Here is a 144179-nt window from a genome sequence, read left to right on the forward strand (position 1 = left end):
GCAAGCTCCAGGACAGCCAGGGCTACATAGAGAGACCTTGTCTCAAAAAACCAAACTCAGAGGTGCTCTTATTAACTGCTCAGCCATCTCTCCAGCCTGTCTTATGAATTTTAAACAACATATGATCTTCCACCTTCAAAAAGTTTTGGTTGTTAAAACATTAGAGTCTGAGAACATTTTTTGAAAGATTTCTCAGAAAAAGAACCACATTAATGTATCTTTATTTCAGGAAAAAGATAACTTTAAGAGTATAATTGAAAATTGTTATGCTTTATTAGGGGTGGGGGCAAATGTGATAATTTTAGAAGTGGTAAAATGGATTCAAACTGATTTTTCTCTTTGAAAGAAGTAATAAGAGAGATTGGGTTTTTCGAAAAGTACATTAGAAAGTTGCCCTGGAGTTACATTTTACAATGCAGAAATAACTTTATTCTTTTTAGTAAATGTATCAAAGTGTGTCTAAATATTCCTTACATTCATTCATGCAAATAAACACATGTACTAAAAATATTGCAAAACCCCAACATTCAAATTGCCACTGTACATATTTTCTGTAATTTTACTGTGTCCAACACCATCATCCCAAGTCTGTTATGTGATTTTTGAGTTAGGGTTTTCTGTAGCCTATGCTGCTTCTGAACTTACTATGCACCAGAAGCTGGCCTCAAACTCTTGATTCTTTTACCTTCCCCTCCTAAGAACTGGGATTACAAATACCCCCCTCCCCCACGCCCCACACATTGCACTCAGCTAGAAGCCCAGGATTGCATAGCCTCTTAGGCACTTCATATTAAGAAACCTACTTGGTGTGTGGATGTATGGTTAAATTGTAGAGCAAATGTATTCCTAGGGAACTCAGCAATAAAAGTGAAGGCTCTGAATTTGCTGAGCATTCTTCAGATGAATAGACTTATCCTTGTTCTGCAATGCCAATAAGAAAAGTTCACTTAACCAGATACTGCTACACACACACTTATCAACAACCCAGTTCCCCTCTATCCAGCCCACTGAGGTTCAGCCATCTTTTGCTAGTGTCCCTCCTTTTGCCTCACAGAGACACATAGAATGACATACTGGAAAAAACTCAGAAATTAAAATTTAACATCAGATATTGTAATGATAAACATGGCTATTTCCTCAACCTAAAAGACACTTTCTATTTTCAAGTGAGAGCAAGGTAATTTTTTTCAATAGCCATCAAAGTTCTACTCAGTACTAACACTCAAATATGGGCTAAGAAAAATAAAGAACTAATAGATTAAGACACTGCTGGTGTCTCAGTTTCACAAACATAGTTTTCCAAGTTTCTAGCAAATATATCAATTTAAGTGGAAGTTTGTAGATGATTTTAAAGCTGAGAATATGCAGCCTACTCTTAGCATCTTCATATCTTAATTTCAACTCCAAAGGAGCTCATTTTATCTCAGCACAAGCCCCTTAAAATTGAGGCGTGTGAAGGATATCCAGCCACAACCTAATTATAGTAGCATGAACAATGCCACTCTGATGTCCTCACAGAACTAAAATAAATCAGCCCACAATGGGTATGGGTATATAATATACACACACTGCATCACTGCATACCAAGATATTTAAAAATATGTACACATATATACAAAAAGTTTACAGATTTCATATAGCATCACAAAAATATACACATGCCATTAAAAATAAGAATTTCAAATAAATAAGTTCTAAAAAGAGCCTTCAACCGAAACACTCTTTAAATTCTCCAAATAAACATGAGAACAGAAAACACTCCTAAATCTCTAGGAGACTCAAGGCATTCATAGTCATATCAAGCCTTCCTCTACTCACACACTTAACAGATGATTCTTGCAGTGGCCTTAAAATGCATCTCCAGTCCAGAACATTCTCTGGTTACTGAGGTGATTATAACACTTTTCAACTAGGTTGAAACCCCTCTCAGACACAGAGACTGAAGTGGGAATGCTACAAAAGGATCTGTGTCTGAGTCAGAAGTCTGATCTGGATTTATTCCTTGACATTAGTGAAATTCAGTATCATTACCTATTTATGAGAATCTCATTACATGACAGAGGACAACAAACAAAACCAAACTCCAAATCCAGACCTCAAGTCAGGAAAACCTCAAATAAGAACTGCACTTTAATTCCCAAACTGTGAAACATTTTAACTTTGTTAAAAAGTATAAAGGGCACAATAAATTCTGTGCTTTGAAAGTTTTTGAGAGCACCACTTCCTAGGAGGGAAACACTTTCATACAAAATATATCCTGCCTAAAATCAAAGAAAAGAATCTGATTTTATAATTAATAAAAAATGTTAGTATAGCTGATTTACTGGCATGAATATTCATTGTACTGGGATTTAAACACAGAGCCTCGCAGATATTAGGCAAACACTCTATGGCTGATCCTTATCCTGACTGGTTTGAATATCCAAAAACAGAACAAAATCTTAATTTTTATGTAAAGATTATACATCTCTAAAATTTTCCCTTCTGTTTATTACAGAAAGAAGCCTGAGCAACTGGGTTGAGATGAGATTGTGTTTGTACGTCTATCACCAAATAACCAGCAGCTTCTGACATCTCAGCTTTCTTTCTATCAGACAGGAAAGGTGACTGCTTTAGTATCAGAAATACATGGATACGGAAAGGAAATCCTGTTGTGCTTCACTTTGATTTGTGCATAACATGTCTTTTAACAGTCAGATTCTTCCTAGTTTGTTTATAGTGATTCTTAAGACACCAGAAACCTTACCAGAATCTATGGAGAAATTTGTGCAATTTGAGTACAAAAATGTTGCTCCCTCTGCTTTGCTCTTTTTAGTTTCACTATTTAAGTTTTTAAAAATTCTAAGATTAAATGGGGCTTAGAATAGGCAAATCTATTTTTTGTGAAACGGTCCCATACTCTAGCGCAGGCTGGTCTAGAGCTTACTCTATATAGTAAGGATGCCCTTGAACTCCCGATGCTGTTGCTGTACTTCTAAGAACCAGGAATAGAAACCAGGGCTGTATGCATGCTAGACAAGTTTCTAATACTAAGCCAGTCTTAATCCTCAAGGCAAGGATTTTCTAAGTCTCCTCTGCTTGCATTTCACATGCCATTAACAAAAAATGTGATATGTGTGACACATTTGTTTTTATTTTTAAAGGCAAAGATTTTTTAAAAAAATGTTTCAAATTTCCTACAACAGCTTTGCTCTCAAAAGATTCCAGATCTCTTAACAATTATTTTTGAGATGCACTTTTGCTATATAATCTAGGTTAGTTCTGACCTTGCAAACTTCTTGCCTTAGCCTCCTATGCACTGAGATTAAAGGCATGTATCACCATACCCAGCTCAAAATTGATTTCTTTCTTTAAAATTTTTCCCCCCTAGTAATGGAGACCAAACAGGATTTCTGAATACTAACTAAATGCTCTACTGTGAAGCTACAGCCTCGGTTTTGGTCCACTAGTTAGGAACTGCATTACTATTAGTTTAAGAACCCATGTTGTAATCTAGTTTTATACTATGATCTCTAACATACACCTTTTTCTGACCATGGAAGGTCTAATTTCTCCAGGACAGTCACGTTAAGCAAGCTTCAAAACAGCTCAGTAGGACCCAGAAGTTTTTGGTTTGTTTGAACCATCTTAGCACATGATGTAGAAAGGATGTTATAGTGTTAGAACCACATAATTCAACCTTTCTGGAAGCAATGGGGAGGAAATCAACATTTTTGGAACCAAGGCTCCCAACTGTAGAATTACAGACAGAAATAGGATCTTAGGTGAGTTGCTCTATTTTATATGGAAGAGTGCTAAAAAAGCAGGACTGTGAAACTATTTGCTAAAGGACATCATACTAGTTACTAGAAAAGCCAGGATTAGAACTCAAGACTTCTTGCTTCTGAAACCAGTGGTCCTTATGCTTAGCAAAAAAGAATAAAACGCAGGTCAGGGAACAGGGAAGTGTGCGTTGTTGGTCAGTACTTAAGGGAATAGGGCCAGAGGCCAGACAGCTAATGACCATTTACTGCTACATTTCAAGAGGATAGTTAAAAAAAGGAAAATCATGATTTGCAGACAAATGGAAGCAGGCCTTTTAAAAAAGAAAACTCTGTCTGGAAGGGCTCTTTCCAGATTAACCTTTTTCTAAGCTTTTAAAAATACTGTCTGAAAGAACACACAATTTTAAAAGCAAATGAAACGTCCTAAGTCCCTGACCCAACCATAATCTGGACTTCACAAAGTCAGTGCACTGGAGCACATACGGCTACAACTTACACCCATGAGATGCGCTAGCGAGAGTAACAGGTTAAAATACCACATCAAAAATTTCCTTAGGGACACAGGAAAGAGATCTGAAAACAACCACCCCATTTCTCCAGGAACTGTCAGGGGTAGACCATGAACATAGGCAGAAGGCTTACAATTCACAGATTTCTAAATTTAAATGCCATGCAACCCCAAGAGGCTGGGAAGGAAAAACCTTCACAGCTAGTACCTTTGAGATTATTAAGGAGATGGAGGGGAAGAACATACAAAAATCTTTATATACATACTGAGTCCTATTTAAAATAATGAAACATCTTGTGCATGAATAGAAAATAACAAAACACAGGGAGTTTTAATATCTTACTTCCAAATTGTCAAAGCAAAATTAACTCACAATTTACTTTCTTAACACCCAGTTATCCTCAACTCAAACTGACAGTCTCTCTAACATCGATGCCTTGGAAATTTGAATATGAAGAAAAGATTAGAAATTGTGCAATGAGTATACCAAGGAACTGATGAAAACATTGTTTAAAACCAATCAACGAAGAGTCTGCGTAGAAATCCTACTGGAGACATCACAGGATTATGAAACCAATGACTTGACAAACAAACGGCAAAAGAAAACCTAATTAGTTGATATTTGTCTAAAATATTTTAAAAGTATTTTCCTTTGCATTTTAGCATTCAAAGACCATAAAGAAAGTAAAATATGCAAACAAATATAATAGTACTCACATTCTAAGTAATATCTGTCATCTTAAAGTTCCAATTTAAGATTTAATTTCCAGATGCAAACCAATTCTAAACAGGTTCTAAAAATTTGACATTTAATGAAATTAAGAAATCTAAAGACATCAGTTGCACATCAGAGAGTAACTTATTTTCCTATTAGTGTGTAGTGAAAGAAACTCCGCAGAAGGGCTCTGCTCTCGGTTCTCAGCAGTCCATGTGGCCATTGTTCACCACTATGAACAATTAGGTATTTCCCGAATCCAGACATTTAAAGGTCCATGTGTAACTTACAGATTGCCCTTATTATGTAAAAATAAACACAATGTTCTTCTAAAGGTGGCAATAGTAACTATTTGAGTGTGGGGGTAGATGTTGGAGGTAAGTATCTGATGTCAAAACCAAAAATTAAAAATTTCAAGATTGAGACTTTAAAAGACTTGAAAGATTATATTTTAAAAGTTACCCTAAAAGTTTGAACTTTTTTTTCAGTTTGCTTTTAAAATGGTGGTTCCTAAATCCAAAAATAAAAACCAAGTAACACACTATGTCTCTGTCATTACATTAAAAAACTGCACCATTTAAAATCTGTGGAAAATGAAAAACTGTTAAACAGGAGGGTTTAATAGTCATCCATAGAATTCTCAAAGAAGATGTTTCGAACATCCAGAATGGAGGCCAATTCCAAAATGTGCTTCTGAAGGTGAGGATTCTCCACAGTTTCATCCCTTGGCAGTTGTGGATAGGATTCTGGGTAATTTCGAGTTTCCTGGTAAATAAGGAAAGTCATGTGTCATAGTCTGCTGGGAGGAAATTACTTGCTTAACAATATTAAGGAGCAGTTAAATGTTTATTTTCTTCTCTTACCAGTTATTATTACTAGTATATCTGTTTTTTGATAGTTTGGTAACATCTGACTTTTACACAGGATCTTGTTATACCTCAAACATGTGGTCATGTTCCTTTGTCAGCCTCCCGAGAACACAACCACATTTGGCTACTGTACTGAACTACTTAATATCAAGTGACACATGACCTCTCAATATAGCTTCAAATGGGCTAGCTTACTATATTAGCATTCTGAATTATTTCACAAATATTTGCTAGCCTCTATCTATGGCTGTTAGGCTCTATATTCTATACTATCAAAACTCATACAAATCCTCAGCAAGATCCACACATAGAACTAAACAAAAAACCCCCAAAACTCATTGTATGAATGAAAAAAGCTGAGGTAGAAACCAAAATGAGTATACAAAATCTAAAGAAGAAAAGAGAAAAAAACTTTTGTAATATTAGAAAAGATTTCTTAGGTACCTGAAGAAAACAAACCAACGGCAAAAGAAAACCTAATTAGTTGAATTTCCTTGGCATTTAAAAATGTTTAGTCTTCAAAAACTTTATTGTTAAATGGAAAGATATTGGCCACCAATCCTGATGAGTGAAGGCAGGTTGGGTCCCACCCGCCTGGATGGGATCAGATTGTAGGTCTGATGGCACCCAGGCAGCCTGCATACAAGTATCTTCAGACCTTGCCAAGGTATAAAGTGTTAATGACCTGCTTTGAAAAATGGTCTGGCAGTTTCTAGAAATGAAACACACAACAACTTTCTACTAATAAAACTCAAAAAAGTGGGAAGGGGCAAGTGTCCTGATGGACAGTACAGTAGAAGACACAGTCTACAAAGTAAACTCACACTGGATGTCAATCAACAAAGGAAAGCAAACCAGTGCCAGGAGACACTGGGTCGTGTCAGCGGAGAGGATAAGGAAGTAGAAATAGATGTCAGAGGCAGCGATGCTTGAGTTTCCTAATGATTGTCTTTGAAAAAACTGAAAATAAAAAGATCTTGTGTTGCCACACAAGTCCAAAAATTAAAGTTGCTGACTAAGCTGGAACCTATCGGTAAGGTAGCATAAAAAGCACATTTTTTAAAGTCTTCTCTGTATGTGAGGAACATAACAAAAATTCAAAGTCAAAACTCAAAATATGTCTGCAAAGACTCACAGGAGGTCTTTTACTTTGTATTGAAGCAGAGTTTCATAGGCAGCTAATATTACAGCTGCCAGGTGATCAGCAACAACAGACTACTCTCACAAACAAGATGAACTAAGTAGAGTTGGAGGGACAGCTTAGTGGATCAGAACACTTGTTGCTCTTGCAAGGGGATCTGGGTTTGGTTCCCAATACCCACATGGAGGCTCAAAACCACCCAAACTTGAATTCCAGGAGATCTGATGATATCTTTTTGCTTCTGTGGGTACCGGGCATGTGGTACACATATACATATGCAAGCAAGACACTTTTACACACACACATACACAATAATGACAAGCTAATGATATATGAAACAAAAAATGTGCTAATCTTAGTAACAGCTTACACAAGAGTCTATCAATGTGATTCAGGCTCATGATTTGGCACTATCACATACGTAGTGTAGTGATCTGTGATGTAGTGGTTCACAGACCCTCCAGAAGGGTTAGAGAGGAAACATTTTGGAATGATGCTGTCCTATGGTTTAGTAGAGGTTTGCATTCACAATAATATAATGTATACCAATGGTACACTTCAGTTTTGTGCAATTCACTGTTAAGCATTAATAGTGAGGCACACCTATAATCCTGGCACTCAGGAGGCTGAGACAGGTGCAGAGAAAGTTCAAGGCCAGCCTGGACTACAAGGTGAGACTGTGTCAATTATACAAAGCCAAACTAGAAACAAGTTGAAAGTATGTGGCAGAATACTTTGAAACTACAGGTTGTAAAAAGATTAAAAAAACAAAACAAAACAAAAAACCTAATACTCTATACTGAAGTAAAAGAAAAAAATGCAATGGATAATATTAAACCCAAAAACCTTGAGTACCAACTTGGCCAGGACTCAATACAGTGCATTCTCCCAAATCTTATCAGAGAAACTTATTGCAGTAGACGGTATAACATGAAGACCTGCAAGTTGACAGTGTGGAGAGAATGGGACTGTGATGCACTCAATCCTGAACAGATGTCTTCATTACTTCATCCCCCCTTTCTTCACACTGTATGAAGGTGGGCCCTGCATTTTCAGTTGTTAGTCCTGGCAGAGAGTTAAATGCTGGCAGGATTTTGGTACTGCCATTTCTATGACACATGACCCAGTTTTTCATATGTAAATGCTTGTCTTTCCTTCCCTGCCCAAAAGATGAAGGTCACCAACCCTCATTGACAAAGTAAAGGCTACCCTAAGAGATAGATCTGGCAATGTCTTGCTGTTGAGTGGTTAAGACTGAAATGTGTGTTTTGTGTAATAAAGAGCTGACATCTGGACCTGGGGCAGGAAGTATGGTGGGGAAGGAGAAGCGGGAGAGGAGAGGGAGAGGAGAAAAAAATTAGAGAAAATGGAGGGCAGGGGGAGGGAGATGAAGAGGGCAGACAGGGAAGAGAATGGAAAGGAGCAGGACGGTAAAGAGCTGGCTAGCTTTGTGGCAGGGACAAAGTGTGTATAGAGGGGAGTCAGGTTAAGTTAGAAGCTGAGTCTGCCCCAGCTAAAGGAGGACAGCTTTAAGCTATGTAATAAGCCTCATGCTTAATTAGAGAGCTGGTCCAAGAAAGCCCTGTAATACCCAGGGCTCAGGGATCTATGCAAAAGAAGAGGTGAAAAGACTTTCTAGATACATAGGGGTGATATACACATGGACTCACAGAGACTGATAGATACAGAAGGACCAGCACAGGTACAAACCAGACAAAATCCTAACCCTAACCAAGAAGCTATTTGTAATTGTTATCTTCTGGGAAAAGGAAAATGAGTTTTCTACAATGGTGTATCTCTAGGTTTATCAATCATATTCCAGGACAGGTCCCATGCCCAAGAGTAGCTGGTCAACATAAAGCACATCTCATGTGTTTTGTGTGCATTTTATTTTATTTATTATTCTTTGTCTTATTGGTCTTGTTATTCGTTTAGTTTTTTAAAACAAGGTCTCACCATGTAGCCTTGGCTGGCCTGGAGCTCACTATGTAGACTAACTAGGTTGGCTTCATAAAGATTCTCCTGATGGCCTCCTGAGTGCTAAGATTAATGGCGTGCACCAACTATTACTGTATTTGTACAATAAATAAACATCTGGAAGCAATCCAGAAATCCATTATTGGCAGAATGGTAATTGAGTCAATACCAAAGAATGAAAACTAATCAACATGGCTCATTGTAGCAACATGCCATTCAAACATGTACATATATATATATACATATACATAGGTATATATGTGTTTTATTTTTTAGTGGTGCTGACTGAACTGAGGACATTGTGCCTACTAGGTGGGCATTCTACCACTGAGCTACATCTCTAGCCCTCAGAACACCAGTGACTGAAATAAAGCAATATAAATCCAGTCACATACTAGACAGAAATGAAAAGACAAGGCTTTAAGGAAAGGCGAATGATTACAGCACTCAGGGGATCAGTTGCATTTAAGGAAAGATTTAGCAGGACCTATTCCCAAGTAAAGACAGTGCATTATATATGAGGCTAGCCTCAAACTGAATAGGTAGCCAAGGGTGATCCTGAACTACAACCTCTACCTCTGAAGTGCTTGGAATTCAGCAGCTCATGAAAATGTTCCTAATGGAAACATGTGTCACATGTTAACCTTTCTCTATTTCTTTCAATCTTTTGAGATATGCTTTTACTGTGAATTCCAGACTGATCTTGAACTACTGAATTCTGGCATTCTGGGATTCCAAGTACGTACGCCCATACCTGCAATACTATTTATCATAATGCTGCACATGCTTACTTCTAAATACTATTCTGGATCTATTTAAACTTTATTTAATGTAAGTAAAATATAATAAACAACACTCAATAACAAAACGGTGAATTTGGTCTTTAATGGTTCTCTGCCTACCCGAAAGGCCTTATGCATCCTCATGGTGGCTGAACAGAAGACAAACCTTGTGAGAAGCAATCGAAGAAATTCATCTCCAAAAAACTGGAGGAAGGCCTGATCTGCAGAGAGGAAGGGACAGTGAAAGGAGGTAACATGAAAATGACACTTCAATAGGGAACTAATAAGGAAAGGCTTCATGATTTTCCTATCTGGGACAAGTACCTTTAAATAAACCTATACAATATAGGTATAGCAGGAAACCATTTAAGCCACTACAGTAAGCTTTGTTAAGTGTTCAGGTAGATTAGCAGGGTACCTATTGAACGTGAATGGGTCAGTAGCTGGGCAATATCACGGTTGATTTTTCGAAGATATTCTTGACACTTTTCCCACAGGCCTCTACGCATGCTTGACAATCCAGACACAAATAGGAAGGCCATTAGAGGATTGTTCAAAAAGAGCGTGAAGAGGCTACCTCGCTGAGACTGATCTGTAATAACAAACATGTTACATACAGACAAGAGTTTTACAAAGGGTTAGCAATATTTTAATATACTGATAATGTGTAAAATTAAAGCTGTATCAGTAAATCACAATTCAACAAGGTAAATTCTTCATAAAGCACATCCTAGGCATACTGCCTTCTAAATAAAATAAAAATACTGAGCCTCCTTCATTATGAATGTTAAACACATTTTTATTATCTGAACAACTATCTACTTCCATCTGAATGTGGCAAGTGCTGTCCATGAAACACCCATGATATATCTGATGAGCATCTGCTCTGCCAACTTTCATGATTTGTTGTTCTTTCCCTGTAACACATGTCTTTTTGAGATGGGGTCTTATGGAGCCTAGGCTGGCCTTGAACTCATGAAGTAGCTAAGGACAACCCTGAACTTCTGATCCTACTGTCTTTTTACCTCCCAAGTGTGGGATGATAGGTATGTGCTACCGTATTTGGCTCTCTGGATGGCTCTTTAATGTTAACATTTCCTTTCTTTGGCCTTACATACTGCTGATCTCACCAACTCCTACAATATTAGTTGCTACTTATGCTCACAGAAGATGCCTAATTTTCAAAGATTACAACTGAATTCTCTAGTTCTGGTTCTGTGCTGTCTGTCCTGTGATCCACTGTACACAAAGACTGACTACTCCACACTAAGACTATTTATGAATGCATCCCAGACTTCAATGTCTTAGTACACAAAGGTATACTGTTAATAATACTCACTACTCTGTAACTCATCCTACATTTCTACTCAGTAGCATTGGGCTAGATTCAACCTCATTCTCAAAAAGATCTTGAGTTTAACATATGCTTCCCCTACAGTTCTTTAGTGCAGGTTCTCATCAAGACTCCGGATTTCTACCAATTTCTGAGTCACAGACTCCTGTCTTCTTGCTCTCTGTCTCCCACCAAGTCCTGCAGCATTTGAGGGCTCAACATTTAGTTCACTGTTGAGCTACCAACTCCGCCATCTGCTGATTCTCTCAGTGTCCCTCTACTTCATTCTCTGTGCACGCTCTTTCGTCCTCCTCTGTTGAGCATCCTTCACTCAAATCTCTCCAGCCACATCACCAGTCCTGAAAGGGTTTTTACCATTCAATCACAGTCCCTTCAGCCATGGGCACTACTTTAACTTCTCTAAGTGTTTTACGGGCTCTCATAGCTCAGGGCTATGACACATTTCTTGGCTGGAACATTCCTGTTCAGTTATTCCTCATCCCCATCTACCACCCTCCCCTTGCTTTACTCCTCTGTGTTAGTAACAGTTCCTTTTTTGTTCTCCCATACTTCCTCCTGTTAGGTCATCTCTACCTTCCACTAGGTATTGGTTCTATAAGAAAGAACTGTGTTATCAGATGCAATGCTGTTCCCCAGTGCCTAGCACAATGTCTGACAAATAAATCTTAAAAAACTATTTTGAATGAATAAAGTATGTCTGGACTAATGATAGAGCTACAGACATAAAAAAAATGTAGGAACTTTATCAAATACATCTACTATTTTGTGGCTAGAGTACCCAAGCCCTTTTGTAAATGTCAACAGCAACAATGTTATTGAATAAATCCTGAATGTTTTCAATACAAGAATATTCAATCTGTCTGGTGGCTGAATTTTAAAAGTATCTGTAGTCTAAATTTTATAGTATAAAGATAGGATGCTAAACAAAAAAAAAACACCATTAAGGACATGAATTATTATTATTATTAAGCATATACTGAGTGCTTTCTAGATACCTAGCACTATGCTACAGGGTTAAGTACTTATTATTATTTCCATTTGATAGATGAAGTAATTGAGGCACAGAATGATTTAATAACATTCCAAAGTCACTTAGTTAACAAGAGGCTAGGTTGGGACTCAAATTCAGTTGGCATCCTTAAGTCTGTGTTTTCCTCCTTGGCGCAATAAGTTCTCTAAGTTTTGGTATTAACACTTGACCAGGTAGACATTAGAACAGGATGATGACAGCACTCTCTAGTAGTGGGAAGAGGTTATGTTCCTCCAGAAACAATAAGAAACAGGATGCAAAATCCTCAAAGCAGGAGAATTTTACCGTTGTTTGAAGGTAAGTTCTATCCCTTAGGATTTGGCTTTGGTTATGTGAACTTAGAACTGCTACAAGATTTTCCCTGTTAAATAGCAGAACTTACCTTAAAACAACGGTGTAAGTCTCCAGCTTCTCTCAGGCATTCAAGTGCTGACCATCACTTCCTGTGTCAAACTATGTCAGCAGACAGAGCTTCAGGCTGGGAAGTAGCAGTGAAATGCCATCTCCCACAGAGAGACATCAGCACTATTCACAGTCAGGGAGACAGTGAAACAGTTCAAGTACTGCTAAGACAGTGTGAAGTTTCACTTAGCATTTGACCTAGGAAATGACTGGGAGTTAGAATTAGATCTTATGTGTAACCTGTTGAGGACAAAATGCTAAGGGCAAAAGGCTTCTCTTTGTAGCCACTGGCAAAATGGCCCAAACAAACTTGTCCTTCTGGTGGACTCTAAAGAAATTTTTATTTTAAAAGTATAAGATAAAAATTCACAGAAAACAAAACAAAACAAGAAAAGAAAGAGAAAAGCCTTTGAAGTTGTGCCAATTCATGTATCCTAACTTTGACCTGGCTTGAGAAGTTTCCTAGACCAGCAGTTTTATGGTCTTCAAGGATGCCTAAAGGTACACACACAATCAAAGATGTAGAAAATCATGCTAAATGGATGGGAATGACAAGAAAATCAGAACGAATTTGTAAATCTAAAAAAACCAGGAGGTCTCCAACACCAAGGATCAAACTACCTCTTTTTCAGATATGAATTATCTCAAGGCCTAACCATATATAGCACAATCAGGGAAGCCTTGTCCGCAAGGATTCCAGTATATTTCAGATTTACATTTGCTACAAGTACCACACATCCATGTCTAATCATGATGGGAGGTCATAACAAACACAGTCTTTATTCATTGAGACCTATTGGTGTAACAGGCACCAAGAACTTACCTTGCAAAGCTTTTGGATATGCCGTGGGAGAAAGAAGGCAGACGAGTGGCTGTCCAAACAAATTTGTAAAATTCTGCAATATATAAGAATTTAACACTTTTATTAAAGATTTGACAAACTGTAGTTACCTAGTAATTTTCCAATGTACATCACTAGTGTATAGATTGGGTTTTTAAAGTTATAAGCAGACGTGGGAACAGCAGCAGTTGCAGACATATGGTTCATGTCTCAATACCAACTTGCTAAAAAGGACTGCCACCAAAGCAGTGAAGTTTGCTACGTAGGCTATTGATCTTTACAATAATAGTGGATAGTAATGGCAGCTTTGCAGGTACAGGTCATCTGGGTCTCTAGAAAGTGTTCCCTCCAGATACACCAGGGTCAATTTTCAAGATCAAGAAGATTTAGCTTTCTGCCTCAAAGGTACTTCCCTTCCTGAGACTCATGGCAACACCTCACACAGGATAATACCGAAGTGCTCACGACAGCAAGAACTAAGTGGACATTTAGACTCCGAGTGGACAAGTAGACTGCATAATTTAGGATATCATTTCTCTTAAGGCAGACCTATTATAAGTATAATTTTAATAACAAATTATTTGGTAAAGCAACCATATATGTATGTATGTATGTATGTATATATACACACATATATATCTATATATTTTTTTTCTCCTAAGATGAAACTGAATAAGCCAGAGTTAAAAATTCTAAAGGGTAAAAACAAGACAAATGGAAAGACCCACTATGTTCCTACTGACAAACCCACCCTAAAGTGCCATGACAATGATGCATTACAATTTTAACTAATCTCAATGAAGAGCTACTGGTATTTCCCCCACAATAGTAAACTGTGCCTGGCGGTGGTAGCGTATGCCTTTAATTTCAGCACTCGGGAGGTGAAGGCAGGCAGATCTCTGTTAGTTCAAGGTCATCCCGGTCTACAGTGTAAGATCCAGGACAGCCAGCTACACAGAGAAACCCTGTCATGAAAAACCAATCCCCCTCGATCCCCCCAAAAAAGAAAAAGAAAAACAGAAAAAAAATGCTGACATTTACATGGTAAAATCAGTCAGGAAAGTGAAAAAGAAGACTCAGTAGATATTAAAGTATACTTTAAAACTTCAGCAATTGAAATGTGTGGCACTTGTGTAAGACTGAGCAGAAAACAAATGGAACAGAATAAATAGTTCAGAAAAGGATCTGAAAACACGTATGTCTTCTATATGTATAACATAGTGATTTTTCCACTCTAGAAAAAACATACTGTTTCCATACCTTATGCTATATATTTGGATGAGTATTAGTCAATAAAAATCTAAATGAAAAAGGCAAGCAATAAAGGTGGTGTCCTAAAACATAGCAAGGTATTTTTGTGGCCTGACATCTCTTCTTAATTATTGCTATTGCTAAGATTAATAAAGCCAGTTATATAAAAATCAAAAACCTATTACAGTAGTCTATGCCATGAAAGGTGGAAATATTGTCAATCTGGCACTTGGGAGGTGGAGAGAAGAGGGTCAGGAGTTGGGGCTAGCCTGGGCTCCATAAGACTACATCTCCAAACAAAGAAACAAACTAATGAAAGAAAGAAACAACCTGCCTCTCAAGCTTGCTTATCGTGTATGAGGTCCTGGCCTCCATTCCTAGCTCTAAAGAAAGCAACCACAGCATTATTCCACATTTTGGAAATACCTATGGGTCCTAGTCTGTGTTGCTCTTGATCTGGATAGTTCTAAAGTAGACAGCATTGTCATTCATTTTCCTCAAGGTCTCCTCTTTCTGCCTGTACTCAACCTGTCACACACACACACACACACACACACACACACACACACACACACACACACACACTCACACTCTCTCTCTCTCTCTCTCTCTCTCTCTCTCTCTCTCTCTCTGATACTGATGTTCCCTCTGAAGCCTGGCAGAGGATAACCTAGTTATCAGTTCTCAATAAAAACCCTGACTTTAGTTCTCTAGTAAGTCAGTCTTTAAAATGTTGGGATTGGGTTTCATAAATTCCAGGTTGGTCTGCTTCTGATCCTCTAGTCTCTATGTCCCAAGTACTGAGGATACAAACCAGAGCTTCATGAATGGTAGGCAAACACTCTACCAGCTAATCTGCACTCCGAGCCCTGCAATAAGCATGCCTAAAACAAAGTACTCAATCCACACAGTTGGAATTTGTTGCATTCTGTGTGACTACTGGGCCAATACCTTGGAAGTTTAGAACTGGTTTTCTCTAGACTCCCCTACATTTCTTTTCTTTCTTCTTTTCCCCCCCTTTTTGTTCTGGTAATCTTTTTTTTTTTTTTTTTTTACTTTTTCTTCCATTTTTATTAAATTTTATTGGCTATTTCTTATTTACATTTCAAATGTTATTCCCTTTTCCGGTTTCCCATCCATCAGCCCCCTAACCCCTCCCCTCCCCTTCTGTATGGGTGTTCCCCTCCCCATCCTTCCCCCATTACCGCCCTCCCCCAACAATCTAGTTCACTGGGGGTTCAGTCTTAGCAGGACCAAGGACTTCCCCTTCCACTGGTGCTCTTACTAGGCTATTCATTGCTACCTATGAGGTTGGAGCCCAAGGTCAGTCCATGTATAGTCTTTGGGTAGTGGCTTAGTCCCTGGAAGCTCTGGTTGGTTGGCATTGTTGTTCATATGGGGTCTCAAGCCCCTTCAAGCTCTTTCAGTCCTTTCTCTGACTCCTTCAACAGGGGTCCCGTTCTCAGTTCAGTGGTTTGCTGCTGGCATTCGCCTATGTATTTGCCATGTTCTGCCTGTGTCTCTCAGGAGAGATCTGTATCTGGTTCCTGTCAGCCTGCACTTCTTTGCTTCATCCATCTTATCTAGTTTTGTATATCCTCTACATTTCTTATCCATTGCTGATTTTGTTATCATCTTATTGTACTAAGTCTTCACATAATTATATGCTAAGTACTGAGTCCTCTTTTAGATTATATGCATTTGAGGTATATTTTAAGGTCCTCTGATAGACAATACTGGGTTGTATATATTTTCCATTCACTTAGATACAGGGTCTGGTGATGTTGTTTATGCTGGGTTTGAATTCACTGGATCAAGTGAACCTCCCACCTCAACCTCCTAAATCTTTGAAACTATAGGCACAGGTGACCTTGTCTGACATATCAGATTATATTTAAATTTTAGGACTTGGTTGGTAAAATATTTGCCAAATAAGCTTAAGGACCTGAGTTGAATATCTAACCAATGTAGAAAAAGCAAAATGCAGTAACGTGACTATAATACCATCATTGGGAAGACAGTTGAACTTGGGGCTCATGGGCCAACTAACCTAGAGTGAGTGATAGCCAAATCCTAGGTCCCAGTGAAAGACCCTATCTCTGAAATAACAAGGAATACCTAGCAAAATGGCTCAGCAGGTAAAGGTGCTTTCAGCCATCTCTGACAACTTGTTTGATCCCCAGAAACCAAATGGTAGAAGGAAAGAACTGACTTCAAGTTGTCCTGAATTCCACGATGTATAACCCACTCCCCAATACGTGTGTGCGTGTATGTGTGTATGTAAACAAAAACATTTTAGGAGCTAGAGAAATAGCTCAGCAGTTAAGAGTATCCCCCACTGATCCAGAGGACCCAAGAAGTTTGGCTGCAGCCCTGACACGTCAGGCGGCTGACAAGTGCCTGGAACTATGGCTTTAGGGGATACATACCTTTCTTCTGGTCTCTGGACCACCACACACATTCCCTCCCCATCCTCCACACAACACTCCCTTTTAAAAACCTCGAAGTTAAAAAACTGAATCAAAATGCAAGGCCTGGTGATTCATGCTTATTACTTGAGATTGGAAGAACTCAAGTTCAAGACCAAACTAAGCTATGAAACAGAACAACTTCAGTAATAACTTCTATCAGTAGATACAGTGCTCTTTTACAAGGTCCATTTTCAGTAAATACTCACTGAGGAGATGGAGCAGACACTGTCTCTGATGGTAGAGATAGGATAGTAAACGAAACAGAAAAAAACCCTGTCTGCCTGAAGATGACAAGTGGACAGGGATGGAAGTGGCAGATACAGACAGGGCCCCAGTAAACGGGATAAGTAAGTCCTCAAAGCTAACAAGAAGTTTGGATACGGAACATGGAATTCAAACAATTACATTAATGGTACAGGCTTATTTTATTATTTATTAATTAATTTAAAAAATCTGACCAAATGTAATGGATTAAAGTTTTATTTTTGTCTTTAAGATGATTTATTTATTTCTATTTAATGTGTACTCGTGTTTTGCTCACATGTATGTATGTCTGTGAGAGGGTCTCAGACCCTCAGAACTGGAATTACAGATAGTTATGAGATGCCATGTGGGTGTTGGGAATTGAACCTGTGTCTTCTGGAAGAGCAGTCAATGCTCTTAACTGCTGAGTCATCTCTCCAGTCCCCTAGTACAGATTTTATAATCAGACTGTTTAAACCCAGCTAAGCTACCACTTACTTGGGTGTGTGACCATGGGTAAAAATGTTTCAACTAGTGCTAGAGAAACGGCTCAATGTTCAACAGTACTGGTTTTCCTTGTAGAAGACCTGGGTTCAATTCCTAGCATCTACACAGTGGCTTGTAAGCGTAAGTCAGGTTCCATGGAGTCTGGCACCCTCTTCTGGCCTCCATGGGCACTATAAGCAGGTGGTGTATAGATGTGCATGTAGGCGAATATTCATGCACATAACACCAAAATAAAATGTTTACAAAATGCTTAAACTTTCTGTGCCTTGGTTTTCTTATAAGTCAAATGTGGACAATAAAAGTGGCAATGGTGGGCCTCAAGGTACAGTCCTGTAGTTACTTAAGAGAAAGATTACAAGTTCAAGGCTGGTGTGAGCTATGGAGTAAGTTCAAAGCCAGCCTAAGCAACTTAAGTGAGACCACAATGTCCAAATAGAACAGAAAGAGAGGGCTGGGGATAAAGCTCAGTGGCAGAGAGCTTGCCTAATACATTCAAACAGTACAGAAAAAAAAGTGAGAGATGATCCGTGTGCTAATTAAATGTGTACAAGTACATCACATATTTAGGAGAAGACACAGTACCAGCTGTCATTATACACTATTAACTATTATGGTTATGGAGAACAGTAAAGTCACAGGCGAAGAAGGCATCAATCTGAAACATGGCAACGAGCGAGCACCTAACAATTTCATTTGTTCAAACACCTGAGATTTATGAGGTGCCTTTGAAAGTGCATTTAAGGTAGAAAGAAGAGAATGCAAAAAGCCGAGCAGAAGATTGCCTGGAATATTAACAACTAGGAAGGAAATCAGTGCAGCTGAAGAGACTGGAAAGAAAGGAGATAAAGAAGCCTGTGTGATCTGTCTTCTGAAGGAGTGAGGTAAGAAGTCAGAGCAGAGGTTGGGCACAGGAAGAAGGTGAGGCCCAGGAGGACGAGCAGGCGAGTCTCGGAGGGAAGCTGCTGCAACAACTCAGATAAGTGAGTTGTATCATGGTCTGGGTTGATAGTGGAGTCCATGAGATTTTGGACATTTACTTAGTCTTATCAGGTTTTATAATATAGGAGGGAAGGAGACAAACATCAATAATAAAGGCAAGACTTTTCAGAGGGAACAAGTATAAAAAGCAAAACAGGCACCAACCAAGATAAGGAGTCTAGAGGTAGAAGTCGGGTACAATTGTCTTTGGTATGATTGTTTCTTTTAGTTTGCAATTGCTTGAAGAATTTTCAACTGGATACACAGAGTGGGTAGATATAATATATAGAGAATTGTAGAGGCAGAGGTCTGACCTGGAGGTATCACACTTGGAAGAAGCCAGTAAGGAAACAGTAATAAAGTCATGAAACTAAGTATGAGCATAAGAGGGTCAGCTATGGCTGCAAAATAAGAGGGACAGGATGCAACCCTGGGACATTCCAAAGATGGTTAGAGATAAGAAAAACAACTAGAAGAGAGGGGGAAAATAAGCTAAGGCCTGACCTTGGCTAGCTTAAGACAAACTATATAACTTGAATTTAGGTTTAAATGCCACACCTAGAAAAGGCAGAGATGGCAAGGGACTCATATGTGCCCACATTAGAGAAGAATCCTACAGGGCTACACCATTAAATGAAGAATGAAGTAAAATCAACACTCACATGTTCTCCCATTAGAACCATTTCTCACAGAGCAGTAGGGTAATGCGTCCTGGTATTAAGTTTGGGACACACTGTTTCCCTAAACTAGTTCCTGCAGGTCAGCTCTCCTATAACTCTTCAGCCCAAGTATCTACTACCCAGATAATGCCCCCAAAAGGGTCCTAAGCTGGTGGTTCTAGATGTTCTGTATAAGCAAACACAACCCTCCTGTAACTGAAGGCCCCATGAAGTTCTTCCAATTTTAATGATAATAAAGCACACACACACACACACACACACACACACACACACACACACACACACACACACACACACTGCATACACAAAAACAAAATAAAAATTTAAAAATAAACATGTACAAACACAAACACTGAAAATGTCATCTTAAATAGCAAAAGTAGACTCAAGTATAGGAACTACGTGATAGACAAGACCAATAACTGCTTATTGAGCTCAAAGAAGTAAGAGCAAAAACTAAAAATAGTAAACTATAATGAACAATGTAATATATAAAGAATACTTACACCAAGATGAAACTCAAGATGGATTAATAATGTGTTAGACACTGCTAAAGAGACAGAGAACAAAAGCAGGCGGGAACACAATGATGGACAATACTAAGGGAGCTAAGAAATGTGGAAAGCCTGCAAGGGTCCCAGGAGAAGACAAGAGGGAGGTCAAGAGTCAGTGAGTAAAGAGCTAATGGCTGATAACTGTCATTACCATGAATGGAAACTCCAACCTAACAATTCAAATCATTTAAGAGACCCTGACATGTTCAACCAAATGTTTCCTCACCACAGATTAAGTCCAGATTACTAAAAACTAAGAGAAGTAATTTTAAAAGAGAAAAAAAGAATTCTAGAATTTGAGGGGTGCTGGCAGGAGACCAGGTATAACTGACTATGTAGTTAAAAAGTCATACTAGAGTAAAGCAATATGCACACATGAAACACATTAGTCCCAGCCTGTTTCGTGATAACCTGATTTTGACAGGTAAATAATTTGCACTGGCAGAGACCCAGCAGTTAAAATTTTCAATGTTCACAATGAATCATTTTTTCCTCCAAAGGAAAGAAAGTACGACTAAAAAGAATTTGCCAAAGTTATTGGGAACTTTTTTTTTTTTTTTAATTTTCCAGCTAATGCTACATTATCACAGAGAAAGCCAATCAGCACATCCACTTTAACCCTAAAGGAAACATGCTAGGCAAACTACGGGTCATAGCTGTCACACAGAAATTGATCTATCAGTCACTTCCTTCTTCTGCCAGGAAACTTATACCAACATGCAAAGCCCCTTTTCTTTCAAGAGCAGAATAAAACAGGAATTTGGAGTGAGAAACAAGAATTACACAGGACATTAATACTAAATAAAGATTCCATACGGAGAAGGATGCAGTATTGTCACCTTATCCTTCAACATGTCCTTATTAAGAATTTTAAATGTGAGGCAGGGGAAGACAAAAATATATGTATGTAAACAGCCACAGTGCACACAGCCAGGAAAGCATACATATGCTGATAGCTAGAACTTGGAATTCTGGGAAGAATAATGAGTTGTATCTGATAAATATGATATAAGCATAAAGGAAGACCTAAAGACCTGATACAGAGTTTACCACCGAACTAAATGACCTATCTCAATTATGACAAGTCCTACCCACTCACCGAGTTTCTTGCCTCCATTCTAAAAAACAGAACCAGAAAAGCGAGGATTATGATACTCTGAAAGAAGTTTCATATAAAAGAGGCAAAAAGAAACAGATAACTCGGGGTTGGGGATTTAGCTCAGTGGTAGAGCGCTTGCCTAGGAAGCGCAAGGCCCTGGGTTCGGGTCCCCAGCTCAAAAAAAGAACCAAAAAAAAAAAAAAAAAAAAAAAAAAAAAACAGATAACTTGGAACATAGGAAAACAGAGAATATAAGATGGATTTCTGTGGCTGATGTGTAGCTAGGTAAAGCATTCACCTAGCATGATGTGAGGCCCTAGCTTACAACACACACACAGTAAAATAACATACGCAAGTGAAATAATCACTTATGTTCCCAAGGGTATGAGAAGACATTTCAAACATGAGAAAAAGGCAATTATATGTCTATTATGTGTGCATATATTTATTATATGCAAACATACATCTATTTCTCTAGCTGTATCTGTATCAAGGAAAAAAGACAGGGTCCTGATCTGGGTGCACTTTCAACTTCTTTGGTTGATGAATTCTTTCAGTATGGAAAGTGGCCATTTTCTTGAATTATTTTATTGATTTTTCTGTTTTCTGTACTACTCTTAAAGAACTTTTATGTATATGTAATTTATGTATTTATATGATGGACCTTCTTGTCTAGGTTTTAAGTTTGAGAAGTACAGCCCAAGCTGCCCTAAACTCTCACAATCCTGTTCTGGCCTTCCTTTAGGGCCTTCCCACAACTCTCACATCCAACAGATACATACACATAAACAAACTAAGAAAGTACACAGATCAAATTTCCTAAAAATCAAAAATTCGAACACTGAACTTAACAAAATGCGCAGCAAGAAACATGCTATAAAATAAAAAAATTAGGGTGGGTTAGATGCTATTAGAATTTAGGCTATTTCATTCATTCATTCATTCATTCATTCATTCATTTGTTGTTTTCAAGACAGGGTTTCTCTGGTTTAAATGCTCTTAGAATTCAGGCTTGCTTGCTTCCTTCCTTCCTTTCATTATTAATTCACTGGGTTTTTAAAGACAGGGTCTCTGTGTAGCCCTGGCTGTTCTGGAACTTATTTTGCAGACCAGGCTGGCCTTGAACTCACAGAGATCTACTGGCCATTGCCTCCTGAATACTAGGATTAAAGGTGTGTGCCATCATACTTGGCCAGGTTTTATTTTTAAAATGGAAGTAAACATGAGGAGAAAATGAAAACCATACATGTGGGGTCGCCATTCTTGGCTACTCAAGTCATTTCCACTGCCATGCTAGATAAATTGAGTAATGCTTGCTTCTCCATTCATGTTGAAACCCACAACAGAGGAAGCTTTCAGGAGCAGAAGCAAGCACCCAGTCCAGTGTGGACATGTGTTCCTCTAATTTAAGCCTATTTTGCTTTACTATAAATTATTACAGCTTGAATTCTGATGACTTCAAAATGTTTTGCTGATACTGCTTTTAGAGTCATTTAGGGTTTGTTTCAAAAGCAAAACATTGCAAAAGTACTTCCAGGTTAAACCCCATTTAGGCTCAGTTGTGGAAAAACAAAGCATATGTAAAATTGTTAATAGTTAAGATCATTACTGTGTAACATGAGATGGAGTTTCATTTAAACTATATGTGCATTAAATTAGGTATGCAGAAAAGGAAAGTGTTTAAAACTAGAAAACAAGCCACCCATATTATGTCTAGCTCTGTAAAGAAAAACAGACTGGGTTATATAACAAAAATAAACCTCCCACCAGAGATCTTGGAAATCTTGAAAATTTTTTTCCTGCAGGAGGATTTATTATTTTCCACTGAGAGTCCATTCATGCGTTTCTTCTTGTTTCTATTCATAGCATCAGATCCTGACTAGCATGCACAACCTCAAAAGAAAAGAAACACTAAATACAAACTGTAAAATTAAAGAAGCAAAACAAAGCAAAATAAAAGGGCATATGTTAGAAGTGGGGACCCTGAGGTCACTGTTATATTCCCAGAGTGTACAATAGCTCTCTAGGGACTCACCTTGTAGGCAACACTATTGGAGGAGTCCACAATGATGAACAGGGGTTTCCTTGTGAATGGATACAGATCTCCAGGATGAAGGCTGCAGAAAGAACAGTGAGGGATTGTGTAACTGTATGGTCAAGTCTCAAAAATTATATTTTACAGTTTGGTTTTCCCCATACAGAATTACAAGAAAAACAAGAATTAAGGAACAAACACACACAGAGATAGATATGTATACTGGGACATGTTGATTCTACCTGGAAAAAAGTTCAAAAACAATTGTTATTTAAGACTCTCTAAATAAATGGTGCAGTGGTGTATTACCACTCCACCCTAGTATGTAGGAGACTCAAAGAGGGGAACAACTTGAGTCCTGAAATTCAAGAGCAGTATGGGCAATATCAGTGAGACAAATGAATCCCTCAGCTAAAAATTACCCACATGTAAACATGACTAACCCATGGTATGAAAACCTCAGAAGTAGGCCTCACACATATAACTGCTTTGTAGTATTTAAAAGTTCTTTCCAAGAATGTGGTTTGAAATTAAGATAGACTAATATAACTGTATTCATACTTCAATGGCTCTTAAAATGCATCATATATTTTAAAGATGTTTTCTAATAACTTTTAAAGATTTATTTATTTTACATATCTGAGTATTTTGCCTGCCTGTATGTCTGTCTGTCTGTCTGTCTCTGTGTGTGTGTGCGTGCACGTGCATGCGCGTGCATGCCTGGTATCCTTAGACATCAGAAAAGGTAATCATATCCCTTGGAACTGGCATTAAGGATGGTTGTGAATCACTATGAGGGAGCTAGGACCCATACCTAGGACCACCACAAAAACATCAAGTGCTCCTAAGTGTTGGCCCAGCTCTCTGCATCCTTAGACATATTCCAGACAAGAATGTAGAGAATATTTTGTATATTGTATAGATGTATTACCTATCAATTGAAAAGTCTATTGCCTATGGCTTAGGCAGGAAATAGCGGTGGGCCACCCAGGAGGCAGAAAGGATTCTGGGATAGAGCCAGAGCGAAGCCCAGAAGATGTGAAGAAACAAGATGGATGCATGGTACCTGAGCACAGCCAGCCACAAGGCAGAATGTAGGTTAGAATAAATATTTTATCTTAAGTTATGATCTAGTCATAAAAGAGCCTATCTGTAAGGCTAAGGTATTTGTAAATATACTTTGAATTTGAGCCTTATTTCAGGGAGTATGGGACTGAGAGGAAGAACCAGGATCTAACTTCAACACAAGAAAGAAGGAAATCTTTATCTTCTCTTTGGACACTTTATGTAAATCATCTGGGCTGCCTGTTAAATATGCAGATTAGCTGGGCTAATACAGATCAGTGGACTGTAATGTCCAAGTCCAGGAACATGTACTCAAAAGCCTCGGCTGTGAATTACAGTTTTTGGCATGTATACTCTTTATCGTCATTTCAAAGTAGACAATGTGTACATCTGTACCAGTACTAATGTAAATGTCCACAGCAAAGCAAAACAGGTATCTTACTGGTTAGTGACACCATCCCACTCAGAGTTCATCAGGTTTTGGCTTAATTGAAATATGAAAATTATATATATACTGTACGATGATTACCACACTAAATTAATGACATTTCTGCTCCATTTTTGGCTCTAAGTAGTTTTTAGCAAATTTCAAAGAAATAACCCTGTGACCTTGGTTGTCATTTTGACTATACTTGGAGTGAACCTAAATGGCTGGGCACACCTGTGATGGATTCTTCTCTTAATTAAATAACTTGATGTGGAAGGACTCACTTCTAATCTCATCTTTGAGGTGGGAAGACCCACTTTTAATCTGGGCTACAGCTCCTGCTGGGAGACTACATAAGGACATAGAAGAAGGCAGTTGTCTTCCTTTGCCTGCCTGCCTGTTCTTGCTAGCTAGTCCACTCCTTCATTGGCATCAGGGCCCACTTCTTTGCCATTCTGGTGTATACTGAAGACCAGCTGAGATATCCAGCCTTGTGGACTGAACTGCTACTCAAATTTTAGACTTTCAATTGCCAGACAGCCACAGTTGGACTAGCTGGACCACAGATTATAAGTCAGTCTAATAAATACCCTCCCCCATACATACATTCATTCTTTAAGTTCTGTTGCTCAAGAGAACAGACACCAAAGTTATAGTCCAAAGTTTCTATCATTTTATGATTTAATAGTTGATTACATGTTTAGGTGTATATATGTGCACATGAGTGCAGGTGCCCATGGATGTCAGAAGAGGATGTCAGATCCTCTGGAGAGGTAGGCAGCTGTGAGCCACCTGACAGGTGCTGGAAACAAACTGGTTTCCTCTGGCAGAATATACGCTCTGAATCGCTGGGCCAATTCTCCAGTCCCCTCTATCTCTTGATGACCACTTTATAATTATCTGCAGTCTCTAGTCTCTAACAATGACCTTTTCTCTGAGTTAGACATTTTAAAATTCTACATGTAAGTGAACTATGCAATATTTATCCACATTTCTGTATATGGCAATATTTGCTTTTCTTTGCACCTAAATAATTTTCCTTTTTAAAAATACTTTAAAAAAATCATGTGTATGTGTGTCTGTACATGTAAGTGCTAACTGAGGTCCACAGAGGCCAAAGGCATTATAAAGTCCCCCTGAGCTGGAGTTAAAGAGGCTGTAAACTGCCCAGCAGTTTATAAAAGCAGTTTATAAAAGCAGTATATACTCTTAATTCTTGAGGTATCTCTTTAGCCCCAATTTTCCTCTTCTTTTGCTTTTTTTTTTTTTTTCTTTTTCTTTTTTTCGGAGTTAGGGACCGAACCCAGGGCCTTGTGCTTGCTAGGCAAGCGCTCTACCACTGAGCTAAATCCCCAACTCCTTCTTTTGCTTTTTAAAAAAAAAATTTTGTTTTTTTTTTGAGATGGTTTTTCTACACAGCCATGGCTGTCCTAGAACTCACAGAGAACTCATCTGGAGACGTGAGTGGCTTTGCTATGAAGTGTAGACTGTCTTGTACTTCCAATTGCTAGGATCATAGGCATATGCCACTATACTCAGCTTATTTTAAACCTGTATCCATCCATCCATCCATCCATCCACTCACCTACCTACCTCTCATGTGTGGGAAGTCCCCCCCCACAAGGCATATGCCATTATACTTGGCGTATTTTAAACCTGCTTATATCTATCTATCTATCTATCTATCTATCTATCTATCTATCTATCTATCTATCTATCTATCTATCTATCTACCTACCATCATCCATCCATCATGTGTGAAACCGCCCCCCACCCCCACTACTAATTTGGAGGTCAGAGAACAACTTGTGGAGATCTAGTGTTCCTTCTATACTGTAGGTATATGGGATTGAACTCAGGTCATCAAGCTTGGTGGCAAGTGCAATCACCTACTGAGCCATCTTGTTGGCCCTTATTTTTAACTTTTGGAGGAAAACCCATACTGTTTTCCTTAATAATTGTATCAATCAAATTATATTCTCCCAAAAGTTTTTAAGGACACTCACACCCTCCCCCCCTCCTGCCCCCCCTTAACAATACTTGTGTTTTGCAACAACCACCCTAACAGATGCTAAGTAATAACTTCTCATGGTTTTAATTTGCATGTCTCAGATGATTAGTGATCCTGTACATGTATTTTTTATATATCTTTTATATTTTCTAAAATAAATAATTTAAAACTAAGGTGAGTAGCAGTATCATATTTTGCTTGGGAATCTTAGCTATGACACGAGTAATTTGAGACATACACAGGCCTAATTTCCCTTCTCTGCTTTTCAGTATGAAAAGCTGAGATTTAATATAAAGTATTATTAGATAAGCCCACTGTTTAAGAGAATTTTGATGCCTAGAACGAAAACAGGCACTAGAATACATACCAGTGCATTTCTTTGTGAGACTGATTTCGTTTGTGGATTGCATCTCCATTGATAATGTCCCGGTTACTATTAGTAAGTACACCTCCAAAGTCATAAGGACCTAAAAGAACAAAAGCAAGAAACCTAGAACTCAACTGGAGGGTAACATCAAGTGATCTGATGCTCAGTTACAAGAGTATCAGTGAATATCCCTTTGATACAATCACAAAGTGTTTATCTTTAAATTTAACATTTTATTATAATGCAGTAATTACATTATTTCAGCACATTGCCTACTTCAATGGTTTAAAAAATGACTAAATTATTTACTAGCTTTTATTTTTTAATATTTATTTATTTTACATATATGAGTATACTGTAGCTGTCTTCAGACACACCAGAAGAGGGCATCAGATCCCATTACAGATGGTTGTGAGTCACCATGCTGGGAATTGAACTCAGGATCTCTGGAAGAGCAGTCAGTGCTCTTAACTGCTGAGCCATCTCTCCAGTCCATTTACTAGCTTTTCAAATATAACATAATGAGAAACAAAGTAAGAATCTACAGCCAGGCATGGTGGCACAGGTCTTTAATTCCAGCACTCAGGAGGCAGAGGCAGATGGATCTCTGTGAGTTAGAGGCCAGCCTGGTCTACAGAGGCCACTACTGATAGCCAGGTCTACATAAGCTCACTGTTAATTAAAAGCTAGGATAACCAGGGTTACATAGAAAGACTCTGTTTAAAAAAATTCCCGAAACAAAAAAACACAAAACAAACAAACAAAACCTCCAGCAACAACAACAAAACCAATCCATTTATTTGGGTGGTAAAAAGGGATGGGGACCTGGGAGTTTAAAATAACATTTACAGGATATCTGAGAAGAGTCGTAGTGAGGACCCAGTATTGATGGTATAGCCAGAAGCCAGAGCCTCAAAGCAGAACAATGACTAATTGCAATGAACATTTACAAGGAAAGCTGCATGGACAAAGGGGTGTACTGTGTGACACACCACAGCTTCCAGGGTAAGATTTTCTGTTTTTTTTTTTTTAAGGGGAGAGGTTGCAAGGGTAGAGGGCAGATACGGAGAATGGGGAGATGAGTGGGACTGTGGTACATGATGTGAAATTCACAAAGAATCAATAAAAAGCTAAACTAATGTTTACCTTGCAAATAAAATTTCAATATCTGGTTTAATAAAAGTATTTTATAAAGAAAGCTGATAATTGTAAACTGAAATCTCTATTTAAGCATATATATATGTATATATATTTAGTATATGATATATATTCATGATATATATCCAGATCTTATCTTGTTGCTCAGGCTTGAACTCCTAGACTTAAGTGATCCTCCTGCTTTAGCATTCTGAGAGCTGGCAGTATAGGGATACACTATAGTACCTGATCCAGTAAAGATAATTTTAAATTAACTACTAAGTGAAAAATTTGAAGAAAGATTAGAATTAACTTGAATTATGATTAACAAAACTTTATTTTATGAACTATTCTGCCAAATTCCAGTACATAAAAAGTTAATTATTCTACTATTAATAGAAATTTAAAATTCTGATTTACATATTAGCCTTTCCCAATTGGTCATAAGAGTTAGCTAACTCTTGTCTAAGTTGAATAGTGATTGTAGGATGATCAGATAATCTCTGAGAAAGGGCCATTCAGTTTATTACCCATACTAATTACAAAATTTAAAAGTCTAATGTGGAAGACCCAAAATAGTTGCCTTAATAACATGTTTTCAGACAAATACTTAAATACAAGTAAAGACACTAACGTTAAAGTAAGAACTAAGGCAGTTACTCATGTTGTCTTCTCTCTCCCTTGTGCATGCCTGTAAGTGCTACACCCCAGCCCATCACATCACAGTTGGATCACAGACCTTTCAAAAACCACTGCAATGTAAAGACTAGAGCGATTTGCTTTGCTTTGTTTCAACTGTAACATTTTACTACTTTGTAGGTCATGCAAGGAAGATGGTAGGTCATGCATTTTATAAAGGAATGCCAATTGCCACAGACAAATGAGGAGGAGAATGTTGAAAATGTTAAACTATTTTTCTCCAAAGATTTAAGTCCTTCATTTACATCTGAATTGCTCATCTAGTCTGAACAATCTCTGGGCTTGTATGTTCTGATAGTTTAAGGTTTTATTCTGAAGCAGCATCCCAATATTGCATGGACTGAATCTGTTGTAACAACAACCAAAAAAAAAAAAAAAAAAAAAAAGGATTGAAAATAAAATTATAACAAGGACTTGAACTTTCATAGTTACAAAAGTACACTGATTTCTACAAAGACTTTCAGCCATAATGCTGCCTCTGACCAGATCCCCAAATATATTAAAAGCTTACAGTGATTCAATGATGTTAAGTAAATACGCTAGCAGATTCCATAATCTTTTGCAGTATCAAACATCAAATTGCTTATGTATAAATCTAAGTATGATACATTTGACAAATTTGACAGTGAAGTATGCATTTGACATAAGTATTGTGTCAAGATTTTTGGACTTCAAGGAATACAACATGAGCACAGAGAATTAACCAGGTCCTCTCCGATACTGTCACTAAACAAATAGACCAGGTTTTAAATTTTGAAGCTTTTTTGGAAAGTTTGAGGTGGTCTCTGGTCTGTGTGCCATTGTCTTGTAGAAAACAGAGATAATTCAAGCCCTGCTCACAGTGGGAGCATTCCTTTATTGTACCTTCACCATCAGAACGACCTGTGGGGAAAACGCCAGTGGCTGACAGGTAAATCAGAAGCACACTATTGGCAGGCAGCTCCTGAAATGAAAGAAAACCACACATACAAAACCAGACAGGAAAAACAACACAGCTTTATTTAATGTTCAGCACAATTTAAGGCTGTGGGGGAAATTGATGGCTTTTAACACACTGCTGCTATCACGTTTCCACTTGTTCCAATGTAAAATCGCATGGCAGAGATTCACTATAATCTACACTGCATAACTGTCCCCAAAGCTGTGAATACATTTTCTACTTGCAACTGCCCATCTGTTAGAGAAGTGTTCTCTGGAAATATAAAACTGAGGGAGAAAGATCTCCACTGGTAATAAAGAAGGCAAACTCCCCTCCATGCCTTCCTCCATGTCAACTATGGGAAGATAATACTTAAGGTTCCCAGCATTCTTTTTTTTTCCTTGAGGCTGTATAAAGCTCACACTGGCCTCAACCTTGCTGTGTACTGACATACCCGGGTTGTCCTTGAACTCTACTGTGTGGCCCAAGAGGTCCTCTAACTCCTGCCCAAAGGAAGGATTACAGGCATTTACCACATCCTTCTATCAGACGGTCACACTGTCTCACAGAGCTGCCTGAGCACACGAATGCTACACACCATGTTCTTGTTTTTCAGTTTTGCATTGAGTAGTAAGCCCAAAGCTGTTTAGCAATAAAACTCCAGAGAGGATAGAATAATTAACCAAAGCCCTCTGACTGATGTTGAATATAAATTATTCATATCATAAGCAGCTACAACTACCCAAACTGCAAGAGTCAGAATGACCTACTGGACCAGCACTAGTGTATGTTCATACATTACTTCTAGTCAGGCATCTGAAGAGTGACCAAGTCCACCTTGAGCACACTCTTCCCACTACAGCAAGAGGTCACACAAACCTTAAAAGACGCTGCTAAGAATGTATACAGTTGGCTGAAGGTCGGTTTGTAGAGTAGATACTTGTGTGGGTTTTCTCGTCTGGTAGGCTTGTCAGCTGGCTCCTATTGGTGACACACCATAAATGACATAAAACAACACATAAGTGGTATGTGACAGCTGAGTGTACACATTCCTAATCCTTTCCATCAGATATCCTAATTTTCTTCAGTGTCTGTGATTGTGCTTATCAACTGTGTCTTATCAAGAGAGCTCTTGTTTTATCATTATGTAGCTCAGGCAGGCCTCTAATTTTCAATAATTCTACCATTTGGCTATCTAGTGTGCCGTAATCACAGGTGTGAGGCACCCATGGTTGGGTTAAGAGCATTTTTTATTTACTCTGGTGCCCCTAAGAGAAGCAGAAGAAGTAAGTCAGGCAAATGATCACCTGTATTCCCGGCTTATTCATCTGGGAAGCTAAATTCATTGGCTCCCTCTCCAAGGCTTGCAACATCCGGAACATGTCAACAGTTAATTCACTGAATTTGACCTGAAAGAAAAACATACCTGGTCATTTATGGAATAAGTAGAACTTCTGATCTTTGATCACATTATTACTCTTGACTTTTAGGTATATTTAATAACAGCTGATTTTTAAATATACATTCATACATACATTCATTTAAAAAAAAGAAGTTACATCTTTCCCCCTTCTCTCCTCCCTCTAATCCTTCCCACGTTCTTGATCCATCTTGAAATCATGCCCTCTTTTTCTTTAACTGTTATTGGGATGTGTGTGTACGTATGCACCTAAATATAAAAATACAACCTGCTCAGTCCATTTAGTGTTGGTTATATGTCTATGACTTCACCGCTGACCCCTTTGTATTGGATAACCAATTAGGGGGCACAACCTCAAGGAAGACTATTTCTCCCACTGTCAGCCTTCCTTAGTTTGCCTATAGTTCTTTGTCTATGGGTGGGTTGGTTTTCTTTGTTTGTTTGAGACAGGCTCTTATCATGTATCTTTAGCTGACCTAGAATTGCTATATAGACTACAATGACCTTGACTCAAGAGAGCTTCTTTCCAAGTGCTGGGATTAAAGGCCTCCTGAGCCACCATGCCCAGAGACAGCTCATATTTTATTCTTTAGTATTTAATTACAAGACTTTCAAAAGGCAAATGTGGCAAAAAATTATGCAATGACACTCCTATTCTTAATCTCTACTTTGTACAGTTAACAGTGCTTAGGTTTCTCCATCATAATGCATTAATTACCCCAAATAGTTTTAAAAAAGCAACAAAAGTTACAAAAGCACAGCCCTACAAATCATGGCAACATTTGCTTAAGCTGAGCTATGTCTGGATTCACACTTTATAATCTCCTCAGTGTTCTGGCACTACATAGTATTTAAGAGTGCATCCTTCTCTATTTTCAATAATAGTTTTACAGAAGACCTAGGCACATGTGATGACAGAATAAAGAAGAGGTTTATAAAATAAAGTAGAAATGCTTTTAGTTAGGAGAGTTGTTTGAAAGATTATTGCCTGAAGTTTCAAAACTGTACCTTAGACTGGGCATGGTGGCTTACCTCTTTAATCCCAACACTTGGGAGGCAAAGGCAGATAGATCTCTTTGAATTTGAGGTTAGCCTGGTCTACAAAGAGAGATGCAGGATGGCTAGGGCTACATAAAGACCCTGTCTCAAAAATCAAAATGAAAATGTACCTCACTCATACATACATAATACATTGCTAGAGATCAGGCCCCGGGCCTCATGCATGCTAGGCAAGTGCTCTACCACTGAGACACCATAATTCCATTTAGTATCTCTCTTAGCAGATCAGCAAAACTCACATTTTCCTCATGTAAGAATTTTACAGAAAAAAAAATTTTAAAAAGATGTATAGAACAAATCATCAATACAGGCATTTCTGAACATATTTAACATTTTGACACAGCACTGAATTTCCAGAAGTGTTATAAAATTGCACCACAGCCCCAGATAGTCACTACCCATTATCCACACATGCGAAAAGGAAACAAGTTCTAGATCAGAGCAAAGGAGATAATATTTGTCAAAGCGGAGGTAACTGAAAGCATGTGACCTAGGACAGAACCAATGTAGTAGTTTCATGCATTCTTCTTCCTGTTTGTTTGGAAAGGGTCTTATGTGTAGCCCAGGATGGTTTTAACACCTATTTCTGCCTTCTAAGGGCTGTGATTATAGGCATGTGCCACCATACCTGGTTCTTTTTGAATTCTAAGGAATAAGCTCTACAGACACTGGAATTAGAGATTGTTATGTTCCTGTTTTTGAGTTTGCTAGTTTTAATTGTTTTGCTTTTAAAAACAGGGTATTGCTGAGTGTGGTGGCAACACTTGGGAGGCAGACGTAGGCAGATCTCAGTGAGTTCAAGGCTAGCCTGGTCTACATAGTGAGATTCAGGACAGGCAGAACTACACAGTGAGATACTGCATATGTATATATGCAAGTATCATAATGAAACCTATTTCTTTGGATGACAGCTAAAAAATAAAAAATAATTTAAAGAAATTATAAAAAAATGACCTTCTCAAAATGCAGCCCTCACCAGCTCCACTCTTTGCACTGCCCTTGGCTAGTTTCCTGTGCACTTGGGAAAAGATCACCTTCCTGACTTTTTCCTGTGCTTCTTGTTCCTCCATACCCTAGTGTAGTGTTCTACAGGGCTTCATCCTCCCGGTAGCCAGGCCTGCTGACAACAGTACAATCGTGACTTTTGCTTGGCATGCTTACTCTGGACAACTTCCTACTTTAGTTTTTGTTATTGTTGTTTTCCAAGACAGAGTTTCCTGTATAGTCCTGGCTATCCTGGGACTTGCTCTGTAGACAGGGTTGGCCTCAAACTCACAGAGATCCACCTGCCTCTGTCTCCTGAGTAGTGGGATTAGAGGTGTGCACCACCACTGCCTGGATTCTACTGCAGTTCTTTTTTTTTTTTTTTTTTTGGTTCTTTTTTACGAGGCTGGGGACCCGAACCCAGGGCCTTGCTTCCCTAGGCAAGCGCTCTACCACTGAGCTAAATCCCAACCCCTCTACTGCAGTTCTTAACCACAGCACTTTCTCAGAAAAACATCTCATCAGATCTCAGATTAACTCAAATCCTTTGATGCCAAACATCAGAAAAATATGCCCCTGTTTTGCTACAGTTTTTGAAGTGATACTATCTAAGTAGTTATTTTGTTAATAATTGTTTTTGTAGGTAAACAGAAAACTCCATTAGTGAAGGCATTTTGTTTTTTTCTACCCTCCACAAACACACACGTACCCTGGAGACATGACTGATAATTCATGAATACTGATTGGACTGGGGATGTAGATTTAGCTCAGCGGCAAATTAATACACTAGTAAGCATCTTTCTATGTCACTAAAAATTGTTTCTAAACAAATATACTTCCATATATATATATGAATATGCATATGAACAAACATGGCATAATTGATTTGACTATTCCTTACAGATGTAAGGAATTCTACAAGGGGGAAAAAAATCCATGGATCACCAAAACAAACATTTTTTTTTTCTTTTCTTTTCTTTTTTTTTTCGGAGCTGGGGACCGAACCCAGGGCCTTGCGCAAGTTTGCTAGGCAAGCGCTCTACCACTGAGCTAAATCCCCAACCCCTCAAAACAAACTTTTTAAAAGTAAATTTTAAGCATAAATCTTTCACAGTTCTTTACCTGATTGTTACAATTACCAATGATGAGTGCATCAGCCAGAGACAACTGTCCCACTATCATGCCTTGCTCCAGCAAGGGGGCTCCTGTCTCAGCAAGGCGATTGGATGTGATAACAATGGTATTATCATCATTTAACACCATCACAGGGTCTGCCTGAAAAAAAAAAAGAAGCACATTAATGGTAAAGAATATCACTTATTGTTCTTCTCAAAGCCACATACATACTATAAACACACAGCACAGTCATTTGCCTACCTATGACTGTGACAAGCTTTCTCTTAAGAAATTACCTCAATGAATGCTGCTACCTCTTGGAGCACCAGGTTCCACTCAACTTGATCTTCAGTATTAAAGCGATGAGTATAATCTTCAATTTCATCAGACAATTCCTGGTATTAGAAATGCCACAAAGAAAAGGGGCTATTAAAAACATCCATAAAAAGGCTAGCAGGATAGCTCAGCAGGTAAATGTATCTACCACCTAGCCTGACAACCTACGCTCAATCTATGAAACCCACAAAATAAAAGGAGGGGAACAATCTTCTGACCTGACACCTGTGCATGAATCAATCTCTCTCAATCTCCCTCTCCCCCTTTCTCCCTCTTTCTCCCCCCCCACACTCTAAATAAATGAATGCTGTGCATGAATCATACACACACACACAAAATAAATGAATGTAAAAAATTAAAATCTCTGTAAAAACCAGCTGTATTATAATATTCCTGACAGAAAGTAACAGAATTATGTTTGATCAGTATCAATATCCAATCCCAATTGTAACAGAAAACAAAGAATGAAAACCATAGATTTACTACAAAATAAAAAAATTTAGAATGATACACATCAAATAAAAACCTTTTTTTTTTTTAAAAGATTTATTTAATTTATGTGAGCACACTGTAGCTGTCTTCAGATACACCAGAAGAGGCACCAGATCTCATTACAGATGGTTGTAAGCCACCATGTGGTTGCTGGGATTTGAACTCAGGACCTCTGAAGAGCAGTTAGTACTCTTAGCCACTGGGCCATCTCTCCAGCCCAAATAAAAACCTTATAAAGGTTTATTTCCTACTTGGTGTTATATCGGCAATGAACTTATTAACAGAATTGCCTATAAAACAAACTCATAAATGTTAATGCACAGAGAACACTCCCTTCCTTTATATCATATTGTGTTTTGGAAATAGTTTAATTAGTAGCTGAGGAAAGAAGATCACAGCAGAATATATCTCTCCTTCCAATGGTCTTGTGACATATTTGAGTCAAATGTATCAAGAAGTACACCATACCATCAAGCTAGGTATGGTGGTTCATATCTGTAAGCACTCAAGATTGAGGAAGGAGGATTATCAAGAGTTTCCAGAGCACTTGGGTTGGAGATCCACCTGTCTCTGCCTCCCAAGTGCTGGGATTAAAAGCATGCAGTGTCATGTCTGGCTGGGCTACAGTTATTTTAAAGTACATTTATAATTTCAGCATAGGAAAGACTGATTCATGGGGATTACAAATCCAAGATCAGCCTGAGTTATATAACAAGATCCTACTTCAAACAAATCCAAACAAAACAGAACAAAACCAAACACTATTTACCTTTACCAGGTCTTTCACAACGTCCATTTTATTAAGAAGAAGACAAACTACTATAAATCTTGCATAGTATCGGAGTTTCTTAACAACCAACTCAGGCCTGCAGTGGACAAAAAGAACTCAGTCATGATATTAAAATGGAAAACATGCTGTGAAAGGACTCTAGCCAGTTCAAGCAAGGCAAACATGGCTCTCGCAGGCCTTGCCCTGCCTCCCCATGCTTTCTGCCTTGCTAAAATCCATAAGATTACATTCCTAAAGTTAGCCGCCAAGATCTATTCCTTTATTTAGCCACTTCCTCCTCCTAAGGATGACTACCAAGGTCCAGCTATCAAAGTATTAAAGTCCAGTAATCAAACGCCCCCTTTGGCTCATACCCAATTAAACTGAACACCTCATCCTAATGTGGGGTTTCCCATTTTTACTTTTATAAACTATTATTTTCCTATGGGTCACATCTGTCTCTTCTCTATCCAGAGGCAGTACTTTGTCCTTCCTGCTCTAGGACAAATACCCCTGCCTCTCTTTTGTTATCTTCCTCTTTTTCCACACCCTCTATCTCCTGCCCTTTGTGCCTCTGGAGCAAATAAATCTTTTGTGCTGAGATCTTGGTGCTGGGGTCCTGAGCAATACTGATCTTTCCATGTTGTTCTGACTTTAACTTTTAAATGATTTTTTAAAAACATCATCATTATTAGAACAGTGATAAAAATTTCCACATAAACCCAAACAGCCTTTGCTTGTCAGGGTAGCACATAATTCCCTAATTCAGCAGGGAGAGGCAGGAGGATAAGGGGTTCAAGTACTGAGTTCAAAGGCAGCCTGGGATACAAGAGACGGTCTCAAAACCATATAGCCTTTTAAACATTTTTTACACACTGATTAAGTCATCATTCTATATTCATTCACTCATTCATTCACTTAACCATCATCTACTGAGAATTTGAGTGCATAAGAAAACAGTGCCATTATTGGGACTGGATAGATGGTTCAGCAGTTAAGAGAACTTGTTTCTCTTACAGTACCCACATAGTTCACAATAATCTGTAACTTCAGTTCTAGGGGATCCACTAATTTATGACCTCCTCGGGCACAAGATATCCATGTGGTACACATATACTCACATACATAAAATAAAAATTTAAAGTCTAAAAACTAGAAACAGTGCCATGATACTAAAAGGACAATGATTTTAAAAATTCCCTTCTTCACAGACCTTACAAATGGAATAATAATTTAAATACAGACAAGTTAAGTAAATATACAAAACAGTGGAATAGATATAATTGAAAAATCTGTCACGTCCCCGTAAGCTCCCATTTAAGCTAGCAGTGGTTTCAGAGGCATAAAGAAGTGGGTTCTCAGAGGCAGTACACCTTAAGGTTCACTGGACAGGCCTCCATGAGAAAAGTACCTGACTCCATTTTGAAAGAGGAGCCATTATGATGCATTGTTAAAAATAAGTTTCCATTTACTTATTGTTGTGGATTGCTGTGTATTTTTTACTCCCTCAAGAGAGGTACCCCTCCTGAGGAACGTACTCAGGTAGAAACGTAATTGGTCATATAAGGTGTGACTGGGCAGTGGATGGAAAAGGCAGGGCTGAAAGTTTTAGAGGAGGGAGAGAAGGAAGAAGAAAGGAGAGACTTGAGGACGGAGGGAGAAGATAGAGGGGGAAAAGGTTGAAGATGGAGCAGACTCATGTGGCCTGGAGGAGCAACTAGTAGCTATGGATTCCATAGATGAGTGGATGGCCTGAGAAATTCGAGCAGCAGCTCTAGGGATTTCAGCTTAAACTGGTTAGTTTAGCAAGCTAGCCTCAGGAACCAGGACAAGATGGCTAAACAGAGCTAGCTGTGGGGTGGGGTGGGTGAAACCACTTTAGTGTATTTCTTTTGTTGTTGTTTTTTTTAAATTACATGCTGTAGTAAGAGCTGAGCTGTTGTTTGAAGACTGTTTCCTAGAGCCTGACCTGTCCCAACCAATGACCTTGACTTGTGTTTTTGAACACCCTGACCCTTTGAGATTTTCTGTATTTTCTTACTGTCCCATTGTCTCTCTTCTGCAAACCTGCTGCAACTACTTGCAATTTTACTCCTTAAAAGGGGCCGAGAAATAGCCTTGGGCTGCTCGCTCTAGCTTGACTCGGGAGGCAGTAGCTGGCCTGCTCCCGGGTGGCTCACCTTTCCCCAAAAAGTCAACTTTACTTTAAATCTGGCTCAAAATTGTGGGACTGATCTTATTATCGACCGGTAGGATTTACATTTTCTGGAAGCCCAAGTGAGATTCAGACCACTCACCCAAATTCTCAAGCTGGATCTTCACTCTGGGACTTTAAGGCTGAGGGGCCTCACCTCAGGAAGTGTACACCTTGAGAAATTCCAAGGGTCCACAGTGTGCTTTCAGTTTCACAGACTTGGACTATCAGAGTGAACTACCGTGATGATAAGAACCACAAACATCTACAGAGGCCTCCCTGGTCTGTGGAGATCCTGATCTGGGGCACTGGGGAATCTGATGGAACTCGAATATGCTCCTGTCCAGGGTCTGGCTTCATATTTGTCTTGTCTTTGTATTTATGTCCCATTTGTCTTGTCTTCATATGTTTTGTCTTTGTAAGTCTTGATTTTGTTTTATTTTTACTGTCTCCATTTTGTCTTTTGTACTTTCTGTGTTAATTGGTTTATCTTGGACTTGGAACAACTGAACTGATAGACAGTATGGGTAATAAGACTAGCAAGCCTAACAGCCCTCTATCTTGTACTCTAAAGAACTTTTGACAAACTTAGCTGGGCCTTTAATCCCAGCACTTAGAGGGAGAGGCAGGAAGATCTCTGTGAGATTGGGGCTAAGTCCAGTACATACAGGGCTACACAGAAAAACCCTGTCTTGAAAAATCAAAACCAAAAACAGAAGGACAAAGAAAAAGAAAAAAAAAATTCAACAAAGTTTACTCCCTACAGTCATGGAGAATTATATTAGCCTATCACCAAGAGTCTCTGTTCTGTGAAACTGAATGGCCCACATTCAGGGTTGACTGGCCCTCCCAGGGCACTTTTGACTTTCAGATAGCTTGAACAATTGTACGTGGCACCCCTGGCATGCCTGGCCAACCAGAATAGAATGGATATATCTTGTCTAAAGCAACTTCCAACACGCCACCTTGGATGAAGATCTGTTTGATTTGAAATGGGCAAGGTGTCAAGTCCTGAATGTCAGCAGATGGGCCTTTCAAGAGCCTGTAGCAGAGACCCAGAAGTCCCCTCTGAAAACTATTCTGCAGGACTCAAAGGAAAAAGAATTCCGGGGTTGGGGATTTAGCTCAGTGGTAGAGCGCTTGCCTAGGAAGTGCAAGGCCCTGGGTTCGGTCCCCAGCTCCGGAAAAAAAAACAAAAAACAAAAAAAAAAAAAAAAAAAAAAAAAAAAGAATTCCTCCTTCTTTTATATAACTATCTTTATCCCCTGTTCCTCTCCCCACCTCAACCTCTACCTTTGCCAGCTCAGTGCCCACCACCAAGGATTCCCTCTGCCTCTGTCTGAGTCTCTTCCCTACCTCCCCTTATCTTTTACCTCCCAGCTCTTTCCCTACCTCCCCATCTTTTCCCCTCCCCAGACCCATCAGAGGGTTCCATATGGCCCTCTTGACTCCTCCTCCAATTCTGGTAAGAGCCTTGCTCCCCTACAGCCATTTCTTGAGCATCCTACCTGTATGGCCCCTTTTCCACCACAGATCTCTTCAACTGGAAGAACAAGAATCCCCCTTTCAGCACTAACCCAGATTCCTTAATTTCTCTAACAGATTCTACTTTTTTCAATCATCTCCTCACATGGGATGACTGTCAACAGATTCTCCATGTCCTCTTTAACACCAAAGAAGGGAAACAAATTCTTATGAAGGCTACTGAAGTATTTCCTAGAATAACTTCAATGGCTGATGACCAGAGGACAAAGGCAATTGACTGTGAGCTGCTAAGACAGAGACTCCAATGAAACTTCAACACAGAGAAAGGTAGAAGGTCACTCAGGGAATAAATACCACCAGGTTCTGTTAGAAGGGATGAAGCAGGCAGCCCGAAAGCCCACTAACCTATCTAAGTAAGCAGACGTAAAACAGGCCATAAATGAATCACTTTGAGCTTTTTTTCTGGAATGACTCCTGAACACCTATAGTTCTACACCCTTCTATACCAAGAAGTCCTGGCAAATCTCAAGGCGATTAACCCTGCCTTTGTTACTCAGCCACTGACATACTTAGGATACAAAAGATGGGTGGATTTGCAGAAAAGAGCAGATAACTATTTTCTAATAGCCCAGAAGATGTTTGACAGAGACAGCAAAGATCTTTTCAAAAAGATGGGATGTGCAACCATGGCTGCACTATGAGCTCTGGCCACTTTCAACTCTGCCCATACACCCCACGATTAAAAGAGGAGACATTTATAAAAGGACCAATGCTCCTACTGCAATGAAATAGGTTACTGAAAAAAAAAATGAATGTTCATGACGGTTTTGGGATGGCTCCCCAAAACCCAAGCCAATCATAGCTATGGAGGATCAGAGCTGGAGGCTCTTTTGAACCAGGACCTCCAGGAGTCTATGGTAATCTTCACCATTAGGGGCCAACCCATACATTTTCTGGTAAACAAAGGGGCTACACATTTGGTATTACAGGAATCCCTAGGACTCCTTGGAATTATGGAAGTACAGAGCACAACAGGACTGCTAAGCTAGGACAAGAAACTGTGACTGACTTATTCTTTTATTGTTATTTCTGTATGACCCTTCCCTTAGGGGAAGGGCATGTTGAATAAGCTCCAGGAAACAAACATCATTCTCAGGACACACTCTCCTAGGTTGCTGGAACTAAGAGTGTTTGCTGCCACATCTTATAGTAGTAAATTTAAATCAGAAAAATTCAAAGAATTCTAGTAGTCTTTTCTCTTGACAACTACATGGGCTGGAGATGACAAAGACATTAGTTGAGCCTAGCTTTACAGTCCTTTCTTCCCTATGATGTCCTTTCTATATCTATCATAAAGAAATCACCCTCTATGACAAGATGGTTCAGTGGATAAAGGCACTTGCCTAATGGCCTGAATAGGATTCTCAGAACCTATGTAGTTGAAGTAGACGATGACTCCTAAAAGTTGTCCTCTGACCTTTCCATGTACACGGTGACATCTGCACATGGGAACATGGACACGTGCGCGTGCACACACACACACACACACACACACACACACACACACACACACACACACCACCTAACAATAAAAGAAAAAGGAAATTATGTTTTTTTAGTTTAGTTCCACATGAACTAAAATGCTGACTGTCTTGTCATATTTCTGAAAGCAAAGCTGACACATACCTGTCCTCTTTGTTGACTTGAGAGTAGTATGACCTCTGTCTGATTGCAGAGTAGAAGGAGAAAGCCTCATTCAAATAACTGGTCTCAGAAGTTCGTAAACTATAAGAAAAAAATTTTAAGTATGACACAAACTGGGTGTAATCCTCATGAGCAACACTTGTCCTCCGCTACACAGGGTAGGGGGATGACTGCCTTAACTTTGAGTCAGCAAGGTATTGATCACCTTTCAATTGTCTGGTAGCAACAGCAACAGTACAGTTCTTTCCTGCTGTTCCAACCAAAGTACACATCACTCATTCATTCTACAAGGCACAGCATGCTACTCCAGTATACCTGCTCCCAGGACTCACTAATCCACTCTCACTTGATCTCTGTTCCATTTCTTTAGTTTCCCCTCCTCCTTACTAAACTATACTATTCTTTGGGGGATGCTAATGAGCTATGGAGTCTGTTTAATATGCCTAGGTTAATAAGAGACTTTGAAAAATTAATTTACTTTAAAAAGTTTATTTAATACCTTGACAAACTTCACACAACACACACACACACACACACACACACACACACACACACACACACACACACACACACACACAGACACAACCCTACCCACCCACCCTTCTGGTTATTCTCTCCTCTCTCTCATCTTTCCATTCCTATCAAGTCTTGTTTCTTCCTGTCCCCAGATTCATGAAATGGTTTTGTTGTATGTCTCATTTAGTTTAACCAGGGCCATTTATGCAACCATTGGATTGGACTATGTATGGAGTCTAGAGAGGTCAGTAGTGGGTACACAACTGTAGAAACTTAACCTTTCTCAGAATCTATCAGGAGAGCTGCCCTGACTCCTCTTCCATCAAGGCAAGGCTGTTAATGATCCCTTTTTAGTAGAGACCCAATGCAGACATTTGTAGTTGCTGAGAGTTCATGATTAGGATGGCCATGTCTTGCCAAGAAAATGGTACTTCTCAGCCCTTCTCTCTATCTGCACTTCCATAATTACCATTCTCTGAGCTTGGGAGGAATGGTATACATGTCTTCTCTAGGGATGAGTACTCCAAAAATCACTTATTCTCAGCACTATAATAAAGGATTTTTAGGATCCCGCTCTAGCAAAAAGAGGAATTGTAGTGTGGGCATTCTCAGAGGGATACCCATACTGGAAAGAACCTAACTGATCTTCCTTTTGTTTGGTTTGTTTTGGTTTTTCGAGATAGGGCTTCTCTGTGTGGCCCTGACTGTCCTGGAACTCACTCTGTATATAGACCAGGCTGGCCTTGAACTCACAGAGATTCCCCCTGACTGCCTTCTGAGTGCTGGGATCAAACGCCCATGCCACAATCAAGGGCTTTGTGGGTTTTTCTTATCTTCCCTTTTAAATTACAAAAGGATAAAGTTTTTTTGCTATCGATGCTACTCTGTGCTGAGATTTAGCTTTGTAAAGGAGATGGATCTCTTCTTTCCTCTTTGAAAGGTGGGACTACAAAGATAGCACTATTTTAAGGATGCAAACAACTGTCAATTTACCTCACTTAATCTAGCCAACCTCACAAACACAGTCAACTAGGATGAGTGTCTAAAGAATAGCATATATGCTATACGTCTATATACACCATCAAGACTCGAGAAGTCCTAAGAATGGCAAATCTATTTAGTGTTCACTGCTTATAAAAAACAGAATCAAATTCCTCAGGTCTGATCAAATGAAGTTACTAAAGAGAACAGCTGACATAAATAACACTGCTTAAATTATATAAGGCCATTTCATGATGCCATCTTGATCCATCTGGCCTAACTAAAATTCCATCTATAACTCACTGTCCTTCCTCCAATATGCTCTGTTTTAAGCAAAGAAACACTTTCTTCTTTCCACATGCAATTCACTTACTAATAGTGGTAATACAGCTGCCCGATCTTGGAAGCGATTTCCCCTATTTGCCACCGCTTCAAGCCATACCGATTATCCAAGACTTGTCTGTTTATATGGGAGACAAAAAAAACCCAAAAAAACAATAAAACAAAAAAATAAATTTCAAAAAGAATCAAATCTGTAAATTCAATGATAAAATATCATCTCATTAGCAAAGATCATGAATTGTAAGATTTTATTATAACCATTCAACTACATTAAAATATTTCTCTATTGACTGATTTGTGTTATGTCACTGTATGTATGTATGTATGTATGTATGTATGTATGTATGTATGTATGTATGTAATCTGTGTATATGAGTGTGCATGAGCATGTGATTATGTGAGTGCGGGTATGTATATCACAGCTCAAATATGGCAGTCAGATGACAGCCCTGGGTGTCAGTTATCATCTCTCACATTCTTGGTCATCACTGTGCATTGCACATTAGCCAGGGCTCCTTCTGCTTTGCTTCCTGTGTCATTACAGGATTAGATGGGATTACTGTCTCACACTTGAATGACAAGTACTTCACCTATTGAGTCATCTCAGCCTTAGTTGTTTTTTGGAGACAGGATTTCTTGTAGCCACGACTGGCCTTGAAAAATTATCTAGGGGGCTGGGGAGATGGCTCAGTGGTTAAGAGCACTGACTGCTCTTCCAGAGGTCCTGAGTTCAATTCCCAGCAACCACATGGTGGCTCACAATATTCTGTAATGGGATCTGATGCCCTCTTCTGGTGTGTCTGAAGATAGTGATGGTGTACTCTCATACATGAAATAAAATCTTTAAAAAGTTTCCATGAAACTCTTTACCGATGCTGCTGCTGGAATTTCCAGAGTTTGGTGTAAACATCAAAAGTTCTTCCGAAGTAGGACTGCCACTGCTTCTGTCCATACTGAGGCAAATCTCTGTAAAAGTAAAGTGGGCGGTGGCTTTACATTTTCAGAAATGATGTTGTTAATTAAAGTACTTACCTCAGTAAGTGCTTAACAAAGGATTTCTTTGTTAAACAAAGTTCTAATTTTTGAAGGAAAAATAATTCTAGAGATCAGAACACATTTTCCCAGTCTCATACCATTTACAGTTCATCTTAGTGTCCTCTGAACAAGTCTCTCCCAACAGGCTTGGGACAGATCATTTCTTAACTGGCAGGTGATATACTCATTCCAATATTTATATTCAGCTAAGACTACAGTAATCTGGCAACACTGCTTTAGAGAATATAGCCATTACTAGAAGTGAGGGTGTGGTTGAAATATATAGACCATGTCCTTAAGCCTGATGACCTGTGATACCTGCCTTAGATAAACAAATACTCCCCTACATACTGGATGAACATTGGGCCTAACCATATTAACTTGTTTAGGGCAATGCATATAATTTTAAGTTATTCTATCTTCCCTTCAATATCTGATCTAAAATGGACCATAGCCTGTAACACAGAGAAGATATACCAAATGGATTCAGAGGGCTGCAGACAGCTTACAGGTAACTTGGGAGTTAGAAATAAATCTCCATTTTGTAAGGCATGAAAATTAGGAATTATTTGTTATAGCTGTGGTATGTAAGAAAAGCTAGTTAAGAACCGGTGTTGAGTGCAGGTTACTGTCATGAAAGACCCTAGCACTGGCCTGAAGAACAGGCAACTATTACTATGGATTGGAAATGAGGCCATTGATGGGATGGCAAAACTGTCTGCAGTGATCTGGAATGCAGGCAGTATGACAAATTTGGGGGTTTATACAAAGAAGGTGGCTCTGGGCTTTATCAGTTGGTTGGACTTTAACAAAATGCTATAAGAAAAGGGTAAATTCTGCCAATAAATAAATGAATAGACAGTCTCTAAGCAGTTGAAATAGGAAAAAATATACAAATTCAAGGAATTTCAGGATTGAAAGATTTAATTTCAGACACTTAGCTATAAAAAGCATGGTGTTACATGTCTGTCATTCCAGCATGCAAAAGATCTAAGCAGGGGGATCCTGAGTTTGAGGCCATTCTAAGCTACACATAGGAAGTTCTTGTCTATGTAACTAAAAGATATCCCTCCCTGAACACACACACAATGAAAAAAACATATCTATGTTTCTGATGATTCATCCTCATTAAAAAAGTATAAGATGAAATAAAGAAAACAAACCCCAACAACCAAATAACCTCACAGCTCACCATTTAATGCTTTTAAACAGTGTTTTTTTGTAATATTTGTTTTGTTGAATAAATAAAGAATTGAGGGTTGGTGAGCCAGCTCAGTGGTTAAAGTTTAAGCCTGAGTTCAACTTCCAGACCCTGTGTAAAGATGGAAGAGAACAGACTCCACAAGGTTGTTTTCTGACTTCCACATGAGCTCTACTGCATGTGCATTAACACGTATGTCACAGACATACAGGATGATGATGATGATGATGATGATGATGATAAGTTATACTTCTATTTTCTTTGTTATACAAAACAGTGTTTTAAAGATGAATGTTTTGTGCCCAATGTGGGGGTTATCAGAATAAAATTAATAACTGAAATAGAAGCGACTAGTCTTCTAGTATCACTAAGAAAATCACTAAATAAGAATTGTTAATAAATGACACACAAACATTTCTCACATTTAGATCAATGAAAAATGTTAGCTATATATTTTTAATATTAATTTCTTCAAAAGAATTCAGAGCATTTATCATTCCAGTCTATAGAATCAGTCACTCCACAGTTGGCAAGATGGATTAGCAAAATAGCCTGTTGCCAAGGCTGATGACCTGTGTTTGATCCGCAAGATCCATAGGGTAGAAGAGGACCAATTCCCAAAAGTTGTCCTTTGACCTTCTCATAAATGACATGGCTTATATGCACTACCTATTCCCCCATAAACAGAAAAAAAAAAGCATTCAATTATTAAACCGTTTCTTTTGCAAAACAAGGTTAAATTTCTTAATATATCACCTTTCCCCTAATGACAAATGTCCTAGAGCTAACATTCAAATCACTATAAGTGCTTAGAATCTAAAATTGAATAATGTATTTGAAAGTTAGTCTTAGACAAATTCTTTTAATATTCAAAGCTTGATTCTAAATGCATCATCTGATTATCATTGATGTCAACAGAGATAGGAAATTAATAACTCATGGAATCAAGTTAAATGTGACTCTGTGAATTATCCCGTAAGGTAAATGACCTTGCATTTCATTTTGCAAAGGCACTGGTGCTGTAAGCTAGCTGCTCATTCTTTTTCTGATGTTTTAGAGTAATGTACTGGTGTGACACCTACCTTTCCTTAAACCCTCAGCACTGTTAGCGGGTATCTATCAGGAGGAGGCTAGGAAGACATAGATGAGATGACTAACTCAAACCTTGATGACTAACTTAAACCTTGATGACTAACTTGATGACTAACTCAAACCTCGCAGGTGTAGTCAGTGTGAAGCTAAGTTGTCAAAACTCTGCAAGTTTCAAGTTTCTATATGTAGTGGTTTGAATATGCTTGGCCCAGGGGGTGGCACTATTAAGAAGTGTGGCCTTCTTGGAGGAAGTGTGTCACTGTGGGTGTGGACAATGAGACCCTCTTCCTAACTGTGTGAAAGCTAGTCTTTTCCTAGCAGCCTTCAGATGAAGATATAGAATTCTCAGCTCTTCCATACCATGCTTGCCTGGACACTGCCATGTTCCCACCTTGATGATTAACTTGATGATGAACCTCTGTAAGCCAGCCCCAATTAAATGTCCTTATAAGAGTTGCCTTGGTCATGGTGTCTGTTCACAGCAATGGAAACCTAACTAAGACACTATACATCTACCCTTTTTCACTTACTTGAATGAGCTATGATCACTAATGCCTAATCTTCATCCCTCCTCATACCAGTCCTGAGTGGTATAACACTGTTCCTTAATTCCTGACCGCTTACAACTCTTCTGTTTTTACAACATCTTTCACTGGCTTCTCATTTACTTTAAATGCTTAGTGTCTCTATAGTATGAGTGTATGTGTACATGTGTAAAGTTGCTTGGGAATTTGAGTCCCAGTACACTAGGACTCAAATTCCTCTGTGTGTGTGTGTGTGTGTGTGTGTGTGTGTGTGTGTGTGTGTGTGTGTAAAGTTGCTTGGGAATTGTGACTCAAATTCCTCTGTGTGTGTGTGTGTGTGTGTGTGTGTGTGTGTGTGTAAAGTTGCTTGGGAATTGTGACTCAAATTCCTCTGTGTGTGTGTGTGTGTGTGTGTGTGTGTGTGTGTGTGTGTGTGTGTGTGTGTGTGTGTGTGTGTGTGTGTAAAGTTGCTTGGGAATTGTGGCCAGTACATTAGGACTCAAATTCAACCACCTTCTAACTCCTAATTCAATATTCTCTTTTTTTAGCATTTAAGATAACGATCTAGATTTCTTTTATCCTCTCAGTACTGAGATTAAATATAGGCACTGCATATACTAGGCAAATAGTCTACCAGTGATCTATATTCACAAACCTAGATTTTCTTATATTATCATAGAATCATAACATTTTGTTCTTGAACCAGAGGGAGCTTTTTAAAAAGGTATTTTAGGCAGTGGTGGTGCACGCCTTTAATTCCAGAACTTGGGAGGCAGAGGCCAGTGGATCTCTGAATTCAAGTCCAGCCTGGTTTCCAGAGGGAGTTCCAGGGCAGCCAGGGCCACACAGAGAAATTTTGTCTTGAAAAACCAAACCAAACCAAACCAAACCAAACCAAACCAAACCAAACCAAACCAAACCAAACCAAACCAAACCAAACCAAACAGAAGCCCTTGCTCTTTACTCAGCTGGACACGTTAAGATAGAAGATCTGTCTGAATTTTAAACCTGCAAACGTCTCAAGCTTGAACTTGCAGCCTCTAGAATTAGGAGATATACATATCCACTAAGTAAGCATCCAGCCTACTATACTTTGTTCTGGCAGCTCTCAAAACAAACAAACAAACAAACAAACAAACAAACAAACCCCCTGACAACTTCCAAAATGCAGGTGTTGGTGACAAACTAGCAGCAGCCCAATGCCTTGTATGCTGTCAGTATCTATAGAGGGGATGTGAGAAACCAAAAGGAGACACATGATGGACCATCAAAGATGTGGTCCAGGAACAACCAATACCAATTAATGAGGGAGCAGCGTGGGCCACTGTGAGAACTGAAGCCTAAACTGGGTACAGTTTGGCCTGAGGCACAAGCTACAATGCCACACAGAAGTCCTAGAAATGAGAATTTCTAGTCTAATCTGAGCTGAGATGCAAGCCAGTGTAAGACAGTCACTGCACCCAAGGACTTGATATAAAAGGAAGCAAATGTCTTGGTAAGTTCTACACAGATAATATGCTACAACAGAACTACTGACGCACTGAACCAAACAACACATTTATTAATTTTCTTTTTACTTTAAAAAAGTAGTTGGAATATACAATTATATTTGAAGCTCACATTTTCTTATTAGCTCCATCATCATCATCATCATCATCATCATCATCATCATCATCATCATCATCATCATCAATCACCACCACCCACCACCACCACCACCACCACCACCACCACCACCACCACCACCACCACCACCACCACCACCACCACCACCACCACCACCACCACCACCAGCAGCAGCCAGTCTTTTTGTATGACCCTGGTTAACCTGGAATTTGTGGTGATCTCTCCTGCCTCTGCCTCCCAGGTGCTGAGATTACATCTTTGCCTATGCCCAGCTCACATTAAATTTGTCAATGCTTTTCTAAACCATGAACCCAAGACACCCAATTCAGTGCCTGTCTATGCCAAATGCATACTTGAGTCTGTTAAGTAGTAAGTCACATGAAAGCATGGAGCACACACATGCACAGTTGGTACTATTTCTGTAATATCTATTAGTTTGCAGAACTGGCCTCTGGGAGAATATTAAGAAAGAGGAGTTTGGCAGTGGATCTCTGAGTTCAAGGCAGCCTGGTCTACAGAATGAGTTCCAGGATAGCCAGGACTACATAAAAAACCCTGTCTTGAAAAGAAAAAAAGAAAACAGGAAAAGAAAGGGAAGGAAAGAAGGAAGGAAAGAAGAAAGAGGACAGAGAAAAGGAAGAGGGAGGGAACAACAGGAACAAACTATTTCTCATTTCTTGTTCTCTCTCTCTCTCTCTCTCTCTTTCTCTCTCTCTCCTGTCTGTTTCTCTCCCCTCCTTCCATCCCTCTCTTCCTCTATCTCTCTCTGTCTCTCTCTTTCTCTCTGTCTGTCTCTCTCCCCTTCCTCCCTCACTCCCTCCTATAACAAGGACATCACAAAGACAAACCTATAGTGAAAGTTCCTCCCCTTGCAAGCATTAGGAATACGTTTATTTAATTTCTGCAACTATGTTCCCTTTGGTAGGTATGTCTCAGCTGTATATGTTTACTCCTCTAGAGTGAGATAGCTAGGGAAGGGACGCAGGCCTCCACTTTTCCAAGATAGCGTGATAGCGTGATATCACATGGAGACAGACATAGCTGCTTCTCAAACCTAGGTCTAAAACTGTTGCTGGGATAATCCTACCAAGTATTACATTCTAACTTTCAGGTTTAACTGCCATGGCAACCCGAACCCAGAAAGCACTTGAGGTTTTTGAACATATTCAAATCTTTTAAAAAATACTATTCTCACTTCATGACTACTGTAACTACACACAAGCACTGTCATAAGCAAATCACCATTCACTTTACCAATGTCTTACTCTCTGGTGTGTTTTCTTACACAGAATGGAAAGAAGAGCTAATTACTATGCATATATCCCAAACAGGAAATTTCTAATTATAGCTGGAGAAACAAAAGGCTCTGATAACTCAATGAATCCCAATATATGATGGAAAGATAGAACTCCTTAAGATTTGCCATACAGGCCTCAAATGAAATGTTATACAGAAAACTTTGAATCCTTTCATGTACTGACAGGTACTCTGCTTCTAAAGGATTGAAAACTCCCATAACAGAGGGTACTAGGGAGTTTCTGAGACTCCACATTCTGTATCTTTATTCTGAGTTCAAGTCACATGAATATTTTTGTTTTGTTTTTTGAGAAAAAAAACATACTTGGGCTGAGCACTTAAGAGCATGCTATGCTCTTGTAGAGGACTTGCCCTCATTTCCTAGTGCCCACACTGGGGGGCCCACACATGCCTGTCACTCCAGGTCCAGGGGAACCCAGCATTTCCATTTGAACTTGCATTCACAAACACACACATATATATAGAATTTAAAAATAAATTATTTAAAAATCTTTTTTTTTTCTGTTACCAAAAGCTTTATTTTTACTTGGTCTAAGACTTGGGAGAGGCTCCAGGGCTTAAAAATCTTTAATTTAAATTTAAAACTACACTGCAGCTGGGTTTATGGTTCAGTGGCACAGCGAATAACCACTATGCATGGAGGACTGGGATGCATTTCCAGCACAGCACTGTGCCATCCTCATACCCCTCCCCTCAGAGAAACACAAAAGCTCTCTTCACCAACTGAAGAAAGCAACACAAAGAAACCTAGCAAAGATGATCCACACACATGAGTGGAAGGAACATCTAGGGGAGGCCAACTCCATCAGGAACACCTCGATGCCACTTGCTGGGCACTGGGTCAGACTACCAGTGGATTTCATGTGCTCTGTAAGCATTGTGATTTTGTTTTCCATTTAAACCAACACAAATATAGAAAGGAGACAATCAAAACTCTTCTTAAAGACAGCAAGATGCCTCAGTGGGTAAAAGTGCTTGCCATACAAACCTGGCAATCTGAGTTTGATCCCTAGAACCCACATAAAGGTGATAGAAGAGAACAATGAAAAATAACTTCCTCTTGGTTATCCCAAAAGAAAGCTTACACATTACAAAAGAATGATTGAAACCAAACCAAGCCAAAACAAAACATCAACACTTCAAAGTTTTTCATTTAGTAATTCAAAAAAGCCAAAGTGAATAGCACTGAGAAGGTACAGTCCTCCCCCTGCCACCTTGTGAACCCCAAGGAAAACACTGAACTCATACAGTACTTAGAAATTTACTAAGACTTTTCCAACTAAGGTCCTATATTGAATAATGAAGTTATGTTTTCATAAACACAGAAAGCACATACAAACACACAGGCCACACTATTTTAGGTAATATAAAAATTAAACATTTTTTAAAGGAAGTCTTAACTGTTGTCCAAGCTAGTCCAGCCATTTGGGCTCAGGAGATTTTCCCACTCTGCCTTCTGAGCAGCCAGATTACAGGCACTGTCCCAGCCTGATTTCTGTTGCTGTGAGGAAACATCATATCCTAGAGCAGCCTGAGGACAAAAGGGGTTTTTTGGCTTACACTTCCCAATCACAGTCCATTATGGAGGGAAGTCAGGGCAGGCACTGAAGCAAGGCCATGGAGGAGTGCTGCTCACTGTCTTGCTCCTCATGGCTCACACAGCTGCTTTCTTATATAGTTCTAGCCCAACTGCCCAGGGTGGCCAGGCCCTGGTGGGCACGCTCTCCCACAATATTTATTAATTAATAACGTGCTCACATCTTTATTAAAAGTGGAAACATCTTTTTCAATTGAAATTCCCTCTTCTCAGATGACAGTAACTTGAGTCAAGTTGCCAAAAATAACTAGCACAGTTTATATATCACCATACCTGTCTCAGAAAATTCATTTAACACATTTCTTTTCCTTAAAAACAAAATAAAACATCATGCAGGGACTGACAAGATGGCTCATCTGGTATGAGAGCACTTGCTGCTGTTGAAGAGAATTCAAGTTCAGTTCCTAGCACCTACATGATGATGTACAATCTCCCATAACTCCCAGCTCCAGAGGATCTGCCATCCTTTCCAATGGCATTGTATACTACATAGTATACTCACAAACAGAAACAAACATCAATAGATTAAAAAAAATCTTTCTGAAGAAGTCCTATGAGGCTACAGAGATTGCTCCGCAGTGAAAAGGCACTGCTCTCACAGAGGTCCTAGCACTCCTCTGCAGCACTCCTACCAGGCACTCACAGCTGTAACTTTATCTCCTGGGGACCCACCCAACTGTCTGGAACTCTAGGTCCTGAACATCCAGTTTCTTAGACTCTGAGAGCACACAGAATTAAACAAATTTCTAATCTTAAATCTTTTACAATTTTCTTTATCTGTGATGTAATTACACCTTTTCATTAACATCTCTCCTGTGTAGTCTCTGTGTGTGTGCTCACATGAGTGCAGGTATGGCTAGGTCAGCCTTTAACACTGTCACTTAGGAGCTATCCACATTGTTTGTTGTGACAGGATCTCATAAATTCCACCAAGTTGGTCAAACTGGATGGCCATGAAACCCCAGGGATCTTCCTGTCTCACCTTCTCAAGCAAGGGTAACAAGTGTACGTCACTCTCAGGGTTCCACCTCCTGGACTTTCAGCTGCCAAGGCAAATGCTTCACCAACTAAACTATTTTCTTAGCTCACCTACTAAAATCTTTTAAAAATTCATGTTTAAAAGAGAACTTCTAGGGGCTGGAGAGATGGCTCAGTGGTTGATGCTCTACTAGGGGACCCAAGCTCAATTGCCAGCTTACATGGCAGCTCACAACTATTTGTCACTTTAGTTCCAGAGGATCTGATGTCCTTTTCTGGTGGCATCAGACATGCAAATGGTGTATAGACAAACATGCAAAGTACCCATACATTTTAAAATAATGATGATGAGATAAGAAGACAGTTTGTATTTACAGGTACGGAAGAATAAGCAACCATTAAATAATAAAACTATTCTCTTCTCTGTCAAAGAAAAAGTCTACAATTGCTTCTACTTGTTCTTTGTCTTGTTTTTGAGGTGGATCTTACTTTAGCCCAGGCTGACTTGGCCATTCTATAGCTCTGACTTACTGTGATTCTCATACTTTTAGCCTCCTTAGTACTGAAATTACAGCAATAATTATTTCTAATCTATCTATCTATCTATCTATCTATCTATCTATCTATCTATCTATCTATCTAATCCATCTATCTCTCTCTCTATACACACACACATATATGCTCATATGTGTGTATATAAAATATTTATGTTATATGATTATATGGATAATTTTCAGAAACCTACCAAAAATCATCCAGGGCAAATACACACCTAGAGAAAAGTTTAACTACTAACCTTAAGCCATTAAACAGTTGCTTGGATTTATCCAAAAGATAACAGAAATCTGTAACTGTCTTCCTCTCTCCCTGTGGGATATCATCTTCAGCACCTCCAGAGGACATGGTTTCTTTAAGAGTAAATTCAGTCCTGTAAAAAAATATATACTCATTTACTCAGTTGATGAACAGAGGGTTGAGGCAGATCTTAGTTACATTATATGATGGCATTTTCCCCCCCAAGGCAAATATAGAATTCTTTTGATTACTCAAATAATCAAAATATATAAGATAGAGTTGGAAAATAAATGATCTCACACCGATAGTGAGAATTGTGGAAACATAACCAAAGCCACTTTTATCATTCTTTCATTTAATGACTATAATTTGGATTCCTATTCTGTTGCAGGCATTTGGTCTGACTCATAATCTGAATATTGAGCCTTTTATCCATTTGCCTATTTTGATTCTGTAAATTCATCCTAGAAAATAATCCTTAACATCTTCCCCATATTTTATTATTATAACAATTAAAACCTTGAGTCCAAAGAATAAGCGGAGGGAAGTATTTCACAGACCACAAATCCCTGCACTCATTCCTCCTCTGGCTGACTTGCATTTCCACCTAAGGTGAAGGTACAGACTGAGGCAATATCCCAGCAGGTAAAGTGCCTGCCACAAAAGCACGAGGACCTGAGCACGATCCCAGTACCCACACAAAAAGCTGGGTATGGTGGTACATACTTAATAATAATCCCAGAGATGAGGAGTAAGAGACAGGCAGACCCCTAGGGATGGCAGGCCAGCCAGTCTAGCTGAGTTAGCAAGCTCTGAGTTCCAGTGAGTGACTCAAAAAATCAAGGTGGACAGCAATGGAGAAATGTCACTCACCGCACAATATGTTCCAGCACACAAATGAACCACACACACACACACACACACACACACACACACACACACACCACAGCACATGTGTACACACCACACTCTAAAAAAGGTAAGCTAACAAGTATAAAAAAATTTCTCACACATAGAGGTATTTACTGAAACTATAGGGAGAGACAGAAACAGAGAGACAGAGAGCTGTTGAAATAAAACTTAAGAAGTAGAGAAATGGCTTCTCTTTCCTAGTTACTTCAGTCTAGAGCTACTAGGTGCACGTGCAATGTAAAAGGGGGCAGCTCTTAGGGAATGCTGGAGCAGAGCATGCATGAGGAACAACTGCTGTGAGGGAGGGGGGAAGCCTGAGATCCTTGGAGAACTGCAACTGGCTAATTAAAGCAATGAGGCCTAGAAAGTACACGATGATCTGGAAAATCTTATTCGAAAATGCTCAGAAAAGTGTAAACATGCCTAGAGGACAGCCTGAAGGAAAAATTCTATTGGCAAAATGGGTAATTTCAGCATCCAAACCAGGATAACCACAGGTTCTAATGCAAATGAAGTAGGAAGCTGTTGCTGGTCCTGGTGGTGCATGCCATTGTTCCAGCCCTTGGGAGGCAGAGGCAAAGGTGGATCTCAGAATTTGAGGCCAACCTGGTCTACAGAGGGAGTACCAGGACATCAGGACTGCATAGAGAAACCATTTGGAAAAACCATAGAAAAGAAAGAAATGCGAAGCTGTGAAGCAACACTTAAGATTATATGGAAGACTCATAGTGAGTTGGCTTCATCATAAAACACACATTAATTTCAAAAGGAAAAGTAACGCTATAGTACTCTGGAGGGAAAATTAATCATGAAATCTATGAAACAGGACATAATAATAAAAACTGCTATATGAGAAATGAGAGTGGATCTTTATGAATTTGAAGCCAGCTTAGTCTACACAGTGAGTTCTAGACTAGACGGGGTTACATTACATAGTAAGAGCCTGTCTATAGTGACAATTTTGTTATTTTGGTTTAAAAAAAACACATAGAAATATTATAAGAATATGTTTTCATTTTAATCCCAGATGTAGAATATGGGCTGCTTGAGGCTGTCTGTAGCAGCTGACTATGATTTGTCTCATGCTCCAGTAGAGGTGTGATTCTGCCAGCTGCAGAGAGTTTCTGAGAGTGTGTGACATTTGCAATTCTGAGGACTTTTAAAGAGTAGATAAATGCTAGGGCCCCAAGAGGTGGGGTGGGTTGTTGGTTGAGGTATGTTAAGTCATGCCCAGGGGTTGGAGAGATGGGTCATCAGTTAAAAGCACTGCTCTTCCAGAGGTCTTGAGTTCAATTCCCAGCAACCACATGGTGACTCACAACCATCTGTAATGGGATCTGATGCCCTCTCTGGTGTGTCTGAAGACAGCTACAGTGTACTTATAAATAAAACAAATAAATCTTTAAGAAGTCATGCACAAAGAAGAAACAAGAAAAACAGATATCCTGATGTTGAGGATCAAATCTGCCCCAAAGAAACCAATGTTCCTAATTAGCAGGAAGTAGTTTAATGATGCCATTCATTTTCCTGCCCCTGACTTTATTCTGGATCTCTTTCCTTTCCCCTCTATCCTTTTTTCTCTCTTATCAGGTGGTAGGGAGTTGAAAGGGTGGAAGAAAAGGAGTAGAGAAAGGTGGAAGAAAGAAGAACCCACAAAGCAGCAAAACCAGCTATACCTATCTCAAAAGAAAAAAAAAAGGGAGGGGAAGGAAAGAAATAAATAAGGATAAAATTTACAACAGTCTGCACTGATTGTTTGGGTAGTTTGGGAATTTTTGGAATAGGATCTTAATTCAAGGCCCAGGCAGGTGTCAAACTCGTTATCTTCCTGTCTCTCTCAGCCACACAAGGACTGGGATGACAGTCATGCAGCATCACACACAGCCTGGGCTGACCAATAATGAAAATACAGTTTTGGATGTAGACAAATTGATGTTAGGGAGAGCTGTTCTATCCTGAAATACATATTACAAATTACACTAGAGAAGAACAGCAAAGGGCAAGCGAGGAAAGGATTGGGAAACAGAGTAAGGATAAACCAAACACAAAACTTACAGCACAAGATACAAGCTGTTTCTTTGAAGAGAATAATGAAATTCTGATAAAAATGAGCCAGGAAAAGGTAGAATAAAAATGAAGACTGGGGATGTAGCTTAGTTACTCATGAAAAACTAGAGTCAGCAAGATGGCTGGTTTGTCATCAGATAAAGGCAAACCCACCAAGCATGATGATATAGTTCTACTGCCAGGACACACATAGTAGAGAGAACCTACTCCCACAAATTGTCCTTAGACAGCTACATATGCCCTAAATGCTTTTATTAAAACTTTTAAAACTTTCATTGATTCTTCGTGAATTTCATAGCATGTATCCCAATCCCACTCATCTCCCCATCCCTTTATATCTGCCTTCCTCCCTTGCAACCTTCCCCTACCGAAATAAAACAAAAAATAAAATAATAAAAAACATTAAAAACAACCAACCAACCAACCAACCAACCAACCAACCAACCAACCAACCAACCAACCAACCAACCAACCACCCAACCAACCAACCAACCAACCAACCAACCAACCAACCAACCAACCACCCAACCAACCAACCAACCAACCACCCACCCAACCACCCACCCACCCAACCAACCAACCAACCACCCAACCATCCAACCACCCAATCAACCACCCAACCAACCAAAAAGGTCAACTCGCTGTGGAAGCTTCAGTGTGTCACACAGAACACTTTTGCCCAAACAGCTTTACTTGTAATGTTCATTGCAATCAATCCTTGGTTTGGTTCCAGGTCTCTGGCTTTTACCATCAGTACTGGATCCTCACCAGAGCTCATTTCAGATATACTGTTGCTGCCCTACATCATGGAGATCCTGTAGCTTTGGATCTGCAGGACCAGCGCCTTCACATTCCAGCACTTCTTAGATGGGGTAGATGTTGGACTGGACAACTCAGAGCCCTGAATCTGGCCTTGGGGGGAAGCTCAATTACTTGGTTAGCCCACCAGCTCTCCTGCATTCCCCAGGTGAGGGCCAGGGCCAGCTCTATTGTGCTGCTTTCCTGAGTGTTGCAGTGGGCAAGGGGTGGAGTTAGCTCTCCCACTCTCAAACCCTAGGAGCCAGCTCAGAGCCTGCCTTAGGGGAGAGTGGGTTATTAATTTTTGAAATTAAAGTATGATTACATCATTTCCCCTATCCCCTTTCCTCCCTCCAGTCTGCCTAAAAAGAGAAAGGTGGGGCGTAGCAGTGTTTGTCTGGAGCTCAGCATTATGGGGTATGCAGAGACAGGGTGCTCACTGGCAAGTCAGTCTACATGAAGCAGTAAAACCCACATTCAGTGAAACCTGTCTCAAAAAGTAAGCTGGAGAGGGCTGGACAAATACCTCAATGACTAAAAGCATGTACAGTTCTTGTAGAGGACCTGAGTTTAGTTCCCAGTACCTATGTTGGGGTGACTCACAACCTCCTGAAACGCCAGCTCCAGAGAGAGAGAGTTAATATTGCTGGTCCTTGATGGCTCACATGCACATATCTCCCGGGCAGCACAAGCACCTACACATAATTTAAAAATAAAGTAAATATTTTTGTTTTGAGACAGGGTCTTTTTATGTACGTCTTGGTGTCCTAAAACTTTAATATGTAGAGCAGGCTGGCCTTGAACTCACAGAGATTTACCTGCTTCTGATTCCTGAGAGCTGGGATTAAAGATGTGTGCCACTGAGAAGCCAAATATTTCAAGTTCAGATTCCATTTTAGAGAACCTGACCTAAGTCTGAATTCAGGTAAAATAACAGGCTGGTACCTGGCATTAGTTTCCAACAGCCCACCAATAAAACCCACGTCTAGCTCCAGTCTTTAGGCTAATCCCCAACAAGGCCAGCGTTTCCAGGCTACACCCTTAACAAGACCATCGTCTCCAGGTTATTCCAACAAACCTGCACCCCCAGGTTACAAGCCTATCCCTTGCCTAATGACCACCAATGCAGAGAGAAGCAGAAATTAAGTTTATAATATGACTCCTAGTACCAGCCAATTACATTAAAGGGCACAGTAACTTTCCAATTAGATGCTTGCACACTTACCCACTTCTTGTGACTTACTCTAAAGCCTTGCCCTGATAGATATCCAGGGCTAACCCCCCACCCCAAAACTGTCCTGTGTGATGGTGGTGTTGGGGAGGGGGGTGTGCTAGCTGGAATAGAATAAGGACCCTGTTGTGATCTGCATCAGATAGGCTCTTGCCTGGTCTTTTTTTTTATTGGGGGGGGGTCACTAACACTTCTGTAGCACTACACCACTACATGGAGCTAAACTAAGGATTGATTTATTATTTTCTTTCTCTCTTTCTTCCTTCCTTCCTTTCTTTCTTTCTTTCTTTCTTTCTTTCTTTCTTTCTTTCTTTCTTTCTTAAAGTAAGGTAAAGAGCAAAAAAGGAAAAAAAACCAAAAATGGGCACACTGGGCACAGGCATGCACACATGCACATATACATTCACCACAACCCACCCCCAACATGGTAATAAGGGACTATGCCAATCAATTTGAGTATTTATGTGAAACAGACACTGAGAAAAATATTTTTACTAAACAGTACAGAAAGAGCTAGCAAAATTTCATAGTCCTGTTAAAGGATGACAGCCTAATTAAAATCTTACCCATGACGAGAACTCAAGACCTAGATGGCTTTACCACCAAATTATACAAAAACATAATAAAAAGGGAAACAAAGAAACAAACAAAAAACTGGCTGTCACAGAGAAAACACTAACCTCATAGAATATGGAAGAAGGAATATTCCCTCAATTTATTTCATGATGTCATCATAACTTTGATAGTGAAATCAAATGAGGACATTATGAGAGAAGAAAATTACAGGCCTTTCGTAGTGATGAACACATTAATCCAGTGCTATAAACCCAATTTCAGAAACACATGAAAAGGACTTAACAAGACCGGGCTTATGTTAGGAATGTAAAGATCTATTATTTGAAGACCAATCACTATACTCATTTATCACAAAACTAGAATGAAGGAGAAACATCATATGTTGGCAGCTCAACAGATGCACAGCATGTATGAGGCAAATTTAAAATCAACTCAGAGAATTACCCTGGGAAATTAGGGACAGAGTAGAAAATTTCTTATAATTATGAAGAGTGTCCGAAAGAATAGGGATGTGACTTAGGCATTAGCATGGTAACCTAGCATTTGTGAAGCGTGGGTTTCACTCTTAGTACATGGAACCTAAGCAAGATGGTGTCTGCTTGGAATTCAAGGTCATCCAGAGTATATTTCAGGTCAGCTTAAACACATAAGGCCCCATCTAAGAGAAAATGAAGTAAAGCACTCATAAAGGACTAATTAAAAAACTACAGAAAATCCATACTTTCCAGTAAAATGCTATTATTGCTGCCATGATAATGTGCATGTTTTTGCCCCAAACAACTCTGATACAATCTTATTCTTGTTTTCTGAGTCAGGACCTCATTATGTGATTGATCTCTTGCCCCAGTCTCCTAGGTGATGGGATCCAGGTGTGCACCACTGTGACTACAAAGAAGCTCTAGCCAGGCTTTGGTGGTGCATGCCTTTAATCCTAGGAGGCTGGTTGCAGAGGTAGGCAGATCACCGTGATTTGAGGCCAGCCTGGTCTAAGGAGAGAGAGTTCCAGGACTGCCAGGGCTTCATGGAAAAACACTTACCTTGAAAAAGCCAAAATCACTCCCCTCCCTCAAACGGAAAGAAAACAAAAAACCCAAAGTCCTTAAATTGCTGAGATCTGTTCCCCACCACTCCCCAGAATAGCTGTAGGCACTTTGTTTTATACCAGCTATTTCATATTTTTGCTATAATTGCTTGCCAGTTATTGATACAGAAAAAACTTGACTCATAGCAAGGTCATGCTGATCACATATTCTGTTATGTTCTGAGGTTTGTTAATCTTAAGAAATTCCACAAAGCTTTATATAATCAGGGCTGTCCAACAAAAACATTGTTAGCCATTCCTGATCTGAATTTGGTGTATGAATTAAATTGTGATATACATTAAAATTACAACAAATTAAAGGTCAATATGTACTGTTATATCTAAAATAGCTTGAGTCAAGAGCTGACCACCTGGTAGCACTTCCTACACTTGAGTACGAACTCTTTGTGGTTTTTTTTTTAAAGAAGTGTTAAATACTCTTTATTTGATATCATACATAAACCACAGTAAAGGCCTTTCAGTGGTGAAAGCAGCATCATTGATGTAGGGAATTCTAATTAAAACAGCATTGTCAGGAACAGTTCCGTCCTGGTGTTTAGCATTGCCTGTCAGAGGCCGGTGAACACACACTGAAGCACGGGTGAGTCTTGTTTCTGAGACAGTGACAGAATTTTCCCAGTGTTTAAACATATTCATATACCCAGCTATATAAATCTATGTATAAAACCATTCAATAGGTTTGAGGCGACACCCCCATATTTATGTAAAGTAAAACATTATTAAGTCTAGTCTTATCTTGAGAAAGGGAAGGCAGTGATAGCATGTATACAACTGGAAGTGTTACTTTAAAAAAGATCATATCCACTTTATGACAAGTCAGTTTTACTTAAATAAGGGCTGTCCAACAAAAACATTGTTAGCCATTCCTGATCTGAATTTGGTGTATGAATTAAATTATGATATACATTAAAAGCCATGAAGACATTTGTTTTGTAATAAATAAGGCAGTGGAATTACTCATTAGTAGCCTTTTTAAGATAAGCTATTAGGTCCGCCCTTTCTCCCTTCTCCTTAATTCCAGCAAAGATCATTTTTGTTCCAGGGATGTACTTTTTGGGATTTTCCAAGTATTCCATCAGGGTATCCTCTCCCCAGGTGATGCCTTTGTTTTTGTTGGCATCTGTGTAAGAGAATCCAGCAGCCTGGCCTGTCTTCCGCCCAAACAGACCATGGAGGTTTGGTCTTATGCTTGCCTCCTTTTTCCATAGTGTGGCACTGGGCACACTTCTGAACAAAAAATCTTCTTGCCTTTTTCAACATCACCCATTTTAAATTCGGTCCGGGCTGGTCAACACCACAAATGATCAGACTCTTGAACAGACGTCCTGCTCTCTTCATTGTGGTTTTTAAGTTTTTTTTTTTCCCTTTATAAGCTCGCACTGAGAAACGTTCGTTGAAGTGACTCAACCTCCAAATTCTGAGCTATGACCCTGACTGATTGGTTTTAGGATGTGAGTTCAATAAACCATCCCTGTCTGAATGAGATGGGTGTTCGTGTGGTTTGTGTGGTGACTGTTGGATCCCAACAAAATAGGTATCACTAAGAAGGCGGAGAGGCCCAGCATGGTGCACATAATTTTAACCCCAGCAAGGTTGAGGCAGACAGATCTCTGAGTTCCAGGCCCACCATAGCTACATAATGAAGACTTTGTCTCAAAGAAGTGAAGAGGCAAGTGATCAAAAAAAATGAAGATTTTGTAATATGTGTATTTGACAAAGAAACATGTAAGTAAAACAGGTAAAAACCCAGTAAAATTAGTAAGATTTTTATAAAAGAACAAAAAAACTCTTGGGCATATACCCAAAAGATGCCCCAACATATAACAAAGACACATGCTCCACTATGTTCATAGCAGCCTTATTTATAATAGCCAGAAGCTGGAAAGAACCCAGATGCCCTTCAACAGAGGAATGGATACAGAAAATGTGGTACATCTACACAATGGAATATTACTCAGCTATCAAAAACAATGACTTTATGAAATTCATAGGCAAATGGATGGAACTGGAAAATATATCCTGAGTGAGGTAACCCAGTCACAGAAAATCACACATGGTATGCACTCATTGATAAGTGGCTATTAGCCCAAATGCTTGAATTGCCCTAGATGCACAGAACACATGAAACTCAAGATGGATGATCAAAATGCGAATGCTTCACTCCTTCTTTAAAAGGGGAACAAAAATACCCTTGGCAGGGAATAGGGAGACAAAGTTTAAAACAGAGGCTGAAGGAACACCCATTCAGAGCCTGCCCTGCATGTGGCCCATACATATACAGCCACCCAATTAGACAAGATGGATGAAGCAAAGAGGTGCAAGCCGACAGGAACCGGATGTAGATCTCTCCTGAGAGACACAGCCAGAATACAGCAAATACATAGGCGAATGCCAGCAGCAAACCACTGAGCTGAGAACAGGGCCCCCTTTGAAGGAATCAGAGAAAGGACTGGAAGAGCTTGAAGGGGCTCGAGACCCCATATGAACAACAATGCCAATCAACCAGAGCTTCCAGGGACTAAGCCACTACCCAAAGATTATACATGGACTGACCGTGGACTCTAACCTCATAGGTAGCAATGAATAGCCTAGTAAAAGCACCAGAGGAAGGGGAAGCCCTTGGTCCTGCCAAGACTGAACCCCCAGTGAATGTGATTGTTGGGGGGGAGGGTGGTAATGGGGGGAGGATGGGGAGGGGAACACCCATATAGAGGGGGAGGGGGGGTTTGGGGGATGTTGGCCCGGGAACCGGGAAAGGGAATAACAATTGAAATGTAAATAAGAAATACTCAAGTTAATAAAGATTAAAAAAAATACAAAGCAGAAAAAAAAGAACAAAAAAATTTCTTTTCCCCACAAAGATCTCTTAGGGAGGGATGTTAGCAACACTATGCTGCACTTTTAAATTTTTATTCAAGGATTATGTGTGGATATCTAAGTGTTGTGCAATGTGTGTGAAGTGCCTGTGGGGGTATCAGACCCTGGAACTAGAGTTACAGGTGGTTCTGTGTGACATAGGTGCTAGGAAGTAAACAGGAACTCGGGAGGAGGAAGTGCTCTTTATTGTTGAGTTATCTCTATAGCCCCAACAGTGTATCTCTAGAGCTGGCATTAACACTGTCAAATTTTGTTAAGTTATAGAGCTACTATGTGTCTACTTTTTTTTTTTTTTTTTAAAATAAATCTTTTTTAACATTTATTTATTTTTAAGTTATAGAGCCAGAACTATGTGTTGAACTCTGGAAGGGCCTCTGGAAGAGCAGACAGTGCTCTTAACCTCTGAGCCATCTCTCCAGCCCCATGTGTCTACTTTTTGACTAGTGTTTTTGTTGTTGGTTTTGTTGTTGTTGTTGTTTGAGACACCAGTTCACTATGTACCATATCTGGCTAGCCTCCAACTCCCTCTGTAGACCAGGCTGGCCTCTAATTTAGATATCTGCCTGCCCCCTGTGTGCTGGGATTAAAGGTGTGTGCCACCTTCCCAACCTCAGCTTTCAGTCTTTTATTTCTTTAAATTATGTTTAAAAAGGTGGGCATCAGTGGTGAATGCCTTTGATCCCAGCACTCAGGAGGCAGAGGAAGGTGGATCTCTAAGTTTGAGACAACCTGGTCTACAGAGCAAGCTCTAGGACAGCCAGGGCTACACAGAGAAAACCTGTCTCAAAAAACCAAAGATAAAATAAAATAAAATAAAAAAACCCCCGATGTTGAGAAAACAACTAAGAGAATGTATAAAGCAGGTTCCTTAGTATGGGAAGTATGTGGGTGCCCATATTACATGGGTAGAAGGAAAAGTAGAGAACCCAAAAGGCATGAACTGTTGTGGGCTAAAGTTTATCTCCCAAAAAGATATGTTTAAGTCCTAATCTCTGGTCCCTCTGAATGCCTATAAGACTTTTAGGTACAAAGATGTAAATGCAAAGAAGAAATCTGGAGTGCAATGGGTTCTTCATCCAATGTGACTGGTGTCCTTGTAAGAGACAGCCATATGAAGACATGGTGAAGACAGCCATGTGAACAGAGGCATAGACTGGAATTATGCAACTGCTCATCAAGGGATCCAAGGACACTAGCACCTGCCAGAATTTAGGGAGAGTCAAGAACAGCTTCTTCTTCTGAGGTCTTTAAAGGACCCAATTCTATAACACTTTCATTTTGGAATCTGGCTCAACTCTGAAAGCATAAATTTCTTTGGTTTTAGCCTACTCAGCCTGTCCTTTCTCATCTTAGCTCTAACTCGTATTTCTCTGACAACTAATATCGTTCACTGATCTCTTTTGTTACAGCAAGCCTAACATATACAGATTCAGAGTCCTAATATGAATTGTGAAGAGGGAGAACAAGCAGAACTGCAGCCGGCAGGACAACTATTTCAAGTCTCACCCACTCCATACAGGAAAACTGGCAGATTATTGACATAGACTGTTTACACTTTCTTTTCATAAGAAGTCTTTCAATAAAGCAACAAGAAAACTGCTACTCTCAGGACTGGAGAATTCACTCAGCAGTTCATATTATTTTTCCAAAAGAACTATGCTAGGTGGCTCACAATCATATGTAACTCTATCTCTAAGGAGATGCAACTCCTTGGCAGGCACCTGCACTTATATGCACATGGCCCCACACAGAGACACATACACACATAATAAAATAAATCTTCTAAAATAGGAAAGAATTCTCTGGATTGAATTCTCAGTAAGGGGTTGGTAACATGAAAGTCTAAAAACAATCTGGACAGAACGATGTGTCTTGTAAAGGATGCCCAGGACACAGCAAGGTGGAGCAGCAGTGCATAGCTTGGACTGCACAGAGAAGACTGAGTACTCCTGCCCAACACTTGGCAGTGATGGGATGAAGCAAAAAGAATTAGCTGCCATTTTCAGTCAATCACAAACAAGAAATTTCTTCCTGCCCTGCAACCTCAGAAGACTGTGGAGAGCACAGGCAGGGAAGGAGGCTTAAAAGGCTACAGAACAGGTGACACCACCATTGCTACACTGCAGTTAGGGACACTTCAAAACAAGGCTGTTTCCTTAATTAGACTCAAAAGGAAACAGGCTGACAAAAACGAAATATAAATACATTAAAAGTTTCATTTTGACAAAAAAGGTAACATTTATGGAAATTATGTGCTTAAAAAGATTCTCTTTTCTTAGGAGCTATTTTTTGGTTTTTGTTTAAAGAAACATGAAAAAGGGGATTGTAATCATGTGTTTTATGAAGTAAAATGTGATGGGTGATTCCCCTTGGTGAAGGCCATGTTCATGTTCTAGATCTGTCTCCTTTTTGAGCTCCTTTCTGTTTCCTAACTCTAGTGATTAAAATCATACTCAAAAAAAAAACCCAAAAAAACAAAAAAACCATACTCAACATCTCTGAATAAGCTCTAATTCTTCTTTGAAAAATTAATTTAATATTAGTTGTATTTCATGATAACATTAGACGATAAGATGAATTAATGGGTATAAAATTTGCCCTGTAAACTATATTCTAAAATTGTTAGTTATAAAATTGTCTCAGTTTGCTTACAAAATAGAACACAAGTTGAAAAATATTACATACAAAAAACCCCCCAAAGTCAATTATATGTGCCTCTGGGAGTTGTGCTGATTCATTTGCCATGGAGAGTATGAAAGGAACAAAAAGCTGTGCTTGGTGCAGATGGTGTTCTTATTATACAGACAAATGACAGATCTCCAGAACAGCTTAACATAGTGTGAAGCATCTTCATGCACCAAGAAAAGCATAAGATTACCATAGAGTATGTATAAAGTATTTGCTAAAAGAAGTGTATTTATGGCTTATTCCTGAATGTATTAAAGTTAAATTAAGCCAGGCATGGTGAGCACACACCCATAATCAGAGGGCTCATAGGAGAGGCAAGGAACAAGAGTTTAAGCTTAGCTTCAGGTGCATAATGAGTTTAGAGTGAGCGTAGGTTTCATGAGACCTGTCTCAAAAAACCCAAACCAGGGGCTGGAGAGACCTAAATTAAGAGAACCGATTGTTTTTACTTCCAGAGGCCTCAAAGGCAATTCTCAGCATCCATGTTAGGTGGATTACAACTGCCTTCAACTCCAGCTCTAGGGGAGTCCATCTTCAGGTCTCTGTAGGCACTCCCAACACACACACACACACACACACACACACACACACACACACACACACACACACAACCTGTCCAAATAAAAACAAAGATTTTAAAATGTGAATCTAGAGGACTGGAGAGATGGCTCAGTGGTTAAGAGCAGACTGCTTTTCCAGAGGTCCTGAGTTCAATTCTCAGCACTCACACGGTGGCTCACAGCCATCTGAAACCTTCAGTTTTCAGGGCATCTGACTCCTTCTAGCCTCTGCAGGTACTAGGCACACACACAGTGAATATCCTGACACACCATTAAACACTTTCTAAAAATTGGGATTGTGGAGACATTTTAGCAGGTAAGCGCCTTTTGCAGAGAACATAGGTTCTTGGTTCCCTGTACCCACACATGTGGGATCAGAGGAAGTCCTAAGTGTATGAGGTCCTGAGGAAAAAGGCAGACTTCACCCTCCTCCTCTCGTGAGGCTCAGAAAGAAATGGCAAAGTTTTCCTTGGAAATCTAAAGGTGGGTATTGATAGTGTGCAAAAATTAACCTCTAGAACATTCATTTTCTCCTCCCCTGCCTGTGATGTTTATGTTTTCCTATCGAGAGCTTTCCTGCCAAGATTAGCTAAACTTGTTTCTTAGTCAAGAAGACTAGCTAAATCATACTAAATCATACCTCCTTGTTTATCTATATGTAACAAACCACCTATTTATTCTAACGTATGCAATAATGGCGGCTTCCTGTTCAACCCTTTATAATGAACATGCTGATCTTGGGGAGAGGGACACCAGCAGAGCCCAGTCCCCCTGAACTCAACTGTTTCTGTGTGTCTGTGTGCCATCTTTCCTCCACTTCGTCACAGCTGTAAGACTTCAAGTCCCTGGCTACCACAAAGCTGTTCACAACTCTAGTTTCAAGGGAACAATGTTCTTTTCTGACATCCTCAGGTACCAGACATTCATGAAGCACATACACATGTAAGCACAACACTCATACACAAAAGAGTCTAAAGGGGGGAATGCTAGAGAGGGAAATAGCAGAATACAAGTGATACTAACAAGAAACTGGAAAAACAGAGGAGGAGGGCTTAAATTAAGGATGGGATAGAGATCAATACATTATAAGATAGAAAGAGCCAGAGGACCAGACACTTGCTGTGAGGCTGTCTTCTGAAATGACACAAAAGCTATACTTCTGACATCTCAACAGCATGGCTGCCTAATAAGACCTGAAGAATAAACCAACAGACATGTTAACACGGAGTGAGGAAATATCACAAGGCTCCACCCTCTAGACAAGAGGTATAGGCAATTAAGGAATATGAGAAAGGGAGACTTAATCTTCATGGATGAGCTCCTTAATTGGTTATCCACTACCAAGTGGTTAGCACTGAAATCTTGTTTCAACAAGCAGCTCTAATAAGCAAACTGCACAGGTTATGTATTTATGCATTTTTGCCTGTATAACAATAACAATTACTGAAAAAAGGTCATGGATTAAAGAGGAAGCTCGGAGAGAAGAAATGGGAAGGGGTAGAAAAAGGAAAAAAGTTATGTAATTATACTTAGTTTTTTTAAAGTACTGAAAGAAAGAAAATAAAAAATGAATAAATAAAAGAAAAGGGAGAACAAAGTTCCTTTTTTTGGAGACAGTATTTCCCTGTGCAGACCTGGCTGTCCTGGAATGAGTTATGTAGAGCATGCTGGCTGATTTCAAACTCAGAGATCCACCTGCTTCTCTCTCCTGAGATCTGAGATCAAAGGCATGCACTATGATAACAGACTTGGAAAACAACAAATTTCTTCTTCAAAAAACTTTATTTTTAAAATCTCACAGAAAAAAAAGAAATAAAGGAAAAGTATACAAAGATATTAGGTACAACAACAAAAAAAGCCTGAAGGCCATTTTAAAATACTGTACAGAAGAATTACATCATTTCGACTAACAGATGTGGAAAAAGAAATATACTTACCTAACATACGTAAGTATGCAAAATCTCAGCATTAATTCAACTGAGACTCAGCACCCACTAAATCATCTTGTTAAGCCAAATTTATTTTTCTGGTGCTGGCTAATTTAGTTCACATTCTCAAGGTTAACACGTATGGTATAGCATACTATCAGTACTCCCTTAAAAAAATTATGTGTATGGGTATTATGCTTGCATGTATGCCTGTTTACCATATGCATACTGGTGGAGGTCATGCTTGTGGAGGTCAGGAGGCATCTGTTGCAGGATATTTGATCATACTGTGAATCCCAACATTATGTTATGATATGGCTCACCCTTAGCACACACCTTTACTCCAAACAATGAAGATAAAGTTAGTTTGCAGAAGGAAACACCTATGTTTGAAAGTGCTGTCTAATTGAGTAGCAGACAAAGTGATAAATCAGAGAAGAATTTGACAGAATAGGATATACCCAGAAGAGAGAGAAAAGGGCAGCTACTTAAGAGAGCAGTGCAGAGAGGGAAAAAGAGAAAGGAGAGGAGGTAGTTTTATTGGTAGAGTTTTAAAGAGACAGGTTGAAGACAGAACAAGCCAGAGAATGAGCCAGAAGATTAAAAAAGATTGCTAAAGTTATTATGAGGTCAAGCTGAGCAATTCAGAGAAACTGAGAGAAGTCAGATTGAATTAGTAAGCTTGGAGACATGTTTGAGCCAGAACAGGTGAATTAAATGAAAGAACCAGAGAGGGTGAGCTTAATTCAGCAGTAAGTGTCAGAGGCTGAAAACATTCTAGACCTAGACTAGGACTAGGCCTGGAGGCAGTGAAGTGAGCCTTGGAGAGAAATCCATGAGGAGAGTAGAAGTTACTTTCACAGGCATCGATCTCCTGGGACCCAGACGCAGCTGTGAGCACCAAGTAGGTGCTGGAAACCTGAGCCTGGGCCCACCGGAAGAGCAGTCACTGCTCCTTTCCTTAAGTTGTATTGATTCTTTATGAATTTTATATCATGCACCCCAATCCCTTCATATCTGCCCTCTGCCCCTGCAACCTCCCCCAAAGAAAACAAACCAAAAACCAAACAACAAGAATAGTTAAAAAAAACCCAAAAACTCACCGTGGAAGCTGTGGTGTGTCACACATATATCCTTTTACCCAGCTTTACTTGCAAATGTTCATTAAATGAGTCATTTGTCTGGTTCCTTTGTGGAATAAGTCAAATGGCTATGCACTCTATAGGCTGCAGGCTTCTCTCCTTCAAAATGTTCTGCTTATTTTCTTAATTCTCATACAACATACTCTCATTCCCTTGTATTTTCAGGGTAAATGATTACTACGTCTCCCAGTAGCAAAAGACTAAAAGAATATTCTAAAACTTCCAGCCCCACAGTCCTGCTAGACCCTGTGTTCAAATTAAACCCAAACTACAGCATGCTCCATATGATTGTTCAAGATGAAAAACTGAGTCCTAGTTACAGTCATCAAGAAGAATGTATTCAGGAGATATGCATGGACAATTTATGAAATGAATGGGTCAGAAGACACAAAAATATACAAATGGAAAAAAGTATAAAAACCTTGGGGGCTGAGGATATGGTTTCATATACCATGAAGAGCCTAGTTCAATTCCTAACTCCTACTAAAGTCAGGCACGGTGACACAACTACACCGTGCTAGGGAAACAAAGACAGGAGACTCCCAGGGGCTCACTGGACAGCTGGCCTAGACCAATCAGTGAGCTCCAAGGGCTAGTTTTAGTGAGAAAAACCCTGTCTAAAAAAAGTTAAAGAGCAAAACACCAGACCTTGATTTCTGACCTCCGCATGCACACACACGAACACATGCACTGGCACATGCATAAAGACATGAAAGTCATGGGGAATCATTCCATGACAACTGCATACACTGAGAGAAGGGTGTTGTGTACATGGTACCTTACATCTGTTTGGAACTAACCAGAAAAAAAAAAAAGCTAAAAATACTGTGATCTACATGTGACACATTTGCTTTTTTTTTTTTTTTTAAGATTTATTTATTTATTATATATAAGTACACTGTAGCTGTCTTCAGACACACCAGAGGAGGGCATCAGGTCTCATTACAGATGGTTGTGAGCCACCATGTGGGTGCTGGGAATTGAACTCAGGACCTCTGGAAGAGCAGTTAGTGCTCTTAACCACTGAGCCGTCTCTCCAGCCCCACATTTGCTTTCCTAAATTGCCAGATTTTATCTGCAATAAGTTGGAAAAACAGTTAAGAAACAATTCCTCAAAAACAGAAAGGCAGTTTCTGCAAGCAGTTACACTTCTTTTACTTTTCACATTCACAGTATGAATAGAAACATACTGTTTTCCATCAATCTATTAATTTAGTTCTGTGACTAATATGAATAATGTTGTTATGAATACTGTCCATTAGTTTTTCTAGGTGTGTGTTCAATTCTCTTGGATATACACTCCTTAGATATGCTGGGTTACCTCACAACTCTTTAACTAATACCTGACTGTTTTCCAAAATGAATGCATCATCTCATACATGCCACGATCTGTGATACACCTCTTCCCCCATGCTCACCTGAACCTGTAAATAACTTAGTAGTTCTAGCCATTCTAGTAGGCATGAAGGACAAACACCGTGTGATTGAATACGTCTTTCTCTGACAGCAATGCTGAGTATCTTTTTATGTACTTAATGGACTTTACAACATCCCTTCTGGAGAAATGTCCATCCAGGCATCTGCCATTGTACAACCCCTCCAATTTATCTTTAAATACACAATTAAAAAACAGAATTAGTCAAAATACTGAAATGAAAAGCAGTAGTCTATTGGACAAAGTGATGCATATGCCTGTAATCCCATACATAGGAGACTGAGGCAGGAGGACTGAGAGTTCGAGACTAACTTGGCACACATGGTAAGATTTTTCTACCAAAACCGAAAGCAGTTCTCTGCTGGCTGACCCCTTTCCCACTGTCTCTATCTTATCCTCCAACACAACAGTTTCCATCTCTGTGAGCTCTATGTTGGGTGTTTTCTCTTATGATTCGACACAAGAAACTTTCTTTGTTATTGCCTGACTTGTTTGTTGTTGATATTAAAAGATTTGCACCAACAGCAACAAGATTCTGGTTCTTTTACAGTTCCTGGAAATCTCTTTCTTTATACCATTAAATTATTATTTATGAAATTGTTTAAAACTATATAAATTTATCTTTCAATAAAGTATCTTTTGTCTAAATATATAACAAAAGGGGATTATTTGTGTGTAGTGTGTATGCATGAATGGTGTATGTATATGGGCCAAGTGTGTGAGAGGCCGCAGAGCTCAGAAGAGGCATTAGATGATTTAGAACTGGAGTTACGGGAAGTCGTGAGCTACATGTGGGCGCTGGGAACCAAACTGAAGAGAAGTTAACCTGTTTACCTGCTGCTCCTTAGTGCTGCTCAAGAGTTTTAGAGAAGACTTTTAGTGTGTGGCCTAGAGACTATACTTGTGGTATTTTTGTAAAGAATGTGGATACTTTTATCCTTGTCTGAAAAGTTTGCCTGAGACTAAATTGAAGAGTTTTGGATTCATTCCATTGGCAGAGAAAAATCTCAAAACAGCCTGGAATTGACTCTGATATGTTGTAATTAGTGTTCACTCTTAAGAAGATCTATAAAGAGAATGGGCAAGCTGAGCAAGTGAAAATACAAAACTGAGGAGAAAGGGGTACCAGGAAGTGGCATGGAGCTAAACAGATTAAAGGAAAGCCTGGTGTTAAATGAAATAATGGAGTGGTGACCTTGGGGCTTCCATTTTATGAAAAAGAATTAAAGGAACAGCATGTGTTGTGGTACAGACCTATAATCCCAGCACTCAGGTGACAGAGGCATGCAGATCTTTGAGTTCAAGGCCAGCTTGTCTACAGAGTAGGTTCTAGGACAACCAAGCTTAGGCAGTGAAGGAAATCATTGAAAACAGAAAGATGGTGAAGACGTAATTAAACAAAGAGGCCATGTGTCAGCCCCAGCAACCACCATTCTCTACCTCCTGGCTTTTTTTTTTTTAAATTAAGGCTATGTGATCTTTCAGCTGTTCTGCCATGCCTTCACTGGTCATCATGAACTCTGAACTCTAATCATTTGGAACTTTAAGCCTAATTTATTACTTTCTTTTATAAGTTTTCTTGGTCATGGAGTTTATCACAGCAATAGAAGTCACCAAGACAACAATCATTAAAGTGGTGGTGTTCTCAACTTATAAATGGCTGACAACTAATAAATGGTTACATAACGAGTGACCATATAGTGAGAACTTAAGGGTCAAGGGAGGGAGAAAATAAGGAGAGAGAGACCAGAGACTGACAGAAAGAGGGGGGAGGGGAGAGGGGAAGAAATAGGCAGGGAGGGAGAACGAGGAAAGATTTAATTATAGTTAAGAGTAGGCAATATTTTTCATTTCTACTGAGGAAAGAAAAGATTAAGCTGGGCATGATGATACACCCCTGTAATCCCAGCACTAGGGAAGCTGATCTTGATCTTAGAGGTCAAATCAGCCACAAAGAGGCAATGCCATTAGAGAGAAAAGGCAGGAATACTGATGGATTTCCTGCAAAGAACTGCTCTTGGTATGCTCAAAATGGGCTGTCTTTAATCCTAGGTCAGCCTGCACATTTAATTCGGGTACTACTGTTCTTTGAGTTCAGGCCATTTCAAGAAGAATCAATATTGCTGTTGGAGATCTAGTGATCCAATAAAAACACACTGCTTCTGGCATCATCATTCATCTGCTTAGAAAGCCTGAGAACAGACTGTGAGTGCCATACAACACAGTAGCCTTCAAAAACATGAAGGAAGGCACAAACGGGTCTTATAATCCAATGTTCTTAAAACTACAACTCACCCTTTGGTCAAACTGAACAGCCCCCAAACAAGCCAGACAAGCACAGAAGCACAGAGGCTATCTGATCATTGTAAAGATTCTACTGTCTCACTGAATGAGAAGACCCATTATATAAATTCTCAAACAGAAATGTCAACCCTCTTCAGTCAGAGAGCAAAGCTTTAAAGATAAAGAACATGAAGCTGTGATTCCTGTACCTGGGTGTTACACTCTGACAGAAGGTCTCACTGTGGAGCCTAGGCTGGTCTCAAACTCATGGCTTGTAATACAGAGGTGTGCCACCACATTCAGCTAAACCTGACTCTTTATTTCTGATGACTAATAAGAGAAGAAAGCTAGACTATGGGTCATGTAGCTGGTTTTTTTTAGGGGTTTTAAGCTACTGCCTCAGCTTCCTGAGCAGTTGGAACCGAGGTAGAAGCCACTGCACCCACTCCAGATGGCCTCACTCCCCTGCTTCCTGTCTGACTCTTAGACCAGAGTCTTCAAACTTTTCATCAGCTGTGAATTCCTTCACAACCCCCAAAGAATTCTTTTTCTGCTTACATTAGCTGGAATTAGACCCTATAATTTTCATTCAAAAACCTTGTCTGGAATAATGCCATGCAGCTCTTTTTCTTTTTTAATGACTGTCATTTACTGCATTCAGCCTTCCAAACCAGATGTAATTAAAAGGCTAAAATTCTAAATATCATTCAGAGAACACGAACCTCCTGAAAAGAGCTTTCACAGTGAATAATGAACTTTATTATTATTTGGTAAATGTAACTGTCTACCTAGTCTTGCAGCTGAGCAATTAAATATGGCTGAAGAAGGCCAACACATACAATTGTGCTGGCTGACCGGACTCTTCATCCATGACCTCACAAGGGCAATTCTACTTCATTCCCCAGTCCATTCTAGAAAGTCTTCAACTTCCCAGAACACTGTTTCACTTCCTCTTTTTTTCATAAACTCTCCATACTGTAGTTAAGGGCAAATGTCACTCAGTCAGTAAAGCTCTTCCACACATAGCCAAGCATTCCAGTTGCTACGTATGCTACGTTATTTCTATTTTACTGATTGAGCTGAGCATACTTCTTGTTTATGCATCAACCCTCACATGGTTCACAGTTATCCAAGGATCTTCTGCAATGGTACCAATCGTCTTGTAGTGAACAATACCAAATGAGCTGCCATTCTTCCCAACTTTCCACCATGGCTGAAAGCTCTGATGCTGGCCTTTCTGTCCTTTACAGTGTAACTAACTCTTATAAGGCCCATGGTGGCTCATTCCATTTTGTCTCAAAACAACTCTTTAGAAGATTTGTCTTTCATTCACACCAACCAACCGACTTTGTTCCCCTCATTACAGGAAGCACTACTAGTCAGTATTAGTGATCCCTATACCAGCAATGCCAGCCAAGCACGTCTTCACTGATGTTCCTTAGCAACATCAAGGATAGTCTCAGATGATCATATTCTTCTTAAAACATCTCTTATATCCCTCCGTGACAGCCTCCAGACATTGGGATGTTCTTGACCTCAGATCTCTGAGATCTCTTCATTTCTGTGGTGGTTTGAATAGATATGGCCCTATAGTCTCTTGTATTTGAATCCTTGGCTCATAGGGATTGGCACTATGAGGACCTGTAGCTTTGTTGGAGAAAGTGTGTTACTGTGGAGGCGGGCTCTGAGGATCAGATATGCGCAAGCCTGGCCAGTGTGACAGTCTCCTTCTGCTGCCTGTGGATCAAGGTGAGCAATTCTTGGCTCCTCCAGCACCATGTCTGCCTTCATGCTGCCATGCTTCCCACCATGACAATAATGAACTAAACCTCTGAAATGTAGCTGTAGGCATAGAGTTATTGTGCACTGTATCATTCAAATGCTTATTTCTGTGTTCCCATATCTGGTTGCAATCCTTATTCTGAGATTATCCTGTCTCAATGTTTATTGCTCCCCAATTATTTCCCAACTGATCAGGAAAGCTAGCTGATCAGCCAATGACTGAGCAGGGGAGAATAGGGCTGGGCTTCCTTCTAGGGGAGAAAGAGGAAGTAGGGCTTAGCTAGGGGGATTAACCATGGGAAAGAGTCCAGGAGACATCATGAGGCAAAACACCTGGAACCTGGAGAGTCAGATCAATAATAAAAGTTAAGTATCTCAGGGATTTTGGCTGGGAGGTAGCCAGATTAGTTTAGAGAATTAAAATGGGAGTAATACTGCTCAGTTGTTGTGCCCTTAAAGCTGGATAGATAACTATAACACAGTTATTTAAAAAACCACTTACAGTAAGCCAGCCCCAATTAAATGTTTTCTTTTATAAGAGTTGCCTTGGTCATGGTGTCTCTTCACATAATAAAACCCAAACTAAGATAATCACTCATTATAAGAAAGTTGCCTCTCATATGCAGTCATGGCTTTTTACTGGATACAGGATCTTGCTTTGTATTTCAGGTTGGCTTTGAACTCACTGTGTAGTCAGACTGGCCTTAAACTAGCAATGTCCAGTCTTGGTCTTCCAAGGGTTAGGATTATAGGTACATGACACAAATCCTGGTTATGCTCATGGCTTAAATAACAAGTATAAATAATAACAACAACCCCCAAGATTTTAAGCTGCACATTAGGTCTTTTGCCCTACTTGTTTCTTTTCTCCAACTTTCTACTTGATATCTCTGTGAGTATGATCAACTGGCACTGACAACTGACTGTATTGAAAACTGAATCCCAACCACCCCCCTCCCCCCAAATACTTGCTCTATTCATAATCTTGTTCATCTTTAAGGACTGCACATCTTCACATTGCTCAGGTACAGTGTACTTCCAACACAACAAAGTGATCTCTTAAAAACATGACAGATTCCATAATTTCTCCTGTAGTTCCATTCTTAGAAAGTCCTCTTTGCATGGATTTTTAAGGTCTCACATGACCTAACCATCAGCCCTATGCCCAAGACTCTCCTACCATTCTTCATTCTACCATCCTACTATTCTAGTTGACTCCAGCCACACAGTCTCCTTGCATTTCTCAAACATACCAACATACTACATACAGCCTTGGCACTTAACTGAAATCTCAGTTTGGAATATTCTTCCCCTAAAGATCTGCATGTCTTGTTTCTAATTTCATTTAACTTCCAATCAAACCATCTTATCAGAGAAGAATCCTAACTACTTAACACAGTAAAAACTTACTTATTTACCATCTATCTCCAGATATAACAAAAACTGCAGGAGGAGAGAGACTTCATTTTAAAATTTCTTCATCTCCAGTGTCAGACAGTAGTTGCTTAAGAAATCTGGGTGAAAAAATAAGTAAATTTAGCTTTTCAAATTATAAAATGAATAAATAAAATGTATTCATTACTTCTACAAACATCTGTGACAAACACAGAATGTGCCATTCCAATCTCCTTCAAGAAAGAGCACGTTCAGTGCCTTTGGGGGGTCATCTAGCAAAGTTGCCTTGCCCACACAGTCAGGTTGTTCCCATGGTAGCCTAACCCCAATAAGTGGCAGAAACAATGATGTTGGATCTTCCATTTTCCCCAGCTTTCTTTCTGGGTCCCAATCACAAATTAGACATCATTGTAAGAATTCCCTGGCAGCTGCTTCTGGGGCAACTACTGTGGCAAATCTAGGAAGACAAACACTGAAAAATATGCATAACCAAGCATTCCACTCCAGCCTGCTGCAGAGCAATTGTGCAAGGATAGCAGCTTCAGGGCTCCTCATGCAGTCAGTGATGGCTGCTGTCTGTCAGAACAGCACCACAGCTCAGCTTCTCCTGTCAAATCCTCCTTTATTCCCACCACTTATACAGTGGTTGGACCTATGTCACTCTTTAATATCTCACACCAAATTATGTCTCAAAATCTGCTTCCTAGAGACCCAACCCATGACACAATTAAAATGTGTGCTTGTGAAAACTAAAAACAAACGAATATCCTTGTAAAATACAAAGTGAGGATGTCTATAGATAGTTCTGTGATACATGTTCTTTCCTTCTATAGAAACAGTTGTATAACAATCTATTTTAGCTGGGCACAAGACCAAGCAGAATAAAACTATTTTCCCTTGCAATCAGAGGTAGCCATGAAACTAAATCACAGCCAATGGGGCTTGAGCTGAAGTAATACATGTAATTTCTGGAACTGCTCCTTCACAGAACTAATGTCTTCTTTCTCTGCCTTTTCCCTCTTCTAACAGGAATATGAACATCATTTTGAGTATTGTGGACCACGCAGATCTGGGTAATACCGCAACACTGAGACAGGATATTCTCAGAATAAGGATTATAACCTGAAATGGGAGCACAGATATCAACCTGAGTTTCTGTGGAACCACTATAATAGCTAGCCCTGGAAGGCTTGAACTCAATTTGTATATTTGAAAAGAACTAAGTTTCTAGTTTCAAATCTTCAGCATTTGGTGTCAGCCACAACTGCTGCCAGGAATCTGTCCACATCTCCCCAACCCCAAGCACTTACTCCTATACCCAACACCTGCAGGTCTTTCTAAGGTGACTTCATGCAGGGTACTGGTACTTCCCGACCTATCCTTCCCTGCTTGGGAGGTCCCAAGGGCACAAGAACCAGTCTCTACTTTATGGTCACTGACTGTTTAACTCTAGCTGTCCACCTAGCTTTTCTTGATGTTAATCCTCTGCTTGGGAGAGGACTCAGTTTCCAGAGGCCGACTTTCCAGAGGCTTACTTTCTGAAGTTCTTTCTAGCGAGTCATTTTCCCATGAATCTTTATCTCAAGATCAGATTCTGCTCAGTCTAAGGACAGTGGTTAGGGTTCTTCATAGTTAACAATTGTACGACATTTCACATCTTTTTCTTTGTGTATCAAGCATGATATTTTCTTAAATGAAAATGAAATTGTACAATATAAATTATGCAACTTGTACTTGTCATTTAAAATGTCAGGTCATATTTGATAACAGTTGTTTATGTGTATGTATAGAGATATATGCATATTAAATGTAGATATAATGTATCATTCTTGAATGTTTAAAGGCATGAAATATATTAATAGATGTACATATAATCATATTAGCATATTTTTAGGCATTTTAGACTGATATATATATTATTTTTATCAAAAAATTCTTCCTTTGAATCATATGATTCAATGAGGAAGGAAGAAAAGAATTAGTGCTGAATATGGCAGTACCCTATTTTTAAAAAGGAGGAGAAGGAAGAGGAGGAGGAGGAAGAAGAAGTAATCGAGCTGGTAAACTGGGTAATCAGAGGAGGTACATGCCTTTAATCCTGGTATTCAAGAGGCAGAGGTAGGTGAATTTATGAGCTCAAGGCCAGCCTGGTCTATAGATTGAGTTCCAGGACAGCCAGTGCTAAAGAGAACCCTGTTTCAGAAAAGAAAAAAAAAAAAACTGTCCAAAAGTCTTTCCCAAAGTATGTTTATAAGAAATTCCTTTTGTTTTTGTCTTGAAATACACCTATATTTTATTGCAGAAGTTTATTTGTACTTTGTGAATGTCTAAGAATTAATATAACTGTCAATAAACAACAGAAATTCCAAGTGAGGTAGGGGCTTGTGACAGGGCCTTACTATTAAGCACATGGGGTCTCAAGCCTAGTATCCCTCTGACTCTGTCTCTGAATGGTGGAATTACAGGCCTGTGCCACCAGCAGTAGAAATTTCATTGCTCCCACGTTAACCCTACCGATGTAAGTCAGCACTGTAGTATGTGCCTCTAGATACTTAGGAGGTCAAGGCAAGAAGATGGCTCGGGCCTAAGAGTTTGAGACCCATTTCAAAAACAGATTAGCAAACAAGAATACTATCATATTTAGATCATAAAGTATAATAATAAAAATGACCTTTTGTTGGAGGAGAGATCTAGTAGTAGATAATGGGATTATTAATAAAATAGTGTAACATGTCCACATTGATGCAGAAAATTAAACACCTTCAATCATGAGAGCCATGACTTCTTTAACCTCATTAGAAAAGTACAATGTTATATAGCAAACAGTTTGAAGGACCAATAACCTGGACCACTATAATTTCTGAAATTCCTAAGATGAGGCAGCAAGATACAGACACAAAGCTGGTAAAACTGGTAAACTGGTAAATAGGGCAGGTCAGATGTGGGGGAGAATTACTGTGGTGGTGTTTTTCCTATTAGTGCACTACCGAAGAAATGTCTCCAAACTAGTTATTAAATGTTCACTCTGTCTGTGGTAATTGCTATTATGCTGAAAGCAATTACTCAGTCTGGAACTAGAGATACAAAGGGCTGGTTCTCGTTTTAGCAGAAGTTAGGTAATTCCTGGGTTTGTAGGGATGCGCCTTACTCCTTAATCAGCAAGCACATTTACAACATCAAAACTCTCCTCCTGCTTCCAATTCGTCCTAAAAACACAAAAACAAGGACAGGAGAGATGGCTAGTTAAGATCACTTGCTGCTTGTACTGGCTAATTTTTATTTCAACTTGACATAAACTAGAGTCATTTTGGAAAAGGGAACCTCAATTGAGAAAATGCTTCTACCAGATAGACCTGTGGGCAAGCCTGTGATATATTTTCTTAATTAATGTCTAATGTTCAGGGCTTAGCCATTAAGGGTGGCGCCACTTCTAGGCTGGTGGTCCTGGGTTCTATAAAAAAGCAACTTGAGCAAGCCATGGGGAAAAAGCCAGTAAGTAGCACTTCTCTATGGCCTGCCTCTGTATCAGTTTCTGCCCTGACTTCTCTTTGGTGATAGAGTGTAACGCAGAAGTGTAAGAGTAAATAAACCCCTTCATCTTGAAGTTGCTTTTGGTCATGGAGTTTAATCACAGCAATAGAAACCCAAAGGAAGACACTGCCCTTGCAAAAGAACTGAGTTTGTTTCCCAGGACGTGCTTGGCAGTTCACAACTGCTTTTAGCTCCAGTCCCAGGGAATTTCACATCTTTTGGCCTTCTTAGGCACTGCACAAATGTGCTACACAGACATATGTGTTGTAGGCAAAACACTCACAGTCATAAAAGAAAAAAAAAACCTTTAAAAAATTAGGAGGAAGTAGGTGGTAGGGGAACTGGTTTGCACCAGGCTTCCTGGATTTGTATAGTAAGGGAATTGAGGAGCCATAGGGGATTTTATAAACCATGAGCTGATCTATGATCACACCCCTAATTTGTTGATCCCCAGCCTTTCCACCACCTGATATGAATTACCTTTTGAATGAATGGGAAAAGTATGACACAGGGGTAATGCCTGAATCCCATGGCTTTGTTCTCCAAGTTCTTGTCCCTGGCACTGATAGCTTTCTCTCAGGCTGTTTCCCTGCTGCTTCTGCAACTACTGAATGTAAGTATCCTTTGGCAATGATTTTCAGCTGCCTTCCACATAATTTCCATGACTCCAAACACCCTTGATTATGATACCTAAGATCCAAATCAAAATTTTATCTAAGCTGACAGTTTTTTTTTTCCCCCTCAGAGGTTGTAGTTTCATTTGTTTTTTGTTATTTTTTGAGACAAGTTCTCAGAAAATAGCCCAACCTGGTCTGGAACTTACAAAGATCTACTTGTCTCTGCTTTTTGAGTGCTATAATTAAACAATTGTGCCACCATGCCAGGCAGGTGGAAATTTTATATATAAAAGGAACCAGAAGGCATAATAATATCTGCAATAAAAACAACTACCACCATTTAAAAATGAGTCTATATTCCAAGCACTGAAGAAAAGCACTTCGTACATAAATACTTGATTGTCTCCTTAATAATCCCAAGAAGTACACTTTACCAGTTCAGCAATGTAAGTGAAGTTATACTCTCAAAGAGGTTAAGTAACTTTCTTATAATATAAATAAGTCATAAAATCAGGCCTAGGACTGGCTTTACCACAAAGCCAACTGCTTCTGTAACCAAGCAGTACTATATCATTTTTCAATTACTTTTAAGTCTCAATCCTCCCAAATCTTCAGGTTCACAGACTCAGAAGACAATTCGAGGTCAATGTTATTAACTGGAACTAACTCTTGGTCTCCGTGTTAAAGAACACATTATTTTCTAAGAATCCTAAGGCTGGATAGAAGCCAGTTGGCTCTCAGGCTGCAGGCACATCTCTATAATCCAATCTAGACAGATGGGTATTTTCTATTTTTAATGACATCCAGGAAAGAAAATTCTTGTCTACTAAATTTAGATTGTGAGCCAAAGGAAGGAAGCACATCTAATTTTAATCCCCATTTAGCTGCACCTTCACAAGCATCCTGAACATTATTGTCACAACTAAAATTACACTTAACGAACTACACTCCAAAAATAAAGCTGGTCATTAGAAAGGGGTTCCCATGGACTCTCCAAATGACAAGAGAACACAATGGTTCTAGTCCAAAGCTCGATGGAGCTGACATGGAAACAAGTGTTCCCTGCTACCTAAAAACTCACCTCTCCCAAGTCAAAATGACAGTGCCCAGTATAGTATAACCAGACCTGAAATTAGTACCAAGTCAGAATGACAGTGCCCAGTACAGTATAACCAGACTTGAAAATTAGTACCAAGCCAGGCATATTGTTTTTCTAATGTGATGTAGATGTGTAATCCAGCACTTGGGAGGCAAATGGATCTCTCTCAGTTTCAGGGCAGCCTAGTTTACACAGCCAGTTCCAGGCTGGCCAGAGTTATACAGTGAGACCCTAGTCTTAGTCTTCTATTGTGCTAAAACACCTTGATAACAACAGCTTGGAGAGGACAGAGTTTACTTTGCTAATACTTCCTTACTACAGTCCATCACTGAAGGAAGTTAGGGTTTGGAATTCAAGGCAGAAGGTGATGCAGAGATCATGGAGGAGTGCTTACTGCTTACTGGTTTGCTCCCTGTACCTTGACCAGTCTGCTTTCTTTAGCTTGCGGGACCAACAGTCCAGGGGAACACTGTTAGGTCCTCCCAAATCAACCACCAATCAAGAAAAACGCACCACAGGCTTGCCCACAGGCCAAAGTGGTGAGGACATTCTTTCAACTGGAGTGCTCCCTCTTCAAAAATGACTCTAGGCAGCTGGGTGGTAGTGATACATACTATATATATGCTCAGCATTCAGGAGGTGGAGGCAAGCTGATCTTTGAGTTCGAAGCCAGCCTGGTCTGCAGAGGGTTCCAGGGCAGCCAGGGTTACATGAGAAACCCTGTCTCTAAAACAAACAAAAAACAAAACAAACAAACAAACAAAAAACCCAAACAAAACCATGCCCCCTCAACCATGACTTTAGCTGTGTCAAGATGACATAAAACCTAGCACAAATATTGTCTCAAAAACAAAAAAATGAACAGACAAAATGTTAACTCTAAATCTTTTTCTTTCTTTCTTTTTTTTCTTTTTCTTTTTTTTCGGAGCTGGGGATCGAGCCCAGGGCCTTGTGCTTCCTAGGCAAGCGCTCTACCACTGAGCTAAATTCCCAACGCCCCTTAACTCTAAATCTTAATAATTAGGCTAATGCATGTGTCATAAGTTTAACACTCTGATGGCCAGTGTTTATTCTCGTTTGTATTTTAATTAGCTCTAATTAGAATATTCAATTAGCTTCTTTTAAAAGATTTATTTTAAGTGTGTGTGTGTGTCTGTGTGTGTGTTTATGCACATATGAGGGCAGGTGTTGGCTGGCAAAGATCAGAATATGACATAGGAATATGAGACTAAAATTACAGGAGATTGTGAGGTGTCCCATGCCTGAGAGGGAAACAAACTCCTTGGCTTCTGCAAGGGCAGTACAGCCGCTAAACTGATGAGCTTTCTCTCCAGCCCTTAGCTCAGGCTTTAAAATCCAAGTAACTTATTAACCTCCCAAAAGATTCTACCTTGATTCTAGCTGTCAGATGATCTTTTGTCAGATCTCAGCACACTAATGAAAACAAACAAACAAAACCCACAAATTCTGCAAAACAGACATTTTTAATAGTGTATTTAACTGAGGGAGGAAATCTAAGAGCATTTTCTTTTGTAAGCTATTAGTTATAGCTGACACAAAAGTTAATTTAGTTCTAAGTAAAATATTTCTGAATTCACAGGGTGTGGTGGCATATGCCTTTAGTCTCAGTACTTTGAAGAGTGAGGCAGGTGGATCTCTGTGATTTCCAGGATAGTCAGAGCTACATAGAGACCCTGTCTCAATAAAACAAAACAAATGTTCAAACTAACCACTGAGCTTGCATTTCTCAAAGTTAGGAAGGCTTCTGAAACATGGTGGCTTCTAAGAGCATGAACTCTAGTCAGATTATATCAAATAAAGCTCACCAGTTTATAATACTGAAAAATATTGCAAAGTAATTTCCTAAACATAAGCATGACATTAAAGTCTGGCAAAGACTAGCAATAAATTCAAGTTATAATGTTAAGGTAATGTTCATATATATATTACAACAGTTCTGCTGCTATAATTCCAAAAATCTGAGTCATAATCCAACTAGTTTTGTAAATTCTAATTTTTTATTTTTATGTATTTATTTTTGTTTGTGTGTTCATGCATCATGTGTGAGTGAGCTTAAGTTTAGAGGTAAACCGGTAGGATTTGGTTTTCCTTCCACCATGTGGGTCCTGAGGATTCTGGTATCACGCTTGGTAGCAAATGCTTTTACCCATTGGGCCATATAACCAGACTACGATTATTTAACCACACTTTTCCTTTTTTCCCCCCTTTTTTTCTTTATTATCTTGGTTATTTCTTATTTACCTTTCGATTGTTATTCCCTTTCCCAGTTTCCTGGCCAACATCCCCCTAAACCCTCCCCCTCCCCTTCTCTATGCGTATTCTCCTCCCCATCCTCCCCCCATTACCGCCCTCCCCCCAACAATCACCTTCACTGGGGGTTCAGTCTTGGCAGGACCAAGGGCTTCCCCTTCCACTGTTAACCACACTTTTCAACTGCACAGCCTGGAGCTAGAGGGCCCACTGAGCTAAATCCCCAACCTGCCAAGATTATTTCTTTAAGAGATCTGTTTTGGGGGCTGAAGAGATGGTTCTGTGGTTAAGAGCAATGGCTACACTTCCAGAGGACCTGCACCAGCACTCCCCAGGCAGCTCAAGCTGGTGTGTGATTCCAGGCCCAGGGAATGTTATGCCCTCTTTTGGCTTCCTTGGGCATCTGCACTCACATGTATGTGCATAGCGCCCCCCACCCCATAAACACCTGCATGCACGCACACATGCAGTAAATAAAATTGTAAGACTCATAGTTTCAATTCACTAGCACTTTTTTTTAACCCCACCATGTCTCCCCATTAATCCTAACCCACTGCAAAACTGAAAAGGGGCCAGAGAGCAGAGAGATGGCTCAACTGGTTAAGGCACTTGCTACACAAGCCTGAGAATCTGAATTCAAGCCCCATAACCCACAACAAGAAGAAGGATAGAGGTCAGGCTGACCTCTGTCTTATACCTGTGGCATCACTCTCCCCAAAATAATAAAGATTTTTATAAAACTACAAAAGCTGCAAAGAACTACAGCTGAAATTAGTCTTTCCTTTAAAAACTTCAATATAAACCCAAGTATGTTTGAACTTAATTCAAGTCATCTAATTGGCCTTAGCTAATCCAAAATTTTATCAGATAGAGTCTGTCCTCATAAGGAAGGACAAAGAGAATGAATTTTTTTTGTTTTATTTAAATAGAGACATGGTCTCCGTCCCACATAGCTCAAGCTGGTCTTCAAATCTTGATCTTTCTGCTTCAACCTCTTAGGTGCTGGGATTCTAGGTGTATGCTGAGAGTATACAACTTACACATATACAGTATGGTGATAGCAGCATAGTCTAAAGTACAGGACTGAAAGATGAGCTCATTACACTATACCATGTATAGTCATTTGTCCTCATAGAAAAGCACACTGGATCAAAGCTGAAACAAAAGCAAATGGAAAGTTCAGCAATCCTACAATTTTCCAAAATGAAAACTGTACATAGCCTAACCAGGCCATGGGTCCAACCATTAAAAAGGACAGGGCAGGACAAGTGTGGCAGCACATTCGGAAATACCAGCACTTTGGAGATATACAGAAGCAGGAGGATCAGAAATTCCCTTAAGGCTAGCCTAGGGATGTTTCTATAATAACCATACGCTGAAAGACAGATGAGGGAGAATCAGGAGTTAAAGGTCAACTTTAGAGACTATGTCTCACAAAATGAAACATTAACTAGTTAGATAAACAGATACACATGGACACACACACACACACACACACACGGGGGGGGGGCAGATCATTCAATCCTTCTCTGTGCTCAGAAGATGGCACATGCCTGTAATCTTAGTTGGAAAGTAGAGGCAGAAGGATCAGAATTTCAGGTCATCTTCAGCTACATAGCAAGCTTGGGCCTTGGTTACACAGTAAATTCAGGACAGTCGGAACTATATACTTTAAGATTAAAAAACAAATTCCCAGCTTACTGTTCTGCCAACACACCCAGGGTTGGCATAGGAAAGAACTCCAGAAACCGAGTGTGAGGGAGCCCCAGGCCACCTCCATTTCTTTTTAGTTGGTGATAACCAGATGCTATGGACTGCATTTTAACTCATCAAACCTTGGTTTGAGTTTTTCCTAGTGCTACATTTCAGATCAGGCCAAAGTATTCCTATCTTAAAAATCCAAACTCCTCAAAAATTCAAAAATTGTTTGAGCACCAACGTGACACCATATTTGTCACAGTAATAGTGAGTCCACTAACGTATAGGCACATGTTCTTTCAAGACCTTGTGGAAGGTGCAAGAACTGAAGTGTGCCAAAACAAGAACACAAAGAGCTACCTAACATTAGAGTGAAGCATTTCCACAGCAGCTGCCAATCTTATGAAAATCTGTGCACCTCCTTTTTGCTTAGCTTCTGGTGAAAATGACTATTTTAAAGCTGACTGCAGGAGCAGCTCACAGCTAGCAATATGGAATCTCTAATAGGTTGTGGAACACTTTGGAAAACCTGGGATGTGACAGAAAACAGGGCCACATGTGACTGGGCTTATGTACTTGCAGGGTTCTTAGAATAGGCAGACACACTAGAAGGAATTCACTCGTGTAACACTGAGAAATCTGAGATGAGCACTCAGCAAACTAGAGACCTGAAAGGGCCAATGGTATGGCACTAATCCAATCCTAAGACAAGAAAAATAAGGAGAGCTAATGGGGTGATAATCCAGGGGTCAGAATTAGGCTTAAGAGCCAAGGTTTTGGGCTGAGCCTATCAGGCAGGAGTTATATTTGACTTTATTCTGTTTAGGTCTTCAAATAATTAAATGAGGGCATGAGTTTTACTTGATCTACTCATGCAAATATTCATTTCAAAGGCCAGGCAAAATGTCACACTCTGGTATTCCCACTCCTTGAGAGGAAGAGACAGGAGGATTGCCACAAGTTCAAGGCCAGCCTAGTACTGATACTGAATCCCAAGCTCTCTAGGATACATAATACCCTATTCAAAAAGCAAGTAGGCAAACAAAATAAAAAAAATTTAATCTTATTTAGAAACACAGACAGGAGACTGTTTGACCACACATCTGGGGACTTGTGGTCTTATCAGTTTGACACATAAAATTTATTATTATCACTGTCTTATTTCTTAACTCTCCAAGACAGCCAAAATGGCATCAAAGAGATTTTGAAACCTAAAGCTGGGCATGATGGCTCACACCAGTAATCCTAGCATTTGATAAGCATCAGGAGTTCAAAGTCATCTGCAGCTACATAGGGAGTAAAGAAATTTAAAAATAGATAAAATAAACCTTAAAATCTGGTGACAAGTAGTTAAGAACCAGGCAGAGGAAACGGACTCCTCACAGGACAACTAAACTATATGGTCAGACTACCCTATAAGCAGAGATTTCCCTCCCAATCTGTAGAGCAAAAACTGTGACGTGAAAAGTCAGCTCTGAAGATGATGTATTACTTACTCTCTGAAACTGAACTGCCCTTCAGAGTTGCTTTGGGATGGAGTGCCACTCACTAGGTAAAGATGCATGCTTAGCATGCCCAAGGCTCCACCAATTCCACCCTCAAGAAAAATCTGCTTTTAAAACACATACTTTTCCTATTTCTCTTGTTCTAAACACATAGATATTGTCTTCATTTACTATTACCCTTACATGTATGTGCACATGCACTTGGCCCATCACAGACCTATCCAAAAAAAATAGCACTAAGAGGTTGAGTCCTTTGGTTACAGGAAAACCAGTGCTGGAAGAAAGGAGACTGTCCAAGGAAAATCACAGGCTAAAATAGCCCAGCCCATGTGTAGCCAGAACACTGAGTTAAGCTGTTGGCTAGACTAAAATACTTATCTACAAAGGAGGGCCTGAAGAACCAGCCTGTATTCATGTTAGGTTTAAAAGCCATTTTACAGTAAAGACAATCTAGGCTCATTTCTGTTTTTCAAAGATTGGGCTATGCCTCACCTGTAACCTCAACTACAAATGGTTCTGTATTTTTTTGACTCAGGAATAACATGTTTCAAAAAATTATCTAACTTTGTTTCAAAAGGTTATATGACCCCCCTATAATTATAACTACCTGTTGTGATTACCTTGTTTTGACCACCTGTTATGTTCTGTGCCTGTAACCCTACTCTCTTTGCCTGCCAAATCCCCCACTTGGAAAGACTCTACCCCAAGCTATAGAAGCTTTGTCTTCTTCACATCCGATGTTGACCTCTTGATCCCTGCCTTAGGGGGACACAGCCCAGTACACAAATAAAAAAGCTTGCTTTAATTAACTGCTTGCTTTAATTACACTAGCCATGATGATTTAGGTTGGTGGTCTTTCTCCCATCCTTTGGCATTAAGAGATCCACTTCACATTCACTCATGTGGCATCTAGCAGGTCACAGAAGGGCTGCTAGCAGGTTCACTCTGTGGTGGCTGCTAGGCCAAGTGTCTTTCCCACATGACCTTCCCATAGACATCCTAGTTCCCATCATTTTAGAGGTGTCTCACAATATGGCCTCCCCCAGAGACAGAGAGACAGACAGGAAAGAGGAGTCAGTTTTTTCACATCCCAATGCGGGAAGTGATATCAAGTTGGCTGTATTTTCTAGTCATTAGAAGCAGGCTACCAAATCCAGCTCACTCCAGAAAGTTAAGCTTCATCTTTCAAAGAAAAAGAAGAAAATAGAAATGGCATTGTATCTCTTCAGTATCACCAGAGAGGGTGTGGTGGTTTGAAGAGAATCAAGTGTTTGAAAGCTTGGCCTACAGGAAGTAGCCCTATTTGGAGGTGTGGCCTTGTTGGCGTAGATGTGGCCATATTGGAAGAGGTATGTCACTATGGAGGTCTATGCTCAAAGATAGGCACAATGTGGCAAACAGTCTCCTGTTGCTGTCTGTGGACCAAGTTGTAGAACTCTCAGGTTCTTCTCCAGCATGGTGTCTGCCTGCACACTGCCATGGTTCCTGCCGTGATGATAATGGACTAAACCTCTGAATCTGTAGGCCAGCTTCAATTAAATGTTGTCCTTTTAAATAGTTCCCTCAGTCATTGTGTTTCTTCACAGCACTAAAATCTCAACTAAGACTGAGGTACTCATAAGATAGCTCTGCAATTAAGAACACTGGCTGCCTTTCCAAAGGACCTGAGTTCAGTTCCCATGTGGCAGCTCAATCATTTGTAACTTTTTTTTTTTGGTTCTTTTTTTTCGGAGCTGGGAACCGAACCCAGGGCCTTGCGCTTCCTAGGCAAGCGCTCAACCACTGAGCTAAATCCCCAACCCCGATCATTTGTAACTTTAATCCAGGCCTGACAACTACTCTATGCATAAAACAATTTAAAAAAAAAAGTCTAAAAAACACCAGAGAGACCTATAGAATCCAAGAAAAATAAAAGAAGCTAAACTAGGCATAGTGGTACTCTTCTAAAGTCCTAGCTACTCCAGAGGGTGAGGCAGAAGCCAAGGATGAGTTTAAGACTATGGCAGCAAAGCAGTATCTTATTTCAAACAAAACAAAAAACAAACCAAAATCAAAACCAAATAAACAAACAACAAAAAAATGGATAAAGGCATTAACAAGGGGAGGGGTTATGAAAATGGTTCAACAGTTAAATAGTACTAGCTGCTCTTCCAGAGGACCCAAGTTTGATTCCCAGGGCTTATACAGAGGTTAACATGTGTTTATAATTCCAGTTCCAGGTGATCCAACATCCACGGTCTCTCTGGGCACCATGTAGTTATGCATGTAGGTGCAGACATACATACAGGCAAAATATATATGCATAAAAATAAAATTTAAAATGTATGTAAAAATAGTAAGTAATAAGAAAAAGACAGACACCGAATCATTCATTTTAACTTTATTCTCACCATTTTCATCAATCTCCAAATCTCTTCTTCTTTCCCAAGAGAGGCTAATGTTTGCTGCTTCCTGATAATGTAAATTCCTTGAGGAAATTGTGCTCAGAGAAATGGGGGTTGCCAGGCCTGTTTGTGACAACTTTAATTCCCACACTGGGGATATAGGCCAGGCTAGGGTACGAAGTATCAGAAAAATAAAGGTTAAGTTATGGAGGAGATAAAGGGATTCCTTAGAGATGCCATAAAAAAAAAGTAGGTCTAAAACCATACTTCCCAGCAGTGTTCTAGACAAACAGCACAATCTCAGAGGGAAATGAGCAAAGAAAGCTAAAACCCAAACTCCAAAATCCCAGGCTTGTCTTGAGGCTGCCCAAAACCTAGAGACATTAAACTCCAAAGGGAGAGGGAGGAGAGGGAGGAGAGGGAGGAGAGGGAGGAGAGGGATTCAGCCCATGGTTACGTGGCTTTTCTCATGTTGGGCCTGTTGCAGCACAGAATATCACAATAGGAGTGCATACTCATCTCACAGGACCAGGAAGCAGAGACAGGAAGGGCTCTGGATCCCAATGTCCCCTACGGGGTCATGCTCCTTCCATTAAGTTCAATTTTCTATAGGTTCCATCACCTATATAAGAACCACGTCTTCCACAGAGGACTTTGGAAACACACTCAAGATTCAACTGTAGCTCCGCACCAGTAAAAACTAAACTTCTACCTTTCCTTTGGTTGCTCATAGCTCCTCAAATTCTAATCCTAACAAAAGATAATTAATCACTGAGATCCAATTTTCATCAGTATAGTAAAATTGGAGCATAAGAAGGTAAGAACTTAATTTATATGAATTTATTATTTATTAGAATAAAAAACTAATAACATGTCTTGGTTACCTGGTTTTAAGACCAATGCTTTCTATATGCTTAAATACTGCTGTAACCCATGTATGAATCCTGGTGGTTTCAAAGAAAGTTTCTAGTAAATGGATTAACCAAACATTAGTATTTTTCAGAGGCTAAAGAGATGGTTCAGCAGTAGAGGACCAAGGTTTACATCCCAGCATCCACACTGGGTGGCTCACATCCTTCTGAAATTACAGTTTCAGGGGATCTGATACCGTCTTCTAGCCCCAGAAGGCACTGTGAGCTGGAGGAAGGTAGAAATCCCAGGAGCAAGGAGCAGGCTCTCTTAAAGGAGCCAGTGCATTTCCAAATCAGCCCAGTTCCCTGAATCCTCCTTTAGGGAATCCACTTACTCAAAGTATATGATAAAACAAAGAAAGATTTAACCCAAATGTCCAGAGTCCTAAGTAAAATCCAAAGAAAAAATGGAAAGCTGAACCTGTGTTAAAAATTATACAAGACCAAATGACTTTTAACTATTTGGCTATGGATTATTGGAGATTGGTTCTAAGGCTTTGATTTAATCGGGAATCTGTGTGTCCACACACTAAAGGTCCTTGTCCCCAATTGGTTTTTGATCAATCAGTAAAGATGCCAACAGCCAATGGCTGGGCATGGCTAGTGATGAGAGAGGGGGGCGGGGAATGAGCACCCGAGTGGTCAGCCAAGCAGGAGAAAAAGCCAATGAGCCATGGGTGGGTGGCCACTGCCCATTTCCCAGACTGGGCCTGGGGTAGCAGGGAAAGGTTTAGGAGTGCACAGATTTTGAGGAAGTCAGGGCAATTAAAAAATAAGCTAATGTGTCTCTTATTTGTTCTTGGGCCAGTTGGAGTCAAAGTAGTATAGCATAAACTCACCATTACAGTAGATTTAGGACTACACAGATCATAGTCAAATCATCTTGGGCTATCTATTCCTCTGAAAGTCATTCATAGCCCACTCCTATGTCTGACTTAGCATCCTGTGACTATCAAAACCCTTCAAAATTTGTTCTTTATATACTGTTTGCTTATACGAGTCCAAACTAAGAATGTCTTCAAATAATGTCTGAATTCTTTAACAGGGCTTCCACAACCTTGCTGCAACCTACCTTTAATAGACTTTCCTAAAAAAGTTTTATGTTTGCATGTGTGTGCCTGTGCCTGTGGAGGCCAGAAGAGGGACCGGAGACGGATATATAGAAGATAATGACAACCATAAGGGTGCTGGGAATTGAACTTGGGTCCTCTGCAACATAAAAGTTCAGGCATGGTAGTGTAAATTTTTAACCCTAACATTCTGAAGGCTGAGGCAAGATCAAAAGCTTAAAACCACTGCTGGGTATGGTGGCACATGTCTTGAATCCCAGCACTCAGGAGGCAGGGCAAGCAGATTACCGTAAGTTCAAGGACAGCTTGGTCTACATAATGAGTTCTAGGACAGCCAGGGCTATAGAGAGCCCATCTCAAAAGAAAACAACAACAAGTTCAAGACTAACCTGGACTATCTAGTCGGATCCTATAAAAAAAAAAAAAAAATAAATAAATGAAGGAAGGAATGAATGAGGAAGCAAAATCAGAGGTTACTCTGATTTTGTTCAAGTACTCAAAGCAATTACTTAAAAGCACTAAAATTCAAATTTTAGTTCGGAATTTCTTAGTCTCAGCATTATTAACTTTGTAAAAATGTTTTATTTGTTTTTTTTCTTTTTTTCGGCGTTTTATTGTTTATATATAGGGACTGTGTATATACAGCCAGCTGGTCTTGACCCTTCAATCCTCCTTCCTCAATCCCTGAGGCCTGGGATTACAGGCATGTAAACACTGCTGACATTTGAGCTAGATGACTGAGACAGCTGCTATGGCACTACAGAATGTGTAGCAGCATTCCTCCACCCACCAGACACCCAAAGCTCTTACAACCAAATGCCTCAAGACTCTGCCAAGTGTTTTTTTTTCAATTAATTAATTTATTTATTATATTTAAGAACACTAGAGCTATCTTAAGACACACCAGAAGAGGGCATCAGATCTCATTACAGATGGTTGTGAGCCACCATGTAGTTGCTGGGAATTGAACTCAGGACCTCTGGAAAAGCAGTCAGTGCTCTTAATCACTGAGTCATCTCTCCAGCCCCCGAATGTTCTTTAAGGAACAAAAATCTCCTTTAGTTGATGTATTAGTGTAGCTAGGGACAAGATATAGCCTCCTAAAGACCCATTCCCTTCAGCTAGTCCACACCCATGCTAATAGTGCATCAGTTTATGAATGCAACAATGGATTTACCTATTGAGGAAGTCAGAGTTCTCACGATCCAAACACTTATTCAAAGTCTCTCTTCCTCTCAATAGTACCACCCTGGGGACCAAGCTTTCAACACATGAAGTTCTAGGGGGACATTTTAGATCCAAACCATTTAACAGTTAAAGAAACATTGCTTTTATCTAGGTTCATCTCTGTTATTCCAGCAGTCACACTATCACTAAAAATAGCCTTCCAGACCTCAAGGCCTACAAGTGTTTGGAATTTACCCTCACTACTAGTAAGCAGAGTACTATAAATCCTTTGTGTAAACAAAATCATCACACTATCTTATATTACAGTGTATTCCCATTCATAAGAGTTTTCCTGGCATGGCCATTTATCACTTATGTCTACATCTCAAGAACCCAGAATTAAAAAGTATTCCAATTTGTATCTTAAACAAATTACATATACCAAAGACTAGAGAGACATCTTAGCAGTTAGAGCACTTAATGATCTTCCAGAGGATCTGAGTCAGTTCTCAGCTCACTCACTCTACCTGTCCCAGGGAATCCAATGTCCTTCTAGCCTACATAGGTGCTAACCTGCATGTAAGTGTGTGTATGTACATGTACACACAAATAAAATAAAATAAATCGGAAAAAAAAAAAAAGAGAGAGTCATAGTGTATTCTAAATAATTCAAGTAACAGAGGCAGTTTTTGGCCAGCGAAAAGGTTGACTGGCTGCCAAGCCTGATGACTGGAGTTTGATTCTCCAGACGTATATGGTAGAAGGACCAACCACCTCAAGTTTTCCTCTGACTTCCATATTCACACCATGCTATGCACATGTGCGCGCAGACACAGACACCACATATACGCTCACAAATAAATGTAATTTTTATAATTACATCATCAAAATGCCTAGTTTTCTTTTCTGTAAATAAATAATTTTTAAAAAGCTATCGAAAATCATTCAGATATGGTTATTGCTTATATGTATGTGCATGCATCTATCTATCTATCTATCTATCTATCTATCTATCTATCTATCTATCTATCTATCTATCTATCTATCATCCATCCATCATGCAGGGGATTCAACCCGGGACCTTGCACAACTGACTAGATTTCAGCAATATGAATTCTACCCATACAAGTTGGACTTTATTCTAAATAGGACCTGGAAGACTTCTCAATCTCATAACCAAAACATTATCAACAGATATGCTGAACTCTTCATCATTTTTAAAAACAGAGAGAATATATTCCAAATATGAATCTTTCAGTCTAATCTACCACCAGGGCATGCAATGCTATCATATGACATTCAATCATCAAGCCCCCAGCCCACAGTTAACTTATTTTACCAGCCACTTATTTATTAGCTCACTAGTTTACTGAGTCATTTGACTCTCAGTACAAAGTAATTATACATAGTACTAGGTAGAAAGATGAACTAAGGGCTGGAGAGATGGCTCAGCGGTTAAGAGCACTGACTGCTCTTCCAGAGGTCCTGAGTTCAATTCCCAGCAACCACATGGTGGCTCACAACCATCTGTAATGAGATCTGATGCCCTCATCTGGTGTATATGAAGACAGTTACAGTATACTTAAATACTTAAAATAAACATAGAAAGATGAACTAAGATGAGTAAATGAAAGTTTCAAATTAAAAGCCATAGTAGGTCAGCAGGTGCTTTTGAATACTGTTCAGCTTAGACTGAGAAGCATTCTGAGGGATAATCTTTAAAAACTCTTTATAGAGGGCTGGGGACACAGTTCAGGTGCTGGAATGCATACCGAGTATGGATGAAACCTTAGGTTCGAGCCACTATACTATATAAACTGGGATGGTTAGACATTCATGTAATCCCAGCATTTACAAGATGAAAGCAAATGGTCATTCTCAGCTACTACTGAGTCTGAGGTCAGTCTAGAATATATAAATATATAACACCCTTGCTGAAAACCTTCATTAAGAGCTGTGAGTGTAGTTCAGAAATGCAGTGTTGACCCAGTATGCACAAGGCCTTGGGCTTAATCTTTAAAGCTATATTTAAAAAATTATATTTATTGACTCTCCCCACCCCTTGATCCTCAAGAAAAGCTAATGTCCCAGTAGGTAAACCAGTGAGAGAAATCCATCTTAGGTCTTCCTGCCCAAAAAAAGAAGAAGGAAAGAAAAGACTGTGCTTCTCCTGAGCAATTTATGTTTAATGTTAGGCATCTGTGATCTGGAAGGTTAATTTCTTCACTCACTTTACTCCAGAAAATGTATAGCCAACACAGAGCTACAGGTTTAGTTTACTCTTTTTCTCTCAAATAATCCTTGGCTTAATTGATTTGCAATTCTCTCAAAGGAGAATTAAAAAGGAGTCTTAAAAAGGAGTGGGTGGGGCCGCAGACAGGATTCGATGGCTAAGAACACTTACTGTTCCTGCAGAGGACTGAAGTTCCATCCCAAGCACCCACATGCTGGCTCAGAACCACCTGCGACTCTGGTTCAAGGCATCCAATGACCTCTTCTGACCTCCTCTAACATACACATTAAGCTAATTTTTAAAAAGCAAGAACTGCCCTGCTGTATCCAGAAAGAGTTTCCTTGTGGTCGTCTATTACTTATGGCCCTTATTATCTTTTTGCTTCCTCTTTTGCCATGGACCATAAGCCTTGGGTAGAGGACAGTTGCACACCTGAATTCATATTGGTTAAGATAGTATGCACATGTCCTGTATATGCTCGGGCCAGATAAAATTCCAGCACAGAAAATGGAGAAAGACACAAAGTCCTATACCTGCCTAAGGAGCTCTTGGCAGTTGACAGCTGATGTTTAAGAGGGGAATAAGTTTTCTTTAAGGCTGCAGCTTTTGGTAAATAAACCATCCTCCAGTGAAGGCTATAAGTCCAAGAGTATACAGCAGCAGAAACTACACTTGGGGGAAAAAAAACAACAACCAGACAGGCCTGTACATACAAAAGTGGGTGGTCTGGGAGAGAGAGGAGTTGAATATGACTAAAATGCATTATTCAAAATTCTGAAAGAAGTAATAGAAAAGGAGGAAAGGTGGGATGGGGAGATGTGTAGTTAAGAGCACTGACTGCTCTTTCCAAGGACCCAGGTTCAATTCTCAGCACTTACTTGGCAGTTCATAGCTGTCTAAACCCCACCAGATCCAAATCTCTTTTCTGGACTCTACAGGCACCAAGAATGTTCACAGTAGACTGGATTTCATGAGTTCTTTTCCACCTGGAACTTACTGTGTACAGAAAACGCTGTGCTCATCACTACACCAGGGGACTTTGTGACCACCAGCCCCATTGGACTAGTTTTCTGGTTTGCTAACCCCGCCCCTGAGCCCACACTCCCTAGGATTAGAAAGAAACCCCCTCCCACCTATACTGGAACTAAAGATTAAGCTCAAGGCTTCCTGCATGCCAAGCAAGACAACACATATGGGAAAGGACCTTTGTATGATACACAGAACTGTGCAAAACCAGACACAGGGGATGGATTGGGAAATACATAGAGTGAACATTCTCTACCTTATTTTAGCCATATAGTTTATGAGCTTATAACATGCATGTGACAAGAGGTGGACTCACATTCAGCCAGAATCACTGCATGAAAATATGGGAGCAAGTGGGGAGGGGGAAGACAGTGGGGGAACACTCTTACTGAGGATGTGATCTATGTACTAAGTTTCAAAGAAAGGAGCAGAGTGAAAGTATTGAGAAAGGAGGATTAATCGTGCATAAAAATTAAAAAAAAGAAACGTTCTAGAAATGGCCCACAGAACACACATCCAACAATTCACTCATCTTGGCTCACCAGATGGCAGGTCCATCCAAGAGAATTTCTATGGCTACAGCTCTAACCAGTGGCTAGAAAGGGAGGTAGAAGGGAAACAGGCAGTCCTCAGTTGCTACAGTTAGGCTAAAAAAAAAAAATCTGAATTATGTTCAACAACAAGGAGGAAACACGTGGTGCTCCTACATGAGAAATGCACGATCATGGCAAAGCACAGTAAATAAATTGACGATTAGAGGCCCAAAAAACCAGTCGGAAGGCTACTATGAGAGTCTGGTGGGGTAGTTGAGAAATAAACTATGGCCATCATAAAAAAAAATAATAATACAACCTTGTAATATTTTTATTTTCTAATTACTACCACTAGGAAAAGTTAAAAATAAAAGTTTATGTTGTGTGTGTGTGTGTGTGCATGTATGTATGTGCATATGTGTAAATGTAGTGGACTTACCACTATTGGTAGCAAGACTAGGTGGAAGGGGAGGGGAGGGACAAATAGATTCACACTTCAGAGCACAGGAATCCTAGTTTTACTGTACAGTCTACAAAGAAGCAATAGGCTAAGCAGTAAGTAGATTCTGCCTGCTATGAAAATAATTTTAGTAACAACAAAAGGTTACTTAATTTGGGCCAGCAAAACAACTCAGTGGATAGATACTTGCTGCCATGTCTGACAACCCGAGTTCAATCCCTGAGACCCACATGACCAAAGAACTGACTCCTGCAAACCATCTCTGCCTTCCATGCTCATGCACGCGTGCATGCATGTATACGCACACATAAACATGCACACACACGCACACACACACACACACACACACACACACACACACACACACACGCACACACGGACTCAATAAATGTAAACATTTAAGTTTATTTACTCCAATACATCTTATTATCCTACCATGAAATCACTAAAGTTTAGAGTGAGACCCTCACATTCATATTTTTGTGCTACCTGACTGTTGAAAATTATTCTCTGACCTCCACACGCAATGTTCACACTCACATATACATACAAAATAAGAAAACAAATGGAAAAAAATTTTTTTTAAATTACACTGAAAATTGACAGTACTTGAGGTAAAGACAGGCAGACAGATCCAGGGACTTACTGGTTGACTACCCAGCTTAGCCAAATGGTGAGCCTCAGGTCTCAGTGACACAGTCTGCCTCCAGAAACAAAAGTAGACTGCTGTGCTTCACATGGACAGGCATATATGTGCATTCACCTGCACACGTGTGTGCACTCGCAGACAAACACACATTCATCTGCACACAAAAAACACATACCCATCTATACAAATTCAGTTCCTCAGGTATGCTAGCCAATCTTGCGTGCCCTCAGTAGCTCTTTGTGAGTCTGAGAGTGGGCATTTAGGCCTAAAAAGTAACAGAGCTATTTGGCTACTGCCCACTCCCATCCCTGGCATTCTGTCTACTGTTGGGGTTATCTGTATATTAATGGACAACGTCCTAAGTATTAGCTATGAGAATGGTGCTACTGGCCACAACCTCATTACTTTATCTTACTTTCTCAATTCCAATATAGGTAAAAAAGGGAAATCTTCAAATAATTAAATAAAATTGTGCTGCAGTACCTAACAAATGAAATACACTAAAACCTATTTGTGGGATAAATACTCTTCTTCATAGCCTAAGGAAAAATTCAGTTGTCTGTGGCCTATGTAAGTCCTTAGCTGCTATTTTCCTATTAACCATTTCAGTTTGACTTTACATACAATAAAGAAAAAGAGAGAGAAAGCCGGGGGTGGGACTACTTTCAAATGTATATTTATTAGAAGCATTACAGTACTAAACTTTGCAGTCAGTCTAGATTCAAATCATTTATTAGATGTGTGATCTTTGTTAAGTATTGGCCACTCTATGGTTCAGTTCTCTGATCTGCAAAATAGTGTCACAGAAAATAATACAGAGAATTTGTATACAACACTTAGCACACAGTACCTTTTTAGTGACAATCTCCGTTAGAGATGCCAAAGTTGAAATTATGACTAAAGTCAACATTAAGCTAGGCTTTCTTAATGTTTCACGTTTCTCGAATCATATACCTCAAATGGATGGGTGGTGGTAATTTGAAGTTCTCAAAGGGAATACCATCCGTGCTGTCGAATTTACTAAAAAAAAGGGACCTAAATAAGAAACTTTTATCTACTCACCACGTAATTATGCAGCACAGGGGCAGTCAAGCAAGCAGAAAAACACGAAGCTAGAGAGGAAGGCATTTGCCTTACCTGCTTTTCCGTTTTCGAGGTGGTTTCTCCACTGTGCCAGACAGTCTACAGACCAAACAAATGAGACCCGTAACTAAGACAACACACCTTTAACCTCGCCTTGCCTGTGGGGCACTCCATGTACCACCCTCGGGGACCACAGGCTGACCACAGGTTGGCTCTCTCTACCCGTGACCTTACAAACACCCCTCATGCAGGGCTTCCTTCCCTCCCACGACCAAGGACTTACTGGTCCCCGAATGCTCTCAGTTCCCTGTCCCAAATGTTCGGCTCCCCCTGCCACCCGCCCCGTCGGCCTCATTGTCTGCCCAGAGCCGCAGGCCCCCCTAGCTCCCCACAGACGCGGCCCCGCCCCTCAGACCCGGTTCCCCGCATTCCTTGGCTCCCCGGTGGGGCGCGCGCCCTCCGCTCTCGCCGAGCGCGCCCTCGCTCCCCGCCCTAATGGGCTGCTCTCCCTCGGTGCCCCCAAAATGCTGCGTTCCTTTACCCCGGCCCCTTCAGGGTTCGGCGCCTCGACACCACGGCCACCACCCCCAGGCCCGCTCTCTGGGTCCCTCGCCCTTAGCCTCCGCCTCGCAACGCAGCCCACCTCACCTGGGGGCCAGGCGACTCCGCGGCTGCTGGGACTGCCGGGCGCCTCTGACCATCCGGCTCCTGCTCCGCCGCGGGAGATGCTCCGGCGGCCGCAGGGCTCGCTCGGGAAGCTGAAGCGGCGGAGGCTGGAGTAGGCGGAGAGACGGGAGGAGGGCCTCGCGCCTCGGCCAGGCTTGCCGCGGGCCCGGACCCGCCCCTCCTCGCCTTTCCTCGGTTTCTATTGGACACAATGGCAGGGTACCTGAAAGTCCGACCACTGATTGGGCGCTTGGGCCGTCACGTCCCGCGCGCCGAGGTTTGGTTGAGACTGCAGGTGGCGGCAGAGGTCCCTTAAAGACTGCTAGCAGAGCGGGAGGAGCCCCGAGCGCCTCCGTGTGCCAGAAAGGGGGACTTACATCTCCGGCGCTAGACACCTGCCTGCAGGTTCTCTTTGGCTAGCATCCCGCATCCCAGACACCTCCCAGACACCTGCTAATTCCTCCGCCTCCGCACCGCTCCAGAACCCAAACCAAACACTGCACATTCACCAGATACATTCAGAAGTTCTAGGGCAAAGCAGCTCTCTTTCACGGTCTTCTGAATCACCTCGAACGCAGTCCCTGCAGCTTGGTGTTACCCTTCAAAAAGGACTCGATCTCAAAATGTAAGGATCCAGCACTTTGGCTGCAGGAAAGATCACAAGCTTGGGTGCAAGCTTGTAAGAAAGCAGGAGAATTTCTTAAATTACTACGAAAAAAAGAAACAGCACTGCAAAAATGAATCAATTACAAAAGCCACAAGGAACGTATTCCATTTTGAAAAGCCTAAAAAGAACTGCTTCTTTTAAAAGCTAGCCATCCTGTCGTTACAGATGATTCAAAAATCTAACCAATTAATCATTTCAGTATAAAATTTCACTGCATTTTTCACAGACCCAAGTAGGCAAAACTACTAGTACAATATTAGTAACCGTTTCTTCCTGCTCTAACAAAGAACTGTCTTTGAAAATATAGCAGATGTTTATGTATTGCACCCGAAGAATATAATTCTTAAGATCTATGCAAATCTGTCTGGCAGGTTCTAAGTTCATTTCTTCCATTTGGGAGAAGGCATTAAACTTTCTCTTGAAACATTTTCATTTTATTGGAACACATTTTGTTATAACACACACCAACAATACAGTGGTAGATATATTGCTCAACAGAGTAAAAGGTGCTTGCTGTTTAAGTCTGACGTTGTGGCTTGTCCTTGAACCCACAGAGGAACGCTCTCAAAGACTCTGTGACCTCCTCGTGCACACGACACACACACCTGCACACACTGCACAAACTAGCAAATAAAAATGCATGAGAAGTATCTCACGAATCTCCATAAATGGATAGTATCCCAAATAGTGAGATACTATTTTTCACAGAACCAAATGCATTTGGTGCAAGGGTTTCTTTTTTCCTAAATGATTCATCTTGCATCCATCTTCGATGCTGGAATGGTCTTCCTTTTATAAAATAACGGGATGCTGCAAGTTGTAGTTGGATTTTATTTTTGCGTTGCTGAGGAGCATGAAAGGGAGGAGTTAAAAAAAAAAGAGAGGAAAGGAAGGAAAAAGAGTATGAGTCATATGAATGAATGCTAGGACATTTAGGAGACCAGAAGACAGCTTGTGGGACTCCTCTCCTTCCATCATGTGGGTCCTGGGAATCAAAATCAGGTCATCAGGTTTGGTGGCAAACACCTTAATCTGTTGAGCTACCTTGTTGGCCCACTGCTGGGGATGTAGCCTAGGATGTAGCATGTGCTCCTTGAGAATCGCATTTCCATATGTTGTGGGAATTTAAAATTTTTATTTATGTGTATGGGTGTTTTGCCTTCATGTAGCCTGTATGCCACATGATATCTGGTGCCCATGTAGGATTCCTGAGATTGGAGTTACAAGTTGTGATTTACAGGCTTCATTTCTCATTTGCTCTGGAAGAGTAGCCTGTTTTCTTAACCATGTAGTTATCTCTCCAGCCCTGTTATGGGATTTTAAAAATAGCTTTCTTCTTAAAAAAATTTTTTTAAAGAATTATTTAATGTATATGAGTACACTGTTGCTATCTTCAGATACTCCAGAAGAGGGCACTGGATCCCATTACAGATGGCTGTATGCTACCATGTGGATGCTGGGAATTGAACTCAGGACCTCTTGGAAGAGCAGTCAGTGCTCTTAACCGCTGAGCCATCTCTCCAGCCCTAAAAACAGCTTTGACTAGGGAAAATATAAAAAAAATCTGCTGTCCCCCTCCAATGATGTAATCCTAAGGCCACCAATCATGTCAGTTTTACCCATTCACCTTATCAATCCAGCAAGAATTAAGGATTTTCAGGTGGAGGGGTCCTGAGGTAATTTTAAAATATTACTAAAATCCTCTTCCTACTATCCAACATTTTCCATGATTGGCCAGTCTTCTCTGAAGCATAGACAATCTGTGCTGCTCCTAGTTGCTGGGCCTTTTTATAATGACTATTTCATGTTGTATCCAAGTTCTATCATCTCAACTTGTGGGCTCTTATATAAAATATGCACATTCTATTACTCCAGCCCACTATCTCATGTCTCCTCCTGCACTAAACACTTCTTTTAAATCCCTTGTATTTAAAAGGCTACACTGTAGGCCTGGAGTGATGGCTTAGCGGTGAAGAGCACTTGTACTTGCAGAAGACCTGGGTTCAGTTCCTGGCACCAACGTGGTGTCTCCCAATCATACCCAATCCTGGATCTGATGCCCTCTTCTGAACTCTGCGCCTACATAAATGCAGGCAAAAACATTCATTTACATAGGACAAACAAACTTTAAAAAAAAAAACTATACTATTAGCAATTATGTTTCACTCTGGGTTCCTTTTCCTAATCACACTGATTTGGGTAGAGTCCTCAGTAAATAGCAGCTTTGTGCCAAGGACTAGGCATTTTGTGGGTGCTATTTTTAAAACTATAATCAACTTTACCATATTCCTTTTAGAATAGAAATAAAAGATCAGAGAATTCAATTTGTTCAGGGTCACACTGCTGCAAAACACAATGGTGCTTAAAATAGAAGGCTTGAGCAGTCACTGTGGAGTGCCCTCAGGGTTCACGCTCCAGTTCTCCCATGTGACCTTGACAAGTTACTTGTTCTCTCCAATCCCGTTTCTTCATTTGTGTTGGGCAGTGGGGAAGCAACACAAGCAGAGATCCATAGTAAGAGTACCACAAGACATAGGTTGGGGATGGTGGAGTATGTCTTAAACCCCGGCACTTGGAAGGCACAGTTTGGTCTACAAGGTAAGAACCCTTCTCTACTGCCCAACCCAGTACAAAAAAGAAAAAAAAAAAAAATCACAAACTAGGCCATGCCTGGGCTGGGCTGGGCCTGTAGCTCAGTGGAAGATCACTTACCTAGCACGCATAAGCACTAAGGCCCTGGGTTCTGCCCTCAGTGCTGCAAATGCTTGAGTAATATATTTAAAAATGTATTCCTCTCATTTATATACAAAATGTGAGAACCATTACTGGGTACTCACTGAGAGGCATATATTACACAATAAATGGTTTTGTTGAAATACATAAAAGAAATTGTGTATACACCTCATACATTGTTTAACTAAGGACCAGGTTAGTAATCTAAGCATAAACTTATTCTCTCAGAAAGGGACATATTAATTCGATGAAGGAAACTTGCATTATTCCAGGGCTTTTCAAATGTTTCTTATTGGTTTTGATGACCATACTTCATTATCATTACCACATTCTAAATACACAATTCAAAGAGTTGTGATGACCTCATGAAGCATGGTGCTATGTATGAAATCTACGTTGGAACACTAAATAGTGCTTTTAAGAAACGGGACCACTGGGGATTTAGCACAGTGGTAGAGCGCTTGCCTAGCAAGTGCAAGGCCCTAAGTTCAGTCCCCAGCTCCAGGGAAAAAAAAAAAAAAAAGAAACGGGACCACTTAGCCCATAGGAAAATACAGGGGGAAAAAACGGTTAGTTCTGTTTACCAGTCAGGCAACCAAGTGAAAAAGCAAGCATTTCTTTGAAAACATAAATTATATTAACTGCTACCTTCTTCTCAGGAAATTCTGCATTAGATAAAATTATTTTTCACAAACTTCCTATAATCTTTTTATTAATTGACACCGAGGGAATGTAGCACCTTTCATTGAAAGAACTGAAGGTGCTTTACAAACATTAGCATTTAAAAAACAATGACATTTAAAAATTTGGATTCTTAGAGATAAATCTTGTAGTTAAATCTCTTCAACTCTGTACATAATTTTCTGGAAGCTGACAAAAGTGATTCTACTTCTGACAACGGCAGGCTTTCACAGTACAGGCATTTTCCAACACCTGGAGCTGGGGTTACAGAGCAAACACACGCACACACACAGATCTTAAATGCAACAAACATTTTGAACCTTATTTCAAAAGCAAAACTCAGCATTTAAGATGTCAAAATCTCCCAACAGCTCTAGACATCCAGATGGAACAGGAGCTGGTACAGGTTGCATAATAGACGTAGTCAAGGCTTTTTAGGATCACGCATGAGTGAACACATTTAAAGAAACGAGATGCTTTAGGGAGAAGCATTGATCTATGGACAGCTAGCCAAGAGTCTATCAGCCAAATGAAGAAAGGGAGGAGATGGCAATTCAAAGTAGACAGTTCTCACTGGAGCCTAGAACACTTTATTAGAAACGAAATATATCACAGGCAAATAAAAATAGTTCTTAGCTCCATTGATACAACATAAGGGGTTTTACATTCGGCCTAGATACAGGGAGAGGCAGATTCCCTCGCCTACAGATCTCTGGCTTGCAAGCATCTCCCACCACAAGATTACTCTGTATAATACATAGCCCTTGTTTAGTAGAAGGATCCAAATATTCGTTTTCAGGCTTACAAAGTCCGATACATTCACTCTCTCTTTCCTTCACAAGTCTGATAGCAAAAACTACTTTTTCCATGCCCCAAAGCCATTATCAGTAGAAGAAAAGTCAGGCAAAACAGAGATGGCAGTTAAGGAATGGACAGAGTATTATTGGCACATGCCCAGCTAGTGACAAACAAATGCAGTGCACCATGACTTGAAAATAAGTCACATTACAAGGAGAATGAAAACAACTGTACCAACTAAGCTAGGGAGTGCGAAGTGGAAAGGGGATTGATTGAGAGTTACTGGTTTTACTGGTACAACTTAAAAGCAGTGGAGGGCAAGCACTTAAATACAATTTATGGTAACAACAAGAAAATACTGCAGAGCTGTTCAAAAACCACACCAAGTTGTCTGCATCATTAATTCCAGTGTTTCACAATTAGTAAAATACATAGCTACATATTCCTGTGAGATAAAATACCTTTCCACCTGAATTACACCGGGGTTAGGAGACACACACAAAGCTACCGATCCACTATTGGTTCAAGTGTGTGCATCAAATGTCTCAGCCGCTTCTTTCATAGAGCCACACCATTAAAAACTGTACAAGGAGCTGGGTGCTTTGGGACAAATAAAATCAAAATAATATTGTGCTCATTCAGTAAAAGAAACCCTGATGAAAGATTATTTGCCAAGAAGCTTAGACTATTAAGATCTTTATTGCATTTTTAGATAACCTGGAAGCTCTTATCCTGAAGGGGAAAAGTTGTTCTTAAAACTACCTGAACAGATGCTAAAGTGCTTTATCAATCAGCCTTCACATGGATTTCCTGGGATGACGAGAAATTATAAAGGGATACCAACAATTTCATAAGATGGTACATCCCCAAATTATCTATGACTACAGTCATAAGAGATAATGATAATATACTTGTCCTTATTAAGTGGACAATTATATATCAAGAACTGATCATCACAACCCTTTAGATAGTCAAATTATAAGCACAAAGCTGAAATATGACAGACCTTCACAAGAGAACAGTCTGTTTTTTCTCATACTTTAATCTGCTTCAGATTACAGTTCACAAACACAAGGGTTCTGATTGTTCAGCCTTTAAAATTGCAGTTAAAAACTGAATACTTTGTAAAAGTTAAGGTCAAAGGTTACAGTGAGAGAATGCTTGCTATTGAAAAGTACATGTGTTTACTTGATGATACTGATGACAGAGTGTAAACTGGACTGAGCACATTCTACTCAACTGGTATCAAATCAACACATTAATGCTACAAGTATTAAATGTTTTCTAATACTATAGAAATAAAAACATTAATATGGCAGTTATGTTCTTTAGGCACAATTTAGTGATTTTTTTAAAAAAATACTGAATTTCAATTGAAATTTTTAACTCAACCAAAGGGTCAAAAACTCAACAAAGAAAAAGAAAAAAAATAAGAAAACATAAGAAAGAAAAAGTAACTTTCAGCTAACAATGTAAATTGTTTAAAATTTCTAACACTTAACCTATCTGGGTTTTAAGATTATTTTATTAAAAAATACAAGATTTTTGAAAAAAGATCAGTACAATTATCTTAATGTACAAAGTCATAGCTGTAGCAGTTTTTAACTAAAATTTAAAAACACAACAAGGAGGGCAGCCCTTTAGACCAATTTATTTTATACCCTTTTAAAACATCAAATTATCATCCAACAAAGGACAGTGGAGTTTACAGCTTGGACAAGGGTACATGACTCAGGCATATGCAGTCCATCCTGCCCACTGGACAACTTTGCTGCTGAAATTTCTTAAACCCTACCAAACAAAAACAAAAGGCTGGCTGATACAAATGAGGAGGATTTCCATGTAATTGTCAATTGGCTTTTTAAAAAAGAAATGCTTCCTGTCTCCCCAGAACAGCAAACGAGCAAGAGCTACATGCAGCAATGTGAGTATTAAGACATTTCTCAAGTCTTCTCAAACGAGTCCATGTGGGGATAGGATGAGTGACAAAACTGATAGAAAAACACTGCTATTGACACCATAACAAACAATAAAGTTAGATAATTTAAAATTAAAAAAAAGGCAAGAGGCAGCATTTCAGCAGCAAAGTGCTCAATAAAAAGTATATTGTAGAGGGTACAAGAAAGTTGGGGTAAAAGAGGGCAAAAAGTGGCCAGCGGGATGGCAAAGGCCTCAAAGGAAATACGGCGTCGTGGTTCTGGGAGGAATAACACGTTCTGAATCTGGAACTGCTCGGAATAACTTTGGTTCTCTCGTATTGACATCTTTGAAGACCATGATGGAAGCAATGTTTCCACAGCGATAGCAGTAGTTAGGAGCAGACCACACTGTGACCAGCTTCTCGTCAAACATAAACTTATAGCCTTCGTGCACAAGCTGATGTGCTCTGCAGATGAGTTTTAAGTTGTTGATATGAACAAACTGAAATTTAGAAAAGCTTTGTAAGTATTTCACCCAAGTGCTTAATCACCATTCCAAGTAGCAAGTGTCACAAATAAAGTTATCATGATTCTAAACCCCACTCTATAATCATCCCCAAAATTTCCAGTCACTTTGGCCCAAGTCTGTTTTGAAGTCCAAGGTCCACAGTTACAAGTTTCTGAGGCAGGCATGGTAATTACCACCTGTACTCTCAGCTACCTGGGAGGTTGGGCAGGAGGACTGCTCGCATCCACAAGTTTAGAACCTACCTCTGCAACACAGTAATAGTAGCAGTGTAGTGGTAGTAAGAGTAGTAGTGGTGGTGGTAGTGGTGGTGATGATGATAAAAAATTGGCTAGGTTGGTAGAGAGGTAACTAAGAACCTATCACCAAGCCTAATAACAAGAATTTGATCCCAGAACCCACAGGGTAGGAGAAAACTGACTCCTACAAGTTGTCCTATAACTTCTTGACCTCCCTGTGTGTGTGCTCGTGTACACACACACGCACACACACACACACATACACACACATAAACAAACAGGCAAATAAACATTACAGACAATTGAGAGTTTGAAGTCAGCCTGTGCCACCTAGTTAAGAACTGTATCAGGTAAAAAAAATTTCTAGGGGTAAATAATTACATAATTATTACCAATTATAAAACAAAAGTTTTCTATTTAATAACCTCATAACATTACTTTCAATCTTATATGAGGATTTACTGTATGCCACAAAGACATTATCCTTCTTTACAACCTAAAGAGAAAAAGGTCCAGACGGGGTCAAGTCTTTCCATAACTGAGGACAAACCAATGGTTCTAGTGCCTAGATCTATGACTCCATTATGTTGGACCATATCTTGACAGAACATAATCCCTGTATCTGTGAATGCTATTTGCCCATATACTTGTACTTGGCTGTTCTCGATGTATGCACTGTTTTGTATATGTATAGAGCAACTAGGTTCATAATTTGATAAAACTAGTTATAAAATAGGAGATGTCAGAATTTCTATGTATAGCTTATTTGTAATTTATTTACCCTAAAGTTTTAGCAAATAGTTTCTGAATTTTAAAATTGTTGTATTCATGCAACTAGCACTGTAGATGATCAGAAATCAAAGACTGTAATCATAATATATTTTGTAAATTTTAAACAAGAAGTTATATTACTACTGTCTAATTGTTCATCCTAATGGTTCTCATTTCCACCCAGTCATAAAGATTCAGTACATGTCTTAGAACAATATTGGATTCTCTTAGCTCATGTGGTATTACTTTAAAATTTGAAATCAGGCCAGATAGATGGTTTAATGGTTAAGAACAATGGCTACTTTACCAGAAGATAGGGATTTGATTCCCAACTACCACATAGTAGCTCAAAACCACTTGTAACTCTAGTCCTAAGAGTTCTAACTCTCTTCTGCCTTCCTCAGGCACTTCATGCACATAGATGCAGACAAAACATCTACACACATAAAATAAAGAATAAAGATCATGCCATGTATAGTGGTGCACACTTTTAATCCCAGCACTGGGGGTTGGGGGTGGGGGGTAAAGGCAGGCAGATTTCTATGAGTTTGAGGCCAGCCTGGTCTATATAGTAAGTTCAGGACAATCAGAGTTACATAGTGAAACCCTGTCTCAAACAAACAAACAAACAAACAAACAAACAAACAAAGCTTAAAAATTATTTTAAACAAAAAATAAGTAAAATAAAATTTGAATTCAACCAGGATTAGACTGTCAGAATATATGCATGTTTCATGGTTCAGTGGTTAAGAGCACTAACTGCTCTTCCAGAGGTCCTGAGTTCAAATCCCAGCAACCACATGGTGGCTCACAACCATCTGTAATGAGATCTGATGCCCTCTTCTGGTGTGTCTGAAGACAGCCACAGTGTACTTACTACATAAAATAAATAAATAAAAATATTCAGTATATTAAAACAAACAAATTACCTATCTTGTTTTGGTGATCCTGTTACTTAACTATATAGGTACTTTCATTATATAATCTCATTGAACCATTCAGGAAGCATAAATCAATCAACTACAGTAGAAATCTGATACCCAATAACAACCATAATTTTAATAAATTAGGCTATGAGTTAAATATATGAGCTCACCATTTTTCTTTTACCAATAAAAGAACTACTTTTCCAAAAATTGTATCTTTACCTCATTTGTGACTTTTGCTCCAAAAAGCCAACCTGCTCCTCTGGGACTGATTGCCCAAGTGTCCACATCTTCAGGATCTGACCACACCAGGTCACAAAATGCTCCTTTGTGAGGAATTTCCTGATTTCGCTCAATAGTTCGAATTTGATCCAGTGTTTTGATATCAGGAGATAAACCACCATGAACACACAAAATCTGCTCATCTATTAACTAGAGAAAAAAAAAGAATAAAAAGGATAATAATAAACTCAAATTAAGTCATATACAAATTCAATAATACTAAAACTAAATAAATGGACACAACTGATAAAAATATGTAATGTTATTGGCAATAAAAAATATTTGAAGCACTAAAGAGATTCATATAAACTTACAGCTGCTACTGTGAGCATGTCAAAAACTTTGGTACAGTATCTCCAGGCATTAGCATTTCCATATTTGGTTTGGCACTCATCTGTGAAGTAAACAGATGTGTTTTCATTAATGAAAGCTACTATTAGATTAATGAAGTCTACTATCTAACATTACACATACCCTAATGAAGACTGGGCTATAGCTGTGGCCGGTGCTTACCTTGTGTGTATAAAGTTCCATCTAGAGTACACATACACATGCATATGTATAAATAAGACTTAACTGGAGAGATGGCTCATCTGTTAAGAACACTTGATGCTCTTGCAGAAGACCTTGGTTCAGTTCTCAGGAGCCACATGGCTCCAAACTATCCATAATTTCAGTGAGTGGATCTTATATTCTCTTTTGGCCTCTGCAGGCACAGTGCACAAATGTGGTACACATACAATGTTCAGGTAATACACACACATAAAATAAAAATAAATATTTCAGGACTATGTTCCCTAAGGAAATTATAATCCTTTTCATTCCAGGAATGTCCCTAAGATAAAGTTTGGAATATTAACCAATATGCTATCAAGAGGAAGCAAATTTTTGATTTCACATTGACCAAATCAATGTTTTGGTCAGTTATGAAAATACCAAGTAATTATATAAAATAGTGCATTTCTTTAATATGAATGCCTTATTCTAGGAGGATGATCAAATCGAGTAAGTTTGAGAACCCTTAATTATAGGAGTACGAGTAATTCCTAGCCCAACATTCTTCAGGGCAAAGTTGTTTCTGGAGAGATCTTCTAAAAACTGCAACTAAATTCTGCATCTAGTCAAGTTCTAACAGGCAAGAACTGATTAGACTCAGAAGGGTCAAGATGGCTTACCAGTTAAAGGCATTTGCCCCCAAGCCTGATGATCTGGCTTTGAACCCCAGAATCCAAATGGTAGAGAGAAAGACCCACGTCTTTTGGTTGTCCTCTGACCTCCATTGACACACATACACAGACGTGCACATACATTCTCAAGTGACCCCCTCTGCTTCCTGAGTCCCCAGAGCAAAGGCATGAGTCACTACAGCCCAGCTTCCTACATTCTCACAGACATTCATGGGAGAACATGAACATGTGTACACACATACACAAATAAATGTAATTAAAAAAATTAAGCCTCCAGTGTATGTTTTCAGTATGAACTAAGCAACCAATATAACTAATAGCTATTTATAGCTTTAAGTCACTGTAAACCCCATGATAAATAAAATTATTGTACTCCTGAGTAACTACTTACCTTGTTGTTAAATAAAACTATAGGATGAACACACTTCTTTTTTTAAAATAAATTTATTAATTTTTATTTATATGAATACACTGTAGCTGTCTTTAGACACATCCGAAGAGGGCACCAGATCTCATTACGGATGGTTGTGAGCCACCATGTGGCTGCTGGGAATTGAACTCAGGACCTCTGGAAGAGCAGTCAGTGCTCTTAACCACTGAGTCATCTCTCCAGCACCTCCCACCCTTTTTAAAAAAAGATTCATTTATTTATTTTATGTGAGTACACTGCTGCTGTCTTCAGACACACCAGAAGAGGGCATCAGATCCCATTACAGATGGTTGTGAGCCACCATGTGGTTGCTGGGATTTGAACTCAGGACCTCTGGAAGAGCAGTTAGTGCTCTTAACCACTGAGTCATCTCTCCAGCCCAGAGAACACACTTCTGAGAAAGAAAAAATTCAACACCAAATTTGGTACTGTTAGCATTTTTTTTTTTTCGGCCAAAACATACTGACATTCTCTCCCCCTTTTGCTCCTTTGACCCACACTGATGACTGCAGTGGTATAATTACACACATGAAGCATTTCTCTCTTTTTTTCTTACACATATATTTTTGAGTATCCATAATATAAGTCTAAAATTTAAAATGCTGCAAAAAAAAAAAGCTAAACTTTCTAAGAATCACAATGATAATATGCATGGCAAATTTTATAAATGACTTCAATCAAAATCGAATCACACTAAAAATAAATATTGGGAGGCTGAAAATAAACTGGGAGGTTGGAGTGATGGCTCAGTGGTTAAGATCATTTAACGCTCTTGCAAAGGACCTATATTCAGTTCATAGCATGCACGTCATGTACAGACATACATGCAAGCAAACACTCATACACATAAAATAAAATGCACATATTTCTTTTTGGTCTGTTTTTTTGAGTCAGGGTTTCTCTGTATAACAGACCCTGGATATCCTGGAACTTGCTTTGTAGATAGAGTTCTGGTCTCAAACTCATAGAGATCTGCTTGTCTCTGCTTCCCAAGGGATTAAAGGTATATGCCACCATGTCTGGCAAAAATGAACAAATCTTAAATAAATAAAATAAAATACAGATATAGTGGTAGAACATACCTTCAATGTCTGATCTTGGGAGGTACAGGCAGGTAGATTGGTGGTGGTTCTAGGAAGTTCTAGACCATTCAGGGACACAACAGTGACTATGTTAACACATACACACACACACACACACACAGACACACAGACACACAGACAGACAGACACACAGACACACACACACACACACACACACACACACACACACAACTTATGTATTTTTAAATAAAATAAAAGATTAGGATACAATCTCAGGCTTGCCACCAAACCTGACAACCCCCAGAACCCACATGCTTGAAGAAAAGAACTAACTCCTATAAGTTGTTTAAATTATTGTCTGACCTCTACTCCTGGCCATAGTGCAAATACATTAGCACTAGAATACACAAATGTTTTCGTGTTTATTTCCATATTCCTTTAAAACAAATAAGCAGCACATTGTGGCACACGCATTTAATCTCAGTGCTCAAGACATAGAGGCAGGCAGATCTGAGTGCAGGGCCAGCTTGATAAATATAGTGAGTTCCAGGACAGCCAAAGCTACGTAGGGAGATCCTGATTTAACAAAATAAAACACATAAAACAAAAAACCTACAAACAAACAAAGGATATAAATCTATAATCCCAGAATTCGGGAAACTAAGGCAGGAGGAGTACCATAATTTTGAGGCCATTATGGACCAGATACTGACTTTTTGACCAGCCTGGGCTACAGAATGAGATCCTGCCCCTAAATAGGGAAATAAGTGTTCAACAATTAAGAGACCGATTTAGGAGAATTATTGAATTTCTGAGGCTAATTTGGGACACATAGTGAATTCCAAGCTAGCCTGAACTATAGAATGAGATCCTGTCTCAAATAAACAAACAAATGCTTCATATGCCTTATCTGACATATTTCTTCCCATGTGAGTGCTCAGGCATGGAGGAGACTAAGGTTGGCAGTAAGACTGCCACACAAGTTCAAGGCCGGCCTGGCCAAGCAGAAAGCTCCAGTCCATCCAGATCTATGTAGCAAAATCCTATCTCAAAATTCCAGAAACAAAGAAAGAAAAAGAAAAAAAGGAAAGGTTTGTGTTCCAGATTTCAGTTTAGGGCTTGAGTGTAGCTTAGTGACAAAGTGCTCAGTTTGTATGCTCGGGCATGTGCCTCCCACAGAAAACAGAAGTATTGAAAATCTGAAACTTTCAAGTGCCAGACCCACAACTTGAAATTTTTGAGTGTCACGGTGGTTGATGTTCAAAGTTTCAGACTTTACAGATGATGATTTGGGGTTGTACATTTTCAGATTCGAGACACTCAATTTGTATTATATAAAATTACTTTCAGACTATATAATATATAAAAATTGTATTTTATATAATATATTATATAATGAAATTATATATTATACATATAAAATGTAACTGTGTTTAGATTTGTGTCTTATCCTCAAGAAATCTCATGTTTTTCCAAATATTCCAAAATCTCAGCATTCAGGAAGCTGCCACAGAAGGATCATGTCACCAAGGCCCTCAAGGATGACAGTGACTTCTAGGTCACTTTGGGCCTCTATGGGTCTCTATGGAGACAATCCTGTCAAAACCAAACCAAACAACCAAAAGATTAAGGAAGTAAAAGAGCCGGCTAAGAGCACGATACAGCATTAAGGAAGGACTGGGTTATAGCTCAGTTGTAGAGTACTGGCCTGGTATACATAAGTTCTGGATTCAATTACCCACACTGTCCAAAACAAAAAAGGAGAGGAGAGGGGTATAGAGGGGGGCCACATGCAGATAAAACCCCAGTGTTTAATGTGTATAGCATCCACTTTCAGTAGATTCTAGGGTTTTGATTACAATGTTTGAAGTAAGATCCAGCAATCTACATTTTTGTTGTTGTTGTTGTTTAAATTGGGGTTGGAAAAACAGCTCAGCAGTTAAGACTGAGCCGTAGATTGGAGTCAATTCCCAGTACCGTATCAGGCAACTTCTAACTGTAACTCCAGATCCAGAAGATCCAATGCCTCTGGACTCTAAGAAAACCAGAACTCATGTGCACACACCTACAAATCGAAACATAATTAAAGATAATACAAAATTTAAAAATTTTTATTCTATTTCTTCATTCTCTGTGCATACTGGAAGTTATGCTGTAGAATGCACATGTGGAGGTCATAGAATAACCTTCAGGAGTCAGTTCTCTCAGATGAACTCGGGTTATCAGGCTAGGCAGGGAGTGAGTACCTTTACCCACCCACTGGGTTACCTCACAGGCCTACAATATGCATTTTAAACAAGCAATCAGTGATTCCAAAGTGGAAAATTTAAGATTATATTCTTTTTTTCTACACTAATTTAAAAAGATGCATACCAAAGCCTTAGTAACAGCACTCAGCGTTTCACTATATGGCAAGATTTTCAGTTGACTGGGGAAATGTGGAGTAAAGCAAAAAGCCCCAAAAAACCAAAAACCAAAACAACATACACACATGACTGATACAACTCCCCCTCCCCAAAAGTAAAATACCACTCAGATCAGAGAAAAGGAGGTCTTACCATAAAATCCGTACACCTGCGTTATCTGTCTACTCTCATGATTTCCTCTTAAAAGTGTAATACGGTCAGGCCACTTAGCCTTTAGTGCAAGAAGATAAGTGAAGGTCTCCAAACTATAGTAACCTCTGTCTACAAAATCACCCTGTAAAGTAAAAGTTTATAGTTACAAACTGTACAATAGTGTAAGAGCCCAAAAGAGCAACAACAAACAGCTGCACAGTGCTTTTAAAAAGTAATTTCTTAGGAAATCATTTAAAAACAGGAGTTCTGTCTCTATAAGCACGAGGAGCTTTGTGTCCCTAGTACAGATGGAAAAAGATGGCTGCACATGCCTATAATCCAAACCCTGGAGCCTGAGAAGGTGAAGCTTGGCCACCTGGGAAGCCTCCTGGAATCCAGAATTTCTGGCTCAGTAAGAGACTCTGTTCTCAAGACAAGAAATCAGAGAGTAAGCCTGGTCTACTTAGAGAGCTTCAGGCCAGCCAGGACAACACAGTAAGAACCCCTACAAAACAAACAGCAGGAAAAACCCCCACATATAAAATACTATTTACACTTCCAACTCATGTCTCACTTAGACCAATAATATACCAATATTTAGAAAACAGCTTTAAAAAACAGTAAAAGGGTTTGAGAGGTGGCTCAGTGGTTAAGAACAATGATTACTTTTCCAGAGGACCCAAGTTCTATTGCCAGCTTCCACATAGTAGTTAACAACAAACATCTGTAACTCCAGTTCCAGGGATCTGACACTCTCTTCTGGCCTCCGTGAGTGCCAAGCATGCATGTGGTAAACTGACATACATGCAGGCAAAACACCCATAAATATAAAAAATAACAAATTTTAAAAACTTAAAAATATTAATAATAATTAAGAGAACTTTGCAATGGCACGTGCTCTTGCAAAAGGCCTGGGTTTAATTCCCAGCACCCTCATATGGTTCACAACCATCTGTAATTCAAGTTCCAGAGGATCCAATACTCTGTTGACCTCCAGAGGCATAGGCCACACATGTGGTACAGAAGACATGTAAGCAAAACATCCATACACATTTTTTAATTAATGTGCTGGAAAGATAGCTTAGTGGATAACTTGCTCTGTAGGTATGAGGCCATACTTAAACCCACAGAGAACCAGCAAGGCATGGTGCCATGTTCTAATAATCCAGCACTGGGGAGGCAGGCGGAACCTCGGGGCTTGCTTTGAGCCAGCTTAGCCTACTTAGGGAGTCCCAGGGTAATGAGAGACTGTCTCTCAAGAACAGGTGGACGGCACCTTAGGAACAACGTCCAAGGTTATCAATGGCCTCCATGAGCGCACACACAAACACACAAGATTCAGAAACAAAAACCATTACATTCAAAAAAGAAAGGTAAAAAAAAAACCCCCGCCGTAATAGCAAGTGTGTATTAGGGAAAAGTATGAAATAACAAAGTATACCTGCATATATTTATCCATTTACAAACTAAATTAGGGGTTCTATGTGGTCCTCTTGCCATTACTGCAGTGACAACCAGTCCTACTTATACAGTGATTTATAAATATAGCAACTACATGCTACTATAAGACATGACAAAATATAAAAAAGTACAGACTCACCTTTTCATACATTTAAATAGCAATTATAGAACTTGCATGTAATAAGTCAGGACCTTTTATTTTAAAGAAGCACCTGGCATTACCAGCATTTACATACCATAAATATGTAGTTTGTGTCAGGAACCTGACCTCCAGTTCTGAACAGTTCGCAAAGATCATAAAACTGTAAAAGAAAATCAATATATGCCAATTACAAATTCCTGTGAATGAGTAAGATAAATTGAGAATAAGACATGTATAGAAACAGTTTAATAGATTTCAAATATTTACATTTGAAAGAAGAAATAAAGTATATGCAAAACTGCCAAGAATCTAATTCCTAAACCTAAAAAGCATGAAGGTAAAAACAAATTGGTAGAAACTGGAGAGGTAGCTGAGAGGTTAAAAGCACTGGCTGCTTTGCCAGAGAACTTGGATCCAGGTTAGTCTTGAATTTTGCAATTCCTGCCTCTGCTTCACCAAGAGGAGCAGTGTTTGTTAGCATTCTCATATAATAATGCATACGTTACTTCAAATACTATGTCAAAATCCAACAAGACAAATAAAGATTAATTCACAATATAAAATCTAAAATCATATTAGAATGAATATAACACCATACCACAATATGGTCAGACTACTGCCACCTGCTTTGAGTAAATGATATACTGGTCATTAGGAGTATGAAATAATACTTCTTTATATGTCATTAAATATTTGCTAACATCATCACTTATCAGAAAAGTCTTTAAAAAGTATCAGAAACTTTCAGGCATTTCTTTAATCCTAGTCCTTGAGAGGCAAGGATGGGTGGAGTTTTAAGCAAGCCTGGTTTACATACATAGTGAGTTCAAGGCCAGCTGGAGCTATATAGTGAGACCCCCTATTAAGAAAATAAAAGTTAGGTTCATGATTAAACTGAAACTTTCTCAAATCCAAAATTTTCATTAGTAAACTCAAATATTGTCACTAGCAACTGTTTCCTTTAAAATTAATAGTTTACCTCCTTCATCTTTACAATATCTAAGTAACCAGTTTGTCACTTTTCTCTCGAAAGAAAAGCAGCTTTAGAAATTTTATTTATTTATTTATTTTATTTATTCATTTTACATCCTGCTCACTGCCCCCCTTCTGATCACCCTCTCCTACAACTCTTCCCTCATACTCCTCCTTTTCCTCTGAGCAAGTGGTATCAGTTTTTTTAACTCATGATTCAAAGTAGCCATGAACACTTTTCCTTGAGGAAAACTTATCTCTGGGATGTTTCTAGTGCATTCCACAGCAGAGCACAGAGCTGTGTATCCTCCACACCAAGAGGTCCTAATAATATTTGCTGCTTGAGTGAGGACAATCTTCACTCCCCTTAGTCACAGTAAAGCACAAGAAGATTTTTTGTTTCTTTTGGTTCTTTGAGGCAGGGTCTCTCTACATAGCCATTATCTGTACTAGAATTCACTATGTAGACCAGGCAGACCCAAAACTTGGATTAAAAGTATGCACCATCATACCCTGTGCACTAGAAGTTTCTCTCTCTCTCTCTCTCTCTCTCTCTCTCTCCTGCTTTTACCACTTGCAAGGTCTGGAGGCCCCGTTTAGAGAATCTGTGTGCAAGCTCAGGTAGCTTAGGTAGCTGGTATATGGCCAAATCCACAATTTTTTGAAGTATATAATCTATTCCCTAATCATAATGCCAATGTTTCTCATCACCACGTTATTGCCAATACATTCATTTAAACTCATAACTTGATCCTGAAATTAAAGACTGCAATTTCATATTTATTTTTTACATATTAAAAAGTCTTGGTCATATGGTATGGTGGCACACACCTGTTATGCTACCACTAATAAGCTGAGGTAGAAGGATACCAAGTTTCAGGCCTCAAAAAACCAAAAGAGGGGCTGGAGAGATGACTCGGCAGTTAAGAGCACAGGCTGCTCCTTCAGGAGACCTGGCTTTAGTTCCTAGCACCTGTACTGCAGCTAACGACTATCTGTAATGCCAGACTCCAGTTCTAAGAAATCCCATGCCCTCTTTCAGCCTCCATAGGCATCAGGCATACAGAAAAAATACCCATACACATAAAAACAAACAGACAGACAGACAGACAGACAGACAGACAAGCCAAAATACAAACAGAAGAAGCTCCTACTTATGATCCTAGTACTTAGGCAGCTGAGGCAGGACTGTCACTGTCTAAAAAAGTGTTTGAAAAAGCAAAAAGGAAATAGCTTTGAAGGTAGCTAAACTTTTTTATTTATGAAGCAGCCTCTATTCAGGGACAAATTAGACACATTTTCTCCCTTTACACCATCACATTAGGAAGGGAACTGGCAGTCAGTCAGCTGAGTGGTAGAGTGACTGTTAGGAACATATTCCAGGTCCTACTGTCCCAATTATAAAGTATGTCCACAGCAGGGTCTGAGTAAACTCCTCGGCCTTTAGTTCCCAGTGAGGAACTTCTCCAGTCAGGTAGTGTTAGAACACTATCAGTAGGCTCTAATGGCAAACTGTAATCTCTAGTCCGTGAGTTAGAATTCGTATAAACAGACAAAGGCAGCAGGCGGTGGCTGAAGAGATGGCTCAGTTAATAGCGTGTGCTGCTCTTCCTGGACCACTGTTTAATTACTGGCACCTATATTAGGTGGCTCACTACCATCTGTAATTCCCTTGCCAGGAGATCCAACTCCTTTGGCCTCAAAGCACACCTGCACACACATGCACATTACAGTACACAACACGTCCAATTAAAATAATAAAATTTAAAGTTAAAAAAAATGAAAAAATTTTAGCAGGTATTTCAGGTCCTACAGTCCCAATGGAAAAAAAAAATGAACTAAATCGCTTTCATCTCATTCTACCAGTGACTTGCTATAAAATTATGCAATATTTCTCTTCTGAATCTTTGCTATTCTCATTCTCAGCAAAGAAATTAGCAGATTTTAATGAGACATAATTGAATGAACAAGAAAGTGCTTAAAATCCAACCACTTCATGTTACCTGTAATTACCATTAGTGTTTATCTTATATTTTGCATCTTCTACCTTCACAGAATGCCCACACTGTTCCACAGAACAACACAGCCATCTGTATACTTTACAAGTGGAATTCAGAAAAAGGTCATGACGTATTTGACCACTGCTTTTATTTGCCAGTGAACCAAAAACCACTCATGGCATGAAGACTCACACCACCTAATCGCCAGTTGGGTTTTGTTTTGTTTATTTTGCAGCACAAGTTAGAAACAATGGATCACTGGCAGTACAAACACTAAAACTTCCTTGCGAAATTTACCTGTCCATGTATGTCCCCGCACACTGTTACTGGCGTTGATACAGGCTGAACATTCGACTCTTCCAAGAGCAGATCACAAACATAGTCACATAGCCGCTGAAAGGAGAAAGGAAAGAAAATGCCAAGTTTTACAACAAGTTTTAAAAATAAAGGTAAAAAACAAAACAAAACAAGCAAACCAAACCAAACAAACCAACCAAGGACTAATTTTTATAAAAAACAATTTCCTTCAAAAAATATTTTGTTGAATGAGTATTCTGCCTGCATGTACCCTGCCTGTGGTGGCTGCAGATCCCTGAAGTTAATATATGAGGTGGTAGATCCAGACGCAGGTGACCTGCAAGACCAGCAGGTGCTCGTAACCACTGAGCTAACCCACTAGCTTCCCCAACCTCAAGTCCTTCATTTTTGATGGAAAAGAAACTATTATACATTCAATAAAAAATAAAAATAATTAATTTTTGTTTAAATTAGCAGATAAAAGCTAATAACCTATAAACCTTGGGAAGGAGAAGCAGGAGGATCAAAAATTCAAGGCCCTTCTTGGCCTACTCAGAGAATTCCAGTCCAGCCTGTGACATACTCCCACCTCCAGAAAAAAAAAGAATTAAAACTGTATACTCATCATATGACCCGAGAATTACACTAAGTTCCCATGAAAATTGTGATCTATCTGAATAACACAGAATACAACTCAAAATGAACTATTGACATACAACAACCTGAGTTAAATTTCAAGGGACTTCACTGTCAGGAAAAAAATACCCCAAACATACTACATGATTCCATTTACATACAATTCTTTTACTGCTGTTGTTTGAGACTGAGACAGGGTCTCATGTACCTTAGACTGGCCTCAATCATCGTGTACCAGACTATGTGAACCCATCCTCTGCCTTCATTTTGCAGACTACAGTGTACAGCACACCCAGTTATATAAAATTCCTTTAAAACACTATTACTGTATCTTACATGCATAGGTGTTTTGCTTGCATGTATGTCCATGCACCACATGCACGCCTGGTATCTGTAGAGACCAGAAGAGGGCATCAGAGCCCTTGGAACTGGAGTTACCACGTAGGTGCTGGGGATTAAACCTAGGTCCTCTGGAAGAGCAGTCAACATTCTTAACCACTGAGCCATCTCTCCAGTCCCTGCACAGATTCTTTACTGGTAAAATTAGAGAAATGAAGAGCCAGGTCATAGAGCGTTGGTTCAGCAGGTTGGAGCACTTACCATCATGCTTGATAATCTGAGTTCTATCCACATGATCCATAAGGCAGAAGGAGAGAACCAATTCCCACAAGATGTCCTCCGACTTCCACATACATGCTATAGCATATTCCTCCCCCCCACACACACATAAACACATAATAAATATAGAAAGAAAAAAGAGCCAGGTGTGGCAGCAAACATCTTTAATCCCAGCATTCCAGGGGCAGAGGCAGAATCATCCCTGTGAGTTCTACAACAGCTTTGTCTACACACAGAGTTCTAGGCTAGCCAGGGCTGTCTGTGATCCTGCCTCAAAAACCTAAAATGAAAAAAGCCAGCAAGCAAGGGGCTGGGCTCCCAGCGCTGACCAGTATTCAGCTGAATGGTTTGCAGGGTCCACTGGGAAGTCAGAGCAGATGCTGGAGGCAGACAAGGATGGCAAGAGTATGGTCTCACAATTTTGACAGGATAGTAAAAAATGAGAATGTTAATGCAGAAAAGTCATCAAAACAGAAAAGGGATCTACAGTCATCCGCTAACTTGTGCATACATGGATCAGACAGTTGTGCCTGTCCTATTACAGGGACTTGCTGTGCCTGCAAAGGGAAGACCACCAAATCCCATCAGTTTCCAGTATTTGGTTGCTACTGTAGATTTACAGATTACAGGGCAGCTTTCATTACCATTGAATCTCCTCCCTTCTCTACAAGTCAAAAAACCAGCAGGACAACAGAATTAATCTCCAGAGCTGCAGAAAATAACCGCACCCACATCTAATTTAATCATTACACTTTTTAATGAGTATGCTTATTTAATGAGAATCATCTGTGCGATTTGTTTTCTCAGATTGCCTATTGTTTTCTAAGAACAATCTTCAAAATAATCCGTTAAAACACCTGGTCTGGAGTGACGTGGCAGCTCAGTCTACAATCATCTGCAATTCCAGTCCAGGGCTTCCAGGGGCACCAGGCATGTATGTGGTACATAGACATAAATGAAGACAAAACTTCCATACACATGAAATAAATAAATAATTGAAAAGGCGATGAGAGGGAGTGTTCTTGTGTAAGGGGGTACTCTTGGCACTGTCTTGGGATTCAGTTCCCACACCATAGAAGGAAGCAAGTGAACCTGGCTGGCCTGTGTGAGAGCAGCACAGTAAAGCCTGTCAGCAGGGGCCTCTTTCCAGAAGCTAGGCTACTGTGAAACACATCCGAATCTGACGTCTTCGTGACTGAAGGAGAAACAGGAAATGGCTGTACACTAAATGGTGTCACCAGAGGTATCTAAGATGATTTTACAAATGGTTTTACTGGCAACAGAAAAGACAGTTCAATGGGGTAAGGGCACTTGTTCCCAACAGTGAAGAGCTGAGCTTGATCCTCAGAGCTCACACGGTGGAAGAAAGAGAACTGACTCCTTGCAACTCCTGCAAGTTATCCTCTGCACCATGACACATGTACACACATTAACGATAAACTAACTAGCTAGGGGCGGGGGAGAGGGGTTGCACACGTGTTTAATTCCAACATTCAGGAGACAGAAGTCAACCTGTCTACACAGTGAGCTCTGGGCCAGCCAGGAGTACACAATAAAGACCCTGTATCAGAACAGGAAATAAATAAAACAATTACAAGAGAGAGATGGCTTCCGTGCTTCTCAGCTTTTGTGCTGTTCCTGGGTAGGAGCACAGCTCTGCAGCACAGTCTGAGGCACCTTGCTCCCAAAGCAGCAGGAATGAGGCTCGTCTAAGAAATATGGCCTCTCTCTCAGGGTTCTCCAACATGTTTTCTTTTTTTCATTCTCTTTTAATGTATCTGGGAACACCCAGAAATATTTTTGGTTTAAATTTAATATAACCTGATTTATAACCATAACTATGGATCTATTCTAACTGCAGTAAGGGCTGCCTCTTAGCGGAGGAAAGTATTTGGTATAGAGTAGTTCTCTCATTTAAAACATGTATTCCCCTCTAGTCTATAAATGGAGTCTGTTTGGCTAGCAGTTCTTTCACGTCTATTAAGAGTACAGAAAAACTGATTTAGGACAGGTTACTAAAGCAGAATGAATTGTGGTCATATCTTGGTCTCATTGCTGAATTAACTCTATGACCTCTCACAAGTTATCTTAAGCTTACAGTCAGCCTCAAGCTTTTCAGGGAAAATGAAGGATAATAAAAACAGTCTCCATAAATAAACATTTAGGCCAGGCAGCAAGTATAAGCACAGGCAGAACAGGAAGAGCCTAAGTGGAAATGCTTTCTAAGTGGGCAGCCCTCAGTATCAGCCACCTCCTAGGCATAAAAAATAGGGGGAGGCAGTAATCATATTTCAGATGAAATGTGGAAAGGTCACTGCTTGCTGAGTGCTGCTTAATACATTAGGCTGAAAATCCTTCTTATCATTAATATGGAAGCTTAGCATAATTTTAACTAACATAGTGATTTCCCTGGCAGGACTGGATGGCAGGACAACTTAAAAACTACTAACTTTATCTGGAGGAAAAAAAAATCTGCAAAATTTACTAGACTAATTGTGGAAAACAATACTGATATTAAAGTTATTGACATATCAGTTATTAAAGCATATTCTTAAGGCAACTATAATTAAAGTAGTTTGATAGAAGAATAAAGTGATGAGTACAATATAAGATTTAAAAAATAAATGCATCTACAAAAAGGTTAGAATGTAGTTAGGGCAGAGCTAAGGATGCAGTTCATTCAGCAGTGTCTGTGGAATGTAGAGAAAATCTCTTGTGTACTATATGGATGAAGCACCTGTCAATTAAAGCTGATTGGCCTGTTGCTGAGGCAGATAATAGGAGGAAGGAGTTCTGATAGGCAGTAGGATTCAGAGAGTGAGCCAGGTGGGAGAGGAATAGCCCAGGGACACGGAGGACAGAAGCATAGGGGCTGAGCAGAGGTAACCAACCATGTGGAAGAACTTAGAATAGAATAATGTGATGAGTAATTTATTAGCAAATTGGAGAATAAGCCAAACCTTATGGCCAAGATGTCTGAATAGTTTGAGTCTCAGATTTGTTATTCCAGAAGCTTGGGGACAGGAGAAAAATCCCCGATTTTGCAGCCAAATATTTGCAAAGCCTTGTGTTTGACCCTCACTACCATATAAACTGGACACAAGGGTACCCCTTATAATCCCAGCACTTTGAAAAGGGATGAGGAGTTCAAGAACACCTTCAACTATATAGCTGGAGATTAACCTGGGCTACGAGACCTTGTCTCAAAGAAACAAAAAATAAAAACTAAGGGGGCTGGAGAGATGGCTCAGCGGTTAAAAGCACTGACTGCTCTTCCAGTGGTCCTGAGTTCAAATCCCACCAACCACATAACCACCAGTAATGGAATCCAATGCTCTCTTCTGATGTGTCTGAAGACAGCTACAGTGTACTCATATAAATAAATAAATAAACAAATAAATAAATCTTTAACAATATAAAAAGTAAAATCAATGGTTAAATAACAAAAATTGTTCTTGAGTGGCTGACTTTAGTTTCAATTCTTCCTCCTACTCCTGTTCTTTTTTCTTTGCTTGCCTGCCTGCCTGCCTGCCTGCCTGCCTGCCTGCCTGCCTGCCTGCCTGCCTGCCTGCCTGCCTCCCTCCCTCCCTCCTTCTCTCCCTCCCTCCCTCCAGGGTCCTGGCTTCCTTTAACTCCCTATGTAGACCAGGCTGACCTGCCTGACCAGGTTAACTCTGCCTGCCTTTTGCCTTCCAGGGACTGTGATCAAAAGTATACAACACAATTTCTCAAAATCACTAAGTTAACTTTGGTTTGGGATTAAGACAGAATCAGAATTTCTAACAATTTCTCAAACAGTTCTGTAATTCTGTACTATGTATATCATTTTAACATCAAAATATGCATCAACACTGAAAAAACTGAAAATGTTGTTTTTACAGTATCAAATATTCTCTTTAGACTTATAAACAACACATTCATTTTATTAGTATGCAAATTTGCTTCTACTTTAATAAGTGATAAAATACATGCACTTCAAGAATGGCAACTACTACTACTACTACTACTACTACTACTACTACTACTACTACTACTACTACTACTGTATTACTACTTCTTCTCCCGCTTTCCTTCCTTCCCTCCTCTTCTTTTTCCTCCTTTTCTTCTGACGATAGTTTTTTGAGACAGGGTTTCTATGTGTAACTCTGGCTGTCCTAGAATAGAACTCACTCTGTAAGACCAGGATGGCATCAAACCCAGGGATCTGCCAGTCTCTGACTCCTAAATGCTGGGTGTGTGTTACGACACTTGGCTTCCAAGGACTTGTTTTAAAGTAATTTTAAAAATATGAAGAAAACTGTCTGTTTCACAGAACTCTTGGACTAAAAGGGATTGAGAATGAAAAGTTTAAGAGGCTCTACCTAGGGAGGCCTATCTTCACTCTTATCCTACCACCTTCCTTTTGCAACTGTTCTTTTCTTCTGAATTATACTTTAATGCCATGTAATCAATCTGTAGTAACATGTTTTCATTACTGAATAAAACCTCCATGGAGTGTGTGTCACTGTGTGGACTATAAACACAACACACAAGACTGTGCCCAAACCTGAGGAGCAGTGCCTCTGTTCCCTTGTAGGTTGATGTCATTATGCAGGTGAAGGCAGGAATGAGGCTTATCACTGGATGAGAAGGAAGGGGGGAGAAAAGTTTTAGAGGCAGAGACCGGAGTGAGGAGGAGGCAGCCGAGAGAACATGGTAGTGGATGTTAAGATTCTTCTCCGCACATATTACTGGTTGTTAGGACTTTTCTCAAGGGATGGATGTGTACAGGACTTTGTGTGTCTAGATGGGCAAATTATATCTTACCTAGGTGGGGGGGGGTTATCCTTATCAACTGGTTGTAAGTTTATTGTGTGGATTTATTGTAGATTGAGGATTTAACATGTAAATCTGATTGTTGGGTTACAGTTTGTTGAGTCTTGATTTTACCACGTGGCTGGAACTAGAAAGTTTGTGGCTAACAGAGAGCCACCAGGAGAGATACTAATCTGAGGTGAATTAGCATTAGTTCCAGTGACCGGATGCAGCTGGAACTAGTGACCACCAGGATACTCATGGGAACCAGTTCTGTTGCTTTCTTATTTTTACCGCAACATTCCCTCTATCAGGACAGTGCTTTTCTTGAGCTCCTGGCTTATGTCGTCTTAAAAAAAACCTCATCTTCTAAAATTAGCCAGTCAGCTTCTAGAATGCTTAAGTGTCTAGTTTTTAGAAAGTGACCCAGCCATTGCAGCATTTATTTTATATACCATGTTTTCGCTGCTGATTCCAACCTATTTATTCTTTTTACTACTCTATTGAACTCATCTCTGGAAAACACCCATTATCTTTTCTGTAACAAAAGAAGTTATCACTTAATAAATGTTTAAAACGGATCATAATCCTAATGGAATCCTGAAAGGCTCCACAGTTTCCACAGTCCAATATGCTAGAATCTGAACCCAATTGAAGCTACATCTCGCAGTCCATAATGACTCCAAACTGCAAGTTGTTTGGTAACTGCCCACACTCTGCTCCATAGCCTGTACCATAAACTAAAGAACATCACCAAGAAGCCTGGTATGCCTCAGAGGCTGAGTGCCTGAGGAAGACATGTCAACTACTTAGACAGGAGTCTTTATCCTTCATCTAACCCAAGTACACTAACTAGAGTGAGATTATAACTGCTTCCTACGAATGCTAGTTCCGTAGATCCCAAATGAGGAGTTAGACAGCAATGTCCCTAAGCACTACCTTTCATCTCTGATCCAGGAAGTGCTCATAGCTAGGGATATGGCTGAGTGGAGAGAGCTGCCTAACCACAGGATCCTGGCTTCCATCTCTAGCTGAACAAGTAACAGAAGTAGCATGTAAGTTCCTATCAAGTACCCACAAAATAAAGAAAAGTCTGAAGCTTCAGTATGTATCCTTTGTCACATCAGCAACTGCACTGCAGTGGCCCCCTCAGAGCTTTGTTTGCTGTATGGCTTGTGGAAAACTTGGCTTCTCTTACTATCCTAAAGTCACAATCTAAAAACTCTTATCTCACACTCAGTGCAAATTAGTTCCACTCCCTATCATATTCAGTTAAATAAATATATATCTAAATTACTGTAGCTGTCCTCAGACACACCAGAAGAGGGCATCAGACCCCATCACAGAGGGTTGTGAGCCACCATGTGGTTGCTGAGAACTGAACTCAGGACCTCTGGAAGAGCAGTCACAGTGTTCTTAACTACATAGAAAGATACCAATTATTAACAATGTCAAAAATAAAAGCAGTATACTAAACAGTACATGCATTTTATTGAATAGATACACATACATGCACATGCACACACACACAAAAAAATTGATGCTTTTTTTTTTCAAATGATCTATTTCCTAAATTTCTATAGTTGGTAATACTGCTCTAAAAATAATAGATGGTGGGGCTGGAGAGATGGTGCAGTCAATAAAATACATCATATAATCATGAAGACCTGAGTTCAGATTTCTAGCCTCCATGTGAAAAGGTTATGGCATTCATTGTAATCTCATTGCTTAAGTGGAGATGGGCAAGTCCCTTCAGTTCACTGGCCAGAAGGCCTAGACAGACCAGTAAATTCCAGTTTCAGTGCGACCTTGTCTCAAAAAGTAAGTTGGAAGCTGGGCATAATCTTTAATTCTCCACTTGGGAGGGAGAAGTAGATCCCTGTGGGTTTCAGGTCAATCTGGCTAACACAGCAAATTCCAGACTAGATAGAATAAGGTAAGACCCTACATCTCCAACCGACAGTCTTCAGTCAGGCCCTGTACTAGGTAGTCAGGCTTCACCTAGCATCCCCGAGTTTTCTGGTACACTTTGGCAGGGGCACCGACCTGTCCTGCAGGTAGTTGAGGATTGTACCTAAGTCACTCTACTCAGTCAATCAGCATCTCTGGTGTCTGTGAGCACCTCCACATGGCCACATGAACCTTCACATAGCCTTGAGCATGGTGTCCTGCCCCTGTGAGGGCATGCAGCATGGTTAGTACGGCGATTCTCACCACCCCTTCAGCTTCCCATACTTGCTGTTTGGAGTCAGGGGCTTCAGACTGTAAAAGGGAAAGCCAGGCTGAACTCCTGAGGATCGCCGCTAAGCCACAGACCTTGGCTGACATGCCACTAAGTGGATGTGGGTGGCAGTCGAAGGCTGTCTTTGTGCCCCAGACCAGTTCCCAGAAACCTGAGACTTCAGTGTAGGCACCTGACCACGCTCTGTGCACATGTCCACTTGCTGCTACTCTGATGTTCCACCCTCTGACCCACCTCGGGCACTCAGCTCCACCAGGAAGATGGTGCATGATTTCATTTAATTAATTCTTAATCTCAGACAATAACAGTTTCATGGCTCCACTCTTAGAAAATCTTCTTTCTCTTCTCTATGTCTTCCTCAAAATATACATTCATGGTCTACCATTCTATTCTCTGCCCCTGACTCCCTGTTCCCTCTTGACCTTCAAAATTATATATCTATAATCTATATCGTCATTATTGTTTTGAGATAGGGTCTTATATAGTTCAGGCTCTCTATGTAGCTGAAGAAGACCTTGAACTCGTGACCCTCTTGTCTCTATCTCCTAGGTGCTGGTATTCTGGGCCTTCACCACTACACCTGTTTCTGACAGTCATGTCCCATTCCTGTCCATGGTCCGTAATGCTGCCAGAATATTATTTCTAAAACCTTCCTTTTACTGACCTTAAAAATCCTTCAAGAGTATTCCTTCAAAATAATCATCCAGACATTCAAATTCCATTCAGACACCTTTAAGATTTTGTCATATTCTTACCATATAAAACAGTGTATCTTTAGTCCCATGTGGTGGCCCATACCTTTAATCCCGGCACTAGAGAGATAGAATTATGTGAGTTTAAGACAGCCTGGTCTACAATGCAAGTTCTAGGACAGGTTGAGGTGTTACATAGACAAACCTTGTCTTGGAAAACCAAATCAACCAACTAAACAAACAAAACCACCACCACTACCAACAAAACAGTGTCTCTCTATAGCCAGGCATAGAGCCCTGACCTTTAATCACAGCACTTGGGAGGCAGAGGCCAGTAGATCTCTCAAGCTTGAAACTAGTCTAGACTACCTAGCAAATTCCAGGCCAGCCAGGGCTGCATAGTGAGATCCTGTTCCAAAAACAAAGGATCTACCTCTGTAAGTTGTCTCTAAATTGACCTTTCCTTTTAGTTAGCCATATACTAGCAATATCTCAAAACTACATTTTTTTCTAGTATCTATAAACATGGGTGTGTGTGTGTAGATGTAACTCAGGTGCACACCTGTGATTTCAGCACCAGAGAGGCAGAAGCAGGAAGACTACTATAAACAAGGCCAAACTCTAAAGTGAGACCTTGTCTTAAAAACAGAAACGAACTCACATTCAAGGCTCTGAGTTTAGCCCTCTATTAGAGCACCTGCTACACTGTACAAGGATCATCTCTTTCTCTCTCCAATCTTTTATACTGAGAGACCTCCAAAGGGAGAGAAAGGTGCATCTACTTCTATCCTTGGTACTCATATGACATATTACTTGACACAAGAGGCTACTTAAGAAAATAGTTAGGCATGGCTTTCCATGCCTGCAATCTCAGCACTTGTTTAGCCACATCGAGTTTAAGTAAGTCTGGAAACACAGATACACATGAGAGAGAGACAGAGACAGAGCCTCTGTAGTCAGGTCTTGTGCAGTATGTATGGTTTCTATGTCTCTCTGGCATACGCACTTCATGATGAAATTGGTATAAATATTCATTTTACCTGCTTTTAAAAGATTTATCTTTATTTTAAATTATGTGTATGATGTGGATCTGTGCATGTTGAGCGCAGGTGCCCCCAAAAAGCCAGAGGTGTGAGTCCTCTAGAGCTGGAATCATAGGCAGATGTGAATCATCCTCTGTGGATAAGTGTTGGGAACCAAGCTCAGGTCCTCTGCCAAGAGCATCAAGCTCTCTGAGTCACATCCAAAGAACCAAGATATATTTTACTCTAATTTATTGTTTTGTTGTATCTGAAACAAGGTTGTGTTGCTTGGCTGGCTTTGAACTCGAGAGCTCTGCCTCTGCTCCAATGCTTTGCTTTAGTTTTCCTCACGTCCCTCTAAGGGCAATGGCATTCACCCACAAGTGCATATTCCCGAGGAGGCCAGAACGAGCATTAGATTCCTTGTAGGTGGAATCACAGGTGCTTGTGACCAATACAACCTGGGCTCTGGGACCCAAACCTGGGTGCTCTATGTGAACAGCACACACTTAAGCACAGCTATCTCCCCAGCCCCTTTTATTTATTTTCATATGTTATGGAAATGTAGCTACTAGAAAACTGAAGGCATGTTTATACTAGGCAGCACTGCTACAGAATATTTTAAGATGACACAGGAGTTGACTCTGAAGCGACACAGTCAAACAAGCTGCCAGCTATCAAAAAGGCTTTAGAAGAGACTCATTTAACATTAAACAAAAAGCATAGTGTATCCTGCCATGGTGGCCAGACAAGGGGATGCACACTTGCAATCCCAGAACAAGGAAGACCAATGAGGACAACTGCTGTGAGTTCAAGGCCCCGCTAGGGCTACATAGCAAGACTCTGACTTCAAAAAACAAAACAAAACAAAATGAAACAAAAAGAGAGGTGACAAATCTCAATTTTATAGCTTTCTCAATTTTTACTTTTTGAGACAGGATCTCATGTACCACAGATTAGCCTCAAATTTGTTATATAAAGATGGCCCTGAAATGGTGAACCTCCTGCCTCTGCCTCCAAGTCTGGTTTTATTCATTGCTGGGGATCAAGTCAAGTGCTCCATTTATTCTCAGCAAATACTCTACCACTGAGGCACTCTACATCTTCCCAAAATGCTTTTTCTAAAAAATCTTATTCTTTATTTTATGTGTGTTTTTCTTGAATATATGTGTGTCTGAAGACATTTGTTCAGTGCCTAAGGAGGCCAGAAGATGTATCAGATCTTCAAAGACTGGGATTGCAGATGGTTCTGAGTTGCATATAGGTGCTGGGGTTGAACACAGGTACTCCTAATCTCAGCCATCTCTCCAGAATTAGGCCTCTCTCCGAAAGTAAGGGTAAGACTTCAAAGATTCAGGTTACAGTTTAGTGACAGAGGTGTCACCCGCAAGCACAAGATGCTATATTTGATTCCCAACCTAACAGATGAAACATCTTAAGCTATTATTTTTTTTTACAATTTTTATATTAAATTATATACTAGAATTTACTATAATTATCATTTTTCTACTCAACTGGGTATGAAATCTGTACTTTCAGGTTAGAAAGATGGTTTGGCCAGTAAAGTCCTAAACATGAAGACCTCAGTTCAACTCCCATAATCTACCTATATTATACTTTAGGGGAAAAAAAAAAAAAACAAAACCAACCAACCAACCAAACATGGTGGTACATGTTTGCAATTTCAGATTCCTTAGGGTCCTGGTCAGCCAGCCTACCAGAATCTACAAGCGCTAGATCTAGTAAAAGACTCTGTCTCAAACAAAACCAAACCTCAACAAACAAACCCAAACTAAACTATAAAATCCAAGGGGGATAATGACTGAGGAAGATACCTGAGCTTGACCTCTGGCCTCAGCACATAAAAATGTGCATACACATGCATTAGAATGCACTTACCAACTACAGCTTAGAAAATTTGTACTTTTTGTTGGATTCTGGAGTTTTTCTTATAGATATAAGCCCAGTAAGATGTTTCACCAATGTCTGCTTACTTTCATTCCTTCAATATTCCCAGTACTAGTGATCTAACCATGTCCAGTTCAGCTGAGTACTACAAATCCATTTAGAAATATAAATTTTTAATGCCTCCATTTATAATTAACTTAAAATACAAGTAAAGGGTTAAAGATATAGCTTCATGGTTAGGAGTCCTTGCAGCTCTTGCAGAGAACCCACATGGCAGCTTACAATTGTCTATAACTCCAATTCCAGAGTATTTGATGCTTTCTCCTAGTTTTCATGAGCACCACACACATGTGGCACACATACATACAACAGAAGCAAAACGCTCATAAATATAAAATAAGACTATATACTTTAAAAAGTAATGCATATTACTCTACCAGAGGATCCAAATTCAGTTTCCAGATACATCAGATAGTTCACAATGATCTATAACTCCAGCTCCATGGGATCCAATCTCTGGTCTCCTCAGGCACCTGCCCACACATGCACATACCCACATGTGTATACATAGTTAAAAATAGTAAAAATAAATATTTAAAACATTAATAAACTTGTCTTCTTTAAGAATAAATCTTTCTGTAATATTTATTAAATGTCTCTAATTATTTCTCTCCTTCCTCTGGTAGAATCTTTTATTTTGGCGTTATGACCTCAAAAAAGATAGTGCTAGGGGCTGGAGAGATGGCTCAGTAGTTAAGAACACCGGCTGTTTTTCCAGATGCTCTGTTTTTAATTCCCAGCACCCAGTGGCTCACAACCATTTGTAACTCCAGCCCCAAGACAGTCAATGTCCCCTTATGCCCTGCATGTATATGGTACACAGGCATACACGCAAGTAAAATATCCACACACATAAAATAAAATCATACATTTTTTTTTTTAAAGACTCAGGATTAGAGAGATGGCTCAGAGGTTAAGAGCACTCTTGTTCTTGCAGGGGATTCATGTTCAGTTCCCAGCACCCACACAGTGGTTTGCAACCTTCCAGACACTCGTAATTCCAGATCTGAAGTCCTCTTCTGACTCTCTCAGACACCAGTCATGCACATAGATACATACATGCAGATAAAACAGTCATATACATAAAATAAATAATAAAGTCTCCCAGAATACTTTGTTGACCTATTTTCAGTTTGTACTTTATGCCAGGCAACATAAATAAAAATTTTTTTTTCCTCTCCCGAACTCACTATGTAGATCAGGAACATAAAATAAATAAAAAAAATTTTCTCTTCTCTTCTCTCTTTTCCTTCCTTCCTATTTGAGGTAGAATTTTATTATGCAGCCCTAACTGGACTGGAACTCACTATGTAGACCAGGCTGGCCTCAAAACTCAGAAATCCATTTGCCTCTTCCTTCTGAGTTCTGGACTAAATGCATTTGCCACCAAGACTAGCTAAAATTGAACTTCATAAACACTAGATAGTCAGGAATGTTGACTCACATTTGTAAACACTCAGGAGACAAGAGGCAGGAAGACTGAAATTGCAGTTAATTCAAGGCTATACTGGGCAACATAGTTGAGTTCCAGGGAAGACTGGACTTCAGGGCAAAACCCTGTTGTAGTAAATAATATTTGGGGGTTTCTACCTACCTTAGATCATTTAGTTCCTCTTATATTTATAATAAGCCTTAAATCATTACATCTGGGCAGTTATCAACCCTCTATGCTAGTTTGTCGACTTCCCTGTCATTATCTCTGAGATATCACTTGCCATGTTCTGCCTGGGCTGCTCCTACTCCAACTGGCCTACCTTAGACCCCAAGCCTGGCAAATGGAGCCCCACCTACCTCTCTCTCGCCAGCTAAAGGCAGTAGGCATCTTTCCTCAACTGATAGTTTTGAATTAAGGAGCAAGGTTTACACCAAAAAAGCTGGCTTATGTGAGGTGACTAGACCTCGGGATACAGAATTACAACACAGCAACAGATCAAACCTCAACAAAAGCCTGTCTCAACAAATAAATAAGCAACCAAGCAAACAGAAACTATATCAGAGACTGGCTGCACAATCTGATGAAATGTTTCCAAGATAGGAAACTATTCTTTTTTGAAGGATTTACAGAAAATTTAGATTTTCTTCCCCAGTAGTTAATCAAGATATTAAAGAGAGTGGGGAAGTAAGAAAGAGATACATGTGGAGATGGAGAAATGATGCAGCAGTTAAGAGCACATACTATTTTTTGCAGAGGACCTGCATTCTATTCCCAGCACTCATGCCAGGCTGCTTACAATTGCTTGTAACGACAGCTTCTAATGCCTCTGGCTTCTGAGGGCATCTGCGCTCACGTACCTATATCCCACAGACACATGGAGGATCTCTGAGTTCAAGGCCAGCCAGGTCTACAGTGACTCTGACCCAGGGCCACACAGAGAAACCCTGTCTCGAAAAACAAAACAAAATAAATAATTAATTCTAAAAGCACACAACAGGAGAAATGGCTCCGTGGTTAAGTGTTTACTGCTCTTGCAGAAGACTCACGCTCAATTCCCAGCACCCACATCAGGTAGTTCATACCACCTATAAATCCAACCCAGAGAACAGGATGCTCTCTGCCTCTGCCAGCACCAGCATACACATGGTGCACATACATTCACACACGTGCACATACACACATAAATAAAAACAACAAATAAATCTTTAAAAAAATTCAGTTCAGGGCTGGGAGATGGCTCAGTGATTAAGAGCACTGACTGCTCTTCCAGGTCCTGAGTTCAAATCCAGCAACCACATGGTGCTCACAAACCACCTGCAATGGGATCTGATGCCCTCTTCTGGTGTGTCTGAAGACAGTGACAATGTACTCATATACACAAAATAAATAAATCTTTAAAAAAAAAAATTCAGTTCAACCCTCATACCACAATAAAATAAAATAAAATAAAATAAACCACTACTAAGGTCAAAGCAGGAGAACCAGGGGTTCAAGGCAAGCTTGGGTTACATGATACCCTGTATCAAAATATCTATGTCTAAGATCTGGAGAGATGGCTCTGCAGTTAAGACTGAAAAGAGGACCTGAGTTCAGTTTCCATCGCCCACATCCTTTGGCTCACAGCTGCCTGTACCTCCAGCTTCAGGTGATCCGGTGCCTCTGGCCTACAAAGGTGCACCAACCTCCACCCCCTCCAAGTAATTAAAAATAAACCTTATTTGTTTGTTTGTTTGTTTATTTAAAAAAAAAAAAGGACTGGAAAGGAAAAGCATAGTACTGCCAGGCATGTTGGTTAGGGTGCAGCATTGGAAGTAGATGCAAAAGGATCAGGAGTTCAAGGTCATCCTCAGGTACTTTTAAGATTTATTCTCAGTTTATGTGTATGATTGTTTTGCTTGCACATATGTCTGTGGAATACATGTGTGCCTGGTGTCTATTAAGGCCAGGAAAGGGCATCAGGTCCCTTGGAACTGGAGTTACAAAATATCATGTCCTCTAGAAAAGCAGCTAGTGCTCTCAACCACTGAGACATCTGTCCACCCCTAGCAAGAACTACCTTAAGATCTTATCTCAGGAAGAAAGCAAAAACAAAACAAACAAACAAAAATTACCAAGCAGAAAGAAATGGCCAATGACTGATCCAGGTGGTTGAATATGAATACCAATCATGTAACACATACATGTATGTGAGTTACAAGATAAATACTTTCACATAACCAACACAAGGTCTTAAACATTTTGCATACTTTTTTTGGCTGATTTAAATATAAACTTCATGTACCAGATGAGACAGGAAAACAGAGCAAAATCTTCACACGAGAAATATTAATTCATTAAGAAAAAAGTATTTTTCTTGAAAAAATAAGTTGTTTTAGGCCCATGGATTAAAAATATTACAAAACAGCATGAAAAAAAAAATGCTCGAGAGTGACTTACTACACAGTAAATCAAAGTTAACGGAATAAAACAGACATTAGCAGCCAATGTGGTCCTAAGTACTAGTTTTTGCAGAAATAAAATACTTTTGAAAACAGTGGTATACCAACGGCTTTCTTCCTGTACTTCATTCACTTAACCTGAACTGAGTAAGACTTCTTTTGGAAAACCAAGAAAATGACTCCTGGAATTACGGGGGAATAGCTCAGAGGTCATAAAAACATTTGAACTTGATAAGCAACCGCTTATTCACTTCAATGGCGCAACAACGTGCTAAGAAAAGGGATCCACATCCAAATAATCAGAACAAAACTATCACTCCTAAGAAGCAGTTTAGGGGAGTGGTGAAGCAGAGGCGACTTGTCATTCTCTCCCATTATGGTAGCATCGATCCCGCCCACCGGCTTCCCACCTCTCAGGGACTTAAAACACACTGCGGCCGCGTCCCTGGAGCAGACAGCAGCTCCTGTTAACTCTGCAGGGAGGACCCCATCCCGGGAGCACTACCCTCTCCGCCGGGCTCCGTCTCCGGGAGACCGAGCGAGTTACAGTGAGTCTTTAAGCTCGGAGTCCCGTAGGGACCAGGGGATCGTGACATTCCCGGGATCTCCCCTCAGAGAACTGGACAGCATTCGGGGAATTCGGGTTCCCCTGGTTCTCCGCGCCACGCCGCGTCGGACCCGGTCCTCTCACACCACTGAGCGCCCTCCGTCGCGCCAGGATCGGGCGCCCGGTAGGGATCCCGCCGAGGGAGAAGGGCGGGCCGGCGGGAGCCCCACAGCCGGAAGGGGCTTGCCTCGCAAGCTGGACGGCCTCCGGCCCGGCTCACCTTCAGGTCGTTTTCGGGAAGGTACTTGCACTGCCGCGCTATCTCCACATACTTGTCCAGATCCAGCGGCGCCATTTTAGGAAGAACAAGCCGCGGCAACAGCAGCGGCGGCGGTGGTAGTAGCGGAGGCAGCGGCGGAGGCCGAAGCCGGAACCCTCCTTACGTCACGTCCGATCCGTGAGTGGCGTCTGCGAAGCGACGTAAAAACCTGACCCGCTTCTCTTCCGCTCCCTCTCAGGCGGAATTCCGGGCCGCGGATCTCCAAGAGAACACGGAGGTTCTTCTGATAAAGCCTATTGGGACCCGTAGCTGTCTGCTGCGGGGAGTGCTGGGATTTGTAGTTTTAGTGAAATGCTTTTTCTCTCCTTCAACAGACCTCACCTCCGAAAAAACAGACGAGGCTTTTTCTAGGGAAGACTACGAGGTGGTTAACTAAGAATTCCCTAGCTCTCATCCTACCCTGTAAAGTATCTTCAGTTAGGGTTACTGTTACCCTACCGTCTTTCCAGGACTAATGAAGACCTGGCTTAGACGTTTGGAAAAAACGTTTAACATCCTCAATTCTCCGGCTTGGAAAACAAACAAACAAACAAACAAACAAACAAACAAACATTAAGGCATTTCTTTTTTTTTTTCTTTTTTTTTTTCTTTTTGGAGCTGGGGGCCGAACCCAGGGCCTTGCGCTTGCTAGGGAAGCGCTATTAAAGCATTTCTTATGCCAAATTCTGTACAAATACTGGCGATTTTTTTTCCTATTCAATTCTCGGAAGATTGATAGGAATGCAAAGCTTGCAGGTGTTACTTGTCCCAAATCTCAAAGGAATCAGAAAAGATGAACTGGAAAACAGACTTAATTAAGCGCGTGAGTTCCAGGAATGGGCAGGAAAGGTTTTTTGTTTGTTTTTTTGTCGTATCCCAGTGCCAAGAACTGTTCTTGACACTTACTATAGCTTTAACATTGTACATTTGACAACTGTATATTGAATAGCAACAAAATACAGAAACACACTTGTAGGCAGTTAGAATACCCAATGGCTGAAATAAACAAAAATCTCTGTCCTTGGGGCTGGAAAGATTGTTCAGCGATTAGGAGCACTAGCTGTTCTTCCAGAGGATCCAAGTTCTATTAACAGCCCTACATGGCTACTCACAAGACCAGTTCCAGGGAATTAGACACCTTCTGGGCACTGTGTGCATGTAGTACAGAAGTATATTTGCACATAAAATAAATAAAACAATAAAAAATAATGTATTAAGAACTCTGTCCTCAACTTGTCATTTACTTCTGCTAGACATAAACAATAAATACAATAAATTGCTCAGAGCATGTTAGAAAGTTATAAGTGTTAAGGAAAACATTCCAACATAGTAAGGAGGATGGGGTGACACAGGATTAAGAATTAACCAGGGCTGGAGAGATGACTCAGTGGTTAAGAACACTGACTGCTCTTCCAGAGGTCCTGAGTTCAAATCCCAGCAACCACATGGTGGCTCACAACCATCTGTAATGTGATCTGATGCCTTCTTCTGGTGTGTCTGAAGACAGCTACAGTGTACTTATATGTAATAAATAAATCTTTAAAAAACAGAATTAACCAATCAACTGGCCATAGTGTACCACGTATTTGACTGCAGCACTGAAGAGGCAGGTGACAGGTAGATAACTGTGAGTTCTAAGATAGCCTAGTCTATGTGGCATGTTGCAGCCAACCAGGAGACCCTCTCTCTCAAAACAAACAACAACAAAAACCACAACAACAAAAAACAAAGTTGGGAAGGTGGGAAGTCATATGGAAGATATCTGATGCATTCCGAAGGGTATCTGGACCTTCTGTGGAAGAGCCACACCATGGTGGCTGGAGATCAGAGGAAAAAAGGAATACACAGATTTATTTTTCTTTTGATGCAATGGGCAACTATTGTAGGATTTTAAACAAATGCCACATCATCAAACTTATTTGGATTTTTAAATTTCGTTTTCTTTGGTTGGTTTTGTTTGAGGCATCTCTTTAGCCCTTTGACTCCCATTTTTAGAAACAGAATTTAGGCATTCCTACAAGAGTTCAGGAATGTGATTTCTAGTCTAAAAGGGTTGGTTCCAGCAATGTAAACCATCTAATATTCTACTTTTTCTGGTGAATATACCCCTCCAGCATGGCTTCTTGAGGTAATCCAAGCCAAAAGACCCGGGGCACATCAAAGCATTCTGGAGCTCTGAGAAGTGATCACTGTCTGCACATATACTGGGCACATGGCAGAGCCAACCTGGCCCCGGTGCTCTTTCCAGAAGGAAAGCAGAGTGTATACCTCTAAATTCCATGGCAGTCAGTGGGAGCCTTCTGATAATTACAGGCAGTCACAGAGACTCAGGTGTGGTGTTAGAAATAAAATGGCAAAGTAGTGAAGAAGCTGCAGCCCTCCAATTCCACCTTGTCCATGAATTTTGGTTATATTTTCAAGAAGCTAAATAAATAAATAAATTGGAGTGGGGGGGGGCGTTGGGAATCTTATCTGTAAATCATAGCACTTGTGTGGTGGAAGCAGCAGGATCAGGAATTCAAGGCCATCCTCAGCTACACAGTGAGCTGGGGACCAGCCTGGGTTACATGAGACCTTGTCTCAAAATTAAAGCCCAAGTTTTCCTTTTACATGCACTAGTAAATTCTCCCAACAGCTGTGTTCTGGTATGGCGATTCCCATTCTATATGTGAGTAAACTAGGATTCAGAGAGGGGAACAGAATTGTCAGACACTCCCAGTTTAGTGTGGAGCTTGTTTGAAGCTGAGTTTGTTTGCCCTCTCCCACTTAAGGTACACTACCGCAGCTGTTTCTAGTCTGTTTTGAGTTCTACCCTCAGCATGAGAGTATGGTACTCTGATCATACATGGGCACATAGATGAGCCGTTTCTGATTGAGGAAAGTCACAGAGCACCTACAGCTAGGACGTAGTTCACAGAGAATGCAGACGAAGTTGGCAACTGAGGTAGTTTGTTTATACGTTAAAGCAATAAGGGCCTTTACAGAAGACCAACTCTGGGTCTCCATAGATAGCTGACCCCAATCCCTACGGAAATCCTAAGATTTCTGTGTTGCAGAGAGAAGACGCCCAAAGCATTAATAATTTCCCCCAAGATCAAATAGTTTCAGTGAACTTTTTATTCCTTACCCTTTACAATAGAACCTCCTAGTTGCTGTTCATGTTTAATATCTCTGCTCAGCCTATGAGCTCCCGAAAGGCTAAGGGCCTGTGGTCTTGGAACGGGTTGTAACCACAAACGGCAATTATGGAAATGACCCACTTTAGGCTCCACAGCTTGAACCAACCTCAAACTTGCACAGGCAAAGCCTCGCGTCCTGGGGCATGCAGATAAATCCCACTTGGGAGGCTGGAGCAGAATTCAAGGTCAGCCTGGTTTACAAGAATTCCAGACCATCCCTCCCCTTCAGAAGTCATTACTAAGGACCGCGGTAACAAACTCAGTCTGAACAAGGAATTTGGTCATGGATCGGAGGCTGACCAGTAAGCAGGATTCCAGGCCTTCCTGGAAGGAAATCAAAGCTGTGGAGAGACCTGAGGAGAAAAGTTGTTGGCCTGGACAGGCTTCAGGAACCTGAGGCCCCGACCTATGGGTGGAGCCAAATCCCGAATGAGTCGTAACTAATTGGTGCTGGGTTGGAAGTATCCAGGCTCTACCATTTGGAGGAGAGTGGGTCCCTATCCTGAAGGCCCCTGGGCTGTGGCAGGGCAGCGTCTCTGGCCAGCCACATTAGTGGAAAGCAGGTAGCCATTTCTCCCTGCACCTGAATTCTTTCATGTGAAGATGTGGCTGAGAGAGGGGATGGAAAGGAAATGGCTAGGAAAGAACCCGCAAACGTGAAGCTGCCGTTCCCACCCTACCTCCATGGACCCATACATATATTGTTAAATTATTGGTGTGAGCCTCCCACAGTATATGAACCATGAGTGATGGGTTAGTGGTTAAGTCTAATACAGTGAATACACTAAGTCCTAAGATACAGGTCTGAGCCTCCCATAGTTCATGAGCTTGAGTGCTGCAGTACTGGTGTGTGTTTCCCATAGTCACATTCACCACGAGTGTTGGAGTTACAGGCATTTGTTTCCAGTGTACACACACCATGCATGCTGGGTTATAGGCATGAGCTACCAATAGTACCTATCACATGGATGCTGAATTATAGCAACGACCCCACTACAGTACATGCATTTGAGTGTTGGGTTATTGGTTTGAGGCCCCCACAGTCCATGCAACACAAGTGCTGGGTTATAGGCATGAAACTCCCAGGATACATAAAGCGTGAGTGATGTGTTGCTGGCTTGAGTCTCCAACGATACATACCCCATGAATGCTGGGGTACAGGCGTGAGTCAACTTGACTCCATCTGGAATGAACTGTAACCCAGAAATGGAGGGTACACCTGTGAGAGATTATTTTTGCTTGGTTTGAAGTGGGTGAATCCAGACCTTTGCGGTAGGAAAACACACAGCTTTGATTCAGATCCCGAGGTGGGAAGACACACCTTTAATCTGGGCTACACCTTCTGCTGGAAGCCTATGTAGACCATAGAAGAAGGAAACCTTTGCTCATTGTCTGTTTCCCCTTACCTTGCTAGCACATCCATTCCTTCACTGGCATTGGAGCCTGCTTCTTTGCAATTCCAGAATATACTGAAGATAAAATTGTATATTTATATCTGTATGTGTATATGATATATATGTATAATGTCTATGTTTATGTATATATATTGTTTCTAAGTGTGCCCTGGAAGAGAATTTTCTCTCCAGGAGCCACAGAGCTTGAGTTGAAAAAAAAATAAAACTAAAGCCCTCATTGTAAGGTTGGCTGAATTACAGTGAAAATTCAGAACCAGCCTCAGAGTGTGATGGCAGTTAAAGTAAAGAAAGACATTGATTGGTTAAGAATGGTGTCCTATAACTTGGGATGGGGATATGAGGATACACCCTATTGAAGCAGAGAACTTTGAATCTTCAGATTCTCAAGGGGTTTATTCCACCCGAGGAAGTAGTGTCCTCACCCCTAACCTCTGAAATATTGCTTTTTCCACCCTTGACTAAGGAAATTAATACTTCATTGTCTGCTAAGCCAAGGAAATTTAAGATAAGATAATATTGATGTCCCTCTGGCCTTATTGGGCACCAATGGGAGGAGAAGCCCTTGGTCCTGCGAAGACTAGACTCCCACCCCCACCCCAGTGTAGAGGAATGTCATGGTGGGGAGGCAAGAAAGGGGGTAGTTGTGGAGAGGGAACACCCTTATAGAAGAAGGATGAGGGGGCTTACGGACGGGGAAACTGGGAAAGGGAACAACATTTGAAATTTAAATAAAAATATCCAATAAAAAGAAAAAAGAAAAAACTATTGATGTCCCTCAGGACCCACCAATAGTTGCCTCTAGACCTATAACCAGACATAAGGCAAAACAGACCCCTAGGGGGAGGGAGAAAGTATCACTCATGAGTAGGTGCCTTACACTGCAAACATGCTTAATGAATTTGTTATTTCATTCAAGCAGAAGCCTGGGGAATGTGTGTGGGATCATGGTGGACTGAACAAAAAACTAGATCATTTTGAGTGGGCCCTCTGAGTGGAATTCTCAGTTAATATGGAAGCTCCCACAGTTTAAAAATGCGTCAAAAGTTTGTTTGAATGGTTGGTTGAAGCATATGTCAAAAGATGGCCTATTGAAAAGGAGTTAGAGGTGCCTGATGTCCCTTGGCTTAGTGTTGGTGAAGGGATTATTAAGGCTCAGAGAAATTGCAGTGGTAGAGTGGGTATACTGCAAAACCTAATCCTCCACAATGGGAAGGCCCAGAAGATATGCCCTTCACAAATCCCATTTTAAGGGCACCAGTTCTGTTCTTGCCCTTTCCCTTGTGCCAGACCTTAGGGTTGAAGTTACTGCTGCTCAATGGACAAATTAAATGCAATGGGTTTTATTGGGCCCCAAGGTAGAGGCCAGGGAGCAGCACTGAATTGCCAAAGGGGAGGTAATTGTACTTTGTAGTGGTCAGCATTTATTAAACAAGGTTTATATTGTCCTTATCCGTAATGGTCAGCATAAACAAAGTGAATTTTATGGTGGCATGAACCATATAAACCTTTGGTACTGGCTCATCAATCATAGTGTTCCCAGGAATAAAATAGGTAAGAAGCTTACTGAATTTTTGTTTGATCTGTTTAAGTGGAAAAATTCTCAAACAAACAAAAGAAAGGCTACATTGGGTTGGCAGTCTTAGCTAGTGAGCTGGTCTCTAGACTTGAGACAGTTTGCAGACCCAGACCTGTCGTTGTACTATCTCAACCTGCCAGCCACCAAAGTAATAATATAGAGGCTTTCTATTTTTTTTATACAAGCTTGGCCTTAGCTTACTTGTGCCCAACTAGCTTGTGTAACTCATATTAATCTGTTTATACCAATCTACATTCTGTCATGTGGCTCATTACCTTCCCTCAGTTCCAGCATCTGTTTCTTTGTTCATGTCTGGCTGGCAAAACTCCCATGATTGATTCTTTCCCAGAGTTCCTATCTCTGTCCCAAAGTCTCATCTATCCTCTCTGCTTTGCCATAGGATGTTCAGCTCTTTAATAAACTAATCAGAATGTCATAGAGAAGATGTTTATGAAACACTGAGACAAGTAAGTCCAGCCTGGACTGAAATCTCTGCCAGTACAGAAATCAGCATCTGAATAAGACGAAGACAATCTTTACACAGGGCACAGGGATATCATCTGAACATGTTCCCCTTTTAGTCCAATAAAAGGCTCTTTCTCTAACATCAACAATCTATATACAATAAAAGCAATCATGAAAACTATCAGGTAAGAATTGCACTCACCATGTCCAGTCCATTCATATTTGGCGACCTTGGAGGAAGTACTATCTATCTGCTCTTGGTGAGTCCAAAGTTCTGTACCTAAATCAATTTCTATCATAACTTGCCAACTATCAACCTGAAAATATCTTTTTGACCTTAAATCAACTTCTTAAATTCTAAACAATGTAAGCTTATGTGAGACTAAAGCTATCTAGTCTTCAATCCTATCAGAGATCTGAGAGGGATAAATATTACCTGAGTAAACAGGAAATGCGGAGTAAAACTATAGAAATGACAGAGACTTTTGGCTACCTCAACTGTCGCCCAAGGTTCCTCGGTAATATTGGAGCATTCATCTTTGGCCTTCAGGCCCAGAATATTTGACTGGGTTTTTGCTTGTTTGTTTTTTGTGAAGCAGGAATTTTGAAGGACTAGACTACTTTGTCTTAGCAAAGCATATTCTAACCATCCACAGCCAAGTTCTAGGAAAGCTAGTTGTATCATTTGCTGTCCAGTTTCTGTGTGATGGGATAGTGTGGGGCTTCACTGAAGTCCTGACTGGAACAGTTTGTGAAGCTGGACCATCTTAGATAGCCATTTGGAAGTTATTCTGGATGCAGACTTTTGAGGAAACAGCTACTGAGGCAGACTATGAAGCTAACTCACTTGGGGTACTTGTCTTCATTGGGTGCCTGGTCCCTTTGTTTTGAAAACATACAAACTTTTAAAGGTAATATCCATTTTTGCATTAACACATGTATGGAAAGTGCAGTGCGCACAAATCAGCTAAGGATGATTCTCTGCTGTTTGTTTGAACAGGTGAAAGGCATCAGACTTCCTAAGTATGTTTGGACTGTATAACCAAACAGAAATATAAATCTCTATCCATGCCATATGAAAGGATAACATGTAATAATAGGTCCCGAGGATTTTGTAGTCAACAATATTTACTGACCACACAGTGAATGTCTTATTCATTGTTGAGGTTTGGTCTACTGCTATGTATTGAAATGCTAAATACTGGCCTCCAAGATTTGGTTGTCCTTGATGAGATCCTCAGGAATGAGGAAATTCTCCCGTATGCCAAATGATGCTATGTAACCTTTCTCCTTAATTAAAAACTATTGGTTAAATAAAGATGTCTACAGTCTGTAGCTGGGAAGAAGGTAAGTGAGTGGGGTTTCAGTTGCTGGGCTTGGGGTCTGAAACAGAGACCAGAAAGAGAGGAAAGCAGGAGAGGAGGGGGGAGGAGGAGGAGGAGAAGGAGGAGGAGGAAGAGGAGGGAGAGAAAAAAGGAGAGTCTGGTTAAGAACACACAGTCTAGAGGGGGGAGGAGAAAGGGAAGAGAGGGAGAAAGGGATCAGGGAGATAAGGGGCAGAGAGAGTAAGAGCGAGGAGGGGACAAACAGCCCCTTTAATAGTAAGCCAGGCCTACCTGGAGGTTGCCAGGTAACTGTGGGGCAAAGCCAAGAAGGAATTAGCAGATACATTACATGTTTTGTTGTTTTCCTTGGTTTCTTTATGTCACAGCCAAGATTTCCAGGTCTCTTAGGGTCAAATCTAATCTTTTCCACAGCTCTTCTTTTCCTGTAGAAACAAAGGCTCCCATAATGCAACATGTTTCTTGCCTTCCATTCTGACTTAACACAACCTTAAAATATGAGGACTTGTTTAATTCAGCAGTTTTTCCCCCAAAATCGATGTCTCTCAGCAGCTGATTTTTGCTCAATAGTATTTAAAAATGTTAAAGTTAATATAGCACTATGTAATATATTTCTATGGTCTTTGTTACCCCTTTCTGCTTATTAAGCACCTCCTTCAAAATATGATAAGCTCTTTCTATGACTGCTTGTCCTGCAGAATTGTGTGATATGCCTGCAATATGCTTTATATCAATATGCAAAAGTTCTTTCATTTTACTAGAGGCATGCTGGAGCATGGTCAACTTTAAA

General features: G+C 40.0%; 2 protein-coding genes and 1 pseudogene across 3 annotated transcripts; all 3 read right to left on the reverse strand.

Annotated features, from left to right (window-relative positions):
- Window positions 1-3108: 3108 nt before the first annotated feature.
- On the reverse strand, window positions 3109-99200 carry Scai (suppressor of cancer cell invasion). Its single transcript, XM_032903242.1, has 18 exons — window positions 99051-99200; window positions 98457-98501; window positions 53391-53522; window positions 44095-44190; window positions 43256-43342; window positions 41368-41466; window positions 36003-36099; window positions 34702-34800; window positions 34412-34564; window positions 31134-31235; window positions 30706-30807; window positions 29772-29850; window positions 27072-27171; window positions 23202-23283; window positions 13366-13438; window positions 10175-10348; window positions 9877-9977; window positions 3109-5752 (listed from the first exon to the last, which is right to left on the reverse strand). The coding sequence occupies exons 1-18, from the start codon at window positions 99101-99103 to the stop codon at window positions 5606-5608; spliced, it is 1821 nt and encodes a 606-aa protein (XP_032759133.1). The 5' UTR covers window positions 99104-99200; the 3' UTR covers window positions 3109-5605.
- LOC116901375 lies at window positions 60806-61711 on the reverse strand (annotated as a pseudogene).
- A 3963-nt stretch (window positions 99201-103163) lies between the features above and the next one.
- Ppp6c (protein phosphatase 6 catalytic subunit) lies at window positions 103164-135562 on the reverse strand. 2 transcript variants are annotated; one of them, XM_032903243.1, is made up of 7 exons: window positions 135373-135562; window positions 118701-118796; window positions 115526-115591; window positions 113829-113970; window positions 108925-109004; window positions 108551-108760; window positions 103164-106368 (listed from the first exon to the last, which is right to left on the reverse strand). In XM_032903243.1, the coding sequence occupies exons 1-7, from the start codon at window positions 135445-135447 to the stop codon at window positions 106120-106122; spliced, it is 918 nt and encodes a 305-aa protein (XP_032759134.1). In that variant the 5' UTR covers window positions 135448-135562; the 3' UTR covers window positions 103164-106119. The 2 variants fall into 2 exon arrangements, with proteins under 2 accessions (XP_032759134.1, XP_032759136.1); XM_032903245.1 differs by lacking the exon at window positions 135373-135562 and adding an exon at window positions 134956-135249.
- Between the last annotated feature and the right edge of the window lie 8617 nt (window positions 135563-144179).

The sequence above is a fragment of the Rattus rattus genome, chromosome 5 (assembly GCF_011064425.1).
Source record: "Rattus rattus isolate New Zealand chromosome 5, Rrattus_CSIRO_v1, whole genome shotgun sequence".
Classification (NCBI taxonomy): domain Eukaryota; kingdom Metazoa; phylum Chordata; class Mammalia; order Rodentia; family Muridae; genus Rattus; species Rattus rattus.

Bases quoted from the DNA above. Each gene is read 5' to 3' on its own strand.
- Scai (XM_032903242.1), bottom strand. From the start codon at position 99,103: ATGGTCAGAGGCGCCCGGCAGTCCCAGCAGCCGCGGAGTCGCCTGGCC. The intron at 41,467-43,255 runs GTAAGTGAATTG...TTTTTCTTATAG, and splicing joins CAGCTGTATTACCACTATTA to TTTACGAACTTCTGAGACCA. The intron at 34,565-34,701 runs GTAATTTCTTAA...TTTTTTTTTCAG, and splicing joins AGGTAGCAGCATTCATTGAG to GCAGACCCTGTGATGGTGTT.
- Ppp6c (XM_032903243.1), bottom strand. From the start codon at position 135,447: ATGGCGCCGCTGGATCTGGACAAGTATGTGGAGATAGCGCGGCAGTGC. The intron at 113,971-115,525 runs GTATGTAAATGC...TTTACTTTACAG, and splicing joins ACACAAACTACATATTTATG to GGTGATTTTGTAGACAGAGG. The intron at 109,005-113,828 runs GTAAGACCTCCT...TTTACTTCACAG, and splicing joins GCAGGTGTACGGATTTTATG to ATGAGTGCCAAACCAAATAT.